Here is a 144,179-nt window from a genome sequence, read left to right on the forward strand (position 1 = left end):
AATAGTTCCCGTATACCTTCTTATCATGTAAAGAATGTGTAATCTGCTATTTATTTTATAATTAGTACTAGGCAGGGAAATCATTATGGAATATAAAGATTGTTCCCTCTATGCCAAACTATTAAACGATTAACATCATTCTACAACACGAATTTTTACTGTATTATAATGTCACCCATTTAGTTCCTCTTCTCGTTTGAAATTTTATTTCAGGTAAAATATATATCGTATTTATCGTGCATTATATAGACAAGTTCTTTTATCTTGGACCAAAATTGGCATAAATGTAATCCTGTTCATTTTTCGTAGCAGCTGTTACTATGGACACTCTCTATTGCGGTATTGACTAGAATGTTTGGACTTATTGTTTGTTTCATTCTCTAAAATTATTCAGTAATTACATTTCAGAACAAAAACTACGAAACCTAAATGAAACCAAACTGTTTATGTTAATTAAAATGCAATGTGTACTTATAGCAAAGCGTTGGTAAAACAAATGATACGATATATTTTTCTCCAGATGGAGACTAATTATTATGAACGAAAAGTGATAAGAATTAAAGGCTTAGATACAATCTATAAACTATACACAAATTATTACGAAAGGTACACACTTATTAAAAGAGTAATTAAAAGAAGTTAAATTCTCAGTTAACGACTCACACTTAATTTCATCTTTTTGGGGCCGTGATGGTTCAGTAGTGGAGCGTTAAACTCTGGTGCTAGGGGTTCTGGTTCGATTGCAGCTCGCACGAAATAAACTTTCTGGTGGACAAACATCCGGTGCGTGGGTTTCCTCAGGCTTTTCCCATTTCCTCCTACCTTCTTCATTCCTTCATTTCATTCATTTCTTATCACCACCGTCACCTTTAGTCTAGCCGGTATAAACGTGAGACGTAAAACTCAAAGACTTCATTTCATTTTGAAAGAATTTCATCTTTGTGTCTGCATCAAAGATAGAACAGTCAATTTATAGTTATTATTCGGATTTTAAACTTTGTCAGATAAGTTATCTACATTACTTAAAATAAGTTAAATACATAGTTCAAACCATTATTTTTGGTACAAATTGAGATATCGGAAAAAGGAACTTAAAGAGTCAGTTTGCAATTAGCTTTACCAGGTAGAAGAATATTATTATATTAGATCTGTATCATATTTGCATTAATAGAAATAATTTATGTGTGAATTAAAAAAATCACGAATATTTCTCTTTAATAATCTGTATCTTTGTAGTAATATTTAGAATTATCACATAAAATTCATTTGAAGTAAAAATGACATTGCAATTCGCTTTAAGGACAGGTGAGGGGTAACGATTTCTGTTAAAGAAGGCTTCATTTTAGGTCAAATATGTGCTACAGTCATTGAATATAGATTTAAAAATCTTGCCTTTAAAGTACTTTATGATATAACATTCGAGTGTCAGAGCAAAAGGAAAATATTTTCTTTTTATTTGTACGTTATCGCTCATCTATAAAATTTATGAAGATCATTTAGTTCCCTCTAACTTAAACTTTAATGCTTCTAACAGTACGTTACCTAAAAACCAAGGCATTTACTTTATAATATTGAATTAATTATGATGTGGAAAGGAAGTTATTACAGTATAAACATTCAGCTTTCAGTTAGTCTGTATTGAAGAAAAAATATCACTTCCTTTAAGTATTTTTCATGTATATATATTCGAAGGAGAATAGAGACTGAGCATAAATATATTACTAGTCAGTATTACTTGTAGATAGCACAAATACGTGAAGCAGAACAATTTTACGCTTTTCTTTGGCTATAAAGGTAACAGGAATAGGATTGTTTTAGGAAAATGTCCAGTATAGAAGTGGTGAGATTGAGATGATGGAACTTTAAAAAATCTAAAATCCAATATGCAATAGAAATTCCAACGCTATTTTTAGCTCACTGGTTCCTTTTCCATAGTGTTAACTAAATGGCTATTTGAAAAGCAAAAATTCTGGTAATCAATTGTACTATAATTGGATATAAATTATTCGCTCCTTATTGATAATGTGGAGCAACCAAAGGGACAACTAAAATATAGGTAATTCTTTCTCCATTTCGTGTCATAAACATTGTGAACTCTACTAACCAACTCTAGCTTCAAAGTAAAAATGCAAAGCGGGGTTGCCGAAACTAAATCGAAGTTGTGTTTTATTAAGCACTGAAACAAAAGATGATAACCAATTAAAAGGAGTGAATGGGTAATTCAGTATGTACTTTGAGCACTGATATAGTTAGTAGGAACTTAAATAGTAGCAGCTTTTGTTCAATTAATGACTGGGATTCGCTTCTTCTCGTTCAGTGTTATTATTTGTATTATTAACGTATAAGCTACGTGTATAAACAACAAAAAAAATCCAATGAAACAGTTTCCAGATTATTAATTGTATGTCTTAAATAGTTTATGGTAATGGAAGTCATGTTGCGTACTTGAAATAAATGATGATTACAGCTTATCATCTTCCTTTCATTCGATCAGTATTCTCCATAATTTTCTCTCTCACACATATTTTCTCTGCTTTTTACATTTCAATTATCCTATTAGATATTTCTTGTTCTTGAAGTGAATATGTTCCATTCTATGAGGCCCACACAATTACTAGCAGATCTTCTTGGTTGTTAAGCGACTAGATTATGGGCTTTTGGCGGGAAAGAACCTGGATGCAATTCCCGGTGGTATCCTATATGGTTCGGACAGCTCATTAATTAGTAGGTCCACATAACTTATAGGCTCGCTGCTGAAAGGAATGTTAAAATCACTTAACAACTACTAGTCTGCACTGTGTAATGTTTAGTAGTAAATGTTTCCGTTAGAACACTAAATGTTATATGATATTTATTAAACAATGTTAATAATAGATCCTTGGCCATTTCTCTATAAATTTTAGACTCCTTTCGGTATTGATTGTCTGCTGTATGTGGATAAAACTTAGGAAACCTAGTCTATACAGATCTCTTTTGGAGCTCATCTTATTGCACCCACGAAATTCTGTTAAGACCAAAATCATTGATGATTTGATAGTGCAAGTCTGGGTTACATTTGTATGAATAAAACCTACACCAAATTTTATTAATTCAGATAGGTCGTTAACGATGTATAGGATCTCGCATCTCGTGTTGTCAGACTATCTTCGGTTGATGAGTTCCGTTCATTTCTCTTGAAGTGCAAGTTAGGTTCCTCCTAATTGTCGACTATGCAGCTGTGAATCCGGGTACTGTCGAACAACAACAGTTGGTGATGCACGATGATCTCGCAGTTCCATCGGAAGCATATTATATAATCGCACTTGGTGTCACTAGCAGAACATTTGTGCTAAATCCCCCCTTCCCACAACAGAAGGCAGAATGATGCTAAACGCGAAAATGCAAATTTCTCAGGAAAGTATAAAAACTAATAAAACAGTAATTAACTCCGATTTTTTAATTTCTTCTAGAATTCACTTTTCGCTGCAGACCTCTTATATTGTCTCTTGGAGTTATCTCCTTTCTGCCTAACATTAAACATGGAATGGGTAGTCAAGATATGCACGTAGTTTGTAATGGAAGAAAATGGCACTCAGCAAATTTCTGATTTCTGGAGGCGAAATGTTTCGTGAACAACGACATTTATTGCACATTGTTGTTATTTGCCATCCATTGGTCATTAATAATTATTAATTATTTGTTAAATTGAAAGATTTAGTAACGTTTAGTAGAGACCCATAGCGCAAATTCAGTCTAATAAAAATTTGTGAGTCAGATAATGAACCACCCTAACGTCAATCTTCATTCTGTAAAATCCATTTTCGAAATTATTTAATACTGTTTCATGATGGATGCTTCGATCATTGTTAATGCAATCACTGTTTAAACGTCAATTTGTTCACGTTTTCGCAGAATAATATCCTTTTCACTATGTTCGGTCGCACAGTGCGAGAAGTACTGTGGGCGCCTCCAATTTACAGAACGAAAGTGATAAAACTATTTTTTGGGTGCCTCTTTGGATATCATATCCCGCCTATGAACTTGGTACACATTTACTCGGACCAACGAAGCCTTAACGCTTCTATCGAAATAAAATTATAAAATTTAGGAAAGTTTTTCAGAAATTTTATTCATATTTACGGCGCAACATTATGCGTCTGATTATACTTTTAACACATTTTTGCAGATCTGTTAGCTTCAACAGTCATTTGACAAGCGGTATTACACCTAGTAAGTCGCAAGGAATTGTACACAAGATTTTTTCTGCAAGAAATACTTTTACGTGCTAATTTATGATACGTGGCGGTCCCCCAGTATATGACATCAAAAGTAGTATCTTGCCTCTGCTAGTAATGGCAAAGCCTAATTTTATATTTCCCTTTTAGCTTAGCAGAAGTTTCTTATCTCTACAAATAGGAAAGTACCAAACTTTTTGAACCAACTCTCGGAATTAGTTTGTCGTTAGAATATAAGATATATTTTGAACATATTTTAGAGGTTTTGAGAAAGCACCGCATTCCATCTTATTAGGTGGAATGGGCCAGGATGAACAGTATGTGTATGGTTCAAAAGTGGGCAACACACACTTCTCCCACACACGTTTTACTACCGAAACCTTGATATTAGTTAAGATGGTAATTTCGTGTTTACAGTTCAAAGAGTACTCGCATCTGTGTAACTATGACCAAGAAAGCATTTTTTAAATAAGTTTAGGAATGAGCATATCCAGGAATTCGTACTTGCAAGTGATTTATTTAAATAAAACTACTTTCTATATTTATATCGATGAACGGTTCTGTGCCAGAAGAAACTCATATAATTCTTATATTTACTCACTTATTTCATTGACTTCCAAATATAATGAAGTCATTGTATTTCTGACTCAGTGAACTAGTGTGTACAAAATTAGAACTTTGGTGTTTAAGAGTCTTTTGAAGTTGCAAATTTATTTTAAAAATGTGTTTAACTCTGTACAGCGTTTTCACTATGCAATTGTATATCCTTTTATTGATCTAAAGTTACTAAAAAGAATCACAAATTTACAAAATAAATACAACTTGGTTCTACTATATGGCCTCCGAGAACTCTATCTTGTGTTGTCCGCTGGTGAGTCGGTAAACCGTTACCTTATTATCATTCAGGGCATAACATTACAACCAGAACGTGATATTTGGCAAGAATATTTCGGTTTTGTTGAGTGTTGCCCACAAACAGAGGAATTTCCCATCTCGTTTCTAAAACAAAACAAAGAAAGTTGAGACGATAATTAACATTTAACATTCGAGACGGGACAAGGCTAACTCAAATTTTCGTCTCGCTTAGGAGATGAGAATTGAGACAAGACGAAACGTATCGTAAACATCTCTCATTTTATCTAGATTCTCGGGATAGAGCATGGCCATTCTTTAAGTAACAATTGCTTTCTAGACTGAATATTATACGCCATTTTGTTTGTTACTTTGTTTTTCGGAGCTTGTAGAATTTATGTTCTGTGTAAGTATTTTTGTAGCAAATCTATTATAATTACTTCTGCATATACTGAAAGTTGGTTTATTATATGCCTTACTATTTAGTGATATTCAGGTATTTATATGCAGTTATTTTTAAAAACGTACAGTAGAATACCTTCCACATGAAGTAATAGTGGAAAGCTTTCGTTCAAAATTTTTTTAGTTGCAGAGGTGTGTCCCGGAGGTCCGGATAAACTCCCAAAATCCCGACTTACCTGCTAGTTTTGTCTAAATTTAGGGCAACGTTAAAAATGTTAATACAATGTTAATACGAATACGTACTTTGGATTATGTAAGCGTTATATTGATATTTTAACAAAATATGCATACCGGTATAGAAAAGAAAAGATAAAATTCCAAATTTTGGTTGAACGGATATATAGAACGTGTTGGAAATGGCGAACGAAAATATTATAATTTCTAGCAGTAGGAATAATAGTGGAGGACGTTCGCAATAACTGCTGGGAATCATTTATGACCCATACTAGGCCCTAAGCATGATACTTATGTATACATGAATTTTATGCTAACGACGTTACGTTCTCCTACACAACAAATCAAGGTTGTAGACAGACATATGACGTCATATTGCTAGTACAATATTGCGGAAAATCACAACTGCAAAAGATCAGAAACTTGTTTTTAGTTCCTATGCCTAGGGTCAAGGGCAGAAGAATATACAGTTCAGAAGATACTGTCTACAGTGCAGTAACTAAAGTGGGTCGGTAAATCAGAGTTGGTCATGGTGGATTGTAGGTCGCAATAGAATTCCTGTTATTGTCTTACGACCCACTGACCCACTCAGAAAACTCGACGCACTTGACCCATTCACCCTCCAACCCACTCCAACTTTGATCTGATAGTGGGGTACTTGGTTCGTTCCCAAGGCAAATAAGCTTGAGATGGACAACAACGTGCTCGTGGGTTTTCTAGAGACAGTCAAATTTTCTCCCACTTTCTCCTTCCACTAATTCGTCCATCATAATTCACTTACTTTAATCATGGTCTTCCTTAATATAACAGGCATAATCGTGGAACATTAAATTCAAAGATCACGAAATATTAAAAGTGTTAATAACAGTGTCAGATGCGCCCAAAGGAGATGGAGATTTGGAACGAAACTTTGTGTAGTGACAAAGAAATACGCGTTTTTTATTTTATGCGGAGAAATTGGTTTCAGGGGGAAAAACACCACAAAGTCTGAAATTTGACACCCTAAAATGAAAAAGGGACCGAAGAGGAAGAAACTGTACACAGATATTCTAGACCAGAAATAAGAAAACATGGGTTTCATATTCTCGTGGAAAAAGCGGTTGGGTGGGCATGGACTCCGCAAAAAGTTTGATCATCAAATATCAAAATTGCTAATGACAGTACGTTAGAAGTGCCTAAAGGTTATGAAGAGTTGCAACGAAACTTTGTGTAGAGTCCATACGCAAATAGGAAAAGTGTATTTGTTTATTTTTTCATTTCCTGCTGAAAACTGTTTCAAAGTGCAAAACCCCCAATAGAATTGTAAAATTTGACACCCTAAAGACAAGAAGAAATATATTGAAGTGAATACAATTGTGCACAGGTACTATACATAAAATGAGGTAATATTCCTTTCGTATTTTTGTTAAGAAATAGCTGGATGAGGAGCAAAACCTTTCAAACCTTTGATTATGAGTTATTAAGAGGGATAACAATTATACGTCAGAATTTCCTAAAGGATATTGAGAATTACAACGAAACTATTGTAAAGAATATACGCAACAAGCAAGCGAATATGTATTTTTAGTTTTTGTGTAGAAGCGGTGTTGGGGCCAAGGCCTTGTCCGATAAAGCAAGTATTGTCGTAGAAGTGCATGAAATAGAGATCGAAGCGAATGAAATTGTGTGTAGATATTGTATATGTAAAATTAATGAAATTTGTGTATCCCAATATTCCCAATGCGATTTGCTTTAAATTTGGCACATCAAAATAAACAGAAAATAAGTCGACACGTGCTTTTCTCTATGTGGAAATTGCTCGTTTGTTTGTCTGTTTATACCACGATAGAGTGCGCAATGTTCAGTCTTTGAACTTGCACTTTTAAGGATAAAAGCCGGACCTACATACGAAATTCACTGTATTGATACTAACTTTTATGTTATCTATCTATTGTTAAAAGTTCACTATTTTAACACTAGCCGTTTCACACCTATGCCTATTTTATAGTATTTCAGGGGCGCCTTTAAGCCTTACAATATTTCTCTGCATAAACAAAACCACTTGTCGATTCCTGTTTACTCTTGGTGTGCTAAATGTGAAGCAAATCGGAAGGTGACAATTGGGGAACAAGAATTGCCTTATTTTACATATAGAATATTTAGGCACAATTGCATTCGCTTCCATCCACTACTTCCTGTATTTCTACGATTACAGTATGTTTAAATTATTTCGAGGAGGTCTTCGCCTCAACATTGCTTCTCCACACAAAGTAAAAACACATTTTCGCTTACTTTTTGCGTATTGTCCTTACAAAAATTTCGTTGCAATTTTCCATATCCATTAGGCACTTCTGACGTATAGTTATTAACATTTTTGATAATCCGTACTCAAACGTTTGCAAGGTTTTCGCCCCACCCAACTTTTTAAAGGAAAATACGAAACACATATTTCTTCATCTTACGTATACAGTATCTGTGCACAATTACATTCATTTCAGCCCACCTCTTCTTGTCTTTAGAGCATCAACTTTGAAAATTTCTGTTGGGGGCTTTTGCACTCTAAAACAGTATTTTTTCTGCGGAAACGAAAACAAAGAAAGAAACAAACAAACATTAGTTTCCGTTTTGAGTATAGGAACTAAATACGTGTTTCTCGTTTTTGCAGTTTGCGATTATCCAAACGTTCTGGTGCATCTATTATATAATATAGTAATAGGAGAAAATTGTCATTTTGTTCAAATTAACGAAGAAGAAAATTGAAGAAGCAGCTGAGGTTAAGTTAAGATCTGGCAGTCAAGGTGGAACAAAACGAGCCCTGCAGGGCTTCAAACCGGTTCCTACTACTACTGCTCTTATTACTGGTACTATTGCTGCTTAAACTATGGGTTCGTGTAGCAAAAGTGCAAGCGTAACGTAAGTGTATCACTTTTTGTAATATTAATTATTTTATTTTAATCAAAAAAGTACTACGAAAATTTCAAAAATAAAATATAAAATTAAAGAAATCCTTGGCCCGGGTTTGAACGTTTACCAATAGTAATTATAATTATTGACTCATTGTGCTAGTACATTTCACCACTAAAAGCGCCGGTAACAGCACCTGGATTTCTGCTATATTTTTTCTACGTGGCGAGAAACAGATAACTAACCATAACCGCGTATTTAGCTCCTATGTGTAGGATTGAGCGTGATTTAAAAATATCCATCTGCACACTGATGAATTTGTCTACGTTTTACTTTCAAGGCCTCCATTACCCTTCTTTTTCCATTTCTTTCTGTTTACATACCTCAGATGAGTATCCTTCAGAGAAAAAAGAACTGTAGGCATCTTTTGAATATTGATATTAGTATTTCCAATAAGAGCAATAGGACTTATACTACTACTTTGCTTTCAGGCTCGCACCGCCCTCCCCCCAGCCTTCGAGACTAGAAATGAGAAAAATAAGAAAGAATGAATCAAAATAAGATGAGAAAATAGAAGGATTAGCATTAAAAGTTAAGCTTTTCTCTTGAAGCTTTTGGTTACTCTTTCTTATGAGGAGATTTGTATTACTTGCAATGTATGGTAGCGAGGTGAGCGAGATATAATGCAAGAGTCACTGAATTTAAAATTTCTAGAAAAGTTACGGAATTATCAGAATTTCTGCTACTAATCAAAGAGATTTCAATCTTCCGAAAGCATAGTACCTTTGTGTAACAGCTTGGACATTTTTTATCATAATTCTTCGTCGTCGCATTATTGCAGTATCAAACATGCTTTTTACGAAATCAATTTTCTACTGCTTATTTAACCTTTCATTTGGAACAGACAGTAGCTGACGGAATAATAAAAACCAAAAACTATCCGGAAAGAGATATCAGTTAACATTTGATTCAATAGAGAAAGAAACACAGATAGTGAACATTTTTACAAGATATTATTGAGTATGTACTTTTTTATAATTGTGAATATGTAGTTTTTATAATAGCTGAGGTATTAATGAGACGAAAATTATTATATTTGATTGAACACAGGAAGGACGTAAATATTGTAAAATCTTTTTCAATATTTTTTATTACTTTACTCGATATTTCTTCATAGTTTCTTATTAAATTACTTACATTTTATTTATATCTACATTTTATTGTTCTAACAAACCAATATATGTCGATAGTAAAGTAGTTTAGATTAATCGAGCTCCTGGTCCTTCAGAATTTCATGTCATGTCCCCCCTCCCATTACGAAACTGACTAAACGAACCAATATTTGTTCCAGTAAAATAGTGTAGAATGATCGAGCCTCTGGTGTTATAACTAAAGTATTTCTTGTCATGGTCCTAACCTTTACGAATTTCGGACTACGTGCCTGTTTTAAGACACACAACCTATTAGATTTTAGACCCTACCTACTGTCGTATCACTAATAGATCAGTAGAGGTTTGTTTTTATTTTCTTCGCAAAAAAGTAAACTCTCTTGTCTTGAACGAAGGATAAAGGTTTCATCTAGAATGGAATGGGAAATGCAGTTGCTTATGTAGAATTGGTCTGTTTCGTACAGCTGTGTGTTATGATGTCATGCTCCGCAAAATTACCATTAATTATTTAACTATGTTTATGAACGTGAAATGAAAAATCAATGGTGGAATTAATAAAATTTGGTGAAAGGAAATTATAACCAGGGTCCAAAAAGAAAAAAAGGATTTTTCTTTTTAGTTATTTGTACAATCTCTTTTGTCTTATGCTAGTTTTTGACACTCCGTGTTTGTAATACACGTACGGTAAAACCGAATCTCTAATATGTTCCGTAAGGGGTTGCTTTGCTGTGTATATTGCTGAACAAAACAATATACTCATATTCAAAACTACATGCGTGTGAGAGTTTCAACAAGTAATGCATTGTGACACGCATGCAATTTTTAATGTTAATATATTGTTTTGCACAGCAAATAGTTTCCTTGCGTTTAACCTTGTAATATCAGTCTTTCAAAGTTTACGTTAATGCTAACTTGATGTCAGTGCAGACACCAATCAATATTGTTAATGGGCACTTTCCATTACCTTTTATTTTTCGTTAAATACAGATGCTTGCTTCTATTTACTATATATATAGTGTTACACATATTTTTTTAATCTAGTACTGGGACTGACTCCAAATATTGGGTGAGACGCCCTACGCTTTTCTATTTGTGTGAGTGTAGAGAGAGAGAGGAGGAACCGGGTCAAGGGAGGCATTAATTTTATTAACAATCAAATGTCTCCCTGACGCCAAACCACACGCATGTTTTGTGGCATGATTCTGGCTTTGATTTACCCATATCACAGAGCTGGGCTAGAACTTTTATACTATTAGGCATCACTTAGGCCCCATAATCTGCCTTGTTTGAATAAAAAGCATTATTTAACTGAAAAAAAAAATAAGTAAAATGTATTAATCAAAATGCATCTTCCCATCGTGATGGTGGAAACTAATCGAAACTAGAAATCGTGACCACTATTGGGCATGCGCGTGAAAACATCTTCAAGGTTCGTGTAGCTCGTTATGTCAACTTTCCAGCTGCTTCAGATGGTGGAATAAATGTGTGGGGCAACTTTGCTATATAAGCGCCGAACCTCTCTGAGCTGTTCCTTCTGCACAATTTATTGTAGTGTTCAGTGGAAACCCGTAGCTCGTGTACTTTCAGAGTTCACGTATGTAAGATAAACTTTTTCTTTGCTTCGTTCGGGAAAAATTGCCAGAGTACTTAGGACTTTGTTCACACAAGGGATTCTTCCGTGACTTCAATATGAAAGTACACTTTAAAACCCTAAAGATGACAAGGTGAGTCCAACGGACTAACCGACGAATATATTCAATATAACTCTTTGCGTTTTAGAAAAATACGTGTCTCTGATTTCATACGCTACTACCTCTGTCTTTTCTATTGTGTTGTTGATTTTTTTCTCTGTTTCTCTCTTCTGCTTTAAAGGTAAAAATAAGCTTGTTCCTCAAGCACAAAATGACAAGATCAGTCCAATAGTTCCACTCTAAAATACCAGTTATTTTGAGATACATACGACCATTGCTATATGTGCAATGGTGGCCTAGTTATATGTTTTCATCAGCGTTCTAGTCAACCTTGTGTGTTGGTGCTATCTCACAAAAGGTGCAGGTCGGGAAGCGTTATAAACCCACAGATTTACGGCACTAAGGACGGGATGGTGTGGGAAACTAACCGCCTCATCCTCAAAAGACAAGAGCGCACAACATAATCAAAACTAGCATTGAAAGAGTGATTCTTTCTCAAAATAGCGTACTTGTTGATCCTTTCGACGCATTTCTCTTATTTCTTCAGGAAGCTGTGATAAAGTGTATAGTGAAATATACTAATGTAGAGGACAAGCGTGAATTCCGAAACCGAAATATAAAACAGAAATTGAAGCCTACTGACGACCTTGAAATCAGGTGCTTTATAGGGCTGCTATACACAGCGGATCACCTAATTGCTAAGGATCTAAATGTTGAATCTCTGTGAGATAAGAAATACGGACCCCTGAATCGGTATAAACATCTGTTCACATTTCTCCGCTTTGATAATAAAAGTACAAAAAGTGTAAGGACGGCAAAAGACTAGTTGGCACTGATTAGAGATGTATGGGATGCAGTAAACAAATGTTTGAGTAAGATTTACCTACCAGGTGTAATATGACCGTAGACTAGCAGCTAGTGCCTTTTCGAGAAAGATGCCTTTTTGACAGTATTTACTTAATAAACCGGACAAGTATGGAATGAAAATTTGGTGATCACGGACTCGAAAACATGTTATTCACTTCAAGAAATACCTTACACAGAAAAAGAGGGGAATACGTAGTGATGCCATTAGCTGAGCCATATTTGAGGAGCAACCGAAACATTACCTGTGACAACTATCTCACAGACTTATCTCTCACGAACAGACTCTTACAAAACGGTCTAACAATTCTAGGTATAGTAAGAAACATAAGACGTTTATACCTACTTAATTCATGCCAAACCGAACAAAAGCTGTTGAGCCATCTTTGCTTGGATTCCAACTATATTGCTCAATAGTTCCATTTGTTCCTAAAAAGAATAGAGTTATATTATTGTTAACTATGCATCATTCTGGGGACGTGGATATCGATCTCTCTAAAAAGCCGGAAGTATTTTTATACTACAATTGAACGAAATGCGGAGTTGTTACTTTAAACCAACTTGTTCAGGTATATTCGTGCAGGATTAAAACAAATCGTTGGTCTTTCGCATCTTTCATGAATTTGTTATATATTTGCGCTGTTGCCGCATGTATTCTTTGGAGTAAAATGCATCCCAAATGGAAAGCTATGTGTGCTGACCCAAGAAACGAATTCTATATTGATGTTGCTTAGCGTCTTTTGCAGCAAAGCATTGACTGGAGAAGCTTAGTGGGACTTCAGACACCAATTCGAACTGTAGTTCTTTCATGCAGAGGAATGCCAAGAAGCGAAACAAAATGGAAAATTGATAACGAAGAACCAACATTGAAGAAAAAAATGTGTCGCTTATGCCATTCCAGAAAAGGAAGAATGCAGTAGCAAGTGTGTACTAAATTCAACAAAACGTTTGTTCCAAGCATCAGTGCAAATAACGTGATGTGTAAAGTATTCTCAAAGTGGAATCTAAGTGACATAACAGAAGTAATGATAGATAATAACCGAAAATATAGTTTGAGAATATTTGCTCATGAAATAAAGCTGTTAATGTTAGTTTCTAGAGAGATAAGTGGATATATATACGAGATAATATTTGTTCAACTTCTATAATACTGTAATATTATGACAATGGGTATGGGCAAACTGTTCTCAGAGTAAGTGTAGACTATATTTCTGAAAAGTGTAGTGACTTGAAAAGGATATATCTACGATAATATTTGGAGGTTATTTTCGTAACGAACTAAAATATTACGTTCCCATTTGTTTCTAGAGATGTTAGCGAATATAATATTTGGATAATCTCTGTATTCCGTATAATTTTGGTAAAATTGTTATAATATCCAAATTGTTCTCATGGTCAAGTAGAGACCAAGCTTCTGAAAAATGCAAACTTGAAAATGATCTGGTCATATATTGAGTATTTAAAAATACAGCAAATTTATTTTTTGTGCATTTTTGGGTTTCAATATATGGGCCACCATGTCGAAATATTCTTATCGGAAGAATACAATTATATTCTAATCACAAGATTACTAACTTTATGACGCCAACCTGAAGTTCGTGCGGACCCCAGGCCTCGTTATATTCATATATTTTCTCTGTTTGTTTCATATTCTTATCCACGACTCAGGACATATGTTTTTAAGATGTTTTCAATACACTCCAAAATTTTCTTGTTGCACGCTTTTGTAGTTAGAAATTATAAACATATTTAAGAACCAAAACGCATGCAGCACACCTAGGGTCCGTACGGACACCACGGTTTTTCATGTTCTTATATGCGCAGACAGATAAATAAAGCTTGCTAATTGGTAATTCCTTACAATCACAAATTAGAAAAAGGAAATATTTATTTCTCTGACAAGTGATTTGTGCATTTTTAAAAATTGAAGAAGATGACAGCACGATATTTGTGTTTTTATGCTATTACAATTTGGATACCTTACTGGATGTTATTAGACACATATTTTTGAAATAAATACATTCTCTTTAGCAAAAAGTTACTTCCTGTATAATATTTGTGAGGAAATTGTTTAATTTTATTTGTATTTCAAAGTTGCCAGAGTATATTTCTACTCAAATGCATAGAAATTGTGCGTTTCAGGTCAAAATTGCATTGAGAAAGTTATGTTATTTAGTTGCAGTGTCTAGTCTAGAACTGCCTAAAGAAAGCGTTCTGCAGATGTTAGAAGTAACTGATAGCGAGACAACTGAGGTTGAATCGGTCGACAGCTATTACGATTATGAACATGAATTGTCTGGAGAAGAGAAAGGAGACAAAATTACCCGTAGTTCTAATAAACGTGACGTGGGCCTGTTTTGTGATTATGACCCTGCTTAGCGTTCTGGTAGAAGTTCAGACATGCCAACACAGCAGGGAATAAAGACAACAGAATTTACAGCTCCACGTGGAAGAAGCTAAAGTGGACAGTACCCGTAAGAACACAAGATGTTTGCAGCAAATATCGTCATGGAATCAAGGGGCTTCAAACCAGGGGATTTCATAACATACAAAGACGTCAAGAGAAACTGGATACAGACAAGATAACTGAAATCCGTCAGCTTTGGGAAATGTTCGTCCTGACTTTTCATGACTTTTACAGATATAGACATTCCTAAACAATAGTTCAGTAGCTGGTACCTACATGTGGAACATTTTCTTTGTGTCTTTACATCCCAAGTATGCCCGGAAAATAAGGTATAAAAATTTACTGTGTGTGCAATACTGAAACATCATGTTCGTCCAGTGAAAAAAAAAACAACATGTTTGTCAGCACGTGTTGAATGAATGAAGCAATGTAAAAAATCTGGTAAAGTGACTTGTAAATCCATGGTCAAATAAGGGAGGAAATCCAACTATGGTGATTTATTTCACCAGCACCGGACTCACCCAGAGTTGCGTCTTTAGATAGCATCAGTTGTTGGTATAATGACAAGGTGCAAATGGGGTATCCATAGGTAAATGGATGAGAGTGTTGAGTGATCAGAAAATGCGTAGATATAAAGAAAATGTAGGAAATAGAAAAATAAATTTGAGTGGAATATTTCGTAGTACACAATTGTTTCACACTATATGTATGTATATACAGGGTGGGCCATTTTAATTAATCCGCGGAAATATCTGAAAAATGATAAAACATAGAAGAAATGTTTCAAGTACACGTTATATATTGCTAAGGGGGAAACCCAATTCCGCCAAAAGTACCCCCTCTCCACCCCCCTAAATGGGGGTAACGGGGGGTAACTTTGAAATGTCAAATGGGAACATGGGTCGAGTAATACCTCGTTCGAAAGGTCTTGGAAAACTAAGTAACGCTGTACCAAAAGATGTTCCATATTGTGCACCGGTTTCAAAATGGCCGCCATAATATGGTTCGGAAACTCCAGTACCCGTAGTGTGAAAACCATGGAAGGTAAATGAATAGAACAAAATTGAAATACGTAAATATCATAGGGCATATCGAACGGTGTGGTCCCTGTGATCCCAGTGGCCTCCCTAAAGGGATCTTGGGGGCTAACTTCAAAATTTCAAATAGTAACATGAGTCGAGTGGTACCTCGTTCGATAAATCTTGCAAAATCTAACATATTGCAGGAGAAAACGATTGATGTGAAATGGCAGTGTTCTCAAAAGGCCGCCGAAACATAGTATCCGTGTCAGAGAAAAGGTTTAGTACCCGTAGTATGAAAGCGATTGGAGATAAATCAACAGAAGAAAAACTGGAGTAGCTAACTGACGTAAGGCACATCGAGAGGTGTTGTCGGGGTGACTCCAAGGGCCAACTGAAAGGTATCCGGGGCCAACTTGAAAATGTCAAATAGCAGCTTGAAGCGAGTAACATCACGTTACATAGACAAATTAATATCAAACAGCTTCTGTAAGAAAATTTTCGACATGAGACACCGTTTTCAAAATGATCGCAAAGACATGGTGACTGTGTCTAAGAAAACATCTAGTGCCCATAGTATGAATACGGTTAGACATAAATGAAAATAACGAAAATTAAATAGGAAAACTACGGAGGCGTTCCAAGGCTCGAGAATAATACAACAGAGATAAAAATATTAAAGTAAAATTGCCATAATGTATAGAGAGAAATCCAAGTCCTGCAAAATAATCTCTCCCTGCGCTCTGTATGTGAGTGGGGTGGAAAGTAAAGTGAAAGTTCAAACGAGAGCTCTACTTTAATTCGTAAATTAAGGCTAACCTTACAAATAGGTATGGTGTGGTTGAAACATTTGTTTGTGAGGATGACGCTGTAGTGACTAAAAAAAAAAAGATTCTTTTATGCAATGCGTGCTGGTTATTCAGAAAGCATTTCGGGGATATACGTACACACCGTTTCGTCCCTCAAGCTCACAATATGACATGAATGCTAATAGTTAATCAAAATGTAACTGTGGCCATCCGCGTTAACTTAGTGCACCAATTCTCTATGCATGAAGTCTGCCTTCCAAACAGCATTGGGTAGGTCAAGCGTACGCCCGAACCGTTGTCCGGTCAGACATTGAATATTTGAAGTTAGCCCACAAAACCCCTTCACGGAAACCGCTGGGATCACAGGGACCACATCATTCGATATGCCCTATGATATTTACGTATTTCAATTTTGTTCCATTCATTTATCTTCCATGGTTTTCATACTACGGGTACTGGAGTTTTCGAACCATATCATGGCGGCCATTTTGAAACTGGTGCACAATATGAAACATCTTTTGGTACAGCGTTACTTAGTTTTCCAAGACCTTTCGAACGAGGTATTACTCGACCCATGTTCCCATTTGACATTTCAAAGTTACCCCCCGTTACCCCCATTTAGGGGGGCGGAGAGGGGGTACTTTTGGCGGAATTGGGTTTCCCCCTTAGCAATATATAACGTGTACTTGAAACATTTCTTCTATGTTTTATCATTTTTCAGATATTTCCGTGGATTAATTAAAATGGCCCACCCTGTATATATATATATATATATATATATATATATATATATATATATATATATATATATATATATATAGATAGATAGATAGATAGATATAGGTAAGTGTGTGTGTGTGGTAGGAAACCACGTAGTTCTAAGCATAAGAATAAAAAATATTTGTATTTATTATATTATTCTAGTAAGTAAATATATATAGTGTTAATGTTTACTACATTATAGTAAATAAAATAAAGCAACTGTATTTAACAATATAATAAAATAAAACCTAATAAAAAGTGCCTACTAACAACGTTATTGGTTGGGGTCCGCACGGCCCCCAGATTGACATTGACGTAATGCTTTGAAAGGTTGAGGTCATAAGGTTAACTGATAAACAAAAACTCCCACAAAATACCAAGTACTCGATGTTTTTATGCTCTACATCCTGTATGAGTAAAATGGACTTACCTTGCCACTTTGTGTTATTAAATATATTGTCATTTCTATGGTTGACCGGAATAGTCTTTCTTATTCCCCCAATGCAAGTTGTTGGTACAAATACTCAAAGTTACTACCTTTTACTAAATATGGGTTAACTTCTCGTTCTTCTAGCAGCAAAAAACCTCAAGCGGTGTTGTACCGCTTGCTGCCAAAAGTCATGTTATAACATCTTAAGTTGGGGGGCGCGGTGGCTCAGTGGTAGAGCGTCCACCTCTGGTGCTTGGGGTCCCGGGTTCGATCCCAGCCCCCGCCAAGTGAACTTTGTGGTGGACAAACACCGTGCCCGTGGGTTTTCTCGGGGTTCTCCCGTTTGCTCCCACTTTCTTCATTCCACCATTTCACTCATCTCTCATAATCACCGTCTCCTTTAGCCTAACCGGCATAACCGTGGGACGTAAAACTCAAAGATTTCATTTCATTTTTACATCTTAAGTTGTACGAACGTAACTTGGCATTGTACATCTCATTTGTTATTTTCTGGTTATCTTTTTAAATTAGTGTTTTTTTTAATAAAACTAAAGATGAAAATTATTTCTTTAACTATGCAATCCCTCTGTTCTTTGAGTCAGAATGCAATCGTCATAGGTTACCTGGTATTCGTTCCTCAGTACATACTCTTTCTCTCAGATACAGTGTCTTTCTGCTATTGAGCCTATTGGTGCACTTTCTCATCATCTTCGAACCAGTAAAGATAACGACGTACCTAGTACAGAGGCTTAAATGAAGGTGGGCTACTAGTATCATACTAGTATCATCCTTGACATGCTGGGTGAAGGATAAACCGGTATTTACAAAAACACGAAACCTCAAAAAAGTTTACATCCACAACTGTAACAATATATATATATATATATATATACGTGAAACATTTGTTTACTACGTTACATTCTGCTGAAATTCACTTTTACTACATTTCCAATTTTTTTTACATACATTTTATTGTAACATAGTTTTCTCAGAAATCACCATCACAAACGTTACACAGATTTTTCAAGTGTTCCCGGAATGCTGCATTATACCAATTAGTTCATAGTGTTTTACCTACTTCTTCGCTGACGTAGATTGCATACCCGCTTCTGTCGTCTACTATTATAAAGCGTCCTTCACTGTACCAATAGTATTTACTTTTTGTGAGCTACCGAATTTCAGGACACGTCTGGATTTGCTTTGCCATCAATGACGTCGAAGGTTCTTCAGGAATATTCTTCTCTTGTGAGTTCTGGTACCATTAAATTGTGGGAACTTTCAGTCCAAAAGCACTATCGAAGCAATTCCTGCACAATTGATTACATTGAATATAGAACCATACGCTAACCTGTGTCTATTTTTTACAATTACAAAATCTGCAGAGATGACTGAGTGTATGCATACCTACTTAGTATAATTATACGTTTTGTGATAAAAATCGTGTTTGTTATTTTTGGAAACTACAGTCTTATCATTATGGATTGAAGACAGCAGTATGACTGAACTATTCGTCTGGACATAGCAGTAGGACATAGCTGGCGACGCACAGAAGTGACTATCATCCAATCACAAAAGTGACATATTTTTTGATTGCTCGCAGATTTCAACCATTTTGCTAGGGATATCCCTTTTCACTTTGTCATTCCGGGCTCGATGCTTGCAAAATATTTGTCTATGGTTATATTCTTTCGTTCATTTAACAATGGTTTAACAAAGAACTTTACAAAGTCTCTTATTTTCCCTCTTTTATATCATACTTGCTCACCAACATTTATTTATCCATATACTGTATTTGCCCCTCTGCGCCATATAAAAGCATGACATCCTTTGGATCAACACATACCTAAATGCGTTTTGGTTCTTAAATGTTCTTATAATTTCTAAATATAAAAGCGTACAACAACAAAATTGTTATGAGTGAATTAAAAACATCTTAGAAAGAGATGTCCTGAGTCATAGACAAGAATATGTTACAAACAGAGAAAATATGTTAATATAATGAAGCCTGGGGTCCGTGGGCATCATAAGGTTTAGTCAAACGTGGGTACGCCAAGCAAGGAAAATATCACGTTCACATATATACTACTCTCAGTATTTGCTTGCTACACTCAACTTCGTTCGATATTTTAATTTTGAGTATTTCGCTATCGTTAAGCATCTTCAGTTTTCGGAACGTTTTGTATTTTCGGTACACCTCTAGTGTTCAGTATTCTAGTGTTTATTTTTCTGTTACTTTCGGCGTGTTTTGTATTTTGCTTTACAATATTTTTGTATATTTTCAATTTCCGCTATTTTCGGTTTTTGCTCGTGTTCGGTATTTCAATTTTATCGTATTCGGTATATCGTATTCGGAAAAAGCCGAGACCCTGTATTTATATCTCAATATCAAGAACTACTTGTTCGTACTGTTGCCCTTCCACGTTATTTTCTCATTTGATTCAAGTATTGGAAATCTTTCTATGAGAAATAATAAAAATATTGCGTGCACTAGAGGGCATTTCCTGAAACTTTTTTGTGGCAGGTGTGTTAAGTATACTTATTTCTTTTGGTATTACATATGCGAAACGTGTGCTTCTAATACATTTTTACAAAGGAATGTTTGATCCAAAAGTTCATATTTCCCAAGACTGGATATTAATTTGATATTTCGTTGTTTAGTTGTGGTAAAATTTCCCGTCGCGACAAATTTTGTGTGTCCTATATCACCGAAACGGGAACTTCTAGACACTTTCCCTACTCTCAAATTGTCTCATTTATCATCATCTATCAGTAATCGGACTTTATCCCCATTTCACCGTAATACCCTGTGTATATATAATAAGAATATTACCTACCATTTGCGAATTATTGCAAAGTATACGGGAGGAGACATAAAATAAATGTACTTTTTATTTGACAGAAAATAGTATAAAGAAAGTTTTATTTGGATCTTGTATAGATACAGTATGGCGCTAAATTCGTTGTACAAAAGCACAGATAAAACAAACAAACAAGTTCCTATAAGCATAGGGCGTAAACCACATCGTTTACGTCTTTTAGGCTGCCAAAAACATGAAAAAATGAATTCAATAGTTCCAAAACTATGCGACCTACTGCAGACGGGACAGGACTTCACTTCGGAACTAGTATGTGCTCTATCCAAAAATACATCTTTTAGAATCCCAAGGTACTCACACAACAATTTTCATGGATGTAGTTGGAGAGTACTTTATATCATAGACCCGTAGTGAAACTCCTTCTATAAAAATTGTTGTGGAAGCACCTCAGGATTCTGAAACATGCATTAATGGATAGGGAACATACTAGTTCCTAAGTGAAGTTTTGACCCGATCAAGGTAGATCCCACAGTTTGGAGCTATGAATCTTTGAAATTCATTTTTTCATTATGTCGACAGCCTTAAACACGTAAACGATGGGGTTCCCGCAGTATGTTTATTAGAACATTTTGTTTGTTTTACCCTCAGGAATCACTCCTCTGCTTTTGTCCAACGAATTTTCCGTCATACTGTATATATATATATATACATATATATATATGTATATTATGTATATATATGTATATATATGTATATGTATATATATGTATATATGTATATATATATTAGAGTGGTAACGAAAATTCACTTTCGCATCCTCAATGGTGTCAAGGTCAATTGTATTTCTTTTTATCGCAATTGTTTACTGCAAAAATTTTGAAATCACTGAAAATCACTAAAATGTGAAAATCCACACACAAATACAATGAAATTCAAAAAATACGTTTGGAAACATCTTTTAGCAATACTTATGTTTTATGATGTTTATTGTTTTTAGTATCTGAGTTCGCGAAAAAAAAGTCAACACGAGAAACAAAGTAATTGAGTTCGCGAAAGTATAGTCAACACTAGAAACAAGAAATGCTTTGACTGAAAATGAATTAACTTAGGGAGAAAATTTATTTCCGTGTTTGTCTGCAACTTGAAGAAGAAATTGGATCCGGTCTTCCTGATTGGTGAGATCATTTGGGACATCCAGAGGTTTTAGACAGTCTCAAGTCTGAAGTAAACTATCGTTAGTTTCCCATATTTCAGGGCTTTCTAATAAAAATCCATGTAGGTCTCCAATGCTTCAAACATCTTTCTGGTGTTCCTGGAAACGAAGTCACTAAGTTCTTTACCCTTCGTGGTCTCCTCATATCGTAAGCGTACGAGTTCTTTTTGACTTACATCTCTAAATAACGCTGTAACCAAGCCTATCTCTAGGCTGCTGTGACTTGAGGATCAAAGGAATTGTGATCAATAAGTGGTTCGTTCTTATATCACAGGTGCTGTGAAAAAATGTGAATTGCTGCTTCTGCAATTTTTGCATAACATCATTGTAGAAACGAATGTTTTTTAAGGGATTCAGCTTCGTTGGAGTTCAAAGTACAAGAGAAGAGGAATATAATACTTTCAAATAAACTCCAACGAAAAATATGTTTGCAATCACAAAGTCTATTCAGCTTACGAGATTTAAAGTGAAACTATGATCGCAAATTATTATCTTCAGGCAATAAATATATTTCACCATCCATCGCGCAGATTAGTAGCCCCAGGAACGTGGAATGTGATACCATCTGTAAGAAGTTTGCGAAGAAATATGAGAGCAAGTTGCATTAATTCCCTGTAATCATCTCTGCGAAGAGAGTGCGTCAATTACTATTTGAAGAAAGATATCAGTTCATACTTTACTAGTGCCAAAACCTCTTCGACAAGTTTTATATATCTATTGTCCTGACTTCCGATATCAGACTTCAGCTTCTCAATTAAGTTCCATGCCTCAGACAACCGTTGAAAGAGTTTTGCGTTTTGACCAATTGAAGCACCGAAAACCATGTCGAACAATCTCGCCACTATTAGTTACATTATGTGCTGTCTACAAGGGACTCAGATCAAATTCTTTTGCATTTTTTCTTCCAACAGTGTAGAAGCTCCATTTTGTGACCGATAGTTAAATGCTGTTCTGACAAATCACATAAAATGCACACGCGTCATTAAGTTCCAATTCTTCAGCAATTACCACCGATTCTCTCCAAAATTTATATCTAGAAAATAAACTCAACTCAGAGATAATGTGCATCAACGAGTTCTCCTTGGAAAGAACAGAAATATAGCGACCAAAGTGTTAATACAATTACATTCTGAGAATGTATTCATGATTCCTATAGTAAATTTCACATTTTATATTGTTTTCTAATGTCAAATAATTGTAATAAATGCTGGTTTGTGAAGAAAATACCAGATCAAATGAGAAAGTCAAACTCCCAATGCAATATAGTTATTACGCACTCTGTACCTGAGACTTCTAAGCATACAAGGGCGCCGATTTTTCAATAAATTTGGGGGGGGGGCATTCAGATGTAGAAGGCATATATGAGGATTTTAAGACAAATTTCATTCAAATAATGCCAAATATTGTATGTTCATAAAAACAATGAGGGGGCCACACAAGCTGTTGGGGGGGCGGACCCCTGGATCGGCGCTCTTGTAAATATATCACTACCTAACTTTACAATAAGTCGTGAATTGATCTGGAGGTCATACGTATAATGTAAGTGTGAAAACTGTACCTCAAAGTTAAAGAGTTGGACTTACCTAGGTGAAGACACGCTGATTTTCGCATGCGATATTTAAGTAAAGTAAGGGTAGCTATAAGTTTGAGCGCGAGAGGTAACCTTTAAATATTCTTCTTCTTCTTCTTCTTCTTCTTATTATTATTATTATTATTATTATTTATTATTTATTAATATTTAAGTCAGTGTTGTGTATAAAATGTTATGTATATTTACTAATACTTCCAGTGATATAAACGATACCAGAAGAACTGTGGAACGCAAAGTAGTCTCTACATATCATACAGAAGACTTTATGAGAATTACGATGTATTTTCCTAAACCGACGTCTAAGGTAAGTTTATACCAATTATAAAATAAACATAGACAATTTCAGATTTCAAGCCATATAGATTATTAGGATAGAAAATTATTACTTACTCTTGTGATTTTATTTTGTAAAATATTTAAGTATTTATTTATTTAGTTAGTTATTTAAGAATCACCACATAAGCTCAGAGGTCATTTCATACTGGATATGTAAGAACAACAAATATAATTGTGGAATGGATTAGGGAAGGTATCGGACATAGCCTGTTTGGTTGATAACATGCCGGCACTTGTTTGTAGGACTGAGGAAAACGTTGGAAACATAGGTGTACTGAATAGAGATCGAACTGCATATTATATTTTTCCAGGACAGTATATTCAATATTCAGAGTAGAATTATTACTCACCAATAAGTGACGTTGTGCTGTGGTTACTAATGAAACATGATCTTCTGAAATACGAACATAATTATAATGTGATTTAGGATGATTTTATTTAGGGAAATTCAACCTTGTAGATTTTTGTAAGAAATGTCATATAATATTTATTATTATTATTAGTGATAACATTGTGAAAACTGAATAAAATCGTCTACCTAATGTTTGAAAATTCATTCAGAAAACTCCCTCCTATGTATAAACAATTTATTGTAGATTTTTCTGAAGGCAGGAGTTATGTGATATTGCCAAGTTATTAACAAAATATTTATTTGTGAAATATGAACAATATGTGCTGTGTCGTTCTTCCCGAAACTAACTCAATCCCAAGAACAAAATACATGCTTTCTTCTGTATGCACAGGTCAATATATTAACATATTTATCGTTAAATTCAATAAGGAAACTGAAATATATTGATGCTCCTCATATTAAGGTAGCATCGCTTATATATGCGTTAACATTTTTAATGTTTATAAAACAGTTATCCTCTTAACACATTAAATACAGTTGGGGTTTCGTTATCCGAGCTAATGCGGACCGTATCTAACTTAAATAAGCACAGTTTGACACGGATGCATACATAGAAAACTTTGTACTGTATTTATTGTTGTGTATTAATTATTTCTCTTTATTAGATTATTCATTGTTATTGTATTTATTATTTTTATTGTCTATACAGTACAGTACAATACAAAGTAGAAACTGGATGCAATTAGCTAAGGATAGAAGTCAGTGGAGAGCTTTTGTGAACGCGGTACTGAACCTCCGGGTTCCATAGGCCATAGAGTTAGTTAGTTATACAGTACAGTACTTATAATTATACATACTTAAATAAGAAACTAGCAATAATACAGTAAATAAAATGCGGTTTGATACTGATACGGAACACAGAATGGCGTACTAATACAGAACACAGCACAAATAAAATACTCTTTAGTTAACACTCAGATCCCTATTTTCTAAAGTTCTTCATAGCATTCTGTTTCATTAATCTGTCTCGTTTTTGGCGCCTACATTGCACAGAAAAAGCAACATCATAACGTCAGCTGGTGCCGTGTCGTCTTGCTGTTCGTTGTAGAACATTGCCTTCTCAAATTGAAATTCAAGATTTCAACAATTACAGTTCGCTACCATAACTAAGGTAATGTCGAAGAGAGTTGTCGTCTTTACGAATGTTTTATGTTTGTTTTCTTGCTGAAACGAAACCCTGCAAATTGTTTACAGTGGCAACCGGATTTCTTTTTAATCGTTTGTTTGCATTAAGCTGGAATAATACGGAACCTTCATTAATCGGAAACTCGGATAATCCCGACTCCACTGTACCTTTGTTTCAGACCAGCTACAAAGTCGTCACAAATTATGTACTACATTTAAGGTCCGTCGGATGAATACTTTTATTGCGTGAACAATAATTCGTCATTCTGTGGGAAGATGGTCACAATCGGACCAATTATAATTATTACATTTTTGCTTCTAAATCATTATCTTCTTTTTATGATGCAGTAGTATTATCTGAATTATTTTTGCAATTCAAAACGTAAAGTTACCTTACACGGTGTGCGAGATTTCCTCCATTGGTATATTTGGTAATAGTTCAGCAGGCTCAAACAGTGTTCCTACTCTAGAAATGCATTTATTAATAACAGTATCAAACTTACACATCGTTATTCACTGTAATCGCAAAATTACAAATTGTGTACATAATAACATATTTGGACCAAGATTTTCTTCTCTTGCAGATTTACATCATGTCTCCTTATGAACTTCCCAATCAAAGAAGTACATTCTATCCTTATATAAATCATAAGCAGGATCCAAACATCATTGGGACGACATTTGAAATTATTCCAACTGTTAGTTCTGAGTCCATTAGGGCATTAACTGTGAGGCAACGGAAATGTGTCTTTAGAGATGAAGTAAAATTGCCTTTAAGTAGTTTTTACTCCCCAGTAGCCTGCGAAAGTAATTTTAAATATTTAGAAGCATTGAAAGCATGTCGTTGCTACTTACCAGGATTTTTCAATACAGGTAAGCTTTAAAATGTTGCAAGAATATGAAAATTTCATTAAATTTTCTGAATCTAGTATTTGAATTTATTTCTTGAAGTAGCATTAAATCTTGGTTTGTTTCAACTTAAAAATAGCTCTAATGTGATTAAACGTTTTGATTCCTTTTAGTTTATGCTTATTCGGGCTTACAAATTATTAAATCCTGAATGAGCAAGGTTTGCTCCCATTGATATTGACATGAAGTCTTAAAAAAAGAAAGATCTTTCCGTCAGTCAGTCAAGTGAAATTTGAGTGATGTTCAAGTAAGCAATGAATAAATTTCAAATTTTTATATACGACAACAAAAAGAACGAAGTATTTGATAGTGCGTAAGTTTATTTCGTTTTAAATTCGAATATAAACTTTTTGACAAATCAATAAAGGTACTAGAGTAACTACAGCAGTGAAAATACTTTTAAGGGGTTGCGTTTTACACATTAAGGACAGCTATAGTAAGGGGAATCCAAACTGTTTTATACAGTACTTTTGGTTAAAGCTTTAGACTCGCGCAAAGGAAAATATTCAATTAAAATTCGAAATTATTTTTAAATGGTTGTTTATCGAGTATGTTTTCCTTTTGGAACTGTGATTATATTTAAAATTGGCGCATTATATATATGTTGATGATAGGTAACACCAGCCAACAGTGAGCCCCTTCGTGGCTAAGCGGTTAGCGTACGCGCCTACGGCGTGGGAGATCCGGGTTCGATTCCCGACGGGAGCTCATGTGGTTCGGATTGCACGTTAATCAGTAGGTCCACGTCTCATATAGCCTCGCTGCTGAACGGGACGCTAAACTCAAAAAAAAAAAAATCCAACCCAACCAGCCAACAGTAAAAATGCTTCGGAGATAAAAGTAATGAATCTAGACTAATTTTAATGTGCTGATAACCAATATAAAATAAGGGTTTGATGATTGTTCTGGTTTCAAAGAAATACATTATCCAGCAAATATGCCCCGGAGCGCAAATTAAGAGCTTTTGGCAACATGAGGTGTCTCTTTGTTTCAACAAACTTCCGTTATCTGTCACTTAGGTTTATTGCTATCCTTATCGCCTGCACTCCATCGCTGACAATGCAACATCAACCACATCACGGTTTAGTTTGTATTCAAGAGTTTGACTGAGAAAACGTATTCTGTAAAATTATTTTGTAGTTTTCGGACATAGTCGTGGTGAGATATTGATTTAAAATGTGGTGTTATTTATTTGTAATGGTTATATAGCCGTATTGACCAGAAAACATGTCGTGTAAACGTGTTAACAATGAGGACAACCTTTGTTACATTTGCAGCAAAGTAACATTTGCCAATCGAAAACGAAATTTCACGCACATCATGAAGAAAGCCTATCACTTGTAGTTTGGCTGTAAAGTGGGAGATATGGACAAAAACCGGGCACCACATATATGTTGTAATACTTGTTTTACAAACGTGCATAACTGGCTACATGGGAAAAGCCCATGCATGGCTTTTGCAGTTGCAGTGATTGCAGTGATGTGGAAAGAGCCGACAGATCGTACTTCAAACTGCTATGATCCTAAAATTAAAAAGATAATCATTGCTTATCCCAATATTCCTTCAGTTATTCGTCCTGCGTCTCATTCTGAAGAACTAAAGGTTTCAAAATCTACAGTGTTACTTCCGACGAAGAGCAAGAGGAAGACAAAGTTGACCCAGGTGTGTCAAATCGTGTTGCAGATTCTTAGTCATTCACTCATCCTGACTTGAACACTAGCATATCATTATCTGTTCACCATATCGTCACTCTAAATGATTTAAATGCCATTATAAGTGGCTTGGGGTAGTCAGAAAGTGGCGCCAAACTATCGACATCCAGTGTCAAACAATTGGGAGCTCTTTGTGAAGAGGTTAGTATGTTCATGTATTAGATAGGTCAGAAGCACCTATAAGAGTATTTTCAGTGGATATTGGCATAGTATGTTGTACAAAATATTGCTACTTTTACGCAATGAGATGGCCATGATATGGCTTCCTACTATGTGAGAAACAAGAAAAGATTTTCAACACCATAATCCTTTGCAGACAGGTCTTATGAGTAAACTTAACATAGAACATAATTACGATGAACGGCGAATGTTCATAGACGCATCGAAACTAAGTTTGAAATCTGTATTAGTGAACAATGGGAAGGTGATGCCATCAATCCCAATTTGTTATGTAGTGCGCTTGAAAGAAACATACGCTAGCATGGAAAAAGCTACTGAAGGCCATAAATTATAACGGATCTAATTTGAATATTTGTCCTAGCGATACTGCTTTGCCAGCAGCTCGGCTACACAAAATATTGCTACTTTTACGCAATGAGATGGCCATGATATGGCTTCCTACTATGTGAGAAACAAGAAAAGATTTTCAACGCCATAATCCTTTGCAGACAGGAGCAAAGAATTATTAATGTATTCCTTTGATACACTTCAATAAATTTTCACTTATTCCATTATATATTAAATTAGGTCTAATCATAAACTTCGTTAAACGTATGAACCAATCAGGTGTTTCCTTCAAATATATTATGCGAAAACATACACAAATTACTGAAACTAAAATCAGTGAGGGAATACTTATTGGCTGTTATATTCGACAACAATGATTCCGAATTTGGTGCAGTGATGGAAGATAGGGAAAAACTTGCATGGGAGTTCCCCCGAAACCTTTTGACAAAAGTTGGAAATTTAGCCGTCTGAGAATTACAAGGAACTCATGGAGCACCCAATATCATCCTATCCCTGTATAATAGGAGTATAACATGTAAATGGAGTATAATATGTCAGTAAAACGCACGTTTTAATCCAACATACATACAGGTGGGGAACATTTAAACCAAGTCATTTCTACAATGGAGAAACAATATCAGGGCATCTGGAAAAAATCTGTTTCCTGATTATTGTTGGACAATTACAACATATGTTCCAGAATCATAATACATGCGACAGGGAAGGAGGCGACTTCCAATTCATATATAATTTTAATTTCCTATTAACCCTTTTTATATTCTTTGTGACAAACACTGCTCCACGCACATGGATCATAAATTATCATACCATAAATCTTATATTTTCTTTAAATGACTCTTTGGTTCTTATATAGAGTGCATAAAGTTATAACAAAATGTATTTTCCTCTCTTGAAGTACGAATGCCACTTTATATATTTTAATTTTGAATTTCACTGTCCCTATATGATATTTGACATTGTCAAGCAGGATTGAGAAAAGTGTGGATATTACAATGATCTCTGCACCCGTATCAGCTATGAACCTCAGTATTATATTTGGGTACTTTTAGCCGGGGGCGCTATTCTTAAAAAAGGGATTGTTTGGACTGAATATTCCCAGTTTTATTCCGAATTTCCCTTTTCTCGTACGTAACATACACCCACATTCCCATGGTGCCATATGGAAGCATATATTATTCTCATGAGAATGAGGTATAAGTCATGATACGCAGACGAAAAGTACTGTTTATATTCTTTTAGCTTTCTATCCCCCTTTTCCTATGTCAAATTTGGTGTTGCAGGCAGGAATGAGAAATATTTCTTTCCTCATAAGTATTGCAGATATTATAGCGAAACGTAGCACATGTATTACGTATGAACCACAGTAGTTTCGAAGGTGTATTATATTTCGGTATTTGTAGCCGTACCCGCTTCATGGGTGTTAATTTTTTTTAAAAAAAATACGGAATATTCCCAATTTTATCTAAAATTTCCCTTTTTGTACTTCATATGCGCATGAGTATAGAACCAAATCCTAGCTGTTTTTTTCCTGAAGCGAATGACATATAAACGATGATACTCGGCTTAACAACACTGAAGTAGTACCTACTTAAGTGAAATTCAAAATAGAAAATACGATAATCTGTAGGTGTTAACACTATGTAACGCATAGTTCTGTCGATTACATTCACACCCGAATGAATTAATCATTTTTGTGGAAATTTTCGTATTCAGTATCCTCATTTACATGATAATATGTAATTTTCATTTCTGAAGCATGAAAAGTATAAAAATCTGTTGCCCAGTGTGATTGACGTAATTTAATACTTATGCCATTATTAGATGTCTCTCTGCATTCGATGGCATATATCATTGATATGAATGATCTCTCACACATTTGACTCATATCTATGTATTTTTTTCTATGATAGAAATCATAGCTTTTTAACGTGTTACAACATTTTTATCCCATTTATAATGGAACGAAATATTACAACATTCTTGTTTATAGAAAGCAAGGTTAAAAGTATTTATTAAAGCAGTAAACGTAATAAATTATTGTGGTTAATATTCAAAACCTACCTTGTATCTTCCTAACAAATGTGAATTGTTAACAATTTAGAATTTTTCTAATTTATTTTCCATTAATATGATACAGAGGTATATAATTTCAGGTACATACGCAGAGTGTACTATAGAAGGAGTATACTGCTATGTGAACTACCTTGGTAAGTTGCAAAGAACAAATTCCTAAATCCATTTTAATTATATAAATGACAAGAATATCACTTCCTACTAAGTCTATCTAATTTTCTTTTGTAAAAAATGTACCGTATATATTTGTAAAATTTTACTTTATACATGTTCGGATTTAAATCAAATTTAAGCAAACACATAATTCGAATTAAAAGCTTTACAATTTTACTAATATTTTACTAGAAATAAGACACCCTTATGAACTTGTACACGCCTTCAGTTCAAGTTATATGTACACAGACACTAGATCATTACTTAAACGAACAGAGTGCGCATTAGAATTTAATGTCACGTTAAGATTTAAAAATAATTTTGTTTCCACTGAAAAGTTGAAGAATATCGGTTCAGTGGAAAACAGTGACGAGAGAATTCCATTGATAATTTTAGCTTCGTCGCTTTTATGCACATTACATGTTATTGTGCCATACGAAATATTAGCTTCTCTGTGATGAATTTCTGAATATGTAAGCATTATGATAGTTCGAGTTCCATATTAAACTTTAGCTCACACAACAGGAAGAGGCTATGGATAATTTTCTCGTCGAGTTAGAATTCCGTGAACACACACACACACACACACACACATATATATATATATATATATATATATATATATATATATATATATATATATATATAATGTTCGCTTTGGCTGCTAGTATTCTTGCAACTGTGAATCCATGTGTATTGAAAGTCCTAATTGAAAAATTTCTAATCTCATACCGCATCTACGTTTCATATTGTTCCGGGACATTAAAAACAACATATTTCCTAGCCGTTTATAAATTTGACTTAAGAAGACTTAATAAAAGATAACCAACAGCAATCCTTCTTATCAAAGAAAAGAAAACATTGACTGATTAGGAAACTTGAGAAAACAAAGTTTATGCAAAATATGATGGTATAATTATTGTGAATCTGGATGTACTTTTGTAAGGATAGTATATTAGGGAATATTCCATGTAGAAAACCTGATCAAAAATAAATGCTCAGATATAAATTAACATAAACAATAAGGTTATTCTGAGTCCGAAATGGAGTTGAGGTGCTATATATTATTTCACAGTTATATGTGTAGCAAACGTAAACTGTGACACTCACAATACATGATACTTTACGTTCTTCGAAATCATGAGTTCTTTTATCTGAGATTTCCCAACGTTTCCGGAATCCAATATATGCACTCCATATTATCTGAGATTAAATGTTACATTTAACTACTTTTCTTAAGGTTCGCTGTGTAGCTTGCTGTAATATGCTTGAGGCAGTTGTGCGAGTAATGCGAATTCTTTAGAGAAGTCATCCTACGTTCCATTTTGTTAATTAAATATATATTAATATGGGAATTTGACAGAATATTATTAATCAAATGTAATTATATTGAATATGATACCACTGAATTCTTCTTCAAAAATATTTTGTAAATTCTAAGTTACAACTACTTATAACGTTCCCTAAATTTTTCTTTGCTTTCAAGTATAACAGATTTTAAGAAATAGTAACTTTGTATAAGAATTGAAAATAACCCAATGTTTTAATAATCGTTGAGCTAGATTATGAAAACTACATAATTATAATTCCAATATTTGATACGAATGCTCTTAATATTGAAAATTGGACAACAGCTCGTTGCAATGTTCTTTATTGGAACTTCACAACTGAACGCTCATTGTATAATATCATAGGAAAATTTATTGGACTTATAAAATACTCTTTGAGCATTAAATTTTCGGAAAGTTCCCTTCAACTCGGTGCACTAGTATGCAAGTATACCTCTCGTATACCTAGTTTGCAAGGAACAAAATTCATATCTACATCCTTGCAAAATTTTCTTGACAATTATTTTACATGGCTTTTATCCACTAGGGAATTATAAAGTGCCCCTACGTTCTTAAAAGTTTTATCCTTCCTACTAGGATCTTCATGAGCTTTTGGAAGCACTTTAAAATTACTGTGTTGTTAAAATGCCAAATCCCGGCAATATTATTTTTAAAATATCTGATCCAATTTAAGTTTTCTTTTCATATTCCTACCTCACTGAAAGGTATTGCTGGCAATCAGAATTTGTGGGATAAAACTTTGAATGTGTAAACTGGAGCTTATCTTAAAAACTTAAGACAATAGGCGCTGAGGAGTAATAGTGTGGCACACTCTATTATCTTGCCCTACTGTTGGTGTAATAGCACGAGAGAGTGGTTATTGAAGAATGTATTGTGCATGAATAACTTATTAGAGCATTTATATGCATAAAAGTTAGTTCCGGTATATATTTTGTGTCCAATGTATTTTGAAACTTTTCAAAATGTGGTACTACTATCTACACATAATTCTGAATATCAGGAAAGGTAAAATATCTTTATTTTTTTCAATTTTGCTTGTTAACGAAAGTGTATTTCTCGTTTATGTATATATTTTCTTATAATTTAATATTCACTATAATATATTTTATGTGTAATTTCAAACCTTTTCATTTCGTTCGTACACACATTGTGAAGATAATTTTGTTTCTCCAGACAGTACGTTTTGATTTAAGAATAGAAAATTGTTATATTGTCTATGAAATAGCCCATAGTAAACGGTATAGATATTTTAGAAAAGATAATAAGAAACGATATTGGAAATTCTCTTGTAGAAAAAAATGAAGTTGTGCTATACAAAATTTATAACACTGTATAAAATATTTCCTGGACTTTTCGTTTATAACTATTTTGAGCAGCATTATCGAAATAAATATAAGAACTTCTTTTGTTCATAATATTAAAAAAATAAAAAAATAAATTAAAATAAAAACTAAAAAATAGTGCATTGTAAATAAATGTGAATTGAAAGTGAAGAAAGGACTTTGGAAATAAAAGAGACTCACACTTTCTTTCTTTTTTTTTTTTTTTTTTGTTAATAAGCCCCACCGTTTCCCTTGTTGTCATCTTGAGATGAAAGAACTTCTGTGATGAAACAGCTGCCCGACTGAAGTTCCCAGAATGGTTTTACTTAAATATACACGGCATGTAACTTGAGAATTATGATCATATATGGAACTCAACCATGCTAAAGAGTTCTTGAATACTTACTTTTTTACATAGTGCGAACTCATCCTAAAACTGAAAATACAACTATTTTAATTTTATACAAAATTATATTCCGTATATTGGAGTAAAAATTCAGTGATCAATATTGAACTTACCTATGATGCCTTTCGATTTATGATCTAGGGTTTAGATGTTTAAGTTTTCGTCATCTAACGCCATTTGGCCAGTCATGTTTTTGGAGATTTGGAGATTTGGAGCTCACTCTTCGGGAAAAGGGAAGAAAGAAAGGATTGGGGAAGCAAGCAAGGGGCCTGGGACCTATAAGTTAGGTACCACCCCGACATTTGCCTGGTGTGAATGAGGAAAACCCAGGAAAACATCGTGACAGGGTGACTGGACTGAGAAAGCCTTTTACACATTTTCGACCGTATGTCTCCATGGGGAATCGAACCCAGTCGCTAGAGTGTATGCGACTACGCTATGCGTGACCATTATGGTGTATTTGGATATATTGCTTGTTATTAGTGTTCTGTTTGTTTAGTGGTGCCATCTCTTGACGAGAAGTCGAGCAAGAAATGGAATAAGGAAAAGAAATCAAGGTCAGACCTTTAAAGAGACTCAGGGCTCTGTGTTGCGGTGTGATTGTAGTGGAAAATTCAGTGCACAAATTGACACGTCGCATTTTGAGAGATGACATGACAAATTACTGTGATTCGCGTCAGAAATATATCATTTGTTTAAACTCTGTAATTGAGTACAAATTAACAACAGTTCCTGAAGTAATGTTACTCATTAATAAAAACATGTTACTAGCGAAACTTTAAAATTTTGGACATTTAAGTTATGTGTTTTGCCTTGATTATAAGTACACGCCCAATTCTTGTCAGTCAAGCTTTTGGCCGACTCTTAAAGTGAAGGCGTGACTGACCTCTCGCAGAGTCACACATGAAGTAATAGTTCGCTGATAATGAAACATTTTTGCTTGCTTGCGAGCAAACAAAGCTATATTAGTTTTCAAAGAGACGTTCCTGAACGGTGCAGTTAATATTACAATGTAAAGCTAAACCTTACATTCAACGCTTAAAGCAGTTATAAGAAAATTACAAGCATAGAACTCTTTCATGAAGAGTACAAACCGGGGGTAGGGAAAGTTGGAAGAGGCTTACAAACTTATGAGTACTGAAAACCCGATAGGCAATAGCTAAAATCACCGCAACCATTTCGTTCTTCGAAGCATCCGTTAACGATGCAAATATTTGGCAGGTTTTGTAACAATCTACGAAATTACGCAATGAAGATCTATTGTAAAATATGTTGATATAATTGTGCGTAAAACGAGATATATTGTTTTATTACTCAAAAAATATTAACATGATAAAGCAGTGTTTTTTTCAATGGATCATACTTATTAGAAATTTCCTTCCTCAGTAATTTGCACGTAAAAATAACGATAGTGTTAGTGTATTATAATGAGTATTACCTTTGTTTATGATCTAGCTAATTACTAGACAATCTAACTATTTACAGATGGTGATCAGAAAAATGGAAACACCTGAACGAAATTGCAACTTACCAGATTAATATGGTGTCGGGCCACCTTTCGCCTTCAGAACAGTCTTGATGCGACGCGGGATGGAGGCATAGAAGTCGTGAATGGTAGCAAGTGGAATTTTACACCATTCCTCGTGCAGGGCATCGGCCAGTTCTTTGAGAGAGGATGTAGGTGGAAATCGTCTCCGGAGTCGTGTTTCCAAGACGGACCACAGATGCTAAATTATGTTAAGATCTGGGGATTGGGCGGGCCAGGGGAGGTGTTGAACTTCATCCCGATGTTCCTCAAACCACGCTGCAACAACGCCAGCTGTGTGAATGGTGCTTATTAACCTGGAAGATGGCGTCATTGTCCGCGTAAAAACATCCTGACCGTAGGATACAAGTGATCTCCTAAAATTGCGACATAATCTTTGGCAGTGATTCATCCGCTAAGTTTGACCACAGGACCCAATGAAAACCATGATATGGCGGCCCACAGGATCACCGAGCCGCCACCATGTTTCACAGTTGGGCGGAGACACTGCAAATCATAAGTTTCTTTGAGCGTTCTCCACACATAAACACTTCCCGTGGTTGGGAATAGGGTAAAGGATGACTCATCCGACCATATCACACCTTTGCAGTCCTCAACGGTCCAAGTGGCATGGTCACGGTACCATTTGCGGCGTGCAAAAGCGTTATGGTCCCTGATGAGCGGTTTGGCCCGTGCAACACGAGCCCGTAAGTTCATGTCATATAATTCGCGGCGGACTGTGATTGTCGAAACAGGGTGGGGGAGGTGCTGATTGAGTTCCTCCGTCACTTGCTCCGCAGTGGCACGACTGTTCTGCGTGACAATGGGCTTTAATACCCGGCGTAACTTGTCACTCATGATTTTATTCCACCCAATGTTCAGCTTCCATGATGTGGTTTTCCTGTGTGTTCTGTAGGCCGTCATCACCTTCGACACTGTCCCACGCGACACACCTAACACAACAGCCACTGCCGTCACACTCACTAAACATAACCGCGCACCAACAATTTGCCCTTTTAAAAATCTGAGAGGTCTCCCATTTTACACTACCTCCGTCTGTTGCAGCCACTGGACACTGCTGTTCCACTGCGCCTATCGTAGTATGGAGACGGACCTAACACACCATCACCACCGGTTCGGCGCTGCGGGCGCCACGATACCACTGCCAACCCATACATCTGACGTGTTGCCAACTGCAGGTGTTTCCATTTTTGTAATCACTATCTGTAAGTTTACATATTTTTGGTGTTGGCGTGTCAGGATGGCACTTATTACACAGTAATGACCTGTTTTATGTGGCTGATCCCCCCTGACAATCATACAATTAGTGCAAGGCAAATTGATAAAGACAAAGAAGTCGAGTGGAGCACAACGGTTGATGTCTGGGCGATGACTAGTTGCCCGAATGGTGTATGAAAACTCAACACACACACACACACACACTTTTATATATATATATATATATATATATATATATATATATATATATATATATATATATATATATAGAGAGAGAGAGAGAGAGAGAGAGAGAGAGATGTAAACATTAGCTAAAAGATAAAGTATATTAACCATTATTTTCAAATATGTTTTAATTCCTTTTCTTTCTCTTAGGAAAACTACAAAAGTTGAGTAATACCGGCCATGCTAAATGCTTTCCATCATGTGAATATATTTCTCTTTTGTGGAATGTAATATTGGAGAGAAGGTAATTCATGATTAAAGTTATTTAACCCTACAATCACACCGTGAGGTCACCGACGACCCCAGTGCATATAAAATGCGTTCTGCGCCAGCGCCGTTGTGAGAGGGAAACACAACACTTCGTCTAGCTTCAGTTCGGAGCATGCTGTTCACACTGCAAGTTGCATTGTTGTGTTGGTGCGGAAGGTTCTGTGTTATTTTGAGTGCTCGGGTCATATATGACCCCACGGTGTGATTAATGAAACATAGTTTATTTTGAATAGCCATATAACAAATCATTTTCTAGTAGGCGATTTTTTTTACGAATGGCGTCATCAAGGAAGTTAACCAGGAAGATATTGTACGCATTTTAGAAGAATCGGATGATGATCTGTCCGATGCTGATGAACTGTTAAGTGAAAATGAGGATAATGAGGAGCAGAATGGTCAATCGGAGGATGAATTTGAAGCTGATGTTGATAACGATGATGTTGTCGACTTGTTACAACGTAAAGTCATTTATGGGAAGAATGGCAGTAAGTGGTACACTAAACCCTTCCACCAAAAATCCACTAGAACTTTGAAAAAAACATTGTTATTCATCTCCCAGGGCCCAAGAAGGAAGCGAAACAAAGAACCAATGCAAAGCACATTTGGCTACTGTTTTTTTTCAGACCAAACTACAACCAATTACAACCAAACTAAAGGAGGCGTGGATCAATTCGATCAATACTGTCATTCGAAAACCGTTGATAGAAAAATACATAGGTGGTCACTCAAGAGTTTTTTTATGGTCTTTTAGATGCAGCGGCACTAAATAGCTTCGTTATCTTCAGATGCAATTCGGGATCTAGTTCAACACTGAAGAAGCGTTCTGATTTCTTGAAGGTTCTTGCATTGGCACTCTGTGAAGAACACATGAAAAGGAGAGCAAATAACGAGAGGTTGCCAAACCAGCTAAGGAACAATATTCGTCATGTTCTTGGCATCGAAGAGGAACCGGTACAAAGTGTGACACCAGTTGGACGACCAGGTAGATTTTCTTTCTGTAGCCGGAAGAAAGACAGAAAAGGAGTAACAGTGTATAACTTGTGTAAGAGAACTGTGTATGCTGAACACCGACACAACATTTGCGATAATTGCAAAATGTAAACAATGGTAAAGAATGAAAACTGCTTCATTTATGTTCATGTAAAACAATGAAAATATCAAACAATTAAAACCTAATGAAAACATTTAATATTGTTATAATGTAGAACTCGTGTACTTTAGACTAATTGGATAATGTGTAAAGAAACGAATTATGCCAACATATGTGATACGTGAAATATACAAGGTTATAGAACCTAGTAAACCTAACCTAACCTAACCTCATTTAACCTTACTTAACCTAATCTAATACATATAGATATAATCTAACATATATATACATATATACACATATACACATAAAAAACATAAACATATATAATCTAACAAACCACACATTATCTACCCTAAGTTAACCTAACCTAATATTATCTAATCTAACATAATACAACCGTATCTAGTCTAATAAAACGACTCTTCATACTGGATTCGTATATGACCCCACGGTGTGATACTTGTCCCAATAAAAGCACGGTGTGGTTGTAGGGTTAATATTTTCTGAAAATTAAAAATTACGGTAATTTTGTTGATTTTTTGAATTTGTTGTTCTGTACCAGTAGTAGAAAAATGATCGATCTGGCTCAGCATTAGCCAACTCAGGAGCCCCTGGGAAATTGAGCACCTTACACCGTGAGCCCACGGTCTTTTACGACCTCCATTTTAGGGGTGAATTTATTCCCTTTTATGACCACTTTTTAGGGGGTGTACTCGTTCTCTTTTATGAGCACATTTTTAAGGGTGTATTCGTTCTCTTTTATGAGCATTTTTTCCAACCCCTATTCGAACATAGCAGAATATGAACACACAGCAGAGCAGATAACAGATAAGAATATAAAACATAGAAGTGGTGTATTCGTTCCCTTTTATGAGCATATTTTTCAACCCTTATTTTAACATAGCAGAAATTACACTGACACTACGTAACACACAACAGAACAGATAACACATAAGAGTACCTAACATAACAAGGGTGTATTCATTCCCTTTTATGAGCATATTTTTCAACCCTTATTTTAACATAGCAGAAATTACACTGAGACTATGAACACACAGCAGAGCATAAGACTATATAACATAGAAGAGCTAATACAAGAGTATGGCATATTTTTCAACCCCTATTTTAACATAGCAGAAATTACACTGAGACTACGAACACATAGAAGAGACTACGTAACATAGCAAGGGTGGACTCGTTCCCTTTTATGAGTACATTATGAACGCACAGCAGATACATAGATCAGCTAATAAAAGAGTATGGCACATTTTACAACCCTTATTTTAACATAACGAAACATAGCGAAGATTAAACATAGTCTATTTTAAGGGGTGAACTCGTTCCCTTTTATGAGCATATTTTTCAACCCCCATTTTAACATAGAAGAAATTACACTGAGACTATGAATACATAGGAGAGCAGATAATAAACACAACAACCTCCATTTTAAGGGGTGTATTCGTTTCCTCTTCTGATTACTTTTCCAACCCCTATTTTACCATAGCAGAAATTACATAAGATTTTTTTCAACCCCTATTTTAAGACAATGAATACCTATGTAACATAGCGATTCGATACGCTCTTTGAACCAATTTGGATGAAACTCAGCATATGGGGGTCTTCGACCATGCTGATTACGAATATCATAATTATTTTTACCTGGGTTCTATAGTTTATGTGGCATACGCCCTTTCTATGACAATTTTAACCGATTTGGGTGAAACTCGGTATATGGGGTTTTTCGGACATGCTGATTACAAATATCATACCTATTTTTATCTGGGTCTGATAGTTTATGTGGGATACGCCCTTTGTATGACACTTAAAACCCAATCACTCGTAAACGAAGCAACATATTGAGATGGTGTTTCCACATTTAGTAAATGGTCATCAACTACTACACGTTCCCAAATTAATGATCATCGAGGTCAAATGCCAACATACTTAAAACCAAATAACTCTTAAATGGATCCACATATTGAGGTGCTGTTTCCAAATCTAGTAACTGGTCATCAACTACTACAAGTTCCAAAATAATGATCATCGAGGTCAAAGGTCAACATACTTAAAACCTAATAACACGAAAACTGAGCCACATATTGAGGTGCTGTTTCCACATTTAGTAATCGGCCACCAACTACTACAAGTTCCAAAATACTGATCATCGAGGTCAAAGGTCAACATACTTAAAACCAAATAACTCGAAAACTCAGCAAAATATTGAGGTGTTGTTGCCACATTTAGTAATTGGTCATCAGGTACTACAAGTTTCAAAATAATGACCATCGAGGTCAAACTCGAAAACAGCAAAATATTGAGGTGTTGTTGCCATATTTAGTAATTGGTCATCAGGTACTACAAGTTCCAAAATAATGATCATCGAGGTCAAAGGTCAAAGTACTTAAAACCTAATAACTCAGAAATGAATCCACATATTGAGATGGTGTTTCCATATTTAGTAATTAGTCATCAACTACTACAAGTTCCAAAAATAATGAAAGCCCAATGAACGCAAATAACTCTTAAACAGAGCTACGTATTGAGGTGCTGTTTCCAAATCTAGTAATACGTCATCAACTACTACATGTTCTGAAAACACTGACCATCGAGATTAAAGGTCAAATATTTAAGCTTTAATAACTTTAAACAAAGCCTGTGTGACCTATTCAGTTTTGTACAAAGCAGAGAGAAGTGAAGACTGAATAAATATGACTGGCTTACTTCGTGAAAGAAAGCAACGATATACATTTTAACTAGCTGCGTATTTTAAATCATTTTGTACTATTTAAATAAACAATCGGGTAATTTTAACTGGCTCAGAAGTTCAATACTATTTTGTACTCTTGAGTGAGCTTTCCAATTTTGTAGCAAGAAGGACCATTTTTTAAACTAACTCAGAATTTCATTTCATTTTGTAATACTCAAATTTGGATGGTGTGTTTAGCTTTGTACGAACCAGAAACATTTGATTGGATTATTTCCTTATGTACCAACTGGAAAAAGTGAAGAGCCATTATTCAAATAAACGAAGGAACAAAGTATTTAGTTTTGTACCAACTAGAAAAAAAGAAGTGAAGTATGAATAAAATTTAGGTGGACTATTTTCTTTTGTACCAACTGGAAAAGAGAAGAAGAGCTACTTTAACTAGCTCATTATGTACTGTTTAAAGAAACGAAAATTGACTATTTAACTAGCTCAGAATTGATGTAAGAATAATTTCGATGTTCTACTTTTTATACCAAGGAGAAAAAATGAACTAGCTGAATATACGAAAGAATAAATTTAAGTGACCTATTCAGTTTTGTACCAACGAGAAATGCCATTTTATCTAGTTCAAAATTTTATATCATTCTTGTACTACTCAAATAAACAAAAAAACCGAAAAAATTATTTTAACTAACTCAGACTTTTATACCATTTTGTACTACTCCAATAAACGAAGGAATACCAGAAAAAAAGAAGTAAGGAATGAATAAAATTTAGGGGGATTATTTTCTTTTGTACCAACTGGAAAAGAGAAGAAGAGCTACTTTAACTAGCTCATTATGTACTGTTTAAACAAACGAAAATTGACCATTATGTAACTTTTGAACTACTGAAATGTTATATTTTTGTATCAATCAAAAAAAAAACGAAGAAGGATCATTTTAACAAGTTCATAATTTCGATGTGCTACTTTTTTTACCAACGAGAAAAAAATGAACTAGCTGAATATACGAAAGAATAAATTTAAGTGACCTATTCAATTTTGTACTACTCAATTAAACAATGGAGTATTTAGTTTTGTATCACCGAGAAAAAACAAAGAATATTGTACCATTTTGGAGTTTTCAAATAAACAAAGGACTTATAATTTGTGTCAACTCTAAAAAGGGTCATTTTATATCATTTTGTATTATTTCAACAAGCAAAAGGAAAAAAAACAAAAACGGATCATTTTAACTAGTCTAATAAACGAAGGCATAAATATGAGTGAGACCAGAGAAAAACCGAAGAAGGCCCATTTTAACTAACTGAGAATTTCTGTACCTTTTTGTACTATCTAAACAAACGATGAGATAAATTTGAGTAACCTGTTTTTTGTACTAACCAGAAAAAGCGAAGAAGGTACCTTTGTACTAGCCCAATGAACGAAAGAACAAATTTGGGTGTTCTACTTTTTTATACGAAACAAAGAAGAACCATTTTAACTTGCTGAGTATTTTATACCATTTTGTACTACTCAAATAAACGAAAGAATAAGCGAAAAAAGACATGTTTAACTAGCGCAGAATTTCTGTAACGCAAAAATTAATTTGGATGGAGTAACAAGAAAGAAAGCAAAGATATGTCATAGTAACTATTTAAATAAACGAGGGGATAAATTTAAGTGATCTATTTCATTTTGTACCAAGGAGAAATGCCATTTTTATATAGCGTAGAATTTCTAGTGCATGTTGTATTATTTAAACAAAACGAAGGGCTAAATTTGAGAAAGCGGACATGAACCATTTTACTCAAATTTGGATGGAGTATTTAGCTTTGTATGAACCAGCAAACAAAGTAAAGAAGATCCGTTTTAACTAGTTCAATATTTCTGTATAATTTTGTACTACGCAAATAAACGAAATCTTATTTTTGACCAATCAGAAGAAAATCAAAGAAGGGTCATTTTAACTAGCCAAGCAGAAAAAAGGAAAGAATTAACACTTTGTACTAACCAGAAAATGAGAAGAAGGATCAGCATTCTATACTTTTTGTGCCATTTATTTGGGGTGTCCTATTTCCTTTTATACCAACGAGAACCATTTTTAACTGGCTCAGAATTTTATGCCTTTTTGTAAAATTTTTGTATCAAACCAGAAAAAAGCAAGGAAATACCATTTTAAATAGCTCAGCATGTTATAGCTTTTTGTGTTTTTGGTCTATCCAATTTCTTGACCTATTCACTTTTATAGCAAGCAGAAAAAGGAAAGAATATATTTGAGTGGCCTAAGCAAAAAAGGTCAATGGTAACTAACCTATTGAAGAATGAATAAATTTTGTTTGCTATTAAAAAAGCGGAGAAGGTCTACTTTCGGTACAAACCATAGAAAAACAAATTTGTCTAACCTATTCACTTTTATACCTACCATGAAGGTTCATTATACCATTTTGTATTACTCTATTTCATTTTTGTAACAATTAGAAGAAAACCGCTCAGAATTTTATACCTTTGTGGTGTTCATTTTGTATATTTTTTGTCATCCAGAAAACAATTTAAATTGACTCTCCCTGACTATTCAGTTGCCAGAGTCTAATGTTACTTATCTATTAAATTCTTAATATTACAGTACTACAAATTGATCCAGTTAACAGTTCAAGTTGTTCTATTCTTACACAATCAAATGCATATGCTACAGCGGGCTCAGTGTTCATTTACAGAATTAAATAATTGTTTATCTTTCTCTAGAAACATTTCTACTATTTTGTTGATATAATAATCACACTCTGTAATGTATTCATATACCAGATTAAATTTTTTCTCCAAAGTATAAGTGTTCTTAATATTACAACCTTTAAAATGCTTCTTTATATAAAGTTTATAGATTTATAATTGTATAACACATGTATGACTAATACTTTCACTAGTACACCCGCACTCATTAGCTTCCAGTTCAAAACAGGTAATATTTGAAACACTGTCATCATCACTTTCCGGGAGTATTTCATCATTATATCTATTATAGCGTCTAAAATAATACACATCTTCTATTTCCTGTGTTGGATATATGATTCTCACTTTATCACGTAATTCATCTGGCAAATCGGGGTCAGACGGGTGAATTAACAGTATAGGTTTTCCGTTTTGACGCTGAATTTATTTTTCTCTAGGAGAAACATAAACAATTTCCATGCTAGTCATTTTTTCTGCTCTTCAGCAAAAAACAATCAAATAAATAATTTTATATATCTACAATAAAAACATTCTATGCATTCTCCGTGTTTAATAATATGTTTTCAAGGCAATATAACATCATGATGTATGTTCTATTATTTTCCAAATATACTCCATAAACTTATATTCCATTATAATAAAATACATAAATGCAAAAATATATATTTGTCTTTTTGAACTTAGACGAGGAAGGAATTGAATCGTTGAGCAATAGGCAGTACCGTAGGACCCACACTATACTAGCAATACAACTGTTAAATATCTGTACAACATGGAACTTTGAAAACTTCTCTTACTTTGATATAATCTCTTCTTATGCTGTGATTCAAAATGGACAAGTATGCTGTTATGATTTGTCGTCATTCATCAGTTTTCTTTAGAACGCCAATTGCTATGTAGTCTGTTCTACACAATTATGACGCAATTCTGGTTGGTTAAATCTTACGTTCAAATATGTAGTTAATGACAGAAAAATGTACAAAATGTAACACCACAAAGGTATACAATTCTGAGCTGTTTTCTTCTAATTGTTACAAAAATGAAATAGAGTAATACAAAATGGTATAATGGACCTTCATGGTTGGTATAAAAGTGAATAGGTTAGACAAATTTGTTTTTCTCTGGTTTGTACAGAAAGTAGACCTTCTCCGCTTTTTAAATTTCAAACAAAATTCATTCATTCTTCAATAGGTCAAGCACAAAAAGGTATAAATTGACATTTTTTGCTTATGCCACTCAAATCTATTCTTTCCTTTTTCTGCTTGCTATAAAAGTGAATAGGTCACACAAATTTATTCCTTTGTTTGTTTAAATAGTACAACATGGTCACGAAATTGGGTAGACCAAAAACACAAAAAGCTATAACATGCTGAGCTATTTAAAATGGTATTTCCTTGCTTTTTTCGGGTTTGATACAAATTTTACAAAAAGGCATAAAATTCTGAACCAGTTAAAAATGGTCTCGTTGGTATAAAAGGAAATAGGACACCTCAATAAATGGCACAAAAAGTATAGAATGCTGATCCTTCTTCTCATTTTCTGGTTAGTACAAAGTGTTAATTCTTTCCTTTTTTTTCTGCTTGGCTAGTTAAAATGACCCTTCTTTGATTTTCTTGTGATTGGTCAAAAATAAAATTTCGTTTATTTGGGTAGTACAAAATTATACAGAAATATTGAACTAGTTAAAACGGATCTTCTTTACTTTTTTCTTCTGGTTCATACAAAGCTAAATACTGCATCCAAATTTGAGTAAAATGGTTCATGTCCGTTTTCTCAAATTTAGCCCTTCGTTTTGTTTAAATAATACAACATGCACTAGAAATTCTACGCTATATAAAAATGGCATTTCTCCTTGGTACAAAATGGAATAGATCACTTAAATTTATCCCCTCGTTTATTTAAATAGTTACTATGACATATCTTTGCTTTCTTTCTTGTTACTCCATCCAAATTAATTTTTGCGTTACAGAAATTCTGCGATAGTTAAAAATGTCTTTTTTCGCTTATTCTTTCGTTTATTTGAGTAGTAAAAAATAGAATAAAATACTCAGCAAGTTAAAATGGTTCTTCTTTGTTTCGTATAAAAAAAGTAGAACACCCAAATTAGTTCTTTCGTTCATTGGGCTAGTACAAAGGTACCTTCTTCGCTTTTGCTGGTTAGTACAAAAAACAGGTTACTCAAATTTATCTCATCGTTTGTTTAAATAGTACAAAAAGGTACAGAAATTCTCAGTTAGTTAAAATGGGCCTTCTTCGGTTTTTCTCTGGTCTCACTCATATTTATGCCTTCGTTTATTAGACTAGTTAAAATGATCCTTTTTTGTTTTTTTACTTTTGCTTGTTGAAATAATACAAAATGATATAAAATGACCCTTTTTTAGAGTTGACGCAAATTATAAGTCCTTTGTTTATTTGAACACTCCAAAATGGTACAATATTCTTTGTTTTTTCTCGGTGGTACAAAACTAAATACTCCATTGTTTATTTGAGTAGTACAAAATTGAATAGGTCACTTAAATTTATTCTTTCGTATATTCAGCTAGTTCATTTTTTCTCGTTGGTATAAAAAGTAGAACATCGAAATTATGAACTTGTTAAAATGATTCTTCTTCGGGTTTTTGTAATTAATACAAAAATAGAACATTTCAGTATTTCACAAGTTACATAATGGTCAATTTTCGTTTGTTTAAACAGTACATAATGAGCTAGTTAAAGTAGCTCTTCTTCTCTTTTCCAGTTGGCACAAAAGAAAATAATCCAACTGATCTTCACTTCTTTTTTTCTGATTGGTATTCCTTCGTTTATTGGAGTAGTACAAAATGGTATAAAAATCTGAGAATGGCATATCTTTGCTTTTCTTCTGATTGGTACAAAAATAAAATAGACCACTGAAATTTGTTCCCTCTATTATTTGAATAACACAAAGAGGTATAAAATGACCCTTCTTTGATTTTCTTGTAATTGGTACAAAAATAAAATTTCGTTTATTTGGGTAGTACAAAATTATATAGAAATATTGAACCTTCTTCATTTTTTTTCTGGTTCATACAAAGATAAATACTCCATCCAAATTTGAGTAAAATGGTCCATGTTCCTTTCTCAAATTTAGCCCTTCGTTTTGCTTAAATAATACAAGATGACATATAATTCTCAGCTAGTTAATATGGCATATCTTTGCTTTCTTTTGAATAGCCCAAAATGGTACAGAAATTCTGCTCTAGTTAAAATTTTGTTCCTTTGATTTCTTTCTCATTACTACAAAAGTAAATAAGCCACTCAAATTTATTCCTTCTTCACTTTTTTTCCTGCTTTGTACAAAATTGAATAAATCACACAAATTTACTAAATGAGGAAACGTTATCTCAATATGTGGTTTCATTTACGAGATTGACCTTTGACCTCAATGACCATTATTTTTGAAACTTGTAGTAGTTGATGACCAATTACTAGATTTGGAAACAGCACCTCAATATTTGGCTCCGTTTTTAAGTTATTAGGTTTTAAGTATTTTGACCTTTAACCTCGATGGTCAGTACTTTTTAACATGTACTAGTTAATGATCTATTACTAGATTTGGAAACAGCACCTCAATATGTGTCTCCGTTTTCGAGTTTTTAGGTTTTAAGTATGTTGACCTTTGACCTCTATGGTCATTATTTTTGAACTTGTAGTAGTTGATGACCAGTTACTAGATTTGGAAACAACACCTCAATATGTGGATCCATTTAAGATTTATTTGGTTTTAAGTATGTTGACCTTTGACCTCGATGGCCACTATTTTGAAACTTGTGGTACCTGATGACCTATTACTCAATATGGAAAAACCATCTCAATATGTGGATCCGTTTTCGAGATATTAGGTTTTAAGTATGTTGACCTTTGACCTCGATGATCATTATTTTTGAAACTTGTAGTAGTTGATGACCAATTACTACATTTGGAAACAGCACCTGAGTATATGGCTCCGTTTTCGAGTTTTGACCTTTGACCTCGATGGTCATTATTTTGGAATTTTACTAAATGTGGAAACAGCACCTCGATATGTTGTTTTGTTTTTGAGTTTGACCTTTGCTCACGATGGTCAGTAGTTTGGGGACATGCTTGTGTCACTTCTGCTATGTTAAATTAAGGGTTGGGAACGAAATCAGTTCTACGTTAAAATAGGGGTGGAGAATGTGTTCATAAATTTCTGCTATGTTAAAATGTTCAAATAGGGGTTGAAAAAGTAATCATAAAAGGGAACGAGTACACCCCCTAAAAAGTGCTCATAAAAGGGAACGAATCTTGTGTATTATCTGCTCTCCTATGTAATTTCAATTAGGGGTGGAAAAAATGGTCATCAAAGAGAATGAATGAATACACCCTCTAAAATGATTATATGTAGACCGTGGGTATTCGATTGTAATCTTTGCTCGTTATGTTAAAATAAGGGTTGGAATGAGTTACGTATTCTTATGTCATTTCTGTTATGTTAAAATAAGGGTTGAAAAATATGCTCATAAAAGAGAACGAGTTCACCCTAAAATTGAGGCCTGCTATGTTATGCAGTCTTCTGCTCTTATATGTGTTCGTAATCTTATGTTACCTACTATGTTAAAATAGTGCTATGTGTTATCTGCTCTTCTATGTGTTATCTGCTTTGTTCAGAATAGGGGTTTAAAAATATGCTCATAAAAGAGAACGAATACACCCCTTCTGTGTTTCATATTCTTATCTGTTATCTGTTCTGCTGTGTGTTACGTAGTGTTATGTGTTATCTCTTCTTCTATGTGTTCGTAATTAACATAGGGGTTGGAAAAGTGCTCATAAAAGAGAACGAGTCCACCCCTAAAATGGAGGTTATTGTGTGTTAAGTATCTTATGCTCTGCTATGTATTCATAGTCTCAGTGTAATTTCTGCTATGTTAAAATAGGGGTTGGAAAATAAGCCATACACTTGTATTAGCTCTTCTATGTGTTATCTGCTATGTTCAGAATAGGGGTTGAAAAATATGCTCATAAAAGAGAACGAGTTCAACCTTGTTATGTTATGTACTCGTAATCTTATATGTTATCTGTTCTGCTGTGTGTTACGTAGTCTTATGTGTTATCTTCTCTTCTATGTGTTCGTAATCTTATGTGTTATCTCCTATGTTAAATTAGGGGTTGAAAAATATGCTCATAAAAGGGAATGAATACACCCCCTAAAATGGAGGACATAAAAGGGTACGAGTTCAATCTGCTCTGCTGTATGTTCGTTATGTTACGTAGTCTGATGTTCTGTTGTGTGTTCGTAGGGGTTGGAAAATATGCTCATAAAAGGGAACGAGATCACCCCCTAAAATGTGCTCGTAAAAGAGAACGAATACACCCCCTTAAAAGTGCTCATAAAAGGGAATAAATTCACCCCTAAAATGGAGGTCGTAAAAGACCGTGGGCTCACGGTGTAAGGTGCTCGATTTCCCAGGGGCTCCTGAATTGGCTAATTGGAATTTTTCTACTACTTGTACCATATATAATGTCAGTAAAATGAGTGTTTCAACACAATTTTCTGTCAAGGTTGAATCTAGAAAACAAAACCTTAAGGGCCCAATGAAGATCTCCCAAAGTATTATATAACTTTATTGAATACGGTTCTCCATAGAGCCAACTACAAAAATTGAAATTGTACTAGCAGATTTTAGTTAAATCATTTGATATATCTTGCAAAAGAAAATGACTTTGCTAGGAGACGTGTCTATATGGAAGGCTGTTTCAAAAATGGCCGCTAAGATTGGATGATGTTTAAAAAAATAGTGCTGTCCATAGCAAGAAGATAGTGAGAGATAAATGAATGATAAACAACATATGTTAGATAAAGGTGCAGGAATAGTATTTGCGGACTTTCTCGAAAGGTTTTGCAATTACGTCTCTCGTCAAAGTCAATACTTCAGAGACACATACTGCCAACCCCATTAAATTTAAACAGGCATAGATTAATCATCATCTAAATTTACAGATGGGAACATATTACCTTCCAACTTACATTTAGGAAATTTCCAGCAATGAAAGAAGACAACAAAGTATCTAGCCTTGATTAATCATTCTTGTTTTGTTTTCTGGATAAAATTGCCTAAAATGTTCACCCGTTTTTGACAAATTGTACCCTGTGATAATGAGGTTTTATTAAGTTCTGTTGTTATATAAGTGATTATACGGATCCATTCTCTTTCCTACGGTATGTATAGATTAACACACATCTCTTAAGTTCTGAGATCAGTAATAGTACCATTTTTCCAGTTTGTTAATTTTGAAAGGAAAAACTGGTAAATGTTTTCTATTACACACATATTTTTTTCTGAAAATTTGTGTGTCACATCTTATTCCAATTAAATGGAAAACTGCACAAAATACAAACTTCGAAGTTTTGATAGCTGTTTTACATTGTTTGATGACGCCTTGGGTTGCAGGAGGCTAACATTCAAACTCGGAAATACTATACAAGAATACTGTTGCCCTTGTGGTTAGTGTTGTAACGCCCCATTCGCTAGGAACTAAGAAAAATATTAAAAATATAAATTTATTTATATTCGATTCCGCATAGAATTCCGTGCAAAAAAAAATTATTACGAAGAGTGAGATGAATAGTTTCAGCTTGTTGTCTACTTCCTTCATGCAAATAATCTTCTATACATAAAGGTGTAATACCAAAGAGAAACAAAATTCAAATTTAAATAAAAATGAAACAAATTTTCAATTGAATAACAAAATTATTACACCAACGTGACTTTTGTGAATATGCAGATATTCGTTGAACATTACCATATTAACAACAAACAAGGGATAAGCACCAAACAAATATGTAAACACCAAAAATTTCATGAACCTGTAATAAACCTCTTAAAAATCCAAACTCTTTTTAAATCGAATAAAATACAATAAGTTCAACTTTCATCATCAAATTAATAAAAATCATAAACGGATTTGGACGTATCCGTTAAATTCAACGTAAAATCGTCCACTAAACAAGTCACTAAAACTACTTAAACCACTAGAATTTTAATAACTAGGAATGCAATGGATATACTCGATTGCAATGAAATGTGCTGAGCGAGCTTAAGCAACGTAATCAGTTTATTGTGACTTCTTAAAACAATCAGTATTTTTCATAACAATCGCACAATTCTTCGTCTTGACCTTTTGATCCGGCTAAAAAGAGTTTAAAAAATCGTTAATTTGTTTTTAAATTGTGATTAAAATTGTAAATTTTTACGCTAAAAAATAAAAGGGCTTCGCCGGAATTTTTGAAAATCACGCGCAGATTTTAATTGTTGACAAAAAAATCACGTGAAAACTTTTCCCCATGTTAAGTCTATGGAAGCGTTTTTCGGTGATTATTCCTCGATGGTACATCGGATTTTTGATTTTGACCTATGTTCTCACTCAGCACCACATACGCTATCAGCGTGCTAAGTTTGGTTGAGATCGGCCAAACGGTCTAGGAGGAAGCGTTCTTCAGTCATTATTCGTCGATGGTAGATCGGATTTTTGATTTCGACCTATGTTGTCACTCAGCACGACATACTCTATCTGCGTGCTAAGTTTGGTTGAGATCGGCCAAACGGTCTAGGAGGAGTTCGCGGACAACCAAACGGCTAACCCGAGTATTAGAGCTTCGCTCAGCTCAATTATGGCAAATTCGAAAATAAGACAAATTATTATAGCAATTCATTCAAATACACTAACAACCACAATTCCTTCATTCAGTTTAGCACAATATGTTATTAGTTCCTATGTCTGATATATACAATCGAATTGTCAACAATGATTATTGTTTTACGCCAAAAGAGGTTAGTTTAATCTTATTATTAGAAGCATCATAATTTTGCTTATACTAGAAGTATCAAGAGGGACATCTTTACCCCTACATAAACTTCTATAAATTGAACTGTGATACTCTTTACTTATTGTATATTTTTGATTTTCTTGTTGGACATTTATTAGATATAAATTTACATTTCTTTATTTTACATTTATTATTGCTTTCAACGAATAATTATAAGTTTAGTAATCTATAAATTCACTTAAAATGAAGTTAGATGACATCGCAAATATAGCACTATTTATTGTTACTCTAACATTTCTAAGTTTCCTTTCAAACGCTATAGAGAACAGGAATTAGAATAAAATATAGTACAAATGAATTACAACATTGACATCCTTACATTTTCTTTAACGTTCATATCGACATGTCTGCTCACAACATTTTAAAAGGAAAACCTACAGTTAATTAACGTTTGTACAAAATGCAAATACGTGCCTCTTACAACGGAAACATTGATCTTTGGTTTTGTTTCCATTGCACTGAGCTACTTGATATCTATTCCGCTTTTTCGTTTGAAGCAATTCTGGTAAACACTCTATGGTACGATTACCGTCCCCCTTTATTGTCTTTATTTTTGAACACACTTTCACCTCTAATGCTAAAAGGAATTGATGGCAACTGATCATTTTCTCCGTAACTAGTTTCTACAGGTTGAAAGCATTTATAGCGGCCAAATGAAGGATGTTATGGAAAACATGTACGGACCATTTTCAAACCTTAGTTTTCACGGATTACTGTCGTAACATAGTGCCGATTATATCAATTTCAAACTTTTGATTATTGTAAATGATTATTGTTTCAGTTTTTGCTTCTTATGGCAGATGTCAATGTCAGCATGATAATAAAGATTGCTCAGGATAAGGACATTTCTTCATTTTCAATGATAGGCCTGATAGTGATAAAGTCAGTTTTCAGTAGAGACGTACTGTATAGATTCATTCCCTGGAACTTTCTGGAACTTCTCTCCTGTTTATACGGATATCTCCTACTAAACTTATATTTTTCTTCACATTTCAAGATAATCTCTAATGTGAAGTCCCATCCTTACTCCGCAAAATGTTCCACAAGTTTCTGTAAAGCAATTCACTAAGCTGTGTGTTTCCTGGTTTTTCGGCATGATTTCCTAAGATACGGGAAGCCATTTATTATGCATTTATGTTCTACTTCCACAAGCATCCAGATATTTGTCTGGATTTTTTCCTATGACCTATATGAAATAGTGTCGCGTATTCATCGGAAACAGTTGTTAATCGACCGTACAATAAGTACGGTCCTTTAGGACCTTTCGCGAGTTTTCAATAAAAGTTTTCAAAACCGTCGTAATAATGCAAGAAATGTCAGATTTATATTTTCCATCCTAGATATTTTTACATCGAATCTTAAAAATCAAATGATTTCTGTAAATCTTCTTGTTGACGTTGTATCACTGAAACTCGCTGTCCCTCTTTCTTTGCCAAAGACTATTTATGTTAATTCCCTTTATTTCTAAAGCAAACTATGAAGATGTAAGAAAGCTATAAAGGCATTTATCTCTTGAAGTGAAACTAATCAAGTTGGCTCCTTGAACTTTCTTTAAGCTTTGACTTCCGTTCACTCAATATTTTTTTTTCCAACTCGTATTTTGATTTCTTTACAATGTTAGCATTCTGAATTCACACTAGCCACGTACACGGGCTACGCCCTTTCCTCCGGAAGAGAAGGAATGGTAATATGGGAAGAAGGTAGTTTGGAAGGTCTAAGTAATTCAATAAATCATATAAACTTTATTGATCATAAATTATATATCGTTGAAATATCATATTAGACATTATGGTCGTTATTTAGCCATAACCATTAGGATGGATGATAAGATGACGATGAGGATTTATTGCACTAAACAACACAACGCAGTAGAGGGAAAGGGTTGTTTGGGCAAATGCATGTTATATTCCGATTCGTAATGTCCGTAATTAAGATTGTGTATTATTAAACCGTTGTTTATCTGCTCTGGGTTGACCATGGATATTTATGTCTGTCATTATGATATAATGTTTGAACGTATTATCAATGTATTGAAAGAATTAATATGGATTGAGATGGCCAGGTCGAATGTAGATGATACATAGAGTAAGGACGTTTGTACGAAAATAAAGCGTGACTATCGAATACTCTGGAAGGTTTTGTGGCTTTGGAAAAGAATGAGTGCGTACATGGATATTATGTTTCAATTGCAGTACATCCGTGTGCTCCTTGATAAGGTCTAGAGTAATCCTGACGGTGTAATTGAAACTGTTTAAGGCGGACATGTTGTGTACGAGCAGGTTTGAGATAGGTTTCGTTCAGAGCAAAAGCCTTTACTTGTTTCTCCCTTAGAAGTTGTTCAAAAACTGTTTTGGGAGTGAGAAGAGATCGGATATTAAGGAAGAGAAGGTGACTACCGTGATGATTCATAGGGTTCTAAAAGTTGTTTTGTGAGGTCTGTTGTTTAGAAATATGTATAACCTGGATCTGCTTTAGTAGATGTGGGACAAAAATAAGGATGTGCAGCGATACAAGTGGCAGAAAGTTGTAGGCCAAACAATTGTTTGGTAATCTGATCGACATAGTACATCTGGGCTTAAGAAGAGTTGGGTATTTTGAAGAATAAGCGTTGTAAACGGAGCAAATCTTCTGCCTTGATGGGTTCTCGTATGTATATAGCACTGGCGTAATCGGTCGTGAGAATTGGAACGGATAGTTCAGGTTTTTCAGTTGGTGGAGCACTTTTTTGATGGTTTTAGATTGGGTGTTTGGCGTCAGGAATAGCATAGATGTATGTTTTTAGGTAGTGAGAGTTGTTAGTGGCATGGTCCGCATTGCCGTGTCCACAGCGGTGCAAAGTTGAACAGTTTTTTGTCAAGTATAAGGCATATGTTTGCTATCGTTCGCTCTGCATAGGCAGTGGTGATGATATGCGGAATGGTTCACTCTGTATCGTGTGTGATAGATAGAGTCAACATTTGAAAGCAGGTCCTTTACTGTTTCCTTGGATGTTGCGAAGACTCGTTCAAGGTTAGTGGACCTGATTGTCGCGAATACATTTGTGTACTTCATAACATTCGAGTCGTAATTCGTCAACTGTTTTATTCGTCTGAATATGATTGTGGAAAGCATTTTATAACCATTGACAACATTTGCTGGCGTCTAGGTGGTAGTGGTTGTTTTTTTTCAGGTTTGAGAGAGGGTTTGAATGTTAACTCTGTCGCCAAAAAATGTGAAAGCCTCCTTTGTTCCTGATCGTAGTACCGAAGTTTTCCCCGGAGATTTTGTGATGATTCCCTTTCTAGTGAAGATTATTTCTGATACATTAACTCTTGGATAGTATTGTATATGTTGAAGTAGGATATGTTTAGGATTACAGTATTTGGTGTCAGTATTGGTGAGAAGATAATTGAAGATTAGTGGAGGTTGGTTTGAAGCCATATCCATAGCTTGATCATATAGGTCACTGACGGATGCTTGACTGAAAGGAGATCTTGATCGAGGATTAAGTTTTTTTTTGTACTTTGCGATTCGAGTGCATCACCTGATCATTTTTGAAGATTGGGACCCTTTTTGAGTTCAGCCCCTTATACTCCATCGAGTTCACAGGGGACACATCAACGGATAATGAAGACTGTGGATCGACCGAAGGCAGTAAAATGTCAGAAGACAACTATGTATATCGGTCAGACTTTTTGATGTCCAATAGATGATATAAGATAATCTAAGGGCCTGTAATGATTATGATAGGTTTCCCCATCCAGCACTGAAAAGTACTGTCGATCCCAGTGAGAGCGTATGCGTGCTGGTATCGATTATGCGTATTGCAACACAATGTCCTCGAAGGTACGTTTTTACACTTCCCAGCTACGCTAGTCTTGGTACAAAATACAGCTTGTGCCCTATGATACATCAAACTGATGAGAGAGTGAGCATATTTTTACTACACGTGTCGCAAAAATATTACTAATTACTATTTTAAAATATGAGCATCATGATGATTGCAATTTTCAAATATCCGCATTGTAGGCAAGAAGTTCAAACTGGCGTGTATGAGGCTTCTAGGTAAAAAGTAAAAATAATGCAATATACAACGATCCTTAAATGTCAAAATATGATTAAGTTAGAGAGTTGGTAGAATGATAGAAGGTAATGATATTTAGTAGCCACATTTTCATAACTTCAGAAATTATAACAAATAAATCGTCCACATGGATCAAAATGACCATTTTGGTTCTTGTTTGAGTATGAAAATTTCTTGAAGAAACAAACTCAGTATTTAAGCGTTGTAACGTACTTAATCTTACACTCTTCTTACCAAGAAAGAAAAGCACGACGCCAGAGAGTTGTCAGTAATTTCTAATGAGAGTGAATATTAAAATTAAAAATTATTTTAGTATAGAGAAAGTACTACTAAACCACTGAAAACTTCGATCTGTTGCTTTAATACGTACTCAATTATTGCCTGGAGAGACAAAGTTGAAAAATTGCAAAAAAAATAAAAAATAAAAATAATGAAATATTAATAAAAAATAGAAAAGAAGGAGAAGAACGTTCCTATTCTAAATGGAAAAATAACGTCACGACTCCTACCGGACACCAATCGAAACAGACCCTACTACATATTTAATGAAACGGAAACTCTTCAAAGGGGTATTTCTTCTATAACAATGGTTTCTGTATTTGAACACTAAAGTAAGCACTTCAAAATATGTAACGTAATTAAGCGCATGGGGATAAAATATATCCCCATTAATTATTTTGATTCACTCTGTTACTAATGGTAATTTTGAGTAGATTTTTTCAACGGTTATTTTCTCTGTAATGAAGGAATAACAAATCTCAATATTCTGGTAACTGCTGTTCTAAAGTGACAACGTATATATATAGCTAGCATTTTTACATATTTTTATTTTTTTTATCTCATAGTGGTGAAAAAAGAACGTACAAAATTATTATTGCATTCGAACAACACAAATGATATATTTCTTCAATCTGCATACAAGATTGGAATATACAATTAAGAAAAAATATAAAAATATATGTACAAATATACTCTATAAATAGATCATTTTGCATTAATATCAGAACTTGGAATATTCTATAGTATTTTAATTTTAAGTTAATTTTATGGTAATTTTACCTCAGAAGCTTCAGCCTGTAAATTTAATTTAATATTAGCTTTGATGGTAACAGTATAATTGGTGTTATTATTAATAGTATAGTAGTAGTTGTAGTGGTGTTAGTAGTAGTAATAGTGGTATGCGGTAATAATAATTTTAAAAAATATGTATTTTGTTTCGAAATTTCAATGTGTCTTACAATATTTATATTCATCACGAAAATCAAATTTTGAGAAATAACTCAAAATTACTAAAATAAGAAGATTCAAATTCAATGAGTCACTGAAGACTTAAGTAATAATTGTATATGCTTCCCGGTATAACAAGAAACTTACTGTTCACTTTTTCAAATACGTATCACAATTGTATACCATGTGAGACAAGAACATATTATTACGGCAATTACTGCAAAATTATTTCAGTTTCATGTTCTTTTTGGGTGGATAACCACCTCGTCTTTGTCCTCGTGCTGCACCCTGTAGAATACCAGACGCGCATGACTTTTCAATTTTACTTACGTTTGCTACTCTTTCCCGTAGACATCTCGGGATTCATACTTCACCAGTTCCTTTTTTTTTAGTTGTGGCTTCACCAGAATCATTCCAAAATCACGTAAATAAACTCGTCGAATAAAATTAGCTTCTTAATTGTTTCACTGAAATGTTCTGGGCCCGAACTGTACATGATTCTGGAGTGGTTCTGTGGTTTCCTTCCCCATGGTTTCCATATGACTACCCACCTAAATAACATTACCACTTATTCAAGAACGTGTAATATCTTCCGATTCGCTAGCATTTAGTGCTAATTGCTACTCTCTAGGCCTCTTAAGCAGTCCATATATTCAGCTACAAAGCGTATATACCATTACACTTACATAGATTGTCATAAGTACAACTACACTCTGTAAAGAAAAAATAGCGACACTTGCTCTAATATGTTTTTCTCAACATACTTTAATCAATATGAATTTTTACATAAATTCCTGATAATATTACAAGGCATATTCCTAATGAGCAGTTCATTCTTAATACTTGCGCCAGAGTTTCAGGCTTTTGACATGAATTTAGTGAATTTATATGCATATATAAGTAGCTATGTGTGTTTTGAGCAAAATCGTTTATAGGAAGAGTAATTCATAAAACTGAAAAAGATCAACAACAATAGCAGAAAACAAGAGATGGAATTTCTTTAGGGTCAGACATATTGTGTGCAAACATCGAGAAGTACGATACACCAAACTAGTATTTTGTATGTGCACCATGGGCTTCCTGCATTGGTAACAAAGCTATTGCAAAATGCAACCTCGATATCACGGAATAACACCCGGATTATCTGTTCCTTGAATTCCATTCTATTTGAGATAGTTGTCTATTGAAATTTCTACTCATATTGATCCACAAATTTTCAACTGGATTCATGTCGGGTGGGTTTGTAGACCACACGAGTCTCTAAATAGTCATATTCTTGAACCACGTATTAACAATTTTGGCTCGGTGACATGAAGCATTATCGTCCTGGGAAAGGAAGTAGTCCATATCTTCTTCAGAAAAGTCATCTTTAGCTGTTGTAAGAACTTTACGTGCCAGAATTTGAAGATATTTTCGTGCATCAAACGATCCTTCACATATATCCGTCGTTCTGACGTCTTTAACGGTGAACCATGCCCATATCATCACTCAGTAACTGAATATTTAAATCTCTTAAACAAAATCATTGTCAAGTTCCTTGCTTGTTCGTATCCACAACTTCACACCACTATCGTTTCCCACTATTCTAAACTTCTTATCAATGAAGAAAACGACATGCTTTCAGTTGTCATAAGTCCAAGTTGCATATCGACTCACAAAACTACATGTTGAAGTCCTCTGTGTTTTGTCAGTTTCGACTTTCTACGCGGTTTTTTCTTTGTAATATCATCTTCATACAGTCAAGACAATACAGTTGTACAAGTAAATGCAGTTCCAAGATCATGTCAAACTACAAAAGCGATTTTTGGGGAAATCACTCATTAAATCTGCGGTGCTATTGATTTCATTTAGCAATCTGCTCTGGGTGATGCTTTCTTTTTTCTTTCACACTGTTGACGAAGGGACGATTTGTTATGCTGTTTGCACTTGCGAATTACTCTTCCTGCCGTAGAATGATGGATTTTCAGAATTCCATCTATTCCTTTAGAGATTTGCCACAACTCACATTTCTTACCCATCTTATTTGTTTACAGTCCACATGTAGCAACAATATCACACACAAACAACACTACACAACAAGAATTTTGCCACTTGACACACTGTCCAAACAATGAGAAAACAAAGAACAATCATAAAATGCTATTTACCTCAGCCTACACATCGCAAATGCAATGCAGAATTCTTACTACAATAATTTACGAGACGCACTGAGTGCCATCTATCGAAAATACTACTGATACACAAACAATTGACAAGCGATGTCCTACACCACAGGTGTCACAGATAACGCAAATGAACTATCCCACTCTTCATTTCCTTCTATTCCTCTTCTAACAGGCTGCAACTATGGTTTTCTGTGTAAGTTTGTTTGAGAATTGAGGTGTCGCTATTTTTTCTTTACAGAGTGTATATTAAGTTTATACCGCAATCAAAACCACTTATGCAATAGACCAGCTAGAATAGCGTAATCGTTAAACAGCAGTGAAGACGAACAATTCAATAAGATACTACGCCATGTGCTGTTTTTTGCCATGATAAATAATGAATTATTTTCTAACGTACGTATCTTATTGTTCAATGCATCATGGCGAAATACAATATACTCATTGTGTGATTCTCTGTTATGGTAACTGTGATACAGATAATATATACATTAAAATTAACTCGTTTCCAGTTAAGAATTTCCACTTGCTCTGACTGTGGCTTTGCAGCCTTCACTACTTATGTAGAGCACGATGTCGGTTTTTAATTACTTGCATTGAAATCTTATCAAAAACAAAACAATTTTTGTTTGATATTTTTCGAGTAATTTTAAATAATTAACATAGAAATTCTCTTGCTTTCCAAGATTTTCGAACGTGGTATCATTTGATTCACGTTTCCATTTAATTTTTCACGATAAGTAGACAAGCTTTTATTATTTGCGTGCATAACTCACTTGCTTTTCAAAGACTAAATATTAACATTTTTGCTCTTTCCATTTTTGGTCATTGTCACTTGTTCTAGCGATGTTTAGTGATAGTACGTTTGATAGAAACACTCAAATTGACATCTTTCATAGTCCATGTCTACACGAACTAGCGAATAATCAATTTCCCACACACACCAAAGCCGTGCTTTTGCTATATTTAGGTTTAAAATAACCATTTTCAGAAACTTAAATTACAGGAAACAATATTCGAGGCGTACATAACCGAGGCTTTATGTGTTGTCAGTACAAATTACAATTTCGTCCAATATAAAGAGTGAAGTCAGAATTTCTACATTCATCAATTAAAAATGCACGGGAACTGGAATATTCGGCATTCTTTATAAATGAATAAGTTTTGTTCGGAGTGTTGTTTTTCCACACCATCAAAATCAACAAAAGATTACAATTTTCTCCGAAAGATATGGTAAATGATTTGTTGTTTTCTTTAGTCGTGATGTGTTCTAAATTTTATTATCTTATATTTTTAACTCACCTAAAGTAATATATCATATGGTTTTTAATGCTTTTAAAACCTAATAAGACAATCAAGTGAGAACGCTCTAGTGAGGAGAAATTTGGGCTTTGGAGAATCTCTTCACATTTGTGTAGATCCTGGATAATCATTCATAATCTTTCAATATCTATGTCTACCTAACTACACTCTGTGATCAAAAGTATTCGTAAAACTGGCTGAAAATGACTTACAAGTGTGTGGTGGCCTCTATCGGTACTGCTGGAAATCAATATGGTATTCGCTCACGCTTAACCTTGTTGACAGCTTCCACTCTCGCAGGCATACATTCAATCAAGGGCTGGAAGATTTCTTGAAGAATGGCAGACCATTCTTCACGGAGTGCTGAATTGAGGAAAGGGGTCTATGTAAGTCGGTGAGGGCTGGCACGAAGTCGGAGTTCCAAAACATCCCAATGGTATTCAATAGGATTCAAGTCAGTGCTCTTTGCAGGCCAGCCCATTATACGGATGTTACGGTCCTGAGACCACTCCGCCACAGGCCGTGCAGTATAAACAGGTGCTTAATCGTGTTAAAAGATGCAATCGTAATCCTCTAATTACTCTGTAACAGTGGGGAGTAAGAAAGTGCTTCAATGTTAGCCTGCGCTGTGACAGTACCACACAAAACAACAAGGAATGCAAACCCACTCCAAGAAAAAAACACTACCACACCATAACACCACCACTTCCGAATTTTACATTTGGCACTACACACGCTGACATGTAACGTTCACCCGACATTCGCCATACCCACACCCTGCCATCGGACTGCCACATTGTGTACCGTCATTCCAACTCCACATAACGTTTTTCCACTGTTCAATCGGCCAATGTTTAAGCTTACTACATCAAGCGAGGCATCGTTTGGCATTTACCTGCGTGCTGTGTGGCTTATGAGCAGCCGCCCGATAATGAAATCCAAGTTTTCTTACTTCCCCCTCCAACTGTCATAGTACTTGGAGTGGATCCTAATGCTGTTCGGAATTCCTGCGTGATGGTCTGAATAGATGTCTCCCTATTATACTTTAGAACCCTCTTCATCTGTCGGCGGGCACTGTCAGTCAACAGACGAGGTCAATCTGTACGCTTTTGTGCTGTGCGTGTCCCTACACGTTTCCATTTCACTATCACATCAGACACAGTAGACCTATGCATGTTTAGGAGTGTGGAAATCTCGCGTAGACATTTCTGACACAAGTGACACCCAATCTCTTCACCACATTCGACGTTCATGAGTTCCTCGGAGTCCCCATTCTACTTTCTCACGATGTCTTATGCCTAATGAGGTCGGCGATAATGAGTACTTAGAAGTAGGTGGCAGCACAATACATCTAATATGAAAAACTATGTTTTTGGGGGTGTTCGTATACTTTTAATCACATAGTGTATATACGTAAGTTTCAATTATTTATCTATCAATAATATATTTTTTTCTCTTTCTCTCTTTTCTTGTATGTGCGTGAGGTGTGTGTGTGTATCTGTATGTTTCTATTTATGTATCATTTACTGGTTCTGATGGAACTGCTGAATTATAGAATATTACCTTTCCTATTTCAAGAAAGTAGGTTTGATAATAAAAATTATCTCAAAATTATATTGAATAAAACAAATTAAATCTTATGTTATAAAATAATTATTTTGTCAGCTTTTTGAATACATATACACAGAAGAGAAAATATTGATACTGAAGCCAGTGAAATATATATTTCCCTCCGATATTTTCTGATATTTCCTTCCAATGATATATTCACGCATTATTGTAGAAGATTACTAGTAATTACAAGTTGACGTTCAGAATCCTTGTTATCTACATCTTGAGGGAGATAGTGTATTGCAAACTATTGGAATTTTGCATGATAATTTATTACTAAATAATTAACAGAAAATTAATACCTACACGAAGGAACGATGCTTTAACGAAGGAAGTAGTGAATTATTAAATCAGCTTTATAATAGCTCTCTAACAAAACAAATACGTTAGAAAATGTAAAGGGATGGTTATTTGCAACTGAAAACAAAATGCAATATGGTATTGTCGACTGTAGTGTAATTAAATCATTAACGTCACCTCTAGAAAACAAGTTCGTATAAATGTGCTGAATTTGATATTGAGCTCTAAAATCCACTGCGGAACTTCACAGACATCATATAGTCGATTACTAGATTTTTGAATGGAAATCTCTAACGGTATAATGCATTTCTTAGTTTTAGTAGTTAATGTCTCTAAATAGTATAAAATGTACCGTGCTTGAACTTATAATCTGTATCCCACAGGTACATTTTTAGTGAATCATTAAATACTTCTCTGCAAACGAGAACATTCAATCTTTGATTATTTACGAGAATAATATCATTGTTTACATCATATGTTTCATATTTTAGGGATCCTGCGGGAAATATTTTTGCGACTTTAATGATGCATTTTCCCAAGATAAGATATATTCGAGAGTTACTTTTCGGAAATTTGGAACTGCTAGGTATGTAAATAATAGTATTTTCCTTATAAATAAGTTTTAAGGGTTTCGATATATCTGCTTTGCCTATTTTAATCCTCTTCTGACGAGGTGGTAAGAAACACAGACATTACAGTTTGTCAGGTCTGTAGCAATGCTCTTCCGTATAGACATTTATCTCTTTTTTTTAAAAAAAAATATACGTTTTAGCACTAGGACAAGAAGTCGTTTTTTTTACCCTTACCGAAAGTATGTAGGACATCGAAAGAAACTAATTTAAGTTTTTTTTAAACAAAATATATGTATACATCTAATATTGTATTATTTATCTTGAAAAATAATTAACATACTTATAATTGTAATGCATGTCTGAATGGGTCACGAAGCAAAAACCCTTAGTAACATGCAACCTCTGTATACAAAGGTATGGTGTTGGAATTCATAATTCGTAGCGTATGGTGTTTTTTTTTCTTTTAGAATTTCAACATTTCCAGTGTACCCCTAAATAGGAAATAAAGAAATAATGACATGTTTTTAAATATGCATTACATTTTTAAAATGTCACCATTTCCAGTGTACCCCTAAAAAATGAAAAAAAACGGAAATAAAACACATGCTTTAAAATATTCAATTAGAACTGAAAAATGATACACAAAATTTGCAATCGATCGGTGAAAGCGGCATCTATCGAGAGCATATTGTTACCGAGGAACTCATTGTCGAAAGGATTGGCCAGAAACATATAAACGTTCTCAAACATATAAACATTTTCTAACATATTAATATATAGATTCAGAAAATATCCAGCATGTTAACACTTCCTAACGTGATGTATACGTACCACTGCATATAAATCAAAGTAAATGTATGTTTGCCCATCATACATAGTACAACCATACATTATAAAAAACGAAATTACATTTATACACCACAAGGGAGCGGATTACGATTCAATATACATGCCATGAGGCGCGTAGTATCAAAAGCCACTAAATCTATTTTTTTTAGCGAAATTGAGTTATATATTACTTGTTATATGTTTCATCTAAAAACATTCCATGGAAAAGAATTTTGTTTTAAAGCTTAATATTTCATACTAAAAAATCTAGTTCAAATATGGGACTCTGTAGGTATGTATTACATTACAAGTTTTGAAAGATTACTCGAATCTCAGCAAAATGGATGTGATGAATTTTGATAATAGGCTCCTCACAGGACGAATAATGCGTATATTAGTCAATTCATTCTCCTTGAGCAAAATATTCAATTCCCGCACAGATTTTCCTCCATTTGGAAGTACTGAGTACTTGTATCAATCAATTGAACTCACAGTAAGTTCCAAATCATTCTGTTTTTTCAATTTTCGGTCCCACAAAAATTCCTAGTGTCCTTGTTTAGTTTGTCAGCACTTCGCGAAGGTAAATTTGATATTCCATGCTGAACCTTGAAAACTTGTATTGGAACTGATAATTATTTACTCAATTATAACTAATATTTGTGAAGCAAAGAATTTGTTAATTATAACAAATATTTAATTATTTTTAAGTTTAAACGACAAAAAAATAGAGAGAGAGAGAGAGAGATACCATGAAGTATCTAGAATTCTGTTTTCACTTTCCCGCAGTTGTAAAATCCTACTTTATATGTCATGTATACGGACATTCTTGATACATTCATTAAGCGCTCAGCAGAATTGTCTATGAAACTAAAATTAAACAAACTTGATGTTTATATATATTTGGAAAGGTTTCAAATGGTATGTAACGATTTCTTTTTAGATTAATGAATTCCGTTTCTGCTGTTTCTGTTTCGAACGAATTCAGGAATTTGAAAGATTTTCCTTTTATTTCGGGGGAGAACAAGTTATTGATCAATATATAATAAATCCGTTTTTCAGTTCGGTTAATAATTTGAAAGCACTTCATATTGCAAACAGAAAATGAGGTTAACGACTTATCCAACCGTCCTGATAATCTAGCCTACTCTATATAGAATATATGTCACTGAAAATTTAACGAATATGGACTCTCTCGATAGGTCAGGGATGTCGAATTTTGTTTTGAACGCATCGGGCCACTAGAGCATTTATACATCATGTTAGGGCCACAGTGATAACATAATGAAATCAAACGTCCATGGGCGCCAAGGCACAACTTCAGCATTTTAAATGGAAACATGGGGCGAGTAATACCACGTTCGATGGCATTTTAAAATCTAAAATCCGTTGTGGTAAAATATGTTTCGTATTGGTTTCCATATTCATAATGTCTGCCAAGACATGGTGCCTATATCAGATAAAACATCCAGTGCCTCTAATATCAAAACGATTGAAATCAAAAAACGAATAAAAATTCAAATGGGAAATGTCATGGGACACATCGACTGGTATTCTCACGGTGCCTCCAATGCCACCCTTTATGGGCACCCATGGCTCAATTTAAAATTTTGAATGGAGGCTTAGAGCGAGTGACAGATCTTTGATAGATCTTTAAAAATTAAAGAGCACTCTGGACAATGCATTATTCATATTGGCCACGGTTTATCAAATGACCGCCAAGACATTTTGCCTGTATGAGATAGAACGTCCCGTGCCAATAAAATGAAAACGCTGTTGAAGATGTGTGGAACGATGTATTACTCAGCCTTGTTTCCATTTAAAATTTTGAAGTCGGGCCCTAACCGCCCATGAAGGGCGACCCTGGGGGCACTGCGACAATACAATTCAATGTGTCCCATGCCATTTCATGCCATTTTTATTTGAAGTTTTATTCGGTTATTAATTTCAACTCTTTCCATATTAGTAGTATTGGGCGTCTTGTTTGATTCATGCAGCACTGCTTGGCGGCGATTTTCAATACGGTGACGGATATGAGAAATCTTATATCACATCTCTATTTAGTGTTTGAAGATCTATCGAATGAAGTATCATTCGACCAATATTTCCATTTAAAAAAAATAAAGCTTTGCCCTGGGCCCTCATTAATTTCGGTCCTGTGGGGCACCGAGACAACATCATTTGATGTGCTCCATAGCATTTCCTATTCGAGTTTTTGTTTGGTGCATTTATGTTTAACAGTTTTCGAGATATGTCCGTGGAAAAAGTTAAGACTGATCACATTATATATGTACTTACATACTTATAGAGAGTATTACCTCCACATGTTAAGACATACGGATACTGTTAAGTATTCTCGTTATAAACTCAGGCGTGTTTGCTGAGAACTAGGTAATTCAATTAGACTGGCACACACATTTACCCTCAACAAACGAAATCGTACACGTGACTATTAACAATAATAGTAATAATACTCACAGACGGGAAATTTGTTCCAATCGTATATTGTGTTTCTAAATTTGCGCATCAAGCAAAACTTCAGAAAAAAGAAACATGTATAATTCTCTTTTCAAATAAACAATATAAACTGTATCATATTTTAACAGAATGTGATATTTTCTGAAGAAGAAGATATGAACAAACAATTTAATAAGGATTGTGGAATAATCTTTTCAAAAAGTAACAAACATTTACGTCAATCTGACCCTAAGGCTTACATATACACTATAATATTCGTAAATTTAATATTTATTGCAACATTGAGTTTTTGCTTCAATTCTTAATATTAAAATACATTACTAATAATTAAAATTATATACTCCCCTTTCTTAATGCTGAGGTGAAACGAAACATGCGTACTCGGATTGACAGGATTATATAACTTCGAAAATCTTAATGAAACCACATATAGTATTACAAAATATGGAGACAAAATCATGGTGACAAAGTCTTCAATTCACTTCTGAAACTTTCAGAGCTCAATATAATTCTTCCAAAATTCTAATACCATGAATGCTTATTACAGTGCTCATATAACTTCATGAACGACTCAAACTTTCCACTCTTCCAAGAGTCAAACTCCCGCTTCAGCTATTCCACTCTGAAAGACGTAAACGTCATCCAGAGGCACATTGCTTGGATAGCTAGTTAACGAATCTGTCAGGTATAGCGCTCACTAAACGCATATCCGGGTTGCATAACTAACTCATTTCATTCAGAAGACAGAAAGGAAAGAAAATAATTCATAACATCAATAGAGTAGAATACGTAAGATGTCAAAATTCCATCTCTCTTATTTGGTATCGATTATATTATAACATAATGATCCGATCTGCTTTCCCTTCCTGGAGTGTATGCAAACTACATTAGCGTTTAGGCATACTATGTAGGATATGTTTTGCAAGTCCTTTGTTTTAGAGGTTACAGTTTGCAATGTAATATCTGATTGTTCCTTCAACATGCGACTGAGTTGTATTGCCTTATTCATGTCCTTAAACAGAGTTGTAGACGCACTTCTTTATAAAATGTGTCTATAACTCAGTCGCAATGCCAATTATTGCCACATCGATTTCTTACCATTTTTCGAAAGTTGGGTTTTTAACTAAGAAAATAAAATATATTCACTGATTTGTCATGATGGAAGCCTATGTCAGTCATCTTGTTGATCATTTGACATTTTCAGTACGAGGAAGTTTATTTAAGATATTCACACCAATTTCTTTACATTAGCAAAAATGTATATTTTTTATCTTTAGCTTTAGCTATTTTGATCCACTTTTGGGCAATTTTATATTATACTTGTACTAAATAGCATAACACATTATTTTTCTTTCAAATATAACTCAAAACTATCGTATAATACCTGACATTAATTACACTCGAAAATACTTTACGATTCCTGTTGTGTTCCATTATTTCGTGAAATACTCATTTATTTCCATAATTTCCCTTCATATCTTAAATTGGCTCGCACAAGAATCTAAAACAGTAGAAGAGATGAGAAAAATACATTGTACTATATTAAAACCAGCATATATTTATAAGAGATACCAAGATGAGAACAACGTTCCTAGAAATATATTAAATTTTTAATGACTAAAATGTTTCCCCATTTTGTATAGGTTGCATACGAATGTTTAGCACCAGATAGATAAAAAAACAATTTTTATGAATATTATCAGGTATGTGTGACTTATAGTGCCTAAGTCCACACTCGCATCAAATGTAGACAGTTTTATATATATATATATATATATATATATATATATATATATATATATATATATATATATAAACTACACCGCACTACACCATCATCTTCGCTGGACTATGTTCTCGACTCGGGTCAATCCAATTCGGATTTGCGCCACACCAGTATCGACAATTATGTCGATTAACCTTCTCGTTCAAAGTGAAATACGCCTTGTCGCTGAACAGTATACCCTTGGCAAACGCAGGATCCAGTTCTACTTGTCCAGTAGCCCACATGCAGAACTCCAACTGGCGATCACGGTCATCCTTGTTTAGTTTATATTGCGTGTGCAGCTTGTGAGGGTGCCACTGATTGGCGTGGAATATCCGGACAACGGAGGATTGGCTTATTGCACATGCTAGGGACACGCGATGGGTACTTCGTTTAGGACTTTTCATAAACGACGCAACAACCGCCGTTGCAGTTTCCTCATCGTTGGCAGTCTTTTGTCACCCACTACGTGCCCTACCTTGAACAGAGCCCGTCTCCCGGAATTTGGTGATCACGTGAGCCACTGTGCTGTTCTCTGTCTGGGTGCTGTGTGTTGTAGTCAGCTGCTATTGTTTGGTCCCCCTGATTTAAAGATGATTTCGATCTTCTGTTCACGTGTCAGACATATTTTAGGTCATCTGGAACAAAAAGAGAAATGAGTCAGTATCAAGGTAATTTCCTCCTTTGAAAATTAATAACTTCTAAACTGTACAAGATAGGAAAAAAAAACAAATTAAACCTCTAAATTCCTGAGCTCAAACTGGTATTATTTCATGTGTCTACGCTCCCCTTCCCATTTAAAACATGACTTGAATCCAAACTTTCGGGTTTCAAGACGGCGGCCTTGAATGACAGAAGTTGTGGCTCCTCATCAAACCTCTGTTCCGATCATCACTTTTTACTTTTCCTATCGATTTTCAAACTGGTGCAGGTGTCCAAGGACTTTTGACTCACCCTGTATATCAGCGCTTCAAATGATTTAGGAACTCGGCTATGTTGCAGCAGCACTCATTGCATTTCTTTATTTCTTTCTTTTATATTTGGAATTTCGGTTTGTTCTTAACTATGGTCGTTTTAATCAGTAGACTCATATAAAATGAGTGGAAGTGAATCAGTACCCTAATCGTTACAAGAGAAGGAATGTGTTCTTCAAGATTCTCCTTCTTACTGCTCACAAACCAGTATATCATATATTTTCACCTCAGTCAGCGATCTAGGGACGACAAAAGATTAGACGAAGGTTTTACTAAAATACAGAAAAAAAATCGACACTCAAGGAACAAATGATCTCAGAACTTGAAAATTTGTAAAATCCTTCTTTAAATATTAGCTCCAAAAATAGCTCAAGCTCAAGACAAACAAAGCTCAAAACAAATGATAGTCATGAAAGGATCCTTTGTAATCCTCACTACAACAAAGCCAATTTAAACCATGAGAGACACACAAAAAAGAACAAAGTACTATCGTCATAACAACATTCTGAGACTGTGTAATGTGGTCACCTGATATATTCCTAACACATTTTGGTAAAATGTAGAACTAGACTTACACCGACCAAAACATCACCCTACTTCAATTCCAAATAATAATAATAAATAATACAATAATAAAAAACAATCAATATGTTAGTTCTTTTCCTCATGCATTAAACACAAAAACGCCTAGAAAATTCTTTTATATTCACCCACTCTATGCATCTACATTAATTTAGTGTCGGACAAAAACAAAGGAATGAGAGAAACTTCAGTTATGAAAAAAAAATAATTTTCTTAAATTTACCCTTTCACAGAGGAAGTCGACTTTTGTCGACAGAACCAAATTTCCTTAACTTGCGAATGTCGACGATAGTCGACGTTTAAACTTTGTTTGTCCGTATCTTGGCTTTGTCGAGAGTAGTCGCCAAAGTTGTACCGTTCATTTTTGTTTGTGTTCTATTGTTTTCGATAAACAGTAGAAATCACACAGAAAACCTTTGGCGACTACAATTGACAAACCCAAGATACAGACAAATTTTAACACGTCGACTATAATCGACATTCGCAGGTTAGGGAAATTTTTTCCGTCGCCTTCCACAGTGAAAGGGTTAATCTAGAAGAACTTTGTCAGTCACAGCTATTGTTCCGTATCTCATCAAAAATCCAGAATTTCTTATAGCGCACATAACATATTTAACCAGTTTCGTGACATACAAAGGAGGAAAACGATAACATCTAACAGTTTTAGTGTAAAGCTAGCACGAGTATTTTTAAAAGAAAATACCGACAATATAAGTTTTCACATTTCCACATTATTTTATTCCGACATGCTTTGCGTCCTTGAGAGGGGCAACTTCTATATTTAAGTTGTGGTGTTATTTATAACATTTTCTAGTGGCATAGGGTTATCTAAAGGTCTGTTAGTTTTATTTTTGTCTTATTAGTTTTCTGTTTATTATCATTTCTGTTTATAGTTTCACAATTCTGATGCAGAGTTGACAACAAGAGAAAAAATAATGTTTAAATTTAACTACCCTTCTGAAGTTTGTACTTCCAGAGTCATCTATACTAATAACTTTGAAAATATTACAAACTTTTCCTGACTTACATTGTGTGCATAAGTATTTGATCAGTCAATTTTTAGGTAGCCAGAACATAAAATAACATAGTAAGTAATTATTTGTAATAAAAGAACATACACACATACACACGCATATATATATATATATATATATATATATATATATATATATATATATATATATATATATATATGAATTGTATATTCCTATTTTGTATAAAATAATCACTAATATGAAATATTTTACATTTTGGGTTAGGAGTACAACAATTATATTTTAGAATATTCTAATTTTTTTAACTTCTCATTGTCTGTCACTTAGTGTCTTTTGGTGGAATTTTTTCCCTGTGTTTTGGAGTCAGCCTTTTGTCAATAGTGGAATTATTTTACCATCTTGTTTTGGCTTGTGTCATTTGTCTTAAAAAGAAAGAAAGAAGTGATAAAAATACATCAAATAAAGTGGCACAAATGGAACGAAGAAGAGTGTCAAGAAGACTTTTATATCTAAAAGCATTGTTACAGGATCATAATAAAATATTTAGTGAGAATCCGATCGAAACTCAGAGTGAGACTGTACGAGGAAATAGAGTTGCAAATGCTTTGTAAGTACCAATAATAGCAGTATGTTTTAGTGATGACACTAGAGTGTATAATATAAAACATTTCTGTAGCATTGCATCATGCAGAATGGCGTTCTTTCAGTTATTAATAGCAATGTGTTTATTATGTTATACTGTTTTACCCTATTAAAAAGATAGCGTAAAATAAAACTTTCTGAAGAATCAGCTTGAGGTTGTCAGAGAACTTTGTTTCTCGATTGCTAACACTGTTTTATTTATCAGGTTTATCACAGTTTATTACCGCTGCGTACATTTGTACGTAGATCATTTCGTTTCTAAAACTCTAATTAGTTTTAATGTTTGTGGCCATAAAATTGAGTAACAGTTAAAGGAATGTGTGTGGATACGTGCCCAATCACGTACAGAGCAAACAGTAACTTAAGATATCAGTATATTCAACATTGATTTTGCAACAATACGACACACGAACAATCCTGCTATATTGGAGGTAACCTATTTGCATTTGTTCCAGAATGTGTTAAATCAGGGCGCATTCTGGTCTAATACATCTTTTTGAACTAGAACAGGTATAAAAATCACAAATTCATTTCAGTCATATTTTGAATATGTAGGTAGTGAACTATAGTGGTTGACATTACGTATTTTGAGAATACTCAAACCTATGGAATTTTTCAGATACGACTTAATACCATAATGTGCAATTACAAAGCACTAGATCTTACACAAATTTAACACACAACCTAAGAGTTCACACCGATTGAAATGAATACCTCGAAATTGAATATTTTATGTTTAATTTGTTATTGAGAAAAAATATTTAACACTCTCACTTGGGTATGAAAATATACAGTTTGTAGAAAATCTATACTTAAAGGTCTTTTAGAAGCTGAAGAATATTTACTTATACCAAAATTAAAATTAATACTTCCAAATTCTACTTTGAATTTAATCGTTTCGCCTACCATCTGCCTTGGGCCTAATTCCTGGAATAGACCACTAATAATCAGTTGATAACAACCTGGTTTACAGTTCACGTTCTGTTGAACTTTGATTTACTAAAGAAAAAAATAAGTAATAGGACATGGATAGCTTTAGTGGTTCGGAAATTAAGGTTTAACTTATATTATCTCTGCGCATATATACGTGTATATAAGACTGGTAAGCCGATAGTTCTTTAAGTGTTCCACACAGAAATAAAAAGAAGAAATTATCTTAAACACGTTCATATTTATTAAATATATATTAACTAATCTCCAATGGGTATAACAGTATGTCCATGTAAACTGCAGGTTATAAGCCTAATATCCAGAATTAGCAATCTATTATTTTCTAGTAAACTCTCTCATTGGACTAACATATAATATACTCACTAGTTATAGGATGAATTTTTGAAGTTGGTCTGCAACACGTACTCCACCCCCACAGCAACTTTTGTTTTCAACGAGATAAAAAGTCTTGTTTCCCGGATCACTTAATAGTATATAATTATATTTGAATTACTTATGAATATAAAATTTATGGATTTTTTAAGAGCAAATCCTAGAAAAAACTGCAAACTAAACGGGTTCATTCAGATTATTCCTTGGTATTAGTGGATGCAAGGATTTTGGGCTTGTGTTTCATAAATGGAGGCACGTTATTGTTATAATAACAAAACTTCATCGGAAATTAATGTATTTTCCTCAACCTTAGTGGTTGTTACTCTGTTTAATAATCAAGACGACATACCCGAGTGCATATTGTTCCAGTGTAAAGGACGTAAGGAATAACTGTGTATTACATTTAGAGAGGACGAACATTTATTTCAGCATACAGATATTTTAATATTATTTTATGGTTCGTTGTTTTAAGTGTTTCATATTGAAAACTATATGTGTGTGCAGTGTCGTTGATTCAATCATTCGTTCTTCAACGAAATGTGTGTGTACACATCAGTATCCTTTCTTCCGCTATATATATTCATATTTAAAATATTTCATAATATTAGTAGTCATTCTTGGAAAAAGTATACACAAAACAGTTTTAGTAGACAAAAATAATGAGTTGGTATCTTCACCCAAGAAGAGGTAAAATGTCTTTTCTTCCAAAAAGAACACTGCTAATTGGATGAACATTTGTTCAATAAAGAGTGGTAACTTTATAATATTCTTGGTATATTCATGTCTGCAGAATACCTGCCTGAAATATAGAAAGTTCATCCCTCTCTTACTATAAAGCGTTCAAAACGAAGAAAGAAAAATATTTCCTTACACTTGAATAAAATGAAAAATATTTCTATACACGATGATTTAAAGTAGGCAAAAATATATAGTTTACCAATAAGGGAGTTGTATGGTATAACTGGCGGTCATAACATGGCATTCCGCGAGGATCAAACACATTGTAACTGAAATAAATAATATCTGGAAAATCCTGGAAAAATAATCATAAAATACTGAGTGCAGAAACGTTTAATCCTTGTTTCAAAATTTTGAGTTTCCAACATTGCTTGTTAATGGCTGAAACTGGATAGTTATGGGGTAAACATTTTTTTATATTAGTCCTACCTCACGTAAATAATTCATACGGTATGTGTTTTCCATTGTAAATCACTACGGCTATATTAATTTTATTAGTATGAAGCACTGTTTTATTCGAATGAACAACTTTCAACTGATGAAAATCCCATGAGCGATTATTAAAAATTAAAACTGCAGATGTCTTCTTTTTGATTCCTTTTGTGGTGAGAGTTCCATATGGTATAAAATCTGGTTTCTTTATCTGTTAGTGTTACAGAGTGCGAAAAATCATTACAGCACTTACTTGAAACCTTTCTTTAAATATGTGACAATAAATATTTTGGAGGGATCACGCTTTGATTGCTATAATATTTAAATAGATGCTAACAAAATATAGACAAAACATAGAAACATTAAAATATAAAAACACTGAACGTCTTTGCGGTGAATGTGCAAATTTTAAATAGAATGCCTAAAAATTTCATTTACTAATCTGATTTCGAATAACATATGAATATTGGTTAATACCCTGAAACAATGTTGGTTCTGTTAGGCCAGTGGATTTACAGTAACGAACATTCGAGGTATTAGTTTTGTGTGAGCTTTAATTACGCCAAATTTAGGCATAATGACAAATACAAAGCTTCAAATTCCCAAATATGAGTACAATAAATATTTATGACGGGAGAAGTTTTTTGAATCTAATTCTGGATGTTATCTTCGCAATCTTGAGTATTCAAAACCCCTAATGGATTCACACGCTATTACGTATAAATGTTTGGGGAGGTACTTTAGACAACCCTATTCATTAACGGCTTAAAATACCAATTTCCAAACAAAGTATTCTTTGTTTCTAAAATAAATATAGTTGGCCATTAGGAAATAAAAGTATTCATTAGTCTCTCTATAAGACCAATTTGTTTCAATAGCCGTTTATGGAGAATATACATTATCCTCATGATTACAGATAAAAATATCACCTAGGATACTAACCTTACGTATTTCCGAGAAGTACCATAGAATCTTGTATCTGCTCTCTCTGTACCATAGAATCTAATAATTCCAGCGACACACAATTAATTATGCTTACGAGAATATAAATGTATATTCGTATATACAATCGTCTTTTGTGACGTATAATTCTATCGTAACAAATGCTTAGTTATGGCGTATAAGATCCTAATCGGCTTATGTATAACGCCGGCAAAATGTGCAATAATATTTATTAATATGTGTCACCATATTCACTTAGTAATATCACAACATTAATGTATTCGGCATTTAAAGCCATGATTCAATGTTGGCCTAAGAAACAAGTCTTATTAGCAATTCATTTGGGTACTCACGAATCAAACCATAACTATAAATAATTATTCGAAATAACAAAATCAAGAGAGAAAATATAAATATTCCTGAAATATTAATTACGAGTGAAAATAAGACGTCTTAAATTAGAAGTGCTAAAATGGAGTAAAGACTCTGATAACATTTTTCGAAAGAGTTCATTAGGTTTTAAGCTATAAATTCAAATAAACTATTACCGACGAGGCCTTAACCTAAAATAACAATATTAACATTAATATTATTTCCAGCTTATGAAATTTAAGGTCGCAGTATCAACAGAAATGAATGGGAATTAGGTGGAATAGTACGAAATAACTAGAATAATGAGTTTTAAGTTAAATGAGTTCTTGTTTCACAAGAAATTACCATAGTTAATTATACAAAAGCATTATTTAAAATATTTCATAACGTATACAAATATAATCTGAAAATATATGAAGTAAAATATTGTTACAAAAATGTTCGATAAATCAAAATCCATGGTAAAAAGAACTTCTGATCTTAGTTGATTCTTATTACAAATATGAAAATATCCTTAATATATAACTTCCTCCATGTTCACTCTGGAATTATTATTTAAGTAACTATTATTTTTGTGACCAGAGTATGCATTTCCTTATTTAAAATACATTATTTACATACAGTTTTAATAACGAGACATTATATCCCTCAGACGTTAATATGTATGTTCATAATAATGTAGGTAATAGTGATAACATAATATTAAATTGTTGCTACTATTTGGTGCTTATTATGTGATTGTATGAGTTTAAATTTATATTGTGTAACAATACGATTATATTACAATTTACGATTCATTTTAATTTTATATGATCACTATTATAATATTTTTCTTTCTTTTCTTCTTATCCCCAATTATGAATTAACTTCCTAATTTCCGTGAATTTTTATTCTTCAATTCTTTTTAATTACCTATCCCATTTTTCTTGATTTTGGAGTCCATTCCTCCAATTCATTAATCTTTCTCTTTATTCTCTCATAATCTATTTGGCCTCTTTCCAATTTCTTAATAATGTTCTATTATCTTTTTCTAAACCTTGTACACCTTCCCAATTTATATCCCTGTTTCTTTTACACGTTTATATATCGTGTTATTTTCTCTTTAAAATCTTACGTCGTCCTTATATTATTTTGTTCTTTCTTTAAGCTTTTTAAGTGTTTCGCATATATATATATATATATATATATATATATATATATATATATATATATATATATATATATATATATATATATATGCGAAACACTTAAAAAGCTTGTATATATATATATATATATATATATATCATGTTACATTTTTCGAAGTGAAAAAATACAAAAAAGAACATAAACATTTTATTAAACACTCTGATGATATTTATAATATATTTAACGCTACGAGAAATTCAACATTTTCAAAAGACGTTTATTTTCAAATTGATTAGATGCAATGTCAAAAGGATAGTAAAGAGTAATTAATCATGGAAGTGCATGTTTTGCTAAATTATCTAATTTCCAATGATGCTATTCATAATCTTATGAGCTCTTTTCGTAGGAAACTACACAATATCGCGGGAAACAAAATAACTACTTCTAATAGAGGAAGGATGAACACAATTTACTGTACTTACCGAAAACTGAGAGATATGATGATTATGTCGTTCATTTCAATTCCTGTTTGATCCTTAGAACATTTTTAGAGTTGCTTAGCTTTTGTTGTTACAGCGGTCTGCTTTATTCTCTTCATCAGGCGTGATAATGCATCAAGTATTATTTCCATCTCGCATTTGTTCTTAAAACAGCAATTATCGTTGGTGTAAATCTTCCTTATAAATATGGTCGTTTTTCTCTGAACAATATATTGGATATTATATTCCATAGTTCCTAGTGTAGATTTAGAGCAGTCCCGAAAAAAATGTACCTAATGATATGTTATGTAGATACAGCATATAGACTCTTACAGATTAGGATTGTAGTGGAACTGGGAACTAATATCCATATATAATTTTAGATTACTGAATAATTGAAATTGCAAACGTATACTTTGTCCCAAATGGACAAAACTGAAACAACAATAGATGAAAACATTGTTTACAGTCCAGTAAAATATTTCAAAGTAAAAATAAATATTCTGTAAGTAGAAAACCAGGATGCATTCGTTGCTGTAACATTCGGTAAAGTAGATTAAAACTAATTATTAAGATGATGTATTCGTATTGCAAGATTATTAAGCTTCTTTCAGTTGATTGTTTCTTAAAGTGTATCATCCTGTATCAAAACTAAAGATGTATAACAAATGGACGTACATTTAGGTATGAATTTAAAAAAACATTGTTATGTACTTAAACTTCAAAACTATCGTACCGAGGATTAAACCCTGATTGCGTTCAGCGGAGCGCTTGGACGTTACCACATTCATGATAGTTTCTGTAATTAAGGGAAAAATATCTTACATTATTTTTTGGATATACTTGGATAACTTTGGCAGTTCAAGCAGAGAAACAAAGGACGCGCAATGTGTACAAATGCGCATACACAATTTTATGAAGAAAATGCCAATGGATACAGCATTATTTAAAAAAAATATTTGTGTTGTAACACGAATATTCCTATTAACTAAGATTGATATTTGAATTTGAATTAAGATACTACAGTAATCCTTGTGCATATTTTATCATTATTACAGATTTAGTGATCCACATAACAAATTGATTGTACCAAATAGACGAAAGTCAGTCGTATGCGCCTTAAAGATGTCAATATCAGAATATTTGTCGCTTTCTTCAATACATGGAGTAAAGTACGTTAAAAGTGCTCCACACATAATTCTAAGGTTAGTTTTACTACTTAATTAATTAAAAAAATACTTTTTTAAAGTATTAGCATTGGTTTCTGATTTTCACACAAATGTGTTTCATATCCATTTACACTTACTTTATTAATATTGTATCATAGTATCTACATGTAAGTAGATACTTGCACTTTTATATTTATTCATCCGTCAATTCTATGAAATTGTGCTAGTACCATGGCAATATCTCCTTGAACCATAGAACCACTTTCTTGGAACATGTTGCAACCATGGAACGACATTTTCTTGCATATCCCAGAACTCAGTGATTCGATATTTACGCAAAGGGTCCTAAAACGCTCGCAAGATGATAATGAGGAACATCAACATATAATTATTTGTATATAATACAAGTTGTAATTGACTCTGTCATTGTCAGTTTGTTTCTGTGCTACAGCCTTGTTTTCAGCAGCAAATAGCTCTAAACAGCTTTACATGCCATTACATGTCTCTACACAATCGTGTATTTGCCTACCTATCTCTAATGTCGAGAAATCCTTTCAGAGACTCCCAGCAATTCAAAGTTGCCAAACATACAGCATTTCTTTCTGTTCACTTATATAACGAGACCTACAAGAACTGATCGACTCAAAAGCATTATGATCGTCTGTCCTATGACACTGTTGCATGATGGAAAACCAATGTATTTCGTCTTAAAGACTGGTATGTTGAGACAGACGGTTAACCGTGGATTCCTTTTATGAGGAAATTGTACGTCAATACTTAACTCATAATATAAAAAAAACAATAATATCATATAATTTGTTCGTTAATAGCTTATGAGTTTGTTTTCTTTTGTAGCAGGATTAAGTAAAAATCTATCTACTTCACAAAACCGAACTGGAAATGAACACACATTACATGTAATAGAAAATAATGTTACCTCTTATTTGGTACCATGCAATGACAGAATTTCTCTTCTTTTGGTAGTTATAAAGGAAACTTGGAAAACACTCTGTTTCACTAAGACGAATTACACTACAAACACTAAATCAGTGTCTGAGCACACTTTGAACACTTTTGAATACTACGTTTGGTAATCGTACATTTAAAATAGTCTGCAAAGTGTTTACAATATGCGTCCAACTAATATGCGTGTAGAAACAACTTTTAAGCAGAGTGAATGACACTTCAAATTTTTGAATATCCGGATAATCGTTATTTACAATTGTTAGAAATGTTGAGCATATAGCCAGTCAAAAACAAATTTCATTTTGTTTTCGACACGATCATTTAAGAAAATAAAGTTAACATGGTAAAAAAAATGAAAAAAAAAAGAGATCATATACCTGGTATCGACTTATATTAGTTGCATTGTCTAGTAAAAGGTGCACGCTCACATATATTTGCATAATCTATTAATTTTAGCACTTTCATTTTCATGTTGATAGTAATGAAAATATCGAGTTTAGTATTTTCATATAAATTAATGCTTTTATTTTAAGATTATATGTCATGTTCTGCAGAAACTGAGAGCACAAATGTCTATTACATATGGTTTGTTTTAAGAATATGATAAGTAATTATTACCTTTAAAGCTTTTGTTTGTCTTTTGACTCAACCTCAAGTTTCACTCCACCTCACCACTGAAATATGGCCAATTATTCATAAAATAAACATGCTTAGAGTCTCACAATGGTGGTCATCCGAGCTCTGGTTTGCTAGGCTCAACAACGTTCATAAAATACCAATATTCCACCCTATTTCATCATCTTTTTATGATTTTCAATGTTCTCGGCATCGTAATAAATTGGGGTCATACTCACTCGTTCGAAAAAATCCCAGAATATAACTTTTAATTTATTTCTCAAAGCTTGGTAATGAATTTCCTGTCTGAGACGTTGTCAAGTCTGTTGTTAAAAGAATAGGGATATTGGATTTGAGCGAATCTTCCAACAGGACATGGTACTTTTCCATTCCGCGAAGGTCACTGTTTTCATGAGAACGAATTCTCGTTTGCCTTTGAAAATTTAACGACATTATACTTATTTATCATAAAGTTGGAGGATAAACATTTCATTTCTCTGATATGCTATTTAAGAATGTAAATTTTAGATGGACTACCTCCATGGTGCTGAACATCTTATAGTAATTAAATAAAGCTACCTGTTCTCTCCCAGTTACATTAACCTATTATAGGACGTGATCAGGATCAACTTCATTGAAAATTACATTTGAATCTTTAGCTATTTAATGTGCAGTGGGAGCTCTTGTAATTTATCCTGAGTAAGATATATTTCTGCTGTATATACGACTCCCCGTCTAACATAATTAGTATGGTTGTAGGAGAAGAAAGATGACATTTTTTTTAAAATTCGTATACGTTCAAATCCAATACACCATCTTTTTTCCTATTATGAAATATAGAAAAATACAAACTCTGTACATGTATTTAAATCAGAAATTGAAGATAAATTTATCACTTGTAAAGTCATGGAAAATTTACATAGAGAAAATAAAATAAGTCGTAATGAATTTATAACATTTTGGAAAACATACTATGCCGTCTTCTGTATGCGGTTATATAAATAGTAAAGAATTTAACAATCACTAATACTAAAAGTAGTTTTGTTTCTATTTTCATTTATTTTTTACATAAGTTTAAGGAGAACCGAAACTAGTGTCAACCAGTTTGCGCGAAACATTCACCTACGACTAACAACTTTATTTTCTGCACTGTAGATAGTGTGCACAATTTCAGGATCATGCAAGGCGTAGAACATTAGGTAAGAAATAGTGGAAACAAAATTATCTAAAACACATTGATTGCTATAACTGGTTTAAATTACTTCAATTAACACTTGAATTTCCTTTAGTCTATTAGAAAGTTTCATTCATATCCTTCTGGTTCTGGGTTTGAATCCCAGCCGGAGCTCCGAAATACTTAAACACGTGTCCGACATTGAATACATCGGCATATTCTGTCACTGCTTTCACTCTCCTCTTCTTCGCAACATAATCTGTTCAACTATAATCATATTTTACTGCTTTTGTGATACAAATAACAGAATGACCTCTTTTTCGTGGCCTTTACATGCAAAACTCTTCTTCAGACGTTGAAACGAACTATGTACGTAGTGGTAGTCTAGAAGTTAACCATTCTTCTTTAATATTTTTGCTGAAGACTGGATTGCAAGAAGATCCTGCAATACTGTCAGAAAAGACTTCAAATATGGTGCAAATATTACACCTAGAATAGTAAAACTTGAATGTAGGCTTAGTTCCAAATAGCTAAGGGAAATGATGTAAATAGATCCTGTATAGTAAACAACATGCGCTGTTGCATGAGACGTGTTCAGTTTCTGAGTCAGTATAAGCTAATTTTCTGCTAACTTACTGTACAATATAAGAGTGTGTTTGTGTCAAAGGTCATGCTCAAGTGTGTGAATTAATTTTACAAATGATATGGATCTTGTAACTTGGTTTACAGTGTTTTAAGATCTTATACTTTTAAGTTTCCATCCTCTCCTTATCAAGTTACATTATGAGCAATAATATAGTCCTTAGAAAGTATGAGAGACTCTTATAGTTCCTTCATGTAAGAATAACTTGAATCATTACTTTCGTATTCCACACCATGTTGGACAATTACTTCGGAAATCTATTTTGGACACTTATTACAAAAGGATTGACAAGTAACCCTACAGACAATTGAGCACGTAAGCTAGTTCATCTTGCTTCTTTACACCTGCACCAGTTTTGCAGGATGAGGAAATATGTTTGACATACGTTTTAGTGCTACGTGCATTTTTGATAGGAAATCATTCTTATTGTTAGGTTTGTAAGTTAGTACGAAAAAGCTGCTCATCATTAAGCTAATAATCATGAGAGGGCGGAATGTAGGTTCAATAAATTGTTAGCCTTCATGCTCCTTGATGATTGTAAACCAAAATAACTCCGTAGATTTTACCAAAAAGGAGAGTGAGCTTTGCTTCGACTACTTACATGTTTCTGGGGAAGTGTTTGGCACTGGATGGGCAGTTTTTTTGGCAAAATTATTTTAATGGTTCACCAAACTGAGGTGCATATGACTTTGTTCATCATAGGTCGTTGTTTTCTTACATACCAAAACTAACACTCAGTGTCTAATATTACCTTTCATTGTGGAAATAATTCTTAAAATGACTTGTAGCAATTTGATTCATATTTAACTCGTTTTCCTATACGATTGGATATGAGACAAGATATAACACCTAAAGACGGACGATATTCTGATGATACAAGTATTATGTTAATTGTACTGAATATATTTACTCTAAAAACTGTCTCACCTCAACGGTGATCATACAATAGTTTTCTTGTACATTTCGCCTCTGTTCTGAAATGCTTTGAGGTGATACCTATAATATTCATATCTTTACCTCACTTCTTAGTGAAGTATGCACTTTACATTAAACTCTTTAAGTGTCTGATTGATTATTCGGAATCCTTACGGAGTTTCTTCATATGTGAAATAATTGATTGTTGGGGTTAAAGTTTAAGTTTTATTTTCAGCGCCGAATCTGTACGAAAAAGAAATTGGGCCATACTGAACTAATATCAATCAATTGTAATCAAGCATATGAGATAAAAATCATAAAAATGGTTTCTCTTAAGTGTGCTGTCAGCAATAAATATGTACTTTCATAGTCTTACATCAAATAGGTTTTGTACTTTATCACTAAGTACATATTCTCTTGCTGAAGTAATGAGTATTTGAATTACTCTATTTACAAATTGTTGAAGTAATGAATATTTTAAATAATATATACTTTAGTTGAAGTACAATGGCTTAATGGTAGCTCAACTTTATTTCATATTGCTGTTCTGTTTAAAACGGTACTTCGGGAACAATTATTGACATATAGCTACCTAGTTCGTTACACTATACTGTAAGCCCATTACTCTAATGTTACGTTTGTGCGCATGTAACACTGAAAAGTAGGTATCCTTTGTACTTACACTCACTGCCCGTATTTACTCTATTGGCTTTTGTACATATCAAACCATGATCGACTAACACATTTATTACGCGTATTTAACTTACCCTTCCGCGGTCGATTAGAATTCCTATTGTACCGTTTATATAAATTAAAGTTGTTTCATTACCATATTACTAACCTATAACTTACTTTTACACTAACCTTTATTGGACTGCGAGAATCATATACTTTCACTTTGAGAACGACTAAATTCCATTGTAAAATTTGATTGTTTTTACAGCTAACCGGAGCTAGCTACTCGCTTAGGGGTTACACTCTCCATTTGAAAGAAAAATAAAATTAATCGTACAGAAGGAGTGGGAGATTGTCTGATGGATATTCAGCATTTTATTATAACTTTAGTGCATAAAAAACTTAAGTAAATAGCGTATACAAGAGCAAAAATCTATTCACACTTTCAATTTTCTTCCTGGTTGGTTGAGAACTGCATATGGTGTTCTTCAAGTTCTCTAGTTTGTTAGAAAAAATCAGTGTACGAAAGAGCAAAAAATATAAACAAAATGCCTCTGATAAAAATAAAATATAAGGTAGACGGCACCGTTTCGTTTCTACAGCGCGAATGATATCACACAAAAGTCACAAAGAAATCTTTTTAACATTATGCACTGCGATATGCCATCAGTTTGTAGCTCGAAACTACCTCTAAAGTACTCATAAAATGAATGTGACTATTGGGAATGAAAGTGATGCACAACATGGTACTTAATTGTAAAAGTTATGGTTGAATTTATATAAACTTCAAATGTTTCATTTCTGAGAATGACCAGTTCAGGGAAAGGTGAGAGAAAGAGAAAGGATCAAATTACAAAATGAAGCTTGAGCATTACCCTGATATTCCAATGAGATGGCGTCGTCTGGTCATTTGGAAGGATGCGTTACTTTCTTTGGAGGGACCTGGGAACGATGGATCAGTCAACAACTGCATCTCAATTCTGTTGAACTGCTACGGGCGTCGAGTTCTCTCTTCACAATGCGTCTTCGAATATATTCTTCCTCAACTTCATTTCACTACTCAGATGTTAAGCTTGAATGATTCTTTGGCGATGAACCTACAAAATGGTATTCCCAGGACATGGAATTAGATATTCTTCAATGGTGCAATGTGCTTCTCACGACGATCCTGCACCTTTCAAAACCTTGTGGCAAATACCCCTTGTTGATGCGTCCCCCATAGGTTTGTTTAGCCGTAAAACGATGAGTCTGGCGTTCTGTGAACTGGGAAGTCTCGGGCAAGGCGTAAATGAATGCGAAAAATGAAGAAGGGAACTAGTCGTCTTTATTGGTAATATCAATTATGACCATTAAGAAATACATGCTTAAAAAAGCTGTATAAAAATGTATAAAAAACATGAATAAAAATATTTTGTTTTTTTGAAATTTAAGAGTTCATGTTTCTGTGGAAGGTGAATATAATTTAGTAAAATATTGGAATAAAATTTAGCAAATTAAATCAAAAGTTCAAACAGTAATTTTATTGTCACTCCATATTTGCATCACAGATACTTCACACCTCCTTCTAGTAACTAAAATACACGAAAATTTTAATTTTCCGTAGTACAAAAAAAGAGAAAAATTTTTATCGAAGAAAATATGAAAGAATATTCGTAGAGATTAAAAAGTTCTTCATGTAATATACTGTTTATTTTGCATTAATTTTCAATTGCAATATGGTGACTATGTATTTCAAAGACAGTTGATTTAATGCACTGAATAACATTGAACTTGTGACGACAGCGTCTCTGCAAATATGGAGAGTAATTAAAAATAAGCAAGAGTGTTTGCACAATATCGTTATGAGTGACATGAGTTTTGAAGAGTTGGTGTAAAATTACGTTAGTTCTCTTTAGGATGGGATGGGAATGATAGTATTAATAATAAAAACTTTATTACTAATGTAAATAATTATATATGCCCATATAGATTATGATAAAATTAAAAATTATAATTAAATGATTAAATACTTCAAAAATGATGTAAGATCTATTATATATAAATATTCCTTTAATACAAGTAACAACTTTTACATAGAAAGTGACTAATACGCACAAGAAAAAAGTTATAAAACTATCAAGCTAACCAAAGATAGTAAAGTTAGACAACGCCATAATGATTCTGACTTCAGTTTTCGAAAAATTAATTTTAAGTCATATATTCTTTAAGCTTCTCTTGAACTTATGGTTATAGCCCCATATACAGGTTGCAATCAAACTATTGAGAATAAGTATGATAGAATTATTCACCACATGCAACCTACAACCCTAACTAACATATAATTCTTCTTGTCTTCATGTCTTCATCTTCTTTTTAAAGTCTTGTCTTCTTCGAGCATCGAAACGTGCACACCGAAATTGATATAGCATGTTTCTTCCATTATTCACACCGGCAGTCTTGAATTTTCTTGATGTATCCCTATATATATATATATATATATATATATATATATATATATATATGTGTGTGTGTGTGTGTGTGTGTGTGTGTGTATAGACTGCCCGGGAAAAAGAGTATAAGTCACAAATTGGCCAGAATGAGATAAGTCAAAATTTGAGATCTATGAGTCATGCTCCAGCTGCTGCTCACACGGTATACGTCAATTCTGAACGTGAGCTGAATAATCGCGTCTTGGGACTGTTAGTATAAGTCATTCATACTTACGACTGGTACGGAAGAAGAATATATGTTTACTTATATTGTTTGGACCAACATATAAACTTGTGACTTAATAGTGTAAGTCAACATATATTATAAAGCCAAAGAAGTTACGTATGTCGAAAGATATAAGTCATATTTTAATTGTGTTTGTTAGCAGATAATAGATTCTAATCTCACATGATTAATAATGCTACTTAAATCTTAAACCACGGCTGCTTAATTGAATCAATAATATGCGTTTGAAGCCTATTCAGTTTTGTCTAATCCATATTTTTTTTCTAATCGCATTGTTTTCTTCACATTGGTGAAGGTATTGCAAGAGCGTTTAACAATCGACGAACAGTGTGCGATACTTCCCCTTCCGTATTGCAGTTTGCTTCCCGTGGCTTTTTTTTCTAACGGTAACTACTAAAAGCTAAAGGCAATGGATTTCAAGGCGATGAAAATCTTAGAATTGGTGAAAGCATAGCAAAAAAATATCAGTAAAAATGGTAAGTAGTATAATTAATGTATTACTTTATGTTCATAGTGGTTAGGATGTTGGAAGGCACTTTTAATGCACTTTTGTATATCCAAATAATAGACCCAGGCATATCAATTTGGAGAACCGGTATACAACATAGAATAATATATTATTATTTTAAAATTCTGTTCAAACTTTCATAAACATTTGTTTTTGAATTTATGATATTTCCTAAAGAATTGTAGAATTACTAAAATCAAGAGTACTCTCGTAACTGGTGTACAATAAGATTGAGATTGCGTTACCAAGGCGGAGACAAATACGTTTTAAGAATCCTTTGCGATGGATTCGCTTCGTAAATAGTTTTGGCTGTGTTTTACGCTAACAACTACGTACTTAACCCAGAACCATTAGAATAAAGTCATTAAAAATTCTGTTTGTCTGAGCCATAAGAATGCGTATGAGGTTAAGTGGATTGGACAGAATTCAATCTTGTCTTGAATAGTACTTCCCAGCCAATATTTCATGATTACGGTAATATACGTAGAGACGAATCTAGTACATTTAATGCATTAAAGAACAGTGTTTTTGTTTGGTTTAGTGTGTTAAAATTCCAGGAAGATGAAAGTGGATTTGCAGCATTGCGAGTAACCTTACTATTGACTGTTTCTATATTTGAATGATTGAAGCGATGTCTAAGATTGAACTCGGACGCCATTTCTGTTTAGAGTCTGTGTGTGTGTGTGTGGGGGGGGGTCGTAACAACTGCCAAACGAGTGAACTAATTTGAATGGAACATTCAGAGATTGTTTATTGATACAAAAGCAAATCGGGCAAGGGGAAGAATGTGGACAAATGAAGACATTATTATTAAAATCGATTTTAATTGGCGGTTTTATTCCATAGTTGCTTTATAAAGTTTCGAACAATCGACCTCGCGAAACATCTGTGTAAGTGTCATTTTTAGAAAACACTCTTTTTATTTTTCTAGCTACACCCTTATCCGATCTTCTTTTTCCAACCATGGTTTGGAATTCCTCAAGTATGCTTGCATATTAAAGTTTTGTGAAAACTGGACTCTTATTCTGCAAAGTGAAATTTAGAGTTATCACCGGAATATGAAACAACTGACAGTTTTGTTGTAATAAACGATGATAAAACACACGATTCGGCTCATGTACTCATGGCCATAGACAATATTCTAAAAATACTCGAAGAAAAACGAAATATATAATATAGAAAAAGGTTTGAATACGAGAAAATAAGTGTGTACGATTTCCAAAAACCGTGTCTGTGATTTATGGTGGTGCTGTATCTCATTTTAAAAACCGCTTAAGATGTTCGAAATGCAGACAGGTTCGATAAAGCAGTGCTTTTGCAGTGAAACTGTCCGTGCAGGAATTTCTGCGACGGTATTGAGGGGGGACGTGTAAAGAAAGTGGCAACGCGGCATAATCTTAGGCAAATACAGATACACAGTATTAAAACCGCAGAAAAAAAAATGAAATGAAATCTTTAAGTTTTATATCCCACGATTATGCCGGTTAGGCTAAAGGAGACGGTAATTATGAGAAATGACATAATGCAGAAAGTGGGAGGAAACGGAATAACCCCGTGGAAACCCACGAGAACAGTGTTTGTCCACCACAAAACCCACCCTGGGATCGATCCAGGGACCCCAAACACCGGAGGTGAACGCTCTGCCACTGAGCCACCGCGCCCCCTCTAAAACAGCAGAAGAATTCGAGAGTATAGTGCAAGTACAAACTCCGGGTATTACTCTCGTTGTCGCCTGGAACTGAATTCGACTTCCGGAAGGAAAAAAGAAAAGTATGCGACCGGTAACTGGTATTCAACGAAGTCATCTTTGGCTTTCGGAAAATCGCGAAGTTTTTATGGCAGTAACGGGTCACCATGAACTAACTTCATGCTTCCCCCAAAATCAAACTTGTGCAATTCAAAGTGTGGATTTAAGATATCTGCAGAAAGGAACTTTTGTTACATACATAGGCTATATAGATCATAACCAGTGGCGCGTAGGAGAAATATTATGAATAAATCATGAGTTACGTGATGTTGAAGTGCTGTTTATGCTTCCACATGGACCTTCAGCATTTCTGACTGTCGACAATGTGCTACGCAGGGGGCGGATCCAGGACGGACTTCTAGAAGGGGGGATAATACTGCTACTTTGAGGTACTTTTAAGAGCTCCAAACTCTGAGACCGGTTTTATTTATATATAAAATAAAAAAAGATTCTTCCCCCTAGGTCCAGTCCTGAACGACTTGTGAGCCAACAGCTATTGGAGCACCTGCACGGTTACATGCTATTAGCGAAGAATACATCAACCAATTAAATGATTTGTCCACTTAAAAAAAAGTGAAATTTTGTTTCCGAAGTCCATTTTAAGTAAGCGAACTTTAAATTTGTGCGTTTCATAATCGTAATTTCCACCTCAGATTATTTCGGTTTAAGAAAACGGAGGAGTAGGAGGGCTCATTTTACTATTTCAGAGAGCCTTCTTGATCAATATAATGAAAAAAAAACAGTCAAGAAAACCTTTTATTCTTCATTTAATGAAGGTGAACCACAAACATCATCAAATCATTGCACTTTTATTGTTCCCAGTTTTGCTAACTGTGACATCAAAGTTAACGAAACTTTTCCAACTTTAAAAGGCTTCAATTAATTCATGAAGAATTGGGCGAGAATAGTATTTGGTGCATTTAATATTCCTTTAAAGTTGAACCATCTGACAAAATTTCAGAATTTTAAAAGATGGTGTTTTCGAGAAAATGAAGCCCAAAAGTGGCGATTTTTGAAAATTTTACAATTTCTCAAATTTTTTGCGACAAAACGGTGAAACACAGAAGCGATACAATTTTATTCGGAAAGTGGGTAGGTAGGTCTTATCAACCGTAGAAACAGCATTTTAAAATTCGAAATGAAAGTACTCGGAAAAGATTCACAAACTTCGACTTTTCAGATAAATTGACGTTCATTTGTTAATTTATGTACGAAAAGATACGCATGCGGAAACCAAATATAATAAAATATGGTTTATTTTTATCCCTTTGTACATACCACAACAAGAATTATAACTCTTCCTGTCTCAATAGCCAAATGGTAAGGCCCCGAAGTTGACCATTTTCCATGTCTTCTACAATTCATAAATTGACTCCCCGTCTTTGATGGTTTATTACTTGGCAGGATTTTTTTTTCGACAAAACAAAATAATATGTGTCTCTTAAAAACATTTCTAGTTGCTATAAAAATAAGTTTCAACAATATCTAAGATGGTGATGGTACAATTTTATATTTTTTGCCTGAGTTGAAATGGAAGGCACCAGAACTCAAATACAGTGATTTCATCGCCTTCGGTGATTTCTACAAAACTGTCTTTGTTCTTCGCAAAAAAGATGAAGACGGGGCTTAATTTAGTTGGCATAGTGCAAAATATTTCCGATGTGACAAGCAACTTGGAAAACTGTACTATAAAAACACACTAGATGAACACGAACCTTTCAGGACCATCAATGTCTGCCGGCGAGGATGTTCCCAAGCTGCTTTGATGCCTCCAAAATGATACACTACCCCATTCCCTATCACAAGGGAAAAGAAGGACCTTTTGTTTCTTCTTTCTTTGATACCTAAAACATTCAACGTCTTCTAACAAGGACTGAAAACATCAGATATCTCAGAAGTATATCCAGACATAGAAGATCATGAAGAAAATGAGTGAAAAAAATTGCAGTGTCAGGTGTACGAATTTTATTTTGAGAACAATGAACATGAAGTTAAGTTATTGATGTTCATTTACAAAGAACTGCTTAATACAAACATTGTATGTTTATTATGCATCTTCATTTAATTTTCGTGAAATACAGTTATTGTAAACATTTGAGAAATCTAAGTGTAAGCAATTTTATAAAATGAATTGAAATAATACATGTAGAGTAATGGCATTTCTGTTTAGTGGCAAGAAATATTCTACTCCCAAGGAAGATAACTTTTTTTTTTGGAATAGAATACTCCTAGCCACTAAAAGGAAACATCATTATTCTAAACGTGTATTTCAATATTTATTATTAATATGTGCACAACGAGAAACCTTTTTAAAAGTACATTTTGACGAAGAATAAAAGTTGAACTTCGTTTATATTACGAATATTACAAGTGTATCACGTAATATAAAATAGTGCATAATAGAATACGTCCACATCAAAACGCTGGTTAAAATAGTATAAGTCAAATATTTCAAAGAACGTTTAGTATTAGTGTACGATTCCTCCTTTGTCAACATTCTACTTTCTAGCAATAATGTTTCGTTACGACAGTGTTCGGCAAAATTGTAACGTATTTCAGTAAAATAAAAAATCGAGTCCTGAAGAACTGTGTTTTTTGACTTATACTCTCTATATATATCAATTCTTATACGTGACGTTAATTTTGTATATTCTTCATTATTCACATTACAAAAGAATAAAAGTAATTAACTTTAGTACTCATACGTTGTCCAAGCAAGTAGAATGTTATAAGTCTTGAAGGTACCAAAGTGTTCAACCGTTTGATTTGGATTCACAATTCAAGACCCATGATAAACTAACTTCTAAGCGTAGCCAGTGCTAAAAAAAGTTCATCAACCAGCTACTGGATACTCCTATCCGCTTCCAATCTTCAAGAAAAGTTATTCACATAGATGTTACGTGCGGACAGATGTACTAAAAAGTTCTTCATCCATGGGAAAAATATGGGAAATAAATTCTGATAAATGTCCCAATTATCTTTATCATAAAAGGAAAATACGATACGGTCAATGTCGTTAAGATGATCATCTAAAATATTATTGTCGTAGTCAAGGCAATTTAGGCAGCTTGTAATTTTCGAAATTTAAACGCTCCTGACAAAATGTTAGGTAGTACAACTGTAGTGATATCACTGTACAACAATAATAAAAATCAAATCTTATATGTTTCTCGCTAAATCTTGTCTGAATTTCGCAGTCCACATATCACAATTACATAACTAGCGGCTAAACAATGACCATTGCCAATTTTTGTTCCCCTTGACTTCAATGATGCTATACTGAAACATTCTTCTAACAATTCAGATCCCGCAGCGACTTCAAAAACTTTGTTTGCTCCAACTAAAGGAGTTAAAGTTTCATTCGTCGAATTAACCAAAGCATTTGCTTTATGTCGACTATGTTAATTTTATTAATACTAATCTTCTGATTGGTGGCAATGTCAGAAGCGAACGTCGGTTTTCCTGTTATGGTATTCTTTCCTATAGTTGCGTACGTCGGTACATTTTTGGCAATTACATCTTTGATATGAAAAGAGGGACGAGATCTTGTTTCTCTATACAATATCTCCTGGACTTGAAGATTTTTTCTTTTGGTGGTCCTTGATGGTCATCACGTCTCATCTTCTTTTTTGTCGTTTGGTCTTCAGCGCGGACGCTGATGGGCATCTATTCGTCAGAATCTTCAAGATGGTCTTTCACTTCCGAGTTTCCCTTTCATAAAATTCTAAAATATCTGAACTGCTGTGCTGTCTATCTTATAAAACACCTGGGTCTTCTTGTGCTTAACAAATACGAATATGGTTACTCCACTCGTTCAATTATGCTTGCAACAATAAGCTTAGCTCTGAATGCTTTGGCGTGACCTTTCTTCCTTGTAGTGTCTAATATCCAAACTTTGTATGCTCCTTTAAAAGCAAGGTTCGTGTGACTCATCCAAAAAATGTCATCGTTTTATGACGTTTATGAAGATTTTTTGTGCTTTATTCCTGATATCTTGTAACTGGTGTAAACGAATAAGATTATCTTCTTATTGACACGGTCTTCCAAATTGCCTGATTAAGTAACCTATATTTAAAATAAAAAAGCATTTAAAGGGTGAAATTTTAGAAGATAAATTATTGGTAACGTAAGCTGGGCTATAACAAATCAACCCAATGCCATATATCTTTGTCATATACTGCTGATTTTAATCGTTGTTCTATATTCCGAATACTAATTTCACAAACACCATTACTGTAACGCAGTTGTACAATCATAAACCGCACGTTACTCTCAATCATAGCACACAACTCTTTAATATTCCGTAACTACCTTTGTCTTATAAAATTTCATAAAAAAATCCATATTTTAAAAATAATTTATGATAGAGAAAAGAAACCAATGTGCTTTTCTAACATCGAGTATAGAATAAACAATTACGTATCTAGTACAATCTCTACTACAACTTCTATTACACTAGCTAACAAAGGTTTTGTTACATAAAAGGAAATACCTGTTCTTAAAGGAACTTTTTGCGCTAAATTCGAATATGCACTCGGTTTTTCTCCATCACGTACGATTTTCCCGTAACAGAGGGATTTTCGGGAAAATCCCTCTAAAATTGCCCTTTTCGTTTATTTTACACCCCGAGATCTTGTCCCCTTGCATGAACTCACATAGAAATTATATCTGAGTATACTTTGATTCATATTTAACAAACCCTCCAAGTTTCGTAATAATCGCTTTATTCTTTCTAGAGAAATAAATATATTTGTATGTATACTGTGTGTACTGTTTATTGCACCTTATAGTAATGCTTTCAGATCTCTTAAGTTGAGGTAAAACGTTTTGCTTTATTACCACAAACACATATATAAAATATAATACAATATAATTTACAAGTGTGACAATTTACAATAAACAATAATACAAATGTACCAAAAGGTCATGAAAACACAATCAAAACTATCACAATATATGAAACTTCCATTAGGTTACAAAAACGTACACTACTTCCTTCCTTTGTAAGAAATGTTGCATTCTCTAAAACACCCCAACAATAGTCCCCCATCATTGAAGGATCCCATCGTCCCTGGTACCTTTTCTCCATTGCCATTATATCTTGGTGGAATCTTTCCCCCTGTTCGTCGCTGAGAGCACCTAGGTTAGCAGGAAAGAAGCTGAGGTTTGAGTGCAAAAAGTGGATTTTTAAAGACATCCTACAACCCAATTCTTTGTATTTCTGTATCATGTCCTGTACGATTTCTGTGTAACTCTCAGCTTTGTTATTGCCCAGAAAGTTGCGCACAACACACTTAAATGCTGTCCAGGCAGCTAGCTCAGCACTGTTTAACTTGCTGTCAAAGCTATCATCAAGCATTAATTTCTTAATTTGGGGACCAATAAACACTCCCGCTGAAATCTTAGCATCACTCAGGTTAGGGAACTTATCTCGCAAATACTTGAAACCTTCACCAGATGTGTCCATGGCTTTGACAAAGTTTTTCATAAGTCCTAACTTGATATGAAGTGGCGGTAGTAATATCTTATTAGGATCTACCAAAGGAGCGTATTTGACGTTGCATTCTCCAGGTACGTAATTCACTATAGGTTCCCATTCCTTCACTTCGTAATGTTTGTCATCAGCTCGGCTATCCCATAAACATAAAAAACATTGGTAATTCGTGTAACCGCACTGCAGTCCTAATAAAATACCAACTACCTTGAGATCACAACATATTTGCCAACAATGGTCCTTGTAATTTATAAGATTTAGCAAAGTTGACATGGTGTCATAGGATTACTTAATCTTCACTGAGTGCGCAAGTGGTATAGAAGTTTTTTTTTTATTTCCATTATGTAAAAGGACAGCTTTAAGGCTGACCTTCGACGCGTCGATAAATAACCTCCATTCTTCTGGAACGTAAGGAATTCCTAGCTCCGCCATCAACCCATTTATATCCGTACATACGCACACATTATCTTGCATTGAGAAATAGCTTGAAAAGTGAACATGCCTTTTCCTGTACACTGATATGTTCGTTTTTGCATCTAATGAGTTCCACTGCTGGAGCTTTGATCCCAGAAGTTCCGCCTCTTGTTTTGTCAGGTGCAAATCACGGACTAGGTCATTAAGTTCACATTGCCGGATGAAATGTGGCTCGCGAACACAATCAGTGATGAACATTGGACCCTTGGATGTACATTTTGATGTCGATGGTTCATCAAGGTCAAGATCATCATCAGACTCTTTTGGCCATATCTCTTCCCAGTTGGTAGGGGGCTCGGGAAGTGGAAGTTCATCACCGTGCGGAATAGGTCTAATTGCGGATTTAACGTTGGGATAACTTATTGTATATTTGCTTTTTTTAGAATGTCCCTTAACTACTGTGAGACAAAAATAACAGTCATCCAGATGGTTGGTGGGTTCTCTCCACACCATTGGTATAGCAAATTTCATGAACCTCCGTTTCACTTTGGCCCATGCAAGTAAAGTGACGTAGCACGACGCACAAATTATGTTGGGTGCCCAAGTTTTGTCCTGATATCCCACACGACATCCGAAATATATATAATATGCTAGTTTCACCGATTTCGTAATGGATCTACACTGTCCTTTAACTACAAGCTGGCCACACACATAACAAAAACTATTTGGAGAGTTAACACACGAACGCCGTCCTCTTGACGCCATTGTACTGATCACAAACTAAACTTCTGGTCTTAGTTGGGTATAATGTCGTTAAGATCAAACATGAAAGCACTCTTAGCAACAAAGACAACTTTGAAAGTGAAGTAGTGTTCAACCGCACGTCAATATAAAAATGTACAAAACTCCCTCACCAGGTGTCAAGAACACAAGTAAGAAAGAAATGCTCGGGGGGGGGGAGATACCGTAGTGGAGAATTCAGACTGCATTAGTTCATTGTTGTCAACAATGAGTCTGTATTCCATTCTTTCTTTCTTTTGCATTCTGTTACATTTGATAACAAATATTGATAACCATTTCATGAACAAAACGAAAAAAACTTGGAGAATTGTATATATCTATATCTATATATATATATATATATATATATATATATATATATATATATATATATATATATATATATGTATTAAGATATACATATAATGTACGTTTAAAAAATATATACGTTGGAAGTACATTCTATTTTTATACACGTTTTTAATTTACAGAGAGCAATACAAGTGTGTTGTTGACTATTGTAAATATTCATTTTTATGTCTGTGTTTGTGGTAATAAAGCAAGTCGTTTTTACCCCAACTCAGGAGATCTGAAAGCATTACTATCAGGTGCAATAAACAGTGCACACAGTATACATACAAATATATTTATTTCTCTAGAAAGAACAAAGCGATTTTTACGAAACTTTTAGGGTTTATTAAATATAAATCAAGGTATACTTAGGTATAATTTCTATGTTACTATATGTAAGGGGACAGGAGCTAGGGGAATAAAATATCTGAAAAAGGGAAATTTTTGAGGGAATTTCCCGAAAATCCCTCTGTTACGGGTAAACTGTACATGATGGAGAGAAATCGAGTGCATATTCGAATTCAGCGCAAAAATTTCCTTTAAGATCAGGTGATTTTTCTCATGTAACAAACAAAAAGTTTTAATTTGTTAACTAGTGTTATGAATTAACATATTGGAAGAAAAATTGCTATCGTCATCAATGTGGAAACGATAAAAGGGTAAAACCGAGGTCTAAGGTAGAAATGTACCATACGGAGAACCAATCTTCGACTGTGCAATCTGACAGTTGTACACTAACGACATTTCTGATATATATTCTTCGTGTTTCTTCATCAATGTTTTTACTGAGATATCATAGATTTTTGAATAAGCGGAGTGAGTTGATCCCAATGCAGATGCATGACAAGCATTAAAAACTTTGTTACACAGAGAAGTAGTAACGGCAATTAAAAATGTTATGCTTTGAGTTTTTTTTTCAGTTTTATATGAAAAAAATCCATCCTTAATAGTAAAACATAAAGCTTGTCGTTCTATTATATGATCTCTACCTTCTTTCTGTTCTAACCAAGAAATATATCTTAAAAAGGAACCTCACATTGCTCTGTTGCTAAATTTGGTTCATGTAAGATTGAAAGTGAAGTAGCTACGTCCTGACTAAAAAATTCTCGGATTTCCCTGATATTTTCTCATCTTCCAAATCTTTAGGGGGGTTGAATATTGTAAAATAGCGTCTCATTCTATATAACTAGAGCCTATTATATGTGAAGCAGTAAAATTGTAACATTCAGTTTCACTAAGCCCTCTGGAAATTTTACATACGCTATTAGTTTGCTTCAAATATACTAAGCTACGTCAATCAGTTATTAAATAAAAACGACGTCGCAAAAGAAAATATCTGACTAAACGTAGGGAGTACAGCAATGCTAGTATTTCAAGCTGGTATGGGTACAATTTTCTGAAATTAGGCAAATAGGAACGAATTAAAGAACAAACCCAAAAAAACTCTTGACCAGTTTCTTAGTTTTGGAACATTGATAATTGATAAGAGTTAGATCAGAGTTCGTACTTCTTTCAGCATAGCACACCTAAGTAAATATTGCTGACACATTACGGACGACGCCGATAGATTTTGTATGCTTTTTGACCATGTTGCGTTATTGCATTCTTGGAATGCAGAGAAAAAGAAGGAACTATTACCAATGTATTAGCAAAGCATGGGTCTCAATTTAGTGCTACATTTAAAGGCCCAGAACGAGTTAGAGGCACTTAATTACGAACAATTATTTGACTTAGTAGACCAAAATTACCCGCATATGGGGCTGTGTTTCAAATAGGTCCAACAGGGGGAAAATGAGCCAGTATATGCATATTCTTTCAGAAAATTGAGGGTCATTTGACAAGCTCTGCCTCAAGCCACTGAGGATAACAAAATAAATTATTTATCACTGGGATTAAAAAAAATATTTTTTACAAAAGATTGCGTTAGAAACATTTACAACTGTTCACGAATTACAAACACAATTACATAATCTGGAAAAAGCAAATGATCTAATGAATAAACGTGATTACGTATAGCTACAACAGGCAATTTGTTCACTCTGCGATCAGAATTCACGTATCAGCAATTTGAATCCATCGACAGTTGTTGGCGATTCATTCCTTATGCATGAACAACAACCGGCTTTATCCATTATGTAACCCAACATCTAATTGGAATCACTACCAACAACCTACCCCAGTCTTATCTACACCTTAAGCAGTGCAGCTACAGAGTGCATCATAGAATCAGTTACCTCAAAATACTACTCCCAAGTTGCCAATCCGATTCCCCATCCGGAAACTCCCACGCCTAGCGTATCTAGTACTTATACTGAAAATAACTCATTATACTTCACTAAATTAGCAAATCGAATCTATTCTATGTCTTTTGGTAGCTCAAAATGCTATAAAGAACTCACAAATTTAGGAGAGGTAGCGTAACTATTACATATTGAAATACACAAATAATGATAATCAAAATCAGCAGAAAAACGGTAAGAAAACAAATATAATAATAATAATAATAATAATAATAATAATAATAATAATAATAATAATAATAGGCCACAAACAATTACAGTATGCGGCACATGGTATAAAACAGGCCATTCTACCAGTATAATGCTATAAGAACAACAGGCAGGGAGACGCATATGGGGGTCCCAACACAAGCTCTCGCAAGAATATGATCTGAGGGCCGAAAGTCAGGAAATAAGTCAATAAAAAAAACTGGCAAATACATCACTTATACGGTAGCTCCGTTATAAGGTAAGAAGGGAAAACATTAAATCCTAAATCAGAAACATAAATTATTAACTAATGTAACAATTAACAAAGAAAGATATAATGTATTCATTGATACAAGCAGCTCATTGAGTCTATAACCTTAAAATTGGCTTCCTCCAAACACAAAATCGATTGATTTTAGCACTAATCTACGAGCATTTGAGAATTGTGTCATATATATACGTTATATGGCTTTCATGAAGTTCAGGATTGGCTCAACGAATTTTTCTCATTATTTTCGAACTTTAGAAAATGGATATTTTTTACCTTTATTTGGTGAAGACATTCTAAATCGTTTACAGGACAAAATTTACTCTCAAAATAACATGTTTAAAGTATACAAGAAACTACGCCCTCCGCCTTATCTAGTTGAACTTGACACTCAAGAAATATTACACTACTCAACAAAGAAAAGTACCTTTTCTCTGGCACACGGGAGAAAATAAATGATCTACTAGAACTTTTCACGTAGAATTTGAATGTGCAATCAGATTTTCTCCATCAACCTTAGTTTCCCCGTGACAGAGGGAATTTTGGGAAATTTCTCCATTAATTTCCCTTTTTAAAACCAATTTCATACATGTAACTCGGGTATCTTTAGGTATATAAACACACCAATTGTACTGTATGTTATCTTGATTTTTACTTAGTAAGCCCTCTATGTTTCATAAGAATCACATCATTCTTTCTAGAGAAATGAACATTTATATAAAAAATATGCTGTGTGTAATGCGCATTTTACCGTATTCATTACTGCAGATAAAATCACATATAACATCCAAGAAAATTGCAATGTAAGCACGGTTTACATCTCACTGGATTTGAAATAAAGCATGTTTTCTATGACGTATATACCGTGTCACCATTTTATATCTACTTAATAAATCATGGAAATGAACTGAGTGGTATCTTCTTAATAAATGAACACTTACTTATCTTAACTAAAATGTTTCAGTTGTTGACTTTCTTCTGTGTTTGTCATCTGGAATTTTTCTTTTGATTCTCCAACAGTAATCAGCTAGAATAGATGAATTCCACTCTCCCTGGTATTCCTTCTCCATCGAGGAAATAACCTGGTGAAAACATTCCCCATGCTCATCACTAACAGCACCAAGGTTTTCAGGAAAAAATCCAAGTGGGAGTCTAGAAAGTGAACTTTAATGACATGTGTCGCAACCCATTTCTTTGAATGATTGCAGGAAATCACTCACAATTTGACGGTAATTTGGGCCATTCTGCTTTCGTAATGCAATCTATGTAAAATATTTAAATGAACACCAATCTGTTTCCTCAACCGGAATTAGGAGATCCTCAATTTTTTGGTCACGAATCAAACATCTTATTTGGGGCATACAAATATCCTTTCCTTGATTTTAGCGTCACTAACCCTAGGGAATTTTTCCATGGGGTAAAAAAATCCTGCATTACTTTTATCCATTGCCTTAACAAAGTTTCTGAAGAGCCCCAATTTATGTGAAGAGGAGGTAGAATTATATTATCACCACTCACCAGTGAGTAATAAACAACATTCTTCTGTCCAAGAGTTAATACACGCTTTGGCCATTCCTTCTTGGTGTAATGTTCCGCTTTTTTCTGTTGTCACATTCGCAAAAAACAATAATATTTCGTATAAGCAAGATGCAAACCCATTAGCAAAGAGCTAACTTTTAAGTCACAGCAAACGGCCTACTTGTATTTCTCATACCGAATTCTTTCTAACACTATTTTGATGTTTTAATAGGTTTCCTTCATATTAGTTGAATAAGCCAAAGGAACTGAAGGAAATGTGTTGCTCTTGTGCAAAAAGACAGCCTTCAAACTAGTTTTGGAAGAGTCAATAAACAATGTCCACTCTGTACTTATATGTACATGTCCAAGTGTATCTATCACATCACAGATATTATTACAATACAATACAACCATTTTCTTGAAAATAGTAGTTTTGAAACTATGTATGACGGTTTCGAAAAATACACACTTTAGTGTCACGGTGGAGCACATACCAGCCTTACAGTCTACAAGCAAGAAGTTCTGCCTGTATCTTGGAGAGTTTTAAACCCAGTACGAGGTCATTTAGTTCACCCTGAATTATCAGATAGAGACACGGATGTACTTCCTACATAAGTAGGATCATCTTCTTCATTTGGAACTTCATGAGTTGACTCAAGTTCGTAATCCTCATTTAGTGTAAGATGGGCAGGAGTTTGGTACAGGTAATTCTGCACTGTTTGGAACTGGCCTAATTGCTGATGGCAAATTAAGGTACTGTACTGTTTGCTTAGATTTACTGGTTATTCCTTTATCTGTGTCACACAAAAATAGCAGTCTGAAGAATGATCTTTTGGTTCCCTCCAGATAATCGATACGGCGTAGTTCATGTTTTGTTCACCATTTGCCCACCCAGTCAGACGTTTTACGCAAGTACAATACAGCAAATCACCACACAACACTCTATTCGAACTCCACAATGCAGGAACACTTCTACTTACATGCGGCCACATCTAAAACACATCTAGCTTGGACCGTCACTCAACGCTACTAACAGTCGTCATTCTACGTGAGTCATCAGTTTTTTTATGCATTGTTGCCAGAAAAAAATTAAAGAGTGACATATTTTCCATAGAATGCATGCGTGTATTTGTGCTTGTATTTGAGTATCCATCTCTGTGCTGACAAAAATACGGCAACGTTAGCTTTTTGTTTTTGGTAAAAGTCTTGCAGAATATATTCTTTATTACCTGTAGATGGACAAACTAGTTATTATATCTAGACACAAAAATGTAATTCATATGAAATTAACATTATTCATTAAGGAGACATATGACTATGTTTTAGTGCAGTTCATGTTTTTGTATTACTATATACAAATAGCGAGTTAAGACAAAAATTCTTATAAACTACATTTTGGAGGGAATTTCCCAAAACGTTCTAGAAATTCCCTCATACAAAAATGTTGACAGTGTGTACACATAATTGAAAATATGTTTTGTTGGAAGTCCAATGGGGTATCAACCGTGCTTATATTGTAATTTTCGTGGAAGTTATATTATCGTGGAAGTGATTTTATCTGCACTAATGAATATGGTAATATGAACAGTACACATAGAATATTTTTATATAAATATGTTTATTTTTCTAGAAAGAATAATGCGATTCCTATAAAACTTAGAGGTCTTACTAAGTATTAATCAAGCTAACATACAATACAATTTGTGTGTTTATATACGAATTCTACGTCAAAAGTTCTATTAGAATCAGGTATTTTCATTTCTGTGCCAAACTCTTGTTGACTAGTGTTATCTGTTAGCGCAATGCATACAATAAAGGAGCGTAAATCTGCTGATGTGTTTATGCTTGAAAGGTTACCATAACAGCCAGGTCACATTTCCTTTTATCAATTCATGTCAAGAACCGCCAAGCGGATAGCGAATATTTTTATTTCTCCATTGAAAGACCTTATTGGACAAGTGCGGACTACAAAAATTGCCTACTAAGATACCTAAGAATAATTTCACACTATTAATATAAAATCCAACTAATAGACCAGTAACGTGAGTAAAAAAACGATCGCATATATTGAGGTAAACCTTCAAGAACTAGATATACAGAGTGATTACCAAACAAGCGAACAAAATGATGAAACATTATATAGAATTGAACAAGAAATTCAGAATAGGCGGGTCGAGACCAAATTGCAATTTCGTATTAGTTTATTCGTCATAAATCCCGATTAAATAAATGAGAAGAAAAAAGCTGCCCATGATTTACATTTTAAACACATGGATGTCTTTTCTTATGCACCAACAGGCATAGCCTACTTTCATGGATACCTACATAAGAAAAAGATAAAAAAATAGCATCTTTTCATCAGAGGTCACCTCCCTGTCCGCTGGCACTAATAACGCAAATTGATTTTTTAATTAAACAGCTTTCAAAAGCCAATATTATTAAAGACACAAGTGACAGTTCCTTCTCATCGTCCTTTCTTATACTTAAGAAAAATACTTTGGAATTCCTCCTAATTTTGAATTTATAGGCTCGTAATAAGTTTACACAATATTTGAGCGTTCCATTTCAGTCCACAGAAGACATTTTGCACGTACTCAGAAACAAATTTCCCAATCAAACGTATGCCAACTATCGACATAAAGTCTAGTTATTTTCAACTATTGTTGCATTATAAAATTCATGACATAAAAATGCTAAAAATGCATGATAAAAATACATGGCTTTTGAACTTAATCATACTTGGAAGGCTTATAAGTTCCAACGCTGCGTCATGTGGCATGCCACATCAGTGGCAGCCCTAACTGTAGCCGTACGCATGCTTTTGGAAGGTTTACCACCTCGCATCTGCTTTTGCAGATGACCTATTAATAGAAAGCTAAAATTGGAAACAACAACTATCGGACTTGGAATTGCCCTTCAAAGAACTAAGAAAACACGAGTTTAGAGCGGGCCCGAATAAGACCCACCTATTATACTAGGAATTGGATATTTTGGGATTTACAATTAATGACAATGAATTCAAAATTTCACTCAAAAATGCAAGTATAATACGAAATTGTAAGAAACAAACCTGTGAAACGACCTTGAAGAATTATCTAGGACTCTGCTCTTATTTTAGGGTACATATAAAAAATTTCACGGAAAACGTGGGACCATTTCAAATTATTTTCGACAAGAATTTTAAATATAAATGGACAACTGACCGTGACGAGTTATTTGAGTAACTTAGTATACATATTATTCAGGCCTCAACTTTGCTTCATTTCGATAAATAATTGGAAATACGATCGTATTGCGACGCATCTTCATATTCACTATGTGGAATATTGGCGTGTTACAACCATAAAACTAATCAGAAACGTGTTGTTTCATACTGTAGTCATCGCTTTACCAAGATCGAGAGAAAGGCCTCAACATGGCAGAAAGAACTATATATATATTGATTGATATATGTTCTTCGAAAATTTCGATATTTCATACTGAAGAGGAAACTTAAACTATTTATAGACACTAAATGTTGACTCCACTCAATACCCAACCGGACAATGTCGGGAAAGTTTTTCCCTATAAGATATTCTTAGCGGATTACAATTTTGAAATTCGACTCATTAAAAGCCAGCTACATTCTCCAGAAGTTTTTTTTTGTCGCTTAGAGGAAAAGCAAGATATACAGCGTGATGAAAATCGAGAAGTCGATAACTTTTCGGACACCGAGGACGATAAAGTCTTTGCTTCCCACTTATTAGAGCACATCTTCCAAATTGGCCAGTCCATTACTTTACCCAATTTAGCTAATGAACTATGGAAAGATAATTCAGTTTCAGACATCTTTACTGTATTGGAAAATAAAGAAGTTAACGAGTTATCTACACTCTACCGTTGAAATACTTTCCTATTAAAATGAGCTGTTATATAGGACTCCGAAAACCCTTAACTTGGATTACTGTATTTACTTTGTGTGCCGAAATCCATCTTAAGCAAATGGTATTATACTATCCATATCACACCAATGGCACCCCATTTTGGGCATACTAAGACATACAAGTCAGCACTGCGAAAATATTATTTTCCTAATATGAAAGCTTACATAGCAATTAGAATAAGGACATGCAATTTTTGCCAAAGCGTCAAGAAGTTACCAGCTAAGCCGTCGGGCCAAAAACTGCATCAGCCATCAAAAGGCTATGCCACTCCTTGGCAGTACGATAAAATTTTAAAAGTCCCAGATGAGCAAAGGAATTTCAAACAGATACTAGTTGGCATTGAAATGTACACACGATACTCAATGACCAGGATTGCAGACAACATTACAACTGAAGAAATTGAACAATTTCTTATATGTGAGATTATTCTTAAATACCGATACATCGGTATTCTTAAATACCGATCATACAAAACGCTTTTATTTTTTAAAGGAAAATCAAAACCATTAGCCAAAACTCCGTATATAATATTTGCAATTAATACATTCGTACAGGCTGGAACTAAATATTCAGTTTTTGTCTTATGCTCGGATATGAACCTAGATAATCTCTGATATTGCGTTAGCATCAAATCTGACGTTACGCGTCGCCAAACAACACATGAATAAGATACACCATCCATTTCAAAAGAAACCGAACTTTTGAAAACAAATAATACCACTAGTGCCATCTGTTGTAATATTTTACCGGTAGATGGCGTAGTCCCTCATTGAAGACTGGTATAAATGTCATGACATTTGGATGCTCGGCAATTGTCAACTGTCAACCGGCAACTATTGCGTTTCAACTGTCAGTGTGTTGTGTACATCGGTCGGAAAATGAGTTTCAAACAACGAGCTGTGATTGAGTTTTGTGTTAAACTGGGTAAAACTTTTAGTGAAACGCATCAAATGCTACAAAATGCATATGGGGATGAGTGTCTATCCCGTACGCAAGTTTACGAGTGGTTCAGGCGATTCAAATCGGGTAGAGAGACGCTGGATGATGACGAAAGATCAGGCCGTCCCAGAACCGGATTATCGGAAGAAAACATAAAAAAAGTGCATGAATTCATCAAACATAACAAAAAATCGTCGGTGAAAGTTATTGAAATGGAATTAGGCATTCCTCAAACAACCACATACCGCATTTTGACCGAAGTTTTGGGCCTTAAGAAGGTTAATTCCCGGTTTGTACCACACAAACTCACCGAAGACCAAAAATTTGATCGAATTGCGCATTGCAAAGACATCGTAAAAAGTGCTCGGCAGGATCGAAACTTCTTGAACTTCTTCGATTGTAACTGGTGACGAGACGTGGTGTTTTGAATATGAGCTCGAAACAAAGCGGCAAAGTGCTGAATGGAGAGCGCCGGATGAAGGAACACCCAAAAAAGTCGTTTGGTGAAGTCAAAATTTAAGGTGATGCTGATTTGTTTTTACGATTCAAAAGGAATTAACCACAAAGAATTTGTTCAGCCCCGCCAGACTGTCACTGGAGAGTTTTACTTGGGCGTCATGAAGGGTTTGCTGGCAAGAATTCGTCGTATTCGGCCCGAATATCGCGAAATCGGCAGTTGGACTCTTTTGGACGATAATGCACCATTACATCGTTCGCGACTTGTAACTGCATTTTTGGTCAAAAATAACATTATTACGTTGCATCATCCCCCCTATTCACCAGATCTCGCTCCGTGCGATTTCTATCTGTTTCCGAAACTGCATTTGGCGAAAGTGGCACGCATCGATTGATGCCATTGAGAAGGCGACGACCGCCGTCCTAAAGACCATTCCAATAAAGGCCAGGAGATGTTGTTTGACAACTTGTTGGAGCGTGCAAGTATGTGTATCGATGCAGAAGGGGAATACATTGATTAATAAAAATGATTTGTTCCAAAATGTACATTGCTTTTCTGTTTTTTTAAAACGTTCGGTTTCTTTTGGAATGGAGGGTGTACGTGGAATCGTACAGGATACCTTAATTGCAAGTTGCAACAAAGAGGAAAGATATTTCCACCGTAAACATCAACAAACTAATTTTGATAAGAGCCAGAAAGTACTTGTATTTTTTCCCGATAGGCAAATTGGAGTACCTCAAAGTTTCTCCGTTAGATACTTCGGAACTCTAGAAATCATCGAAAGTGTTAACCATATTCTTTATAAGGTCAAATTTTCAGAACATTTATCGTCAAGCAATACAGGAAATTCAAGTAGACAGGATTAAGCCCATATTATGAAGGTACAGACGACAATCAGCACGATGATAAATAGCTATTTTTTTACACGAAGACACACACATACACACACACACACACATATATATATATATATATATATATATATATATATATATATATATATATATATATATATATATATATATCGGGTGTTGCAAAATAAATGTTACAACTCTTGGGAGGTGACTCCTGCCACTGAGACAAGAAAAAAAATTTCTCTTGAACTTTCGGCTATCGAATATCGTGTCAGATCTACAAGGTGCCGAAAGCGTGGGAAAATGAGTTTCGGACTCCAATAGTTCGGAAACTATCCAACATAAAGATGACGGGTAAAAAAATTCACCGAAGAAGTCATACCTGCTCTATTGAATTTTGCATGTTTCACAATCCTACCATGCACGAACAAGGGATTCCCCAAAGGAACGTAGGAAGTCCCGGATAATCTGCCAAATGAAACTTTGTCAGAATGGATATGAATGATAGGGTTTCTCCCAAGTCACAATCATTAGTTTGTATTAAGTCGATATTTGGAACACATACAAAATGGCGGATAACTTCATGCCCGTTGTGTGTGGTTGCATAATCGCCAGGTACGGATACTGGCCAATAGTGACGTTCTGAGTATACCTCCTCCAACCCCAATGAAAACATTTAATACCAATAGTACGACTAAGGAGCAATCGATATAACCGACACTAGCATCCTTCACTATAAGTGATCTAATATATGAGTATTAATGCCAAACCTTTAATCAGCTCTACATTGAAGGAAATAAAGTGACATATAGTATGCGCCGAAAATGCCTGTGATATGAGACTAACTTTTTCGTGCTTTCCACTCTACCTTGTTAGTGTTCAAAAAAGTGAATTTTTCTGTCTTACCAGTGTTGTAATTTTTTTCAGTGATTTTTTGTGTGATCTCTCAGTGTTGTTAACCCTCACATCTAGAAAAATAAACCTTCGGCCTATTTTTAAAACAAGCAGGCGGAGTAATATTCCATGTGATATTGTAAACAAACAATTCCACATGAAAGTGTTTACAAACACCACCAAGTGGTTCGTCAATAATACTTCACACCAGATGGATCTACAATCTCTTGCAGATGACGGCTTCTATCCCCTCCCAAAACTATATATTGGATGCACAAGGCAATTCGGGACCAGTTTTCTGATTTCCCTCCTATCGTTTGCTTCGGAACATTAGAAGTATCCTAATCCCAAGGCCTCTAGTCTGCTTTTGGACTACACCTAGCTTCCTCCTGATCGTGCAACCATAGCACTTTTTCTAAGAGAAAAGAATTTTAAAACATTTGAAGAACAGTCTGTTATACAATCTCCCTTAATATGGACTATTTTTTAACAAATCGTGACTTTGTTATCTGCTTACGGAATCAAAAAAGGAAGATGAGTTTTGGTATGGAAAATTCGGTGATTGTAAGTTGATCATTGGTAAGAAGGCTGGTAACTTTAATGCTACTAAGCTCTGTAAAAATGGAGGAAGACAGCAAGAATCACAAGATTTACTACACTATTATACCGAAACGTTAGATAGCCTAAATTAACATTAGCTATATTCGTTATATTACATAAATCCGAAAGGTACAAATGAAAATGATTTATTACTGTCTGGAACATATGTATAAAGAAATGTTATCTTCTCCGAATTCGGAGGAGCTGCAAACGTTCTCTTATTAAGGCAGAAAACTTTTAAAAATAAAGCGACCATCCTACACTAATCGAAATATTGGCTACATAGATATACAAGCTCTTTAGTAATCATACCTTTAAATTCTGAAACAAAAGCTTTTCTTAAACGTTGTCTCGATAAAATCCTATCCTATAAATTCTATCAACAAAATACCTTATAAAATTCTCAGATATAGTTTGAAACCATGATATATCATCCCAATTATGATTACCAGCAATCTCTCTAATAAACGCTTTTGATAAACGTGGATCGGAGCTAACTTCCTCTTAATCAACCTTATCAGCATACTTACTTATAAAATCTTTCGATAACTTTCTGTATGATATAACCTCCCAATTAAACTTATGTGCAAACTCTTTTATGAAATCTTGTGAAAATTCATTGCGTGTTGTACTCATCCAGTTAACTCTACTTGCAATCCCCCTTATGAAATATTCTAATAAGTCTGTGTATAATATAGTTTTCCAATTATTCTTATCTTTATGTATAAAATATTTTGTAACAATTTCAAAACAACATAAATAAGACCGTTAGTGCATCCAATATTTCATCTGACAAGTTGATATTCTACTTACCTATAATATTTAGTATCAGATTGTCGTTAATTTCTCTCTCAGCTGTTTTAAATAAATGGTCTCACATGTCAATAGAAATGCAAAAAATAATTAATTCGGGATTATAATCAATCACCTTTATAATCAATTGTGGCATCACCATCTAAGCAATAACATACACAATGAAATACAGATATAAGAGATAATACTTGTTTAGCAAGTGACATATTTGATTATACTGATACTGTATATATAACTAATTTCAATTTTAAAGATTTTGTATGTAATAAATCTTGGGAAACATTATTCATTCAATACATAATAAATCTAAAAATAATGATAAAGACCTTTTATATATATATATATATATATATATATATATATATATATATATATGCTAATAGAAAATAACTTATTAAAAGAAAGGGAAATGTTAAAAGAAATAGAGTTAAAAGAAAATGAGAACGCAGCATTACAAATATATAAATCATAATCATATTATGATACTGACAAAGAAAATGAATCTTTGCGAAGCAACTATGAAGTACATTCTTAAGTGTACGGTTTAAAATATTATCATTGATCTTGATATTGATAAAGATTGGTGTGTGTTTCTGTTATATTATTTCCTCCTTTTATTATAGAAATTTAAGTTCCCAGAAATGAGGAAATAGTTGTTAGAAATCTCTTACTTTGATGAGTTATCTCAAAAGTTTCATATTTAATAATGGAATTTATGAATTTCATATATTTTTATAATATTTATTATGGATTGATATACTATAGTAGAACTAAGAAAAATATGTAAAGAAAGTTAAATAGAAGATATTCACATCTAAAAAATGTGACCTCATTAAAATATTAGAAGATAATTGTTCTAAAGAAACAAAGTATGTTAATGAATTACAGGGAAATATGCCCTAATAACACCTTGTTCTGTGTTTTCCGAATGATAAAATAAAAGAAATTGCAATATCTCAAATAGTCACGCTTAATACTTTCGAATTAAAAAGTGGTTTTAAAAAGAATACTTGCACATGAATTGCTTAAATGTATCGAATATGTAAAATGAAGGGAACATGTTATTAAAATTTTTAACGTGAAGGATATATAAATTGGCAAAAACTTTCAATTAATCGAAAGTTATCTGAACATTCTATTAGAATATATCAAGATAAGGTTGGATGGAGAAATATATCATATTCTCAAAAATTAAGTGAAGAATTTATTAGTGTTCCAAAAAAAATGACGGGTCACATTTCCAAAAGACAAAAATGTCTGATAGTTTTATTAGAGCATTCCAGGAGAAAATTAATTATTCAAAATCAGATATCATTACAAAAATTTATTAGCAATGTTATGCATATATTTTCCAAAATTTCGTATTTACAAGAAGTATGCAGACACCAGAAGCTATCAGAACAGTTTATTATAATGTTTTGATACCTTTGCTAGTATATCAAGTTGAAGACTAATTTCAATGCATCAAACATTATCAGAAAATTTTATAGTACAATTTTGTTGTAAGGCATATAGTGATATACTAATCAAATATTAATTTCTATTTCCAATATTTATAAATAAAATTAGGCAGGTTTCTTTCCGATGAAAGAGAATAAATGTGTACTAAATACTCTATTTGTTATTCATCAATACACAATAAAGTTAAAACTATGTGTAATATATGTATGGAAACATGGTTATAATAATCAAGTAAATGTCCTATATGTAGAAGACGGTTAGTATTACATAGAAATTATTGGAAATCTCCAGTGCCTCTAGAACGCAAGATGAAACTGAATGCGAGATCAAAAACGTGCATAATGAAGATAAAAGTAACACTATAACTGTAAGTCGAAATAGACGACGGGGAAGAAGAAGAAATGAAGGAAAAAAACTAGAATATAGATGTGCATTATTTAGCTCAAAATAATTTAGTTTTATAATGAAGAATGATATAAGATTGTGATGTTTTAATCTCATAATAGTATTATTTACTCTGTAATAAATGACTTTACGTACTGCTAAGAAAGATATGATAAAAAAGAAATCAAATGAATTTGCGAGGCAAAAGAACAATATATCTTAAAAAGTAGAGTTAAGAAAAGTATGTAAAGAGAAGGGGATAACAGGTTATTACCTATAAATGAAACGAGTATTTATTGATCGTATTGAAAAGAATGTAAATGACAAACCAGATAACAATTAACCCAAACATTTCCATTTACTCAAGGTATGGTATCCAGAAATAAAGTTCCACATGAGTTTCCAAAATTGAAAACTAAACATGTGAAAAAGTTATATCCATGTGAAGAAGTGGTATTTGAATACCATAAACCAGAAAGACACGAATCTCAACCAATTAATATAAAACTCGAAAATGCAGCCTTTAAATGAAGATTGGAAAGATTTAGATGTAAGAGAGATTATATGCGTTCTCCTCCTCTAGAACAATATACTATTTCAATATCAAAAGCTTTAATAAATATCATAAATATCAGTTTAGAGAAACATGACTCATTAAAGTAAGCGCTTTAATAAAATGTCAATATAAAAAGGTAAAGAAATTCAGAAGTCTAACAGTAAAAACAAAGAATTATTCCAATGAACAAATCCTAAAGAATTCGTAACCAATGGTAAATAAATATGAAAAACAAGAATAAATGAGTTCCTGTCTAGAGGTTCTGTGTGGGATCGCATGAATATAAACTTTTTAGAGTAAGCTGTTAATAAATATGCAGCGAATAGAGGATCACCATGCATAGAACTACAGGATAATTTAAAAACAAACAGTAGTTATTCATGTTAAAGAATAAAGATATTTTTTCTTATATTCAATTGCTTCTGTATTCCGTTCTGTTGAAAAACATTCCCAAGGACCATCAAAGTACAGGCTTGTCTTTATAGATTTGCAGAAAAAAGAAAAATATATGGGTTGTCCAGTAAACCTAAGTCACATTCCAAAAATTAAAAGAAGACTCCATTTTTCAATTAACGTATACACATACAATGTATCGTCTAGAATTTATATCATACGCAAAACAAAAAGAATATGTTAATATATTATATGTAAAATAAGGAAATTAGTGCTCATCTTCTTGTTGTTATTATTAAGAACACAACACATTGTTGTTCGAAGAAAGACTTAAATAGATAAGTAAATAGTCGAATTACTAAATGTAGTGCACGTAAATTTTATGTGATCGATGTTTATTATACATTTCTCGCAAGATGTACTAAATAAACATGAGAAAAATTGTTCTATTCAGGGAGGTGTTAAAATAAAAATGCCAGCAGAAGATATATATATATATATATATATATATATATATATATATATATATATATATATATATATATATATATTGAATTTCAGAACTACGAATATATGATGAAAATGGCATTTGTGATTTATGCTGATTTTGAATGTATCCCTGCATAAGATTATGGGTTGTTAAGAATGAATCCAGAAAAATAATCATATACGAAAGTATATCAAACCATAACCCATCTGGTTTCTGTTACTGCATTGAATAAAGTGATGCAACTAAAAGTAATCTGGTTCTGTATCGAGGTAATAATGAAGCTAAGAAATTCATAACAATGTTAAGGAAAGAAACGAAAAATATCAGATATATGTAAACAAAATAATAAATTAACTTTAACAGCTAAAGGCAGAAAATAACTCAATGAATTTGAATATTGTTCATACAGCGAAGTTGAATATAGCAAATTGATATTATAAATTTAAACATGAAGATGATATAAGCTGTAAATTTGTAGCTAAATTATGTGATAATTGTAATTTAGAAGTTTAAGTGCCAACGTTTGTGCCAGTGATTAAATTTAACTTGAAAGGATATGGTTCGTACTTGTTAAAGGGCTGTGATGTAATAAAAAACAAATAGATTTAATAGCTAATAATGAAAAACGATACATATCATTGAGTGAAAATTTTGAACTGTCAAATTGAATCAATTAGATTCATTTAGATTTATAGTATGGAGTTTATCATCATAACTGGGAAGACAACACATGGCTCATACACAATACTTCTGTCCTGATGAAGAACAACTCAAACTCATGATAAGAGAATATCTTTATCCATATGAATGTGGTAGTGACTGGAATAAGATTTGACATGGAAAATTACCACCAAAGGAAGTATTCTTTAACAAGCTTACTAACACACATATTAGTGATGAAGACTGTAAATACGCAAAGGAAATGTGATAAAAGAATTAAAATTAGTAAACTCGTACAATACCATAGCATATATCTAAAAGCTGACGTGTTGTTATTAGCAGATATCTCTGAGAATTTTAGAGAAACCTGTATTCAGGCTTATGTTCTTGATACAGGTTAGTATATGACAGCGCCAGTTTTAGCTTGGGACGAAATGTTAAGTATGTCAAATACAAAACTAGATTTATTACCAGATGTGATATGGTGTTGATAGAGAAAGCTATGAGATCGAACTAGCCAATGTTACAAAAGATATATAAAAGCGAATAATACATATGTGGAAGATTACGATGAGAATAAAAAAAGGATTCTTACATTATGTACTTAGACGACAATAATCTTCATTGATGGGCTATGAATAAATTTCTTCCCCACGATGTTTAGATTGTTAAATGAAGAACAAACAAGATAATTAGATTTTACAAGTATACTTGATAATTCTAATAATGTCTTTATATTGGAAGTAGATCTTGAATCACGATATCAATTACATGACAATCACAAAGATGATCAACTAGCTCCTCAAAATGTGACCACTCAATTCAGAACAACCAAAGGTATTAACAACTCTCTATGAGGAAAATGTGTGATTCAGTGTCGCAAACTAAAACAATGTCAGTTGAACTTAAATTAAAGCAAATATATTTAGCAATAGTCTTTGAGCAATCAGATTGGTTAAAAAATTATATTGATTTAATCACAAAGGTGAGAGCAAAAGCAACAATGATTTTGAAAATACTTCTCTAAGCTCATGAGAGACAGTGAATTTGGGAACACAATGAAAAATACTCGAAAGAGATGTAAGCCTATAATTAAAATGTGATCCAGCAAGAGTTGAGAAACTAATTGCTCAACCGAATTTTAAAGATAGAATTGTTTACGCAGAAAATCTGCTGGCAATAGTAGCGAATAAAATGAAATTGACTTCTAATAAAGCGATATATGTTGGATTGAGCATATTAAATCTCTCAAAATATTTGATGTATGACTTCCATTAAAATATGATGGAGCCAAAATATCGATACAAAATCAGAGTACGTTTAGATACACGGATATTAATATTTAGCATATTGAAACAAAAGATACGTATGAGGACACGAAAAATTATATTACTTACTTCGACACAAGTGATTACCCTTAAGATAATAGATTCAAGATACCATACATAAGTCCGCAAATACTCGGTAAGATGGAGGATGAGGTTAAAAGAATAAGTATAGAAGAGATTTTACGTTTAAGATGTAAAATGTACTGTATCAAACACCTCAAGTGGATCTAAGAGACAAACTATAAAAGCGATTTTGTTAAGGAAAAATGTTGTAAAAAAGGAAAAGGTGTTAAGAAAAGTGTTACATATAAGGAACTTACATTAAAGGAATATAAAGACTGTTTATTCAACCAAATCGAGTATTACAAGAAGAGGAACCTCATTAGAAGCTATAAGCATGATATATGTAGCAAAGAAGTAAATAACTTAACATTACGTTGTATATATTATAAAGGATATGTTTTAAAAATGATATAAATACCTTAGTATGTGGCCAATATAAGGTGGAAGTAGATTTAGTTCTAGGCGTAATTTTATATATAAGGTACATGATTAAATGTCAGAAAATAAAATATGTTTTCCAGTGGCAGGCTACCTGTAGTGCATTAAGGATATCTTAGCTCAACCCTTGGGGCTGTGGTGGCTCAGTGGTAGAGAGTTAACCTCTGGTGCTTGGAGTCACGGGTTCGATCACAGTCCCCGCCAAGTGAACGTTATCCTGGACAAATACCGTGTGCATCGGTTTTCTCGGGGTTCTCCGGTTTCCTCCCACTTTCTTCATTCCACCATTTCATCCACTACTCATTATCACCGTTTCCTTTATCGTCGTCGGCACAAACGTGGGACGTAAATGCAATTTCGTTTCATTCTATATTGATTGATGTTTTTGTTGATTGGTGAATTCTTGATCTAGCTCTATAAATACGGTAAAGTTAAAACGAATCAGAAATCTCGGAATTTGCGGTCAATTTTTTGAGAAGTAAAAAAATTTTATTCTTTAGAAATAACTTAGAATTGATTGTAGTTTATGATAGCGCCTTTATTATTTTTCGAATAGGGTAATAAATACTAAGCATTTAAAGATATGACATTTATTCTTTATCTTATGTAATTTGCTGTTATACTAAAAAATCTGTTTAAACATTCAGATCCCTGTAAGTCTTCCAATTTGGAAACTTGGTGAAAGAGACATAATATTATGGACTTTTTTTTATTTAGGGTTCACCTAATCAGTGTGTCAAGTGAATTGGCAACAGTACAATTTTTGAAAATACCACCATACGTGTGTTCACAATGGTTATGTCGATGGAAGCTGCTGTATAGGAATGCAGCTTATCGATAAGTAATGATAAACATTGCTATTATTTGATGTTGTATTAGTACTCCTACACTTTCCACATGAAAGGGAGGTGTCTCCTTTAGAGATGAATAGAGATTACGTAGCTATAAGGAAGTCTATTCTTTTTAGAATAAATGAATAGCCATATGTTGTTGCTAGTTCAAAGAGAAAGCTTACGTCAGCTGTCAGCAAGTTTACTCTGAACAGATTACTCACTGAAAGCGTCGTCTGTCATATCTGCTCTTTTTCTAGCTAAGTGAAAGAGAAAAAGATTATAACTTGTACGTGCCTCCAGCCTCAATATTCATTGAGAGAGTTAGCGTGACCGTCAGTCAAAGGGAACAGATGTTTATGGCGCTAATGAAACAGACTTTCTTGCGTGGTTGTTTGTCTTTATTATCGTGTGAAGCAATGCATTCTATTGATAGAGGTGCGTGACGTACAAAAGTGTAAAAGAATGGCAAATCTGCTCAAAATAATAGAAACTTGGCAATGCAGTTAGGGGGAAAGAGCGCTACAACTCACGCCTAATAGTCTATACCCTGCTTTTTACCCGTATGAGCAATTTCAGTGACGTAATTAATGGAACATGTTGGGCAATAATATTAATGATATGCAATTTCCGCAAAACGCTGTGCAAAATGCTGCAAAAGTGGTCATATCATAAAAGCGTATGCATGGACTAAAGTGCAGTGCCTCGTGTTATGTGCACAAAAATATAACTATTTCTCTTATTTGAAACATATGGCATATATTGTATTGATGCAATGGTTATAGCAAATTGAAGTGACATACAGTGCACATCTTGTTTTTACTTTCTTAAATTGTTTTTATTTTCCTTTTCTTTTTACTTTTTCATTTTTTGTTTCGTTTTTCTAACACAGTGGAAACCAGTAATAAAACTGAAAGAATACTCTTGTTAGCCTTAATGTGTAACGGAATTGATAATAATAATAATAATAATAATAATAATAATAATAATAATAATAATAATAATAATAATAATAATAATAATAGTAATAATACATTTTTAGAAACGACAACTACGATGATTTTGCTGAGAACAGAATATACTTGGAATACAAAGAAGGGAGTCAAAGCACCTAGATGTGCTTTTTTTATAATGTTTTAGTAGAGATATTAAAAGTGATAAGTATCGAAAGTAAAGATAATGCTGAAACGAATAATGTAAAACATTCAGGAATTTTACAAAACAGTGTAACTTAAGAAACGAAATGAATGTTTGACAAACATTGACTTCTTTTTTTGGATTTCTGAGGTTAAATAAGTTATTTTTGTGACTTTCTCATGATATCATTCGCTCTATAGATACTAAACGGTGTCTTTCACCCGATATTGTATTCATCGTGGTGGCATTCATATTTTCTATTTCTTTAAAACTTGCTACACTGGCATGTTTCGAACAAACTAATGCAGTTGTAGAACACGTTATGTTGTTCTCAACCAGCTAAGGGGGCCGCGGTGGCTCAATGGTAGAGCGTTCACCTCTGATGCTTGGGGTTCCAGGTTCGATCCCAGCCCACGTCAAGTGAACTTTGTGGTGGACAAACACCGTGTGCGTGGGTTTTCTCGGGGTTCTCCCGTTTCCTCCCACTTTCTTCATTCCACCATTTCATTCATTAATCATCATCACCGTCTCCTTTAGCCTAACCGGCATAACCGTGAGACGTAAAACTCAAAGATTTCATTTCACTTTCAACCAGCTAACTTTAACAGTTACCCTTGCAGAATGTGAAATTTGGAAGTGTGAATGCCCTTTTTCTCCCGTGCGTGTATCACGTTCTTTATGATGTAGTCACAACCATGATGGAGGAAGGATATTTTACCAAAAATTGTGAACATTATCAAGAAATTCCTGAAAATTATATTTCAATATGTTAAGGCAAATATACATAAGATGACGTATTCTTTGTGGTGGATCTATTAAACAAGTTATAAATTGCTTAAACCCAAAATTGCTATTTAATAGACGAAAAATGCATATTATATGTCATAGTACACAAAGCATAATGGAAACATAAAGAAGTCACCAACGTATTTTTAAGCCACAAATATTCAAAACGGGACTTTTATGTTTATAGTATTATAATTAAAATCAAATCAGTTATTCAAATCATTTAAAACAGTTTCCTTTCATATAACGCAACACCTAAAATGAATCGTGATAGAAAAAATAATAATTGCGTGATAAATTATTGAATTTATAATACTACCAGAAATATCATTATAATTAATTAATAACAATTGAAGTCGTTCAATCCAACCTCACTTTAACTCCGAGAAAAATAAGCAATTTCAAATATTTGGCGGGAAGGTGGCGGAATAGAATTGTCAAAATTTCCAATTAACTTAAGTAGCAATTAAACCGTAGTTCAATTGGCGAATGAAGCAATACAGAATTCTACTCTCAAAACAAACTATCAACAAATGCTTGTAGCAAAGAGAAAATTAACATGTAAATTAAAGAAAAAAGTAAAAAAAAATCCCGAAATTCTAAATAGGAAGCAGATGGCCAAAAGCTTTGGATGTATTAAAGAAATTGTTATTAATTAGGAAAAGCTAAAATGTCATTAGAAATAATACGTAAACTTCTTCGCTTACCTTCCAGAAGATTCAAATACCTCCAATATAATTAAGTTATCACGCATTACTAGTTTTCTTAATACACAAGAATATTAAACGTATTTGCTTTATCTGAGAATTTAAAGAAACAAGGCCTCAATTAGATATATAAACTACTGTACTCAGATATTTTAATGCTCCCCGCACCCGTTCTTGGATTCTGCTTTCTTTCTCCTCAAAATTAATTTCACCTATTTCTCCCTTTAAACTTCATTAATATTACAGAATTCAGGATCTAAACTACGAAAATTATTATCAAAGTCAACTATACTAATTAAACTCACGAAAGGAAGAAGAGGCGATGAAGAAACCAACTCTAATATAAACAAGAAATCAGGTGTTGCGTATCACTCAATTCAACGCCTCGCATCGGAGAAGCAATAAGTGACTTTCGACAAAATACAAGCTATATCCAGTCCACTCCCTATCATTTCCATTCAATTCTGATCAATGCAGTTCACTATTGTTGCTTCAACTGAAGGAGCGAGTAGTCACTAGCCACAACGAAAGCTTACACGTCACGCGTTAAAAGCGCGACAAACGTCATAATCTCGAAATTCATTAGTACAAACATATCTTCCTTTTCATTTTCTTTTTCTAAACAGAAGTAAAGCATGAATGAACTGACAAAAAGCAATAAAGTCATTACACCAGATTTTTATACAGGATTACCAAAGTGACAATTTTATAGTCCATTAATATATATCTAGATAGATAGATAGATAGATAGATAGATATAGATATAGATATAGATAACAAAACAATTTTAGTTCTTCAAGCCCAATATACAACAGGTTGATCCAAACATGAGGTCGAAAAATGTTTCATCTTGAATAAGATCTGGTAATATTCAGATTGCTACAACTTCGACATGACTGCACATAGGATATTGTAAAAAGAAGGATGCATGTTAGTGTTCCGAGTTAGAGGCTGCTTCAAGCGTTAATAACTGACCGTGGGAAGCCGTGTTAATGACAGTGGAATTTGAGTGCAATATGACGATATGAAATGGTATGATATGGAGTGGAAGGTGATCGAGAATAAATTGAAGCCGGAATTATGGATGATCAGGTGTTAAGGAATAACGATACAGCACAAAGAGAAATGACAGGAAAAAATATGTGATACAGTTAGCAATATCAGAGTTTCTGTTGACGTTGATGGTGTCAAAGAGCAGATGATCGGAATGGAGGCATTGCTGGGAGTGACTTAGGGCAGATTTTATTGTTGGGATAAATATGTGGGAAAGTCAAGCGTTCATAGAGGTCTTGAGTAGGACTGTGAATTTGAATGACGTGTGCTATTCGTAGAGCTCACGATTGCATACTTTAACCTTTTGATAATTCGAGAGGGGTTTTTAGACCCAAGCAGGGAGTCCATAACTAAGCACCGACCGGAGGAAGTTTTTATTGTATATTTGGTACAAACTCTGCCTGAAGACGCCAAATTGAGCCAGTAAATCATTTTAATAGATTGAGTTTATTATATGCCTTCTGAGTGATTTCCTTGAAACGAGACATCCGTGTGAGGTTTTCATCTAAGGCGAGTCCTTAATATTTAACGGAGTTAAAATAGTGATACAGGTGTCGTTCTACGTGATGTGCAATGAAATTAAACTGCAATGAACTCGTACTTCTTAGACGAGAGAAAGACGATAGTTTTTGTTTTTGAGGCATTGGTTCTCAGTCGTCATTTTTCACAGTGTATATTGATGGTTGATCTAATTATTTTTCTATGATGCGGTTAATTGCGAGAAATGTTCAACATTAGTTTAATGAAATAAATGAATACTTTGAGGGAGAGGAGGCATTTCAGGAACAAAAGTAGTTATGATCAGAGTGGCAGGGATGAGTCTTGAGCTACACGGGAGTACAGAATTGCGGAATGGGATGATTGTTGGTGAGTGTACACTTAAACCAGGCTGCTGAACAAGAATTTATGAAGAAAGCGGATATATGCGAAAAGAAAGCGAAATTTGAGTAGTTTTGAAACAAGCCCCTAATGTTATACTTTGCCAAATGCCTTCTCGAAATTGAAGAACATCAGAAGAAAAAAAAATAAAATCGTTAAGGACTATAAGCCGACCATTGATGTTAAAGTATGTGTGCTTGGTAGGGTTGTAACAGATGTATTCAGAAAGATGAATATGAAGTCATTTTACGACAATTTTTCGTGAATTTGGTAAAGACTAGGTTGGACTAAAGGTTGCCAGTAGGTTATTATGTTTGAGAAACATGATAACTTTATGTTCTTTCCAGTGAGCGAGCGTATACTAGATGCGGTGAATTAAAGTGTAAATGAGGGATAGAAGACAGTAGACGTAGAGAACTTTATATCACATGTCGATATAAGATGTTGTCAATTCCTGGGGTGGTATTACGTTTATGATGTATGTCATTTGCGATTTCTGTGATAATGTAGGGTCAGTATTGTTTTGTGAAGAAAGATGTGCGCCACGTTTTCTTGGCGCTGTGAATTGAAGTTGAAGTGATATGTAGAATGATGATGGAAATCAAGGCAGATGAGATAGCTGAGCAATTTTCCCGTAAGTGCGAAGGAAAGGCGTTAGCATTTTTCTCTTTGTTTAAGATTTTATCCTGACTTAGAATTTACTTAAATGTGAGAAGTGAAAATGGATATATTAACTCTTAAATAAAATATATATGAATAAATAGTTCTGTGTCAGGGAAAATTCAGCTTGTGGAAAGAGTAAAGGGTCCTATTTCTATAATATTAAAATTTCAGATTATTTATTCCGAAACTGCTTAATCGAAAAATTTGCTGGAGTTCTAAGAAAGACATTCTTTATATAAACTGTTAACTAGAAAGATAGCAAACATGTATTTTGTCCGTGAATGAAGATTTATATTTTAACCCATATCAGAGTATCACATAAATCTACGAATTTAGAGAGATGAAATTTCCTATGAATCGCGTTTTCCAGTGTATTGCGAATTTATTTTTTAAGATGAAAGAGTCACTTTCTTTTATTTTTCTGCCGAATTGAACAAATGCTCTCTGGTATTTGTGATCGCATCTTAGGAAATGGCTGAAAGCTTCCGAATTAGTTTCAGAATATACTAAGAATCTACCTTGAGCTAAGCTTCAATCACGATTCTGATTAAAGGACTTGCCTTAATTGGGTATGAGGTAAATATTAAATAGGTAAATAATATACATCAGAATGTCCTCTTAAGGTGTTTAATGTATATACAACTCTTCATTACAAATAAACGATCAGTTGAAAAAAGGTTTCATCAAATTCAAGTTTTTCGCCACATTCTTATACATGTCTGTCATTTTAACTGCATTATGGTAAACGACGTAAGAGTTTAAAATGCATATTGGCTATACAATTTCTGCTCCCAAGTTTTCCTCGTATCTCATTGATTAACGAACATATCCTGATGAGGTAGGCAAGTTGGGAGTAGTGGCAAGCATTTTAATTTAAATGTTCGTAACATTGTAATGGGGAAAGGTGTTCAAATATATATTTTAAACCTACTCTTCTACGCAATAGCACATATTTTAAATTGTTTCAATATTTATATAATCTTCGTGTGTATATGTTTGTGAATGTGTATATGTATGTACTAGTTCACAATATTAAAGTAACAATATTTTAATTGTTTAAAAGATTCAATTGTTTTCCATGAGTCTTTCTACATAGAAAATGCATGTTATTTAAATATATTTTCGATTATAAGTGTCACATGATACTCTAAGGGGTAAATTAAATATTGAAAAATGTAAATTACCAAGCGATTGCTACTACGAAATTTAACAACACAAAACATTAATGAACGCATATTAATAGATTACATTATACTCTTTTCCTTTTAGTTTCTTTTATCATTCGTCAGTTAACATCACTACCTACATGCTTTTTCTAATGGTAAGCTATTCAGAATTTACACGGGAATGAAGTAACCGAGAATTTTGAATTTATATATATTTATCGTTAGGAAGAAATTAAGGAAGTGTATACGGAACGAAATGTGATATGTGAATAATGGATTCCGAGAAGGAAAAGAAAATATCTACTAATTGAAATTGAATAAGGAGGAGCTTAATCTCTATAGGCTGTTCGGAAGTTTAGGACTTGCTATGAGGATAGTAATATCTCTTCTACTTTCGCTCTAGTTTTGGGAGGTTCTAACTTTTGGGAGATTGTAACTTTTGAGTGGTTGTTCATCACAATACGGTTTTGAGAAAAATGAAAATTTCGTAACTTATTCCCTGCTTAACAGTTGAAATTTTATTTTCGTCCTATGCGCATGCACTCTTCTTCGAGTTTTATATATTTGCCGCAGAAATAGTACAATTAGTTACACTATAGCTATAGCACGGCCGACAAGAGATGGTCTCTGACTTTTCTTACCACATGCGGTGGGATATTGCAGCCCCTACTTTGATACCAGTATTACTAACCACGATCACTCTGTCGTATACCATTAATTAAATTTCTACTACAGTTGCACCGAAAAAAACCTTGACACGCGAGTAGTGCCAATGTCACTGCGAGCTGTCAGAGACGTTCTCCTACTGGACGTACTTTAATACTTGTAAAACAAACGTTTCCACAGTGACTCAAAATAACGTTATTGGGGTCTCACGAATGGATACCTATAGTTTTAATTTGACGATTGACCAGGTGCTTAGTACGGAAATACATAATGAAATATACCTTAAAATAATTAAGAAAATTTTGTGGTAAACTTTAGCAAGTAAAAGTAGTATAGTGAGTAATTCGGATAATCATTCGGAATATGTGTGGCCCGTTGATCTGACGGATGATTGTCTTTTGTTAATGAAAATTTCTTTATGATCTCTAAAGCTTCCTGATGCTTAATTATCACATATACTCTTTATATATGCATATGTCACTAGTATTGTCGACTAACAATATTGAACGAAACAAGTCTATTTTTCCCGAACTAGTCGTAAGTTGTATTTATATCTATTAAACGTAACACTCTTCGGTTACCACGGTCTGTGTGTTACGTTTGTATACTAGTTACACGGATCCAATTTAAACTTGTGTTATCTGCAACTCACAGGACCATTTTGTCCAGGGTATCAGGAAAAAACATGTCTGTTCCATACTCAGCTAACAACCCATTTTCCTTCATTGTATCATTGTCTCCAAAATAGAAAAAGACTTTTCAGCTCTTTACACAAGTAGTTACACTCCTTGTTTGCATTAGTACTTAAGAACTTTAAGGAATCATCTTCTTTAAATTCATTGAAATAGCAGACAGCCAGATAGCACATCCCAACATTCAATGTTATAGGCTTTAGCACCACCTGTGCCATCTAATAGAATGGAAGAAGAAGGGAATCAGAGGACAGAGAAAAATATTAACGGTAATAAACTGAAATTAAGTAAACAGAAAGGACACATCAGTGTATTTAGTAACGAAGTACATCATATACACGAGCCCTCAGGCTCTTATACAAAACAAATGCGAGCTTAGACTTTAGAAAAGTTCAAGTTTGTGTTAAACCAGATAGTGGGCCAACTAAACATAGTGTAGTGTACTTTATGTAGTGTCATCATAATATTTTTCTATCGTTCTCTTGTTTAAGTTTACTTTTCGGTTTGACAGTATTATTCACTGAAGCTTCAGTTTTTTTTTCAGTTAAACACCATGCTGTGGGTGACTTTACATTAACAAGATCCGGGTGTTTTGTTTAACCAGGAGGCTGCGCTCAAAGAATATTTTTATCTACAACATCACTTTAATGTTATCAGGTTTAATGAAACAGCATTAATATAACCATTGTAACTGTAGCTATCTCAATTCCATCGCCTCTCTAGCATCTCACAACAAGAATTACGGAAGTGTCATTCACCGATCTGAATGCAATTTTGTACACTTACTGAACATCGAAATATAATCGACACGTATTTTTTTGTTGTGGCAATGCTGAAGATTTAAGGTTAGCAAGCCACCTTTGATCGTTAGGGCGTGATCTTCAAGCATAGAAAGAAAACAAACATTTAATATATGAGATAAAAACATACTGACAGGGGGGATTAGACCACCTGATTCAGAATCTGACGTCAAAATTACAAAGTTCAAAATGAGCGATCTAATATAGTGATTAAAAATAGAAAATGTCTTCTTGTTTGAAATTTTCTGCAATTAACAAGAACAATTGGCGGGTGGGTGTGTATGTACGTTAAGTCAAAACTTATTTACCTACAGAAGGCGCATTTGGAAGTTCAAATATAAACAAGAATCAGGTTTCTGGTTTCAGACATACATCCAGAAAAAGAGCCCTATTAACAAGAAGAACTACAACAGCTAATCATTTTCCCAAAAACGTACTTCGGTTTTTTGCCTGAACCTTCAAATGTTATTTTTCTAAAACACTACATTTTGACTTAACGCAATTTACACACCCACCCTCCAATTATATTTGCAGGGGATAGTGCGAGGAGATTGCAGACCGGTTTGAAACCCGTTTTAATTGGTTTGAAACTCCTACATTTTAAAGGAATTTTTCATTAAAGCGGGTCTCTGTACCTCTCCCTATTCGGGGTGCTTATGTATAGTGAATCTCCTCGCCTCTCACTATGTCAGAACTTCATATATCATCAATTCTTATAATTATGAACTTATTCAGAAAACGCTTCAAAGTAATGATATTTCGTAAAAAACTATATGTGATGCATAAACCTTAATTACACCAAAATCACCTTATTATAGCAATAACTGTGACAAGTCACAAAATGCACCACAATATTCTTCCAAACAACTAATTTTGTATCACGCATATCTAATAAAAGTTGCAAATCTGGTAGATGGAAACTGATTATGAATCAGTGATTTAGATCTAAATTATATTATTACGGAAATGTAAATGTATGTAATAGTTGTAGAGGACAATTTGAGTAAAATGTCTCAAGAATTTTTTCCACAGTCTAAATATGAACATATCAAGAGACTGAATCCTATCAGTTTTTGTGCAGAATCGTTTCTATTTTGAGGTGTTCCTTTGTACGTATTTGAAAAGTTGATGAATTGTGAACACTTCACAAATCTAATAAAAAAGGACTTTAAATTAGACACTAGGCGAGAAACCTCTTGAAATAATGATCTAACAAGACCTAATGTTAGTCTTTCCGAATTTGTTGGCTTCCCAACGATATTTTCAGATTAAAAGAGGTTGTTTTGGACTATAGGGTGAACTGTTTCATTCTTTTCCTGCGAAATAATTAACAACAGTGATAACAACACAATTTTCAGAAATTTAAGGTTATGTGGTGTAGGTATGAGTTATAGATTTTGTTACTTGTGCAACACTTTCTACTGTTTGTGTCCCTGTAAACGCTATAGTGAGGTATGCAGAGACTCACTTTAATCAAGCATCCCATTAAAATAAGTACCGAATGGGCTTTCAAATTATTCGACAACCTCTCGGAGTAATCTCTGCTAACTATAATTGTTCTTGGCTAGCTGCAGAGAATTTCAATCAAGAAGACATGTTGTAATTGGAATCACTTTATTGGATCCACCAATTTGAATTTTGTAATTTTGAAGTCAGATTTTGAATCAGCCGTTCTAAAACTCCTGGCAGTATGTTTTCTTATATACTAAATGACTGCTTTCTGTCTATGATTGGAGGACACCCTTAACATTCAAAGGGTGGTTTCCACTATTAAATCTTCACCATTGCCGAAAGAAAACAATACGTGTCGATTATTTTTTGATGTTCTACAAGTGTGCGAATTTTCATTCAAATCGGTGAGTGACACTTCCGTAAGTCTCGTTGTCAGTGACCGCATTTCTACAGGATAATTACTACATATTAGTTTCAGCAGTATACATGGTACACCATGCTGTTCCTTCAAAACAAAAAGAAAAACAGAATTTAATTGCAACTAAAATAGCTCGAACATTGTATGGGGATCACTTTACTTGTATCCTAGTCGATTATCATAATTGCATTATTTTTACCAATGCATTCTTTATTTCAAAGTTTCGTCTAGTCTACATCAATTAACAGTCTCTTATGACTTAGTATGTTGCATATTGTACCTCACTTCAACTCTACATTATTGTCGTACGTGAATGCATCGAACAAATTTGAGTGTGCCATTTTTGACCTGAAATTCGAGAAACCAAACGTTACTTATTGGTGATGCGCAGTGCATATACTTCATAACTAGCAGTGATACTTCAATATGACGAATAGAAAACTCCATGAATTGTTCAAGTTTAAAACGATCTAATCTGGGGAAAGAAGAAATTCATACCTTAAGTTAAACATTCCGCTGTCCCATTATAAGCAAGTGTACAACTACTATATTATGTCACAAATTATTATAAACTGCTGTATTTCACGATTCCATGTTTATCCAATATTCCTGAAATTCTAAACTGCATTCCTACAGTATTACAGGCCAATGATCAATAGTACCTGTCAAGTCCATTTACAGAAGAAGACGTAAAGTCAGTCCAGTCATGAATTCTGGACGACGTGGAAAATCTATAGCCTTGAAGTTTCCTTGTTTTTAGAATTTTATATAAGTTTTAAAGTTTCTTAGTGGCCTTTTCAATGAATCTCAACAGTGTCTAGTTGTAACTGAATCATTTCACACAGTTGTAACAGTTTCAGTACCTTAACATTCACTTCTAGGACTAATGGTTTGAGGCCTGTTATGATTCTGTGTAGAGGTTTGAAGAAAAATTAAGTGTTGTCTTACAACAAGAAGGTATTTACTGCCAGACTGCTCAATTCCCACCAGCATGGTATTGGCCACAATAATCCAATCGATAAGGCTTTATCAAATGTTATAATTTCTTTCCATTAATCCAGTATTCTTTCACCCTGCATTACTCTCAATGTTTTGATATCTTTAACAATAAATTTATATTTAAACTAATTGAGAAATATTGCTTGGGTCATCATTAATTTCTCCTTCTAGGGATACCTATACTCACACATTAACAAGAAATAAAATTGGTCTAAGTAACCACAAAACATTAAGGCTCTATTTTTAAAGGTGATCCAAGAACAGCTACAGATGGTGATCAGAATAATGGAAACACCTGAACGAAATAGCAACTTACCAGATTAATATGGTGTCGGGCCACCTTCCGCTTTCTGAACAGCCTTGATGCGACGTGGGATGGAGGCATAGAGGTCGTGAATGGTAGCAAGTAGAATTTTACACTATTCCTCGTGCAGAGCATCGGCCAGTTCTGTGAGAGTGGATGGAGGTGGAAATCGTCGCCGGAGTCGTGTTTCCAGACGGACCACAAATGTTCAATTATGTTGAGATCTGGGGATCTTGAGCATAGATTGAGCATCTCTAGCGAGTACGTGTGTTTTTATCGTTGCTCCGTAAAAGGAGCAAAAAGAGGTGGTGAGAAGTGTGTGTAGTGACAAGTGCTATACATAGTTGGATCCGTGAATGTTCGGAGAGGACGATAGTGAAAACCATATCAAAATTGGACCACTGGTTCCTAAAATATAAGTGAAAAACTGGCCACAAATCTCACAGTTAATAACATTATAATCAATGTAAAGCATATAGATGTGTTTATAGTGGGAAGTATTTTAAAAAGTAAAAACTAAAAGATCAGCATTTCCTGTTGTACTCATCGACTGTGTAGTGAATGAACTTGTCAATATACAGCTGCGGATGAACTTTCTAAACGGTGAGTAAGGACTTTGAATATTTTCTACATTTCTCGGACTAGAATTACTCATATAAAAAAGATGTACAGCATGGGCTTTTAAGCCAACTTTGGGGCACTGTGGCACCCGGACCAAAAGGACCAGGGACTGAGGGTCCTCAACCCTCTTTACTTCCTCCCAGGACCTCCCCTCCCCCCTTCATTTTTTTCTTTTTTTCTATTTTCTTTTTTCTTTTTTTCTTTTTCTTTTTCTTTCTTCTTTTATTCTCTCAAGTCCCCTCTCAAGTCCCCCCGTTCGGGAAGGGTGTCTAAAGTGTTCCTACCAAGTTCTTAGCTAAATCGCTCAAGAAATAAAAAGTTATTGCCCATCGTAACTTTCGTGTGGTGTATAGAACATACAAACTCAAACACGTTTGTGACTATTACTAAGAATAATCAGTGTTTAGTACACACCGGTGTGTGCGTATAATCACAATCCGAGTATGGCGATGTATAGATCCCCTCCGGGAACGCCCTCAAGGGACCAATCTCCAATCAATCCCACTGTAAGAATCGACAAAACAGATGAAAACGGACACAAAAAAAGGACACGGGAAGAATCAACTACTCCGGAGCTCCAAACAAAGAGGAACACAATGGAAGAACCTGGGTTTGATACCATGGGCCAATTAGACCAAGAAATGACATATATTGAAAATCTATTGGATTGGAAAAAGATAGGCAAGACGCATTTGGAAAAATTGAAGAAAAGAGCAATAGTCTGGGTAAAGGATCGCTCACAACTACTAGGAAGACTGGAGCAGATGGAGAAGATGAACTCCAAACTACAAGAAAAATATGATAGCTTACAGAAGGAAAAACTAATAACCGAAATGGAGATGATGACAGGACAGAAAGGTAACAGAGGAGAAGACAAAAAAATAATTGATGAACTAAAATCCAAGAACAACAAACTAGAAAAAGAAATAGAAGACCTAAAGGAGGAAAAACTCGAAATCAAGAAAGACAGGGAAAGGCAATACAAAAGATGGGAAATAGAAATCACGGAAATAACCGAAAGTAGAAATGAATTAAGGAAACAATTACAAGATAAGACGAGGAAACTAAACAAATTAGAAGATGAATTTAATCTACTAGAGAAGAAACATAATCAGTTGAAAGAAGAACTTCACCAAACACAGCAATTATTTGGCAGAGAAACAATCGAGAATGAGAAACAGAAAAGCATATATAGAGAAAGAATTGCGGAACTAAAAGAAAAACGGGGAGTAGATGGAGACACAGTTATAAAAGAGATCCAAAACTTAACAAGGAAGGTTGATGAAATGAACGAAAGAATAGATACGGACGATAACACAACATGGTCGGATGTCGTAAGAGGTAGAAAAGTGACAGAAAAAGAAAAGAAGATTCTTGAAGTGACTGCGAAGACGAAACCAGCACTGTTCTTCAGACCAAATGAAGGAGAAACGGTGAAAGAAACGGCTCAACGCCTAACAGAAACGTTAGATCCCAGAAAAGAGAAATTGAAGATAACTGGCATGCGAACAACGAAAGATCTAGTTGTATTGGAGACTGCTACCAAAGAGGACCTACAAAAAATTGCAACCAAAGAGCAAATAAAGAGAGACTTCAGAGTTGAAGAGAGCAGGAAAAGAAACCCTCTGATGATTGTTTATGGAGTCCCAGCAGATATGAAAGACGAAGAACTGGTTGCAGCAATCATAGAGCAAAATTTTGATGAGGATGAACTACTAGAAGCCAAAAACATTAAGGCACGGTTCAGAGCAGGCAAAAGAGGCCAGAAGAAATGCCACTTAGTTATAGAAGTTACGCCTATCACTAGGAAAATGCTAATAAACAAGGACAGGATCTATATAGACTATGAATCCCACAAAATCAAGGATTTTATTGTAGTCCCTCAGTGTTATAACTGCCAAGAATTTGGACACGTCATGAAGTATTGCGAGAGTAAAGACAAACAAAGATGTAGGTATTGCGGCACGCTGCGCCAGAAGAGCGAGGACTGTGAGGAGAAAGACAAAAAGATTTGCGTTCCGTGTAAATTAAGGCACAAAATTTGTCAAACTCCAAATTCAGAAGAATGTGTCTCATACAGAGTCGCCCGAGAACGCATAATTAGTAAGATTAACTATGGATAAGCTGTATAGACCGTATAAGAACAAGAAAAATAAATCCCCAAGCAAAGTAAGAAGAGACAAACAAAGGCTAGAGGAATTCTTAGATAGGAAAAGAAGAGCTGCAATAACGACAAAGGAAAAATCCATACAAGTGGACCTAACGGATGGAGATAACCAAGGCAAAGAATTACAAGTAACACCGAAGAAGATGAACAATCTTAGACAAAGGGAACGTGAATCAACAAAAAATGATAAAAAAGATGTTAAGATTCACTTTGTGCACGGGGAAGATAAATATCTATTTCCGGTTACGGAAGAACCTATCCAGGATAACAAAATAACGTCAACTACACTCGCGGACAGCAAGGAAGAGCTAGGCACAATTTTTAGGGAGCCAAAACAACTATATGAAAACATGAACCACCTATACAGATTGGCAAAACTGGAGGATAAAAATATACTAAGTGTAGCATTCCGTCAAGTAATCAGAGATCTACATGATAAGGGAAGAACAATCACATATCCAGTTCTGGAAGAAGTAGATAGAATTGAACTTAGAACTTATGATCTACCAGCAAAAGGGTGGGAACTGATTGATTTGATTAATGAAATATATGAAAGAAGGGGTATCCATTGGGAACTTGAAAATGTCTACAAACAAATGGTAAATGCGCACGGAAGAATATGTTTAGACTATAGCAGATCGGGTATGGATGCTTACGTTTACACAAAACATGCATAGTATACTAACAACAATAAAAATTGCACAGAATAATTCGCAACGTTCGAAGCTAGGTACAATGGAACTACGAAGATACGCGGAAACTAACGATATAGATATAGTTGCAATTCAAGAACCCTATACCTATAGAAACAAATTAACCACCTTCCCTGCAACGGCGAAAATAATATATGGAGGCCAGGAACCTTTAGCAATAACAGTAATTATGAACAGGAATCTGGAAGTTCTAAAATTGTCGCAATACTGCGACAAATGGACGGTCTGCACAGAGATCACACTGGGATCAGAAAAGATTTGGCTAGTAAACTCATATTTTCAATACAGTAAAGAGATAAACCAGTTTATTACAAAATTGCAACAGATAATTTGGCAAAACCCCGATAAGAAGATAATAATGGTCATGGATGCCAATGCAAAAAACGTAGCTTGGGGATCTCCATATACAGATACAAGGGGAGAAGAGATGGGAGATTTTATTGCGCAAAATGGACTCCTAATTATAAACTCAGGAAACAAACCAACATTTGTGGGGCCCATGGGTGAATCGTATATTGACTTAACAGTATGTACGCCAAATTTAATGGGAAGGATCAACAACTGGGTAGTGCATGATAAACTAACGAATAGCGACCATGAAGTTTTATCCTTCAATTTAATTATGGAGAAACAAAGAACAACTAGCGAAAAACTGAATACAAAGAAGATTAATTGGAAAATTTTAAAAGAAAAATTGATACTCCCGCAATTAGAAATAACGGAAGAAACCGACACGATGGTGACAAGAATTGAAGAAGCAACAGTGTTAGCAATAAGAGCATCAGCTCCCAAACAGATACAGAGAGTAGGTTACGGGGACTTCTGGAATCCCAAACTGGAAAGAATGAGAAGAATAGTAAGAGCAAAGAGGAAAAGTTACCAAGCGACGTGGGTACCACAGCTAAAGCAGATGAGACTCCAGGAGTACAGAAGAGCTAAAGAAGAATATCAAGCAGAGATTTTGGAAGCAAAGAAACATAGCTGGGATCTTTTCCTAGCTAGAAACATACAATTTGATCCATGGGGCTTGCCATACAAACTGATTATGCAAAAAATAAACCCGGTGATATTATGTACTGTTAGAAATGCGGATGGATCATTCACTAACACAAGGAAAGAAACACTGGACAAACTAACACAAAAGTTTTTTCCGAAAGATTTAAAAGAAAACGAAACTGAGGAACAACAACAACTACGAAGGAAATATGAAGAAACAGAACTAGCAGAGGAAATTCCGGAGACAGACCTGGTCACTAACGAAGAAATAGGAATGATTATCAAGAAATTAAAGTCTGGAAAATCGCCGGGATTAGATGGTATAACGAACGACATTTATAAACGAAATAAAGATGTTTGGACTCCATATCTGTCAAGACTCTTTAATATGCTACTGAAAAGACAAGAATTCCCTGATAGCTGGAAAATTTCTAAGTTGATTATACTGTTAAAAAGTACAGACAAGGACCCAGTGGATATAGGAGCATACAGACCAATCTGCTTGCTAAAAAACATTAGTAAAATGTTTGAAAAAATAATAGCCAACAGAATAAACAAATATAGGAACGTAAAAGACGACGAACTGCAGTTTGGATTTAGGGCAGGCAAATCAACAGAGGACGCGCTAAATGCTTTTAAAGAACAATTGCAGACAAGTAGTTTCCAGAGGAAATATGCCCTAGCGCTATTTGTAGACATAGAGGGTGCCTTTGATAATCTTTGGATACCATCGCTAATAGATAATTTAAAAAGTATAGAGCTTCCACAATACCTAATAAATGTAATCAAAAGCTACTTCTGTAATAGACGAATATTAATACAACTAGAACAAGGGGATATAACTGTGAATAACGAAAAAGGATGTCCACAAGGCTCAATTTTGGGACCACTCATGTGGGACATACAGTTGCAACCTTGCCTTCATAAAATGAATAATAGGGAACAAATAGACAAAATAATAGCTTTCGCCGATGATATCGCCATAATAGTATCAGCAAATTCTAGAAGAGAATTAGAGGTGAAGACAAACCAAACACTAAACGAATTACAAAATTGGTGTACTAGCTGCAAACTAAAATTATCAAATAGGAAAACTAAATACATGTTATTCGGAACAAAACTGCAGAGAGATCCACTAATTAAGATCGAAGATCAGAAAATAGAAAGAGTAACAGAGTTTAAGTATTTGGGGGTCAATATTGATGACAGACTAAACTTTGGAAAGCATATTGAATATATTATTGAACGTGGAAATAGAGTGACAAATAAATTACTCACAATTGGCATGAATACTTATAAATTACCCATCCAAACACTCAAATTATATCATGAAACTTTACTTTGTGCGACGATGACTTATGCAGCAAGTGTATGGGCACATAGAATTATTAACAATAAAAGGATAAAAGAAAGTATAAACAGACCTCAGAGGAACTTACTTATAAGGTTATGCGGAGCTTTCAACACTACACCAAACAACGCTTTATGTATACTGCTAAACGTTAAACCTTTGAATCTCATAGTCGTACAAAGAGCATGCAATTATTGGCTAAAGAAAAATAATCAAGAAAAAATAAAAGAGTTAATTGGCAAGGAGGCCACAACCAAGAATGACATCGAGGTAGCCATTGAAAACATGTGGGATCAAGAATGGAGGACCTCGACTAAATCTAGGAGGTTATTCAATATAATACCAACAGTGGAGATGAGAAGAGAATTAAAATACCTTGACCCAGCATCAGGATTGATACACTTCCTCAGTGGACACGGACTCTACGAAACTTACCTACATAAGATCACAGTAAAAGACAACCCGTTCTGTGAATGCGAAGAACTAGGATCACCTGAACATCATGTTCTTTGGTGCCCAGTGTTGGAAGATGAGTTACAAGAAAGAGATAGTATAAGAACAAAAACGCTGGAACAGATAATCAGCAGCGAAAGGGATTGCAAAATATTAAGCAAAATCACACAAGCATACTCAGAAATGAGGAGAAAAAATTATTACAATGGAAACAAGTAGGAATCAAATATGGATAAAGTGAAATGGATGCGTGTTGGAGAAAGTGGACCCCTCCCCAGGACCGAAGGCACCTTCTGGAAGGCACCGGAATTCCGTGCTCCCCGGGGAAGAGTGGATGAGCCAGTGCATTCCCGGGCTAAACCTGGATCGGAACTCCGAATGCGCTGGATGCGTGTGTGTGAGTGTTTGTGTTCATACTAGGTGTTTCTTGTGTGTGCGCGTGTGTGCTACAGGAACTGTTACCCCGCTAGGGACTGGATGGCAGGAGTATCTCAGACTGGAAAGGTTAGCCGGTGTGCGGATCTCAGTTCGGATATAGGTGGTAGGACACAACGGACCAGGACCTACACTAAGTGCTCTGAGTGGGCCCTGGACCTCAAACCTTTATCACTGAGATTACTCGACAAGGATACTCGACTGAGAACACTCCTCCATTGGACAAGCATAAACCACTAGGATCAGCTAAAACTAATGTAGGCATAGGGAAATCGTCTATGATTATAACTATATTGGAATGTGTTGAAATAGTGAGAAGAGTGAATATGTGCAAAAATGTATGTGATTGTAGCCAGTGGTAGTGCTTAGTGATGTTATTCTAGTGTTAATCAGTGTTTACGGTGAAACTAGAAAAGACACACAGGGAAAAACCAAGTGAAAATTGATTAGTAAATTAGTGCATTTTCTAGTGAAACACAGGAGAGAAGCCCAAAACCATACAGGGATTAACCAAAAATCATACAGGGAGAAACCGAAGAAAGAAGAGGAGACCAAAACAAATAAATAATAAATAAATAACAAAATGAATAAATAATATATAATAACACAATTAATGGAAGAAGTATAAATATGGAGAACTAGTACACAAAAGAAGGAAATGAAATGGAAACTAAATAAAAATAACTAATATTGTAAATAAATAAATAAATGCGAAACAACAAATAAATAAAGAAAAAACTAAATATGCATAAACAATCTAAAAAAAATAAAAAATATTAATAAATAAAACCATAGAATATTTAAACACTAGCAAAAATAACAGTCATGTTAGGCTAGGCTTAATTAGGTAAGATAGTTTAGTAAATAATAAACATTAATAAATTTTGATAAACTATTAAGATAGGAATAGGAAACAATTAGGAACTAAGGTAGGCAGTTAAGGGACATGCAAATGAGCACTTAGGGAAATTATTGTTTTTTGTTTGTTGTTTTCTTTTTTTTTGTGTGTGTGTGTTGTGTGCTGTGGTTGTTTTCCTTTTTCCCTTTTCCTTTTCCCTTTTCCAGAAATATAATGGATAATGAATAAAGAAAAGAAAAAAATGGCAATGATGATAACCCGTTCCGGTTTAATTTTTCAGATACCGGATCTGAAAGACGGGCCTGAGCCAAAAAAAAAAAACAAAAAACAAAAAAAAATCTGGGGATTGGGCGGGCAAGGGGAAGTGTTGAACTTCATCCCGATGTTCCTCAAACCACGCTACAACCACGCCAGCTGTGTGAATGGGTGCATTATCATCCTGGAAGATGGCGTCATTGTCCGGGAACAACGTCCGGACAATAGCATGCAAGTGGTCTGGTAAAATTGCGACATAGCCATTGGCAGTGATTCGTACGCTAAGTGTGACCACAGAACCCAATGAAAAAATGATATGGCGGCCCACAGCTTCACCGCCGCCATGTTTCACAGTCGGGCGGAGACACTGCAAATCATAAGCTTCTTTGGTCGTTCTCCACACATAAACACGGCCCGTGGTTGGGAATACGGTGATAGATGATTCATCTGACCATATCAGACGTTTCCAGTCCTCAACGGTCAAGTTGCATGGTCGCGGAACCGTTTGCGGAGTGCGAAAGCGTTATGGTCGTTGATGAGCGGTTTGGCCCATGCAACACGACCCCGTAAGTTCATGTCATGTAATTCGCGGCGGGCTGTGATTGTCGAAACTGGGCGGGGGAGGTGCTGATTGAGTTCGTCCGTCTCTTGCTCCGCAGTGGCACGACGGTTCTTCGTGACAATGCTTTTCAATACCCTGCGTGACCTGTCACTCATGATTTTCTTCCGCCTACTGTTCCGCTTCCCCGATGTGGTTTTCACGTGTGTTGTGTAGTCCATCATCATCTTAGACACTGCCCCACTCAACACACCTAACACAGTAGCCACTGCCGTCACACTCACTCCACATAACCGCGCACCAACAATTTGCCCTCTTTGAAATGCTGATTGGTCTCCCATTTTACACTACCTCCGTCTGCTGCAGCTACTGGACACTACTGTTTCAATGCGCCTGACGCAGTATGGAGACCGACCTAAACAACCACCAACAGAGGTCCTTCGCTGCGGGCGCCACGACACCACTGCCAACCCATACATCTGATGTGTTGCCAACTACAGGTGTTTCAATTTTTCTGATCACCATCTGTATATTATGCACATGATCCTATACGGCTCAGACTTTACTCCCTAGTGCCTATATCTACGACACCCAAATAACTCGGGAAATCACCTGGATGACTTACACTCACACACATATATATATTACAAAATCCAGCCTACATGATCTATTTACAATGTTTGATAACATTGTATAAAGATGCTTCTGTAGCGCAATTCAATGACAGGAAAATAGAAATATTATGTATTCATCTAGAATTGACTGGTTCGTAGAGTTGTTAATATGACATAGTACAATCTGTCAAAATCGTGATATATGATAGTTGAATAATATCAACCAAACCACAGAACACTCTTATCATCTTACAGCTACTAAGATTCGTACTCTTCTTTTCACTCATATAGAAATAAACAAGCATTTTGTTAGTAGAAATGTATTATAAAAAAGACTGACGTCTCAAGATTTTAGGGTACTAAGCACGGATTCTACCAATTACACTTAAAATAAGTAACCGCTTAAAGAGTGAACTGTTGTTATTCTATAGGTATTCCGAAATATGACGCGTGACTAAAGTGAAATGCACCTTGTAGCATTTGACGATGGAGAACATACACGTGAACTTCTTTCGTAAAGAAATCGCAAACTTCTGTCAACATTTAACTTCATCACAACACATGCTATTATATGCTTCCACTGTTTGGACTTCAAAGTGCTAATACACGTGTTTCCACGTAGCTACAAATATCCTGATTAAGTGATATTGATATGATACATGGACTTGCAAAAAAAAATCCGATTTAGTAGAAATAGCTTGCATTAGAACTTCTTCTAGTTTTGATTTGTAAATACGAACATTCAAAAAGTATATACTGCTATATAGAAACACACGAATGTTCATTTTTCAACCCCAAACAATGCACAACCTGAAATCTTAGAATCAATAACGTTTTCGTAACATGGGAAAAACTTTACAATATGGTATTGTATTCAGTATTATATGGACCTACAGCAGTAATAAGATACCCTATCTTTCATCTTGCATGCCTACTCAAATGGTCAACATGTCTGGCCATACTTTTGTATTTTAATCATTAAAATGTTTCATCTTTCACCACTTAGCTTACTATAATTCGAATCAATTTCTTAACTATTTTAAATTGCTTCCCGACATCTAGAAATAATGGTATTTCGTCTAGCTAATTTTGCACACATTCATTTTTTTTTTACAAAATAGTTCTTATCACTTATTACTATACAAACAATATCTGAAAATATTAGGCATATTCCCTTTCTACTGTTCTGAAAGTAAAACTATTTGCCAACTATTTAACTGCACTTACATTGTAATTGTCAGTCATATGTTACATGTGTAGAAAGAGGCATACAATATACCTCCTCAGTTGTAATAATAAATATAATAACTTATAACTTGACAACCCCTTGCAGGCACCTATGTTTTCATGTAGTGTTTCCCATTATGTGTTTCTTAATGTTTTAATATATTTAATGTTTTAATATATATCTATAATATTTATATCCTGCATGTTCTTTACAATTGCTAGCTCATACAGAAAGAGCAAACTTAAGTGCGCACTTTTCGCTTTGTAAAGATATGTTCAAATTGTTACTATATATATATACACACACATGGAAGTCCATGTTATGAGATTTTTATTACAATACTGACTTATAACGTCTATGAAAAGTTAATGGCTGAAAATGTATGTTAATTAGGTTGTAAAATAATATTACAATATTAAAATATTAAAATAGTATTAAAATATGAATTTCGGATGATTATAGGATTGAAAATTAAGTTATGGAATCACAGAAGTTTATGCTTTAATCTAAGTTGTACATGTATTAACAAATATGATATTTATACATCACTCTGATAAAATTAAGGAAATGAAAATAGTTGTTACGTTATACGTGAACGAAATTCTTAGTTTTAGTTTAATATTATTCTAACTCATTAAAGCAAATGAATGAGAAAAATGTAGAAATTACGCAATTGGTTTAGTGGGCCAAAACAGGATTGTCATAAAGTGCATAATAAAATCAATATACACAAAATATACAACTGAACTTCTAGCAAAAATGGTCATGTAAATAACCTACTTCCTTTCTGTCGTCGAGTTCTATACATTTAAAATTATAAGGGAGTTTTAATATAACGAAACGTCGTTTTCATTCTTGTAATTTAAATAATCAAAAGATCTATTGTTAGATGATTCGTCATAATTTTTTTTTCTTAAAATAGGTTTGAATCTAAATTAAAATAGGATATATTTGTTTAATGTAATGTAATATATCTATTAAAAATCTAAGTTAGAGAATGATAGTGATATGAAAGATGATGGTAAAATTGCGATAGAGGGCGAAGCAAGAGTAGTTCGAGAATATCCACACTCATGTTATTTGTTCACCACAAAGGCAAAAAGCATGAAGCCTGAAAGGTGGAAGAAGGAAATGAATCATTTTATTATATACTCATATCTTTGTATATATATATATATATATATATATATATATATATATATATATATATATATATATATATATCCCGGGAACACATAGGGAAATTTTACACACGTGCTTAAATAGTGGGGTGCTCTAGCACCCCATAAGTATATGTGGATCTCTTGTAGTTCTTTTTTTCTTCTAAGCTTCTTTTTCTTCTTGTATGCTTTTTTTTCTTGTATGCTTCTTAAGAAAGAAACACATTTTCACCTTTCTTAAGAAGCATTTAATGAATAATTTCTTGAAGTACATCTCAGTTTTGATTACACACAGTTGCCACAAACAAACTTCTTGTGTTCAGCGCAAATTGGCTTGCTGCACCCGGTACAGAATGATTTTGTCTTCCTATCTGCAGATCTCGGGCACAAGTAACACCTGCCTTGCTTTGGTGTAGGTACATGAGCCTGTCCTACGTCATCTTCTACACCAAGTACTTCTTTGATCATGGTTGAAAGAGGAGTTGAAAGGGGGGTCCTGAGCCTGTTTTGCATATGGGGAGTCACTAGCTGCATTCCCAACTCACGCAATAGATGTTGTCGTGTGAAGGACATTCCCCTATTCTGCGTAGCATTTCTAAAAAGTACCATGCTATTCACACCTGCCTGATCCAACATTCCGTATAAAAACCGAAGCGGCCACCGCCTTGTCTTACGATTCACAGTATAGTTATGCATTAGCTCATTCAAAACGTCCACTCCGCTCTTTGTCTCATTATAGAAATGAATTATTTCAGGCTTCTTTGTTTCTACATTCACAGATTTGTCGCTATGCATGGTGGAGAGGAGAATAACACTTTTCCCCTTTCGTGGGCAATAGGAAACCAGCGTTTTAGGCCCATCAAACGCAAACTCTGTAGTATCTATCTTTCTCTTTCTGTCAGGAAGAAAAGCTTGAGGAATCTCCTTTTTATTATGGCGCAAAGTCCCAACAACTGTCAACTGGTAGTCTTTCAACATCGTATCAGCTAATTCCACCGACATGAACCAATTATCCATGGTTAGATTTCTGTTAGTTCCACGAATTGGTTCTGACAGTTCTTTTACTAATTTCAGAGGTACAGGTTCACGTGCGCTGTTTTCAACCTTTCCAGTGTACGGCAGTGCATTCACCATATAAAATGTTCGCGAGTCACAGAGACAATTGATTTTTATACCATACTTGTCAGGTTTAGAAGGTATATAAACGCGGAAGGGACACTTTCCTCGAAAACCAAGTAGTTGCTCGTCAATGGTGCAGTATTCATGTGGTGTATAGTATGTTTTGGAATTCACTATAAATTCTTCCCATAACACTTTGATAGGCGCAAATTTATCTGCTGTATCTCTCGTCATTTTATTATCAAACCGTAGACAGTTTATGAGGAAACAAAATCGGGCTTCAGGCATTATGCAGCGGAATATTGGATTTCCAAATGTGGTTGACCACATGTCTTTCACGTTCAAATGTCCACATTTCAGGGTGCCAGCTATGTAAAGTAGTCCAATTAGAGCAGAGATTTCGTTGGCATTTGTATCACCTACATAATACGTGCCTACAGAGTAGTTTATTCTTTGTCACGCAATTTCTTCGTTTGTGTGTTGTACAACAATGCTTATGATATTGTCGGTAAACAATAATTTCCAACCATCAAGGGGAGTTTGAACGTCCTTTGCAGCTCCTTTGTTGCCGGGAATACGCAAGACTATATTACGTGCCGGTGTTCTACCTCTAACTGTGGGTACACTTTTCCACCGGTAACCATTTCTTCCTTTGATTATTGCACCACGAGTCGGTTCATCATCTTCACTGTCACTGTCACAGGTCAGTTCCGCATCACTAACAGCAGTTTCAGAAACTTCATCAGCATAGTCCGACTCAACTAGAAGATCGTCCTCAAAATCACTCACGTTTTTTTCAGTATCTTGATCACCTACCTCCTCTTCTTCAAGCCACTTTCGAATCTGTGCGTCGTCTGGAACCTTCGAGGATGAAGCCTTGCAAGTCCACATGATTGTAAAGCCAACCTACACTCAATGTCTGATCTCTAATGAAAGTGACGTATCAGAAAATATATATACGTGAACACATAGGCGGGGTGCCACAACACCCCAAACAGCAAAATAACACACTTGTTCCGACTTCTGACTAAACTTTCTCTGTGCAATGGAACTGCGCATTCCTCTCTGCTGCAGTCAAATGATAAACTAGGAATACACAAGAGAGTAGCACCGTCAGTGGCATATTCCTTATTTCCACACTCTTTAAACACCGAGTGGGGTGCGTGAGCACCTCCCTATGTGTTCCCGGGATATATATATATATATATATATATATATATATATATACGTAACATTTTGTACACATTATAGTATTTCCATAAAGTGTTTTATGTATGATTTGAAACTTAGGCAGATATTTACTTCTTGTATGAATTTAAAGAGAATAAATTACATACTTATTTGCCTGTTTTTCTGGCAAAAATATCATGTTAATAGCGTAGCCTGCCAAAAAGAATGCACACTAACTCGTCGTGCATGAAACTCGTCGGTTTTGGTTTATTTGCTGATACGTTGGAATACTGACATTGCAAGTAAATGTGAGTTAACGTTATTTCCTCAAATATAGTTCTCCTTCAACCTCCTATGCAGAAGAATAAAATATATCGCAATCTATTTCCAAAAATAGAAGATTGTTTTCAAATATTTTCCTCTTAAGATCGTGGTTTTAATGAGTTTGTCAAAACTTAGTCCTTAGTTCACTAGAAGAAAGACATTGGATAAAGGTTTGTTTCGGAGACATTGGCAGTGACACAATTAGAAACGTGTGCGTAAAGCAGGTTGTTTAATTATTGAGGTCGGTTTGTAGTTATTGGTAATTCCTACATAAGTAACTTATTTAATCGTTCTAGATTTAAAATATAAATAATCTGTCATATGCCACTTAAAAATATAATAAGTTTCTGTATTGTAATTACATTGTTTATCTACATATTGCAATATTATCGTTCAAATGCTAGTCATTACTATGGAAAAATATAGAGGATGAGGATGCAGACCTTCAAGGAATTATAAGGATGTGGGGTAATTTTTTTCAGACTTAATCTCGGGAGACCTCTCCCGCTCGTTGTGGTCGTAACTGTACCCCAACTGCAGAACGTAATGATTAACTATTCGATCATATATGGCAATTTCCCATGACTAATTTCTGGCCTAGCCACGCGCATTCAAACTCTAGTTGTAACACTGAAATGGCAAGTATGTTTTTTTTTTTTTTTTTTTTTTGAATTCGTTAACAAATATCAAAGTTTGATTGTCATAATACTTACTGCGGAAGTTCCCACAAGTTTCCGCTTAAATCTGATTATCACATACCACATCTGATAGAGCGCTATCAGAAATGAAAATGAAGAAAATTTTAGGTGTTATGGACCAAAGAAATAGCAGCTGCGGAGTTGAAAATTTCAAAATTCAAAAAATTATGTCATCGAATTATGTATGTTTAAAGTTAATACCTTGTAAAAAATTAAACAATCAAAACAAAAGTTGCACACTATAATGACAACAAAAGTCCCTATCGAAAACCAGAAGCTGTGCCACCATAAGCAAAGCAGTGTTGCCGTATCAGCATAAAATATTTTGATTGAAATAGCATCATATACAAGTGTGCACATGTTTAAAATGCACTATTAACACTTAACAAAGTAAAGTGTAGTGTTACAGTGTTGCACACTGCTTAATCTGCGTATGCTGAAAATGTACAACGGAAAAGTCTAATGAGTACAACAGATGCTAATTAACCTTTAGAGTACCAAGCCTAAAACACTACATAAAGTACTAAGCCTGGGTCATTTTGACCCAGGTATGTTTTTTGTCAAAAATGTATCAACTTTGATTCAGGAAGTTAAAATTTCCATAAGGGCAATATACCATATCGTTCTTTATATTACAGTACATGTTATACTCAGTTTACACTGTCTGTGGCGGCTCGTGACACTTTCAAATAATACCTGAGTTATAGTACTGTAGGGATATTGTAGGGAACTGAAAAACAATGTAGCAATTGCTGAGAAAGAAATGTCCAGCAATAAGTGTGGAGGGGGAAAAAGTGAGAAAAAAGAGTTTGCTAAAATAAAATATTATATTACTCTCACCCAAAACATGTAGAACAGGAAAGTGATTGTTGCAGGTAAAAGAAAAAGTACAGGAAATCAGCAAAATAAAAGCAATAATAATGATAATAATAATAATAATAATAATAATAATAATAATAATAATAATAATAATCATAAATTATGTTATGTTTGTGTCGTGCATCGGAGTACCAAGACGGGGTCAAATTGACCCAACTAGGCTTTCTCCCATATTTTTGGGGTATTTTATGTTTATTTTATACATAAATTCCAAGAAATGGATTCTAAAATTTAAAATGGTTGTTAGTGGAGGAATATCTAAAATATTGGTACGCTACGGCTCTTTTGAATTATAGAATTTTTTTAAAATAAAATTTCGTTTGGGTCAAATTGACCCAGTCTTGATACTCGAAGGGTTAAGGAATCTGGGTTCCACGTTATTAATTTAGTTCAAATGTACGACGTAGCAAAATGTCAGCACTATTACAAGATATTGTTGGGGTTGAAAATGGAAATTAAGTCGTGCCATTTTTAAGTCCTGTGCCAGATCGCAAGCTGTATAGGATTGGACCTATAGCATAAAGTGGGTCCGAACTACTACGAAAAAGAAAGATAAGAATATAAAGTAAGGTGGAATGTACAACAAAAGCATGTCCGATGCGGGATTGGAACCTGCTATTCCTAATTTGTCGGCTGCATGGCCTTCTAGACCACACGGCTACCAGGACCGCCTAAAAACGGAATGAGGTCACCATGTTTCAAAAAGAATGTAAGTATTTCGAATGCAGATATTTTTAAACTTTAAGACATAAGAATGTGAAATTTTACACACATATTTACGAATCTCTCATGTTCATATTGCAGTTGAAAGTTCAAATTACAGATGTTCAAAATATCCTCCATGACCGACACGAACAATATCACATCGATACTCAAATTCCTCCCATACTCGGGCAAGTATATCCTGCGTCAGTGATGTTATGGCATTACGGATCCGGTTCTTTAACTCTTCCAGGTTCTGTGGGAGCGGTAGTACATTAACTTTGTTTTTAACGAAACCCAGAGGAAGAATTCACAGGGTGCAAATCCGGTGACCATGGAGGCCAGCTGAGACATGCTAAGTCGCCAGGCTTTGGTACAGTTCAATGTAACTCCAACGAGTAGGTACAGTTTCATTCAGATATTCACGCACTTGGCGACGCCAGTCAGGAGGTGTCTCGTCTTGTTCGAAAATGAAGTCTTCGTGCAGCCTCGGAAACAACCAATTTTGTAACATACCGTTGACTGTTAACCGTGTTTCCATTAAAGAAGAAAAGGCCATACACAGATGGTCGGAATAACGCACAAAACTCATTGACTTTGGGCGAACCTCGTACAGGCTTAATGACTGCATGTGGGTTCTTTAGGCCCCATATTCGAACGTTTTGTTTGTTTATCTGACCACTAACACGGAAAGTCGCTTTATCACTGAACGCAATGCGTTGTGCCAAAGTGTTATCATTGTCAATAGCATCCAATATCTCGTTACAAAATACCACACGTTTACGTTTGTCATCATAACACAGAGATTGTAGCAGCTGTAACTTGTACGGCTTCATAACCAACCCATGTCCCAAAACACGCAAAGATGTTGTTGCCGGCAGTTCCTGAATGCTATGACAAGACTGGCAAGACGAGTCGCAAGACGACTGTCAGAACTCCTTACTGGCAAGACGAGTTGATTTTGAAAGACTATGTTGGAAAGGAGTTTGAATTCGTGCATCATTTTTTTTCACGAACACGAGTGCGGCCAGCACTCTTTCTTTTACATACACATCATTTATCTACAAACTGTCGATACCATCTGCGAATGCTTCACCCATTTGGAATACCCATTTGGTACCTCAACATGCAACGTGTCTGCACTGTAATCACAGAATTGCACTTCGTAAACTCGAGAACACAAAATGATTTCTGCTGCGGAGTAGCCATTTTAAACATATGACGGTTACAGAGCAAAACAGAAGCCAACTGACAACTAGCGGCTATTAATATAAACTGGACTATGAATTTGTTTTTCCAATAGCCGAGCCAAGGCGCAGTGAATGATAGTTTGGACAAAATAATTCTTCGTAATACGTATATTCTTTTAGAAACAGGGTGTAATTAAATTTCTAATATGAATATAGTAATATTACAATGTGCACACGGAAAAGAAGATATTTGACATTTTTTGCCAATAACTCAGGAACACGTTAATTGACTTGGATCATTTCGTCGTTATCCTGAGAATAGTGGCAATTTGATAACTTGACAATATCGGTACTCCAATATTTTATTTTGTTTTTGAGTTATTAGGCAAAAAAATCTGTGAAATGAAAAATATTTTATTTCGTGACTGTACAAACATAATCGTATTGTATATAAAAGGGGAGATAAAAGAATACGTCACTTAATAGTATACGGCAAACCCAAGAATTACTCTTCCAAATATTGAGAAGACAATCTGAAGAGCCATGGTACAGAATTAGAGAACACGCGTTTCTTTTCTCGTGGTTATAATTTTGTTTTCGCGAGTTATCTACTTATTATCCGGGGCAACAGAAGAATAATGCAAAATCGTCACTTTTCTAATGCGTTCAATTATTACCATCTGTCGCCAAATATTACACTTCTCCATTGAATATTTTCAGCACACGTAGCTCCAACAATCCGCAACGTTGTATCACTACACGTCACTGTCATTTTTAGTATAATAGAGCATTTTAAATTTGTTCACAGTTTGTTATGGTGCTATTTCAAACAATAAGGTGTTTTGCTGTGTTGGTAACGCTGCTTCACCTATGGCAACGCTGTTTACGATTTCAATGGACCATTTTGTTCGCATTATATTGCGCAAATTTGGTCTTGATTGCTTTAACGGTTTTTAAGATATTTACTTGAAATGTATTATCTGTCAGGAAAGTAAATGTACACCTATTTTTCGAGTCTGGAATTCCTGCGCTCCAACCGTGGAGAGTATGAGAATTAAATCAATCAAATATTTACTGAGGCCAAAGAGAAAAGTCTAATCTGAATAAGACATTGCAGAGGGACACAAGCCGTAAATACGAATAGTGCATAGTGTAAATAAAGGACGACACCGAAAGAGAATGCCAGAAACAGCTCTTAAACGGAGAAAAAAGAC

The 144,179-nt window shown here is 34.2% G+C and overlaps 1 protein-coding gene across 1 annotated transcript; it reads right to left on the reverse strand.

Annotated features, from left to right (window-relative positions):
• Positions 1–136,799: 136,799 nt before the first annotated feature.
• On the reverse strand, positions 136,800–138,017 carry LOC145692515 (uncharacterized). The gene is made up of 2 exons (XM_081767823.1): positions 137,504–138,017; positions 136,800–136,834 (listed from the first exon to the last, which is right to left on the reverse strand). The coding sequence occupies exons 1-2, from the start codon at positions 138,015–138,017 to the stop codon at positions 136,800–136,802; spliced, it is 549 nt and encodes a 182-aa protein (XP_081623949.1).
• Between the last annotated feature and the right edge of the window lie 6,162 nt (positions 138,018–144,179).

The sequence above is a fragment of the Thermobia domestica genome, chromosome 8 (assembly GCF_964235325.1).
Source record: "Thermobia domestica chromosome 8, izTheDome1.hap1.1, whole genome shotgun sequence".
Taxonomy (NCBI): Eukaryota; Metazoa; Arthropoda; class Insecta; order Zygentoma; family Lepismatidae; genus Thermobia; species Thermobia domestica.

Excerpts from the sequence above, each read along its gene's own strand:
- LOC145692515 (XM_081767823.1), bottom strand. The coding sequence starts at position 138,017 with ATGGTGAATGCACTGCCGTACACTGGAAAGGTTGAAAACAGCGCACGT. Across the intron at positions 136,835-137,503 it reads CGGAATGTTGGATCAGGCAG|GCTTCATGCTTTTTGCCTTT; the intron begins GTGTGAATAGCA and ends TCCACCTTTCAG.